The 144,179-nt window shown below is 44.9% G+C and overlaps 1 long non-coding RNA gene across 2 annotated transcripts; it reads left to right on the top strand.

The window, feature by feature from the left end:
- Positions 1 to 27,929: 27,929 nt before the first annotated feature.
- Positions 27,930 to 97,678, top strand: LOC148137452 (uncharacterized). 2 transcript variants are annotated; one of them, XR_015754253.1, is made up of 3 exons: positions 27,930 to 28,064; positions 28,261 to 28,331; positions 96,797 to 97,678. It is a non-coding gene; the product is annotated as an uncharacterized LOC148137452 (long non-coding RNA). The 2 variants fall into 2 exon arrangements; XR_015754254.1 differs by lacking the exon at positions 96,797 to 97,678 and adding an exon at positions 30,849 to 31,067.
- Positions 97,679 to 144,179: the final 46,501 nt, after the last annotated feature.

Raw genomic sequence — 144,179 nt, forward strand, 5'->3', positions numbered from 1 at the left:
GGTGTTGGGATGATTGCTTCTGAAGTTAAGTATTCGGTCTACATTTGTTGTTTTTCTGTAGACACTGGTTTGAAGATCTCCGTTAAATGTACATTCAACTGTCATATCTAGGAATGGGAGCCTGTTGTCGTTCTCATCCTCTTTTGTGAATTTTATGCCTGTCAGGTTATTGTTGATGGTGTTGTATCCTTCCTCTAATTTGTTCCATTTTGTGATGTCATCTACGTAGCGCACCCAAATTTGGGTTGGATAGATGGGAGGAAAAACTAGCAGGAAACTTGCCACCAGGATACATGAACACCAACTGGCCACCAAAAGACACAACCCACTATCACTAATTTCTATACAAACAGACAAAGAAGGACACCACTTTGATTGGGACAACACACACATCCTAGAACAGGCCAAACACATGAGAATTCTTAAAGGCATGGCACTCTAACCAGAGCTCCATCAATAAACACATCGAATTGGACTCTATCTATCTTCCCTTGAGAAAAAATATCGGAAATGACATCACCCGCCTAAAGAAAACAAGACCTATAAATAGAGAGGCAGGACATACCACCAGCACTTCACCACTCACTGATGATGTTATCTAGTATGGTGATGAAATGTCTGAAAACAACCCTTCAAGCTCAGCGAGCTAACTTACATAATTATCATCAACCTGAGCTACAAATTTTCTTAAAAATCGCTAAGATACAACAATGTATAAAGCATGAAAATTTGGATTGGTTGTATTAAGATCGGTATGGAAGTGAAGCAGGAACAATTTACTGTCAACGATAGTTCACCGATTAAATTCAGAACAAGCTTGTTGAGTCTGAACAGACTGGGCATTGCAATGGGAATGCAGCAGAGATTGGATGTCTTCATCCCTCCTTGAACATTGAAAACATTGCAATGTGAGGACATATTTCTTTTGCCTATAAAGACCAAGGTTCTATATCTAAATATATATAGCTTCTGGTACATACAAATGAATCACACTACAAACCTGACTGATAACCTTAAATCGATTTCCAGTGCTATTATTAACACTGTTAAGATGCTGTAGCAAATGTTGTCCAAGAGGACAATCATATCAAATGTTGGACACAACTGTTAGAGCTTTTTGAACACAGATTGGTTGAGCACAATTGGCACACTACCCACTGTGGACAGACAGAAAGATGAGTTGGTTGATACAGTACACCTTAATGCTTGGCACAGAAACTCAGACCACTCATTATTCAGTTGTGTGGTAGCCATTCTTATTTGGAGGATAAATGCTTATCATATGATCAGCAGGACAATGAGATAATGTGAAGGTAGTATGGATCTTTGAAGATGTTCCAGTCAAATATCTTTATTGTTGCCAAGATTTCAAAGAACCATAGAGGGTTGAAGTCATAGAGGAAGCAATTCAACTCATTGTGTCTGTGCTAGCTACTTGCTTAGTAGACAAATAGGAGGCTGGAAGAACTCAGGAATCCAAAAGTAATCCCTCTGCCGAATCTGTCAACACGGTCCTGCATCTTTCATTGCTTCAATTAGATCCACATTGTTACTATTGTAATTAATAGTAATAATAATAGTATTAATAACTAATACCATATCTTCTTTTTATTTATTCCTGGGATATGCTGGCAATGACTGGACCAGCATTCACTGCCAATCCCTTGTTACCATTGAGAAGGTGATGGTGAGCTGTCTTCTTCAACCGCTGCAGAGCATTAGTCTGAGTACATCCACAATGTCATTAGGGAGGGAGTTTCAGGATTTTGATCCGGTGACACTGAAGGAATGACAATATATCTCCAAGTCAGGATGGTGATTGATTTGGATTGGATCTTGCAGTTGGTGGTGTTCCCTAATGCCTTTTTCCTTCCAGATGGAAGCAGTTGTGGTTTTGGAAGGTACTATCTGAGGAAACTTGATAAACCTATGCACTGTACCTTGTAAATGGTACCACAGTGCTGCAACTGTGCATCAGTGGTGGACAGAGTGAGTCATAGAGTCATACAGCATGGAAGCAGACCCTTTGATCTAATTAGTCCACGTTGACCGTGTTTCCAAACTAAACTAGTCCCACCTGCCTGCATTTGGCCCATATTTCTCCAAACCTTTCCTATTCATGTACTTATTCAAATGTCTTTTAAATGTTGTAACTGTACCTGCATCCACCACTTCGTTTGGCATTCCACATATGAACCACTCTCTGTGTAACAAAGATCCCCCTCACATCTTTTTTTAACTTTTTATCCTCTTACATTAAAAATATGCTCCCTAGTTTTAAACTCTACCCCCCTGGGGAAAAGATCTTTGCTAGTCACCTCATCTATGCCCCTCATGATTTTATAAAACTCTATAAGGTCACCCCTCAACCTCCTACACTCGAATCAAATAAAGTCCCTGCTTATCCAGCCTCTCCTTTTAACTCAAACCCTCCATTCCCAGCAACATCCTGTAAAATTTTTTCTGAACCCTTTCCAGTTCAATATTATTATTCCTATAACAGAGTGACCAGAAGTGAAACAATATTCCAGGAGAGGCCTCATTAACATCCTTTGCAACCTCAACAAGACATCTCAATGCTTGCAGTCAAAGATCGGAACCATAAGGCAAGGATGCTAACAGCCTTCTTAACCACCCTGTCTACCTGTGACTCAAATTTCAAAGACTCCTAGGTCTCTCAGTTCTCCAACACAAGCAGGGCCCTATCATTAATTGTATAAGTCCTGCCCGTGTTTGGTTTCCCAAAATGCACTCCTGTCTGTGTGAAAAAGTTGCCCCTTCGGTCCCTTTAATGGTACTCTAATGGTATTGCAATACCAAAATCCTGCAATGGCACGCTCATGACATTGCAGTACCAAAATCCTGCAATGGCACGCTCATGATATTGCAGTACCAAAATCCTGCAATGGCACTCTAATGGTATTGCAATAGCAAAATCCTGCCATGACATCCTGATGGTATTGCAGCAATAAAATCCTTCAATGGCACTCTAATGGTATTGCAGCACCAAAATCCTGCAATGGCACTCTAATGGTATTGCAGTACCAAAGTCCTTGAATTGAACTAACAGACTTTGCACTTGGCCCTTTCTTTCCTGTTTAGCCAGGAAGTGGGAGAACTGACCTCTGAACTTTCACCATTTCAGAATCGACCAGTAAGCCTGCGGTGAGAATGAATCAAAGAATGTATTATCAGCAACTACAGTCTGCTGAGTGCCCATAAGTACCATCTCAATTGATTGACATATCCTGGTAGTCTGAGCAAGACAAAAAAAACATAATTTGAGACCTTCTGGTCATTGCAATAAAGATTTAAAATAATTGGCACATTAAGACATCAATCACATCTTTGTCTCAGGTAAGTGGGATGTTGAATATGTGCAATTCACTTACTTTCAAAACAGAACGTAACTCTTAACTCCAAAAGCCTGTCTGTGGAAAAATGGTCACAAGATCTTGAAATGTGACACCAAAAGCCTTGAATTCTTTTGACAGCTGCCAAGGAATGGAAAATTACACGAAAAGAAACATTGAATAAATATTAGTAATGATCACAATTGGTTGGAACTGAGGGTGCAAAGACACCTAAAAACAGGGGCAAACTGGAATGTTTGTCCAACCTTACTCTGGTGTTGGTTTAGTTTTCAAAACCAGTTTTATTTTAAGTACCACACTGACAAAGTAACTTAAGTCTGCAAGCTTCTTTCAAGAGAAAGAGACAGAAATGCCACTGTTATGTTTACCAGTGTATTGTTTTCTACTCAAATGTTTTAATTAAGGGAATATCATAGACTGGGGCAGGGGTTGGGGGTAAAGAAATGGATTGGCTACCCTAAATTGTATAGTTTGCTGACAGAGTTTTCTCGTGAAGGAGGTAAACCACATTGAAGAGCTAATAAAAGCTGAAACTGCTGGAAAAGCTCAGCAGCATCTGTTTTAGATTTGATTCCCTACAGTGTGGAAACAGGCCCTTCGGCCCAACAAGTCCACACCAACCCTCCGAAGAGTAACCCACCCAGACCCATTTCCCTCTGGCTAATGCACTTAACACTACGGGCAATTTAGCATGGCCAATTCATCTAACCTGCACATCTTTGAACTGTGTGAGGAAATCCACACAGACACAGGCAGAACGTGTAAACTCCACACAGACAGTCACCCAAGGCTGGAATTGAACCTGGGTCCCTGGTGCTGTGAGGCAGCAGTGCTAACCACTGAGCCACCATACCACCTGCTGAGAGAAATCAAATTTAACATTTCGGGTCAAATGATCCTTCCTCAGAACTGCTGAGATTTTCCAGCAATTTTGTTTCTGATTTTTAGCATCTGAAGTTCTTTCGGTTTTAATGAGCTAATATGTAAATTCCATTCCATTTGTGGGCGGCACGGTGGCACAGTGGTTAGCACTGCTGCCTCGCAGCGCCAGAGACCCGGGTTCAATTCCCGACTCAGGCGACTGACTGTGTGGAGTTTGCACGTTCTCCCCGTGTCTGCGTGGGTTTCCTCCGGGTGCTCCGGTTTCCTCCCACAGTCCAAAGATGTGCAGGTTAGGTGAATTGGCCATACTAAATTGCCCGTAGTGTTAGGTAAGGGGTAAATGTAGGGGTATGGGTGGGTTTCGCTTCGGCGGGTCGGTGTGGACTTGTTGGGCCGACGGGCCTGTTTCCACACTGTAATCTAATCTAATCTAATTCCTCTAAATGGCTAATGTAACACAGGACACTAACTGGGAGCTATTGACATTGACTGTTAACTATTCTTACAATTTGCATCACAATAGAATATGTTAGACAATGCTTCATTATCCTGTTATAACAGTGAATCAGAAGGGACTGTTGATAGTTATAGAAAATCAAACTCCCTTTCAATCAACCTGCAATCTTGGAAATAAGCTTTACAGTTCTGACAATTTTACCTCAGTGTTGAATTTTTATTTGATAATTCTTACAAAGATTCTCTTCCGATGGAGAATAAAGATCACCTGGTGTTGTTCATAAGTTGGAATCCCATGTTCAAATCTCTCTACGGCTTGGGCTCATCACAGAGCTATCATCTCCTCTAGGTAATAATTCTCTATTCATACTGCATTCTTCCAACTTTGGCTTTTTATGAATCTTTACTTCTTTTATCCCATCACTTTGCCTGCAGGTTCTAAACTCTAGATTGATTTCGTCATCTCACCTTCCCCCTTCAGATTCTCTTTAAAATCTACCTCTTTTATAAAATGTTTAGCCACTTCCTCCAGTAATATTTTTCTGTTGGATTGGTGTCATGATTTGCCTAATGTTATGGCTAGAAGATAGCCTAGATGCGAACTTTTCCTTATTTTAAAAGTCAAGTACCAGGCATTCTGGATGCAATTGATTGGTTAAACTACCAAATTTGAAGCAAGACACATTTTATTCATGCAGTATATTTAAAATACAACAAAGGAAAGAAGAAATTGGTATAATTAACTCTATTGAAACACGTAACAGAATAATAGATGATTTAGCTACTAAACAGCAACTGTTCCAATATAGTAACATTCTATAAACATTTTCCTTGGCAAAGGCAAATTCAATAAAATAGGCTGTTTTCCATTTCAGGAGGAAAAAAATATCAGGAGAAAACTCTGGGAGATAGTACAGCACGGAGAGATATACTGCAATTTCCAAACTCAGCTTCAAGATCCCAACGACTGAAAAACTAAAAACCTTGTTTTAGTGGGAGATCAACACCACTCATTCAGGATGCTTCTATTGTTCCAGTTTGTAAAAAAAAACACAAGACCTCACCAGTTGTTTATTTGAATCCAAAATACTTCTTAAAGCCATAGTATTTGGTCACTTTAACACACCGTCCTGCTCGCACACCCATTTGCCTGTCTTCAGCATGCTGTAATGCTTCAGCCAATCACAATGCAAACTGGAAGAACACCACCTCTGCTTCGGACGTGGCACGTTTACAACCTTCTGGACTTCATATTGAGTTCAACACCTTCAGATTGTGAACCCACTCCAATTCCTTCCCTTTCTTTTAACTTTGCTCGCTGCATTCTCTATCACTTTGTCCTCTCTCTGCTTCCCCCACTCCAGTGGGACGACCTATTTTTCTAGTTAGGCACACTATTGTTCTGCCATTCCCACATTCTGATCACTTAATCTGTGCTATCAACACCCTTTCTCCCCCAGCACTCCACACCATCCCTCAACTTCAGCACACATGCTGGCCCCTCCACATGTCATGTCAGCTCTGATGAAGAGTCATCTAGACTCTAGCTTGCTCTCTCTCTCTCTCCATGGATGCTGACCCGCTGTGTTTTCCAGCATTTTTTGTTTTCAGTGCTTGATTCTCATACCAGTTAGAGGACTTTAACCTGCTCAGCCTTCTGATATTGACTGCACTCTGTGTTCCTGAGGTAAATGCAGGAACATCCAACACGTAGTTTCAAGGAATGCTCAGTGCAATACATAGTGGAACCTCAGAAAATAAAGCATGGGATATAGACAGCCACAATGAACCTTTCTTGGGAGACCCCTTCTTAATGGAGGGCTTATGCCCGAAACGTCAAGTCTCCTGCTCCTCAGATGCTGCCTGACCTGTTGTGTTTTTCCAGTGCCACATGTTTCGACCCTGACTCTCCAACATCTGCAGACTTGACTTTCTCCTAGAGTCCTTCTTGACCCTGGTCAAAGATAAAAATTCATAGTTTGGGATGAGTCAGGCAGGGACTGAAATAAGGTTGAGCAACCTGTGAGCTGTTCAGATCTACTGTAGTTAATAGGGATGAGTACCAGACTGAGTACCCACAGTGAACAATGTGATACTGCTTGATCTGCCTCACTACACATGTGCCTTTCCTATGGAATATGTGGTCCAGCATTACATGGGGTCACCCACTTTTTGGCTATCTCAGTAAAAATATACCTTTTCCAAAAAACGCACAGAAGTTGGTGCCTTGGAGCAGCAGATCTTCACACACCAATCCCTTTCCTTCTTTTCTTTGTATAACTCTGGTTCAGTTACAACTGGGGTCACAATGCAAAGTTGATGAATATAACGGACCCAAACAGGATCCAAACTAGATCCACAAGAGTGATTCCAGGTATAAAGAGCTTCAGTTGTGAAGAGAGATCAGAGAAATTGGAGCCCTTTTTCTTAGGGAAGAGGGAGTTGAGAGGAGATGGGAAAGAAGGTTTCAAAATCATGATGGGTGTGTGAACTGAGCTAGCTTGGGAGAAACCGCTCCAATGATGGAAGGATGAGAACCAGATTGCAGAGAATGAAGGCGTCAATGAAGCAAAACCTTTTTATGCAGCAAGTGCTTGGGATCAGGAATGCATTGCCTCAATGGGATTTACTGATTTGGTCTTGCAGAGAGCTAACATGTACATGATTGGGCCAAAGGGTCTCCTTCGATAATTGTAACTATTCTGTGATTCTATGTGCAATTTTAGTTGAGACCTTGGACATTGCAGAGGCAAACAATACTATACAGTCTAAAAACAGTCGAAATAACACAAACTGTACTTGATACTTTTGGCAAACTGATGTGAAAAGTAGAATGATTCATTACAGAAACAAAATGAAGCGAATAAAACCAGGCCTGTAAAATGGTTCCACTTTTTTTTAATCATTACCTGCACAGCAAGTCCATTTTGAATATAATTTTAAATATAACACTTCTGGGATTCACTGCATGACCACATAATTAATGCACACAAAACAAAGAAATGACCAATAAATTAATGAAGACTGACCACAGCCTGACACAAACAGTCACTGCAGCAATGTGAACATTTGGTGTGCAAGCTTGAAGCATTGAGATTGTTGGTCTCAATAGCAATTAATAGCAGAGTGCTTTGTGTAATTTTCCTCCCCCAATAACACCATCTCTCTCTTCCATTAAGACACAGCTTAGGCAACCTCTTCTCTCTGAGTTAGGAATTATGAAGTAGGAACAGGATTAGGCAATTCGGCCCTTCAAGCCTAATAAGAGCATGGCTAATCAATTTGTGTTCTGAATTCCATATTCCTGTCTATCCCTAATTATCTTTGAATCCCTTTGCAGAAAAGGAACACCCTATCTTTGCCTTAAAACATAGTCAATGACCCCAACTGCTTCACTTCCTGGGGCAAGAGTCCCAAAGTTGGGAAAGGGTTCAGAAAAGATTTACAAGGATGTTGCCAGGGTTGGAGGATCTGAGCTACAGGGAGAGGCTGAACAGGCTGGAGCTGTTTTCCCTGGTGCGTCGGAGGCTAAGGGGTGACCTTATAAAGGTTTACAAAATTATGACGGGCATGGATAGGATAAATAGGCAAAGTCTTTTCCCTGGGGTCGGGGAGTCCAGAACTAGAGGGCATACGTTTAGGGTGAGAGGGGAAAGATATAAAAGACACCTAAGGGGCAACTTTTTCACGCAGAGGGTGGTACGTGTATGGAATGAGCTGCCAGAGGATGTGGTGGAGGCTGGTACAATTGCAACATTTAAGAGGCATTTGGATGAGTATATGAATAGGAAGGGTTTGGAGGGATATGGGCCAGGTGCTGGCAGGTGGGACTAGATTGGGTTGGGATATCTGGTCGGCATGGATGGGTTGGACCAAAGGGTCTGTTTCCATGCTGTACATCTCTATGACTCTATGACTCTATGACTCTATAACTTGCTGAGAGAAAAGAAGTTCCCCTTATCTCTGTCTAAAAGTGGTGATTCCTCCTAATGTCAAAACAACTCTCCCTTGTTCAGAGCTTGCTCATGAGAGGAAATATCTTTTCCAAATCCATCTTGTCAAGACTATTCAGAATCTTATGCACTTCAATCTAGTGACCCCCTCACTCTTTTAAACTCTAGTGATCAAGCACTTGGTCACAAATTGTTTTTTTATTTTGAAATATACTTTATTCCTAAAACAATATCTATACATATATATAGTCACAAACACAGTTTGCTTCAGTATAGTAGTGTGTGGGGGGAGACAAACAAACATTAGAGTTTAACTCTATTCAAACAAACTAAAGGCATCTCTTCGACATACAAGACTATATTTACATGCATTTGAGGCACTAGGAGGGTCAGATAACAGAGCAGACCTCAAATTACCTTCAGCAGGAAGACCTCAGTCAGTGGTCTTTCCCCACTGTGCCTTGGTGGCAGCTGCCCCAGGCTTTACTGCATCCCTCAGCACGTAGGCCTGGATCTTGGAATGTGCCAGTCTGCAACACACAGTCAGGGTCAACTCCTTGCTCTGGAAGACCAACAAGTTTTGGGCAGACCAAACAGCGCCTTTCACCGAGTTGATGATCCTCCAGGTACAGTTGATATTTGGGACAAAAACCATTGCAACCTCCTTTGCAAAGGCACATTCCAGCAGGAGATGTGTGACAGTCTCTCCCTCTCTGCAGTCATGGAACAGTCATTGCCACCACATCAGCGGGTGACATCACCCCTGACACTGAGATGATATCATGCACACTGTAATGTCCATGAATCCGTCAAGACCTTAGTGAATGTTTCAAGCACAGAGCTTGAACCAAGAGTCGTGTGAAGTGTTTTTGCAAACATTTCCTTCAATGCCACTCTTTACTGGGACAATGCACAATACGCAAGTTCAAGACAAATGGAAACAAACTCTCTGTATATCACTGCAGCCAAAATCTGAAGATAAAATAATCAAATATTTTAAGACGCAAGCAAAAACAGAAATTGCTGGAGAAACGCAGCTGGTCTGGCAGCATTGATGGAGTGACAAAATAGTTAATGCTTCGAGTTCAGGGACCTTTATTTTAATATGTTGAGGTTTGTGTAACAAATGCTTTGCTTTTTAAATAGAATAGGCTGTTATTTCCAATTACATGTTGGTACTAGTTTTAAAAGAAAGTACAATAATAAAACTCACAAGCTTTAATTCCAGACTTGTCTACTTTAAAAAAACTTGGCAACTTCTGCAGTGGGTGTTTGTGGTCACCTATTTCACAAGGGAGTGGCATATAAGAAGCATCTGTCACCACAAGGGCAGTGTCAAGTAGTACTTACAGGATGTTTTGGAAGAATTTAATGCTGCGTTTCCCAGCCCCTCGCTGTCACACTTTTAGTGATTTAGGATTAGTTCAGGAAAGGGGTGATGCTGTTCTTTCTGAAGTAGTACAGACGTGGCACGGAAAATCGGCAAGTTAAACAAATCAAATATCATGCAAAGTAAAAAGCAGGTTATAGATTTGTGATCACATGATTTACTCCATAAAATGGTACTAAGTCTGCCCATGGGAGAGACATAAAAGGGTCCAAAGGGGCAATTTTTTCAAACAGAGGGTAGTGCCACAAAGCTGGTCCCTTTTTTCGAAAAGCTGTTCCTTTTCTCAAGAATACCGTGTCCTTGACCTTTTTCAGAGGGGTCATAAACCCAGCTCTGAGATGACTAGTTTTGTTACAGAAATGAGAAAGGAATTTGAGAGGCCTTTTGTTTAGATGTAAACAGATGAGACTTCAGGCCAAAATGGTCATGTTTTAGAAGTGACCTGTATAATGAAAGGGGAGTGGTCAGCTCTCTAGCTGCACAATTCGGTCCAGAACTAGTTAGGACTTCAGCTGTGTGGAAACTGGCTGCTAAACTCTCTCTCTCCTTCTGCCCTTCTAACTTCAACCTGTGAAAATTTGTTCCATTTTCATTGTTTTTTTTTAAGGGGGTTTGCTTATTGGGACTGTTGTATATACTCGAAACAGCATAATTAAATCTAGTTTGGATAGACTGAGCTCTGGGGTTCATTATTCTGTTCTCTGTGTTTCATTGCGTAATTTTGTGAATAAAGTTTTGTCTGTTTTGAAATTTGGTTGTCAACCTAGCTAAGTTACTCTGGGTATTTTTTACTGAAACAAATTGCAAAGTTATGTTTTGGGCTGCCTGCTGAAGAATGTTTTGAGTGGTCTGGCTTAGTTCATAACAGTGGCGAGTGTCTGGAATGGGCTGCTAGAGGTAGTAGTGGAAGCAAGTACAATTTTATTCTACATGAAACATTTAGACACGTACATGGAGCAATTGCTTACAAATGGGACTAGTTTAAATTGTGAAAAATTGGGTGGCATGGGCGAAATAGGCTGAAGGGCCTGTTTCCATGCTGCAAACCACCAGGACTCTATTTGTCATATTACGTAATGTTAACCTGACCAAGATTAGAAGTTATAGTATTTTATCAGTATGTGTCTTTACAAAATTAAAACTATCATCGATCTTAAGGTTGTCAAAATCTAAAGCCGAGATGCCTCCAGTCCCAGGGGAAGGACATGAATCGAAAAGAGAAGGGAAAAACTTACATTTATATATAGCTTTTCAGTGCCTCAAGATGATTCACCCCCAGTGGATTTCATTTTATTTACTATCATGATGTAGGAAATGTGGCAGGCATTTTGCATAAAGCAAGTTCTCATAAACACCGATGTAATATTTTCCTGATTACCTACTTGTAAGGAATGACTCTTGAGGAATACAATCTTTTGATTCTGTTGCCACCTCACACGCAGAAAATTATACATTGACCAAAGTCAAGTGTAATTTACATTTCTAAGTCTTCCATCAAGGAAACATTTCCTGCAACAATTCCAGATCACAACTTGTGAAGAGAATTTTCTTTACTCACTCACTATAAGTTAGTAATACAGTACATTAAACTTACATTACTAGAAAGTCCTGCCAAAGTGATGGGAGATCTGTGATATTTGTTCACATTGTGTGAATCCTTAGGAAGGTAACCTATAGGTCTAGAGTCTAGTGTTTCCATAAACTGTCATCTACCTTCGTAAACACTGTTTAATTTTTCACATTTCTCTCAAGAAACTGCTCAAAATCTACCTCCAAATAAATGTTTAGCGACATGTTCTAAGATTTCCCTTCTTTGGCTCAATGTCAAGTTTATTTGTCTGCTTATGCTATCGTGAAATATTTTGAGGCTTCTTGTTATTTTGCAGATGCTATATGAATGGAAGTTATATTCTACAGTACAGAAACATTTAATCTCTGCTGATTATGTTATTGCTCTACAAAAGCCTCATCTGACCTATTAAGTTACTCAAATAATCAATTTGTGTGTATTTAGCTTCTGCTTAAAATGAAAGGCCTTAATAACTTCAAGTGTTATCATGTTCCCTCGTCTCACGGGGTCAGAGTGAATCTGCTCTTTTGTCACATTACCTAATGTTGGTCTAAATAAGATTAGAAGTTGTGGCATTTTATTTGTAGATGATATGTCTTTTAAAAATTCAAACTATATTAATATTTTCAACTCTGTCAAAATCTAAAGCCTCGAAGTTTCAAGTCCCAGTGGAAGAACATTAATAGAAAGAAGAAAGAACTTGCATTCATATATCACTTTTCAGTGTGTCAAGATGATTGACAGCCATTGGCTTCAATTTATTTATTGCCATGATATAGGAAATGTGGCAACCATTTTGCATTCTGAGGAAAGAGGTTTCACTGAAGATCCTTACTGGATTTATTAGCGACAATGATATGGTTATGACTTCTCATTTAGGATTCCCCTATAGGTTGAGCCTTGCAATGCTACCTGTTCACTGGGCTGTCTTGTAGATGTTAGAGCTCTTGTTGGCCCTTCATGAGTTTATTTAATTCTTTCAAGTTTGGTTTAGAGCTGCGAACTAGGAGCTATGAGCTGAAGGTGACTTTTGGACTGTGGAGACCATGTGGCATTTAAAGAAAAACAGATCAACCATCTTCTATTATTCCTGAGGCCAGGCCTGGAAATTAATTGCAAGTTGGTTCCTGATCAAAAGGTTCTGCAAACTATTGAGCATTTTGTTAAACAGATAGAAGACATTGGCTATTAATGAGGTCAGTGCCTGGAAATTGGTTCCATCAAGTCTGGAAAAGATCTTCTCCTCAGGCAGATGGCGGATGTTGAATGGTAACAGGGACCTCTTGAAGTAGATGGTCAATCTGTCAGGGAGTGGTCAGAGTCTGAATTAGGATTTAGACGGTGTTTTCTGCGAAAAGGAATCTGACTGTTGGTGAACAGCATGAAAATTTGCAATCTCTCAGTTTAACCTCCCTTATCAGCTCTTGAAAGCTCAGAAAATAGAGAACCAAGTTATATAAGTATTACTGCTTTTATCTGAGTGAACTGTAAAGGTAACCCTGATTAACATATTCAAAAAAATCAACCAAGAAACCATCATCTCTTCCTCTGGAACACATTGTGAAAACCACTGAAGTAATCTGGACAGTTTTATTTATCTCTTAACTGTGTTTGTTTGTCTTTTGCATGAATGGGGTTGAAAACAAAGGTTGTTTTGAGGGGTTTGTACCATAGGCTTAATTAGATTACTTTCTTGTTTAACTTTGTTCTACTGAAGTGATTGCGTTATTAATAAATTACCAATCTTTTCTTTAAGTTCCAAATAGGTGTTGAGAATCAATTATCCACAAAGTCTGGGATTTGCAGTTCAAAAAGACTGGTTAGGATTTGGGGTCAAATTTGAGGGTCTTTGAAGTTTCTAATTTTACTGTGTCAGGAGTACAGAGGTGGAAAGACTGATTTTGTTTTGGCTGAATGTCTCCATGTTGTAGCATAGTGTGTAAAATAGCTCCCCCTCCCATCCCCAAAAAATACCATCATTGGCCACCTTCCTCTTCCAATTGCCTTATGTTAACAGGACGGTCCTGTTTGGTCTCTAATGCTAACAGGCTTGAGGTTTGATGTTCAAGTCTGCACATCACAGTGAGGACTACCCTTATCTTTGCTGGTGGTTAATGCTTATTGCAGTGGTTTCTCCCTTCTCTGTGGATGACTGCTTCCCTGACTAGCCAGGAAGATGGTGATGTGGTGACGTTGCAACATGTCTATTAACTCAGAGTGCCAGCCTAATGTTCTGAGGACATGGGTTTGAAATCTTCCATGGTAGACATGTGACTCCAAATCCACACCAATGTGCTTGACTCATAACATTCCTCTGAAATGGCCTAGTAAGTTCCTTAGTTTAAAGGCATCTGGGAAAGGACAATAAATACTGCCCTTGACAGTGACGGACATGGACTGTTGATGCAAAGCGTCTGTTTCCATTCTGTATGACTGTAGACAATAGACAATAGACAATAGGTGCAGGAGTAGGCCATTCTGCCCTTTGAGCCTGCACCACCATTCATAATGATCATGGCTGATCATCCTCAATCAGTATCCTGTTCCTGCCTTATCTCCATAACCCTTGATTCCAATATCCTTGAGAGCTCTATCCAATTCTTTCTTAAACGAATCCAGAGACTGGACCTCCACAGCCTTCTGGGGCAGAGCATTCCACACACCCACCACTATCTGGGTGAAGAAGTTTCTCCTCATCTCTGTCCTAAATGGCCTTATTTTTAAGCTGTGTCCTCTGGTTTGGGACTCACCCATCAGCGGAAACATGTTTCCTGCCTCCAGAGTGTCCAATCCTTTGATAATGTTATACGTCTCAATCAGATCCCCTCTCAGTCTTCTAAACTCAAGGGTATACAAGCCCAGTCGCTCCAATCTTTCAACATAAGATAGTCCCGACATTCCAGGAATTGACCTCGTGAACCTACGCTGCACTCCCTCAATAGCCAGAATGTCTTTCCTCAAATTTGGAGACCAGAACTGCACACAATATTCCAGGTGCGGTCTCACCAGGGCCCTGTACAGCTGCAGAAGAACCTCTTTGCTTCTATACTCAATCCTTCTTGTTATGAAGGCCAGCATGCTATTAGCTTTCTTCACTACCTGCTGTATCTGCATACTTGCCTTCATTGACTGGTGTACAAGAACACCCATGTCTATTTGTACTGCCTCTTTACCTAACTTGACTCCATTTAGGTAGTAATCTGCCTTCCTGTTCTTGCCACCAAAGTGGATAACCACATACTTATCCACATTAAACTGCATCTGCCATGCATCTGTCCACTCACCTAACCTGTCCAGGTCCCCTATAATCTCCTAGCATCCTCCTCACATTTCACCCTGCCACTCAGCTTTGTATCATCAGCAAATTTGCTAATGTTACTATTAATACCATCTTCTATATCATTAATATATATTGTAAAAAGCTGTGGTCCCAGTACTGATCCCTGCAGTACCCCACTGGTTACTGCCTGCCATTCCGAAAGGGAGCCGTTTATCACTACTCTTTGTTTCCTGTCAGCCAACCAACTTTCAATCCAAGTCAGTACTTTGCCCCCAATATCTTGCACCCTAATTTGGCTGTATGGCCCTGTCACATGAATGAATAAAACAAAGGTTCTACAGACATTTTTTTCATTGTACATAATACTTGTCTCTGTATTATGTACTCATCGCTCACTCATGCAGACTGTTTCACTCTTTTTTTCTCAATCTCTTGAACATTAATGCATAATGATATACAATAATACATCGTTGTCACCTCATTAACATATCCATTATGCTTTACTGTTGATATTCACAAACTCTTATCAAATGCTTCAAAAGTATGTCACAAGCTCCAGAAGTAAACAATAAAAACTGAAAACATTTTTTCACACCTAAGTTACTACCATTTAATTCAACTTTCATAATTGCATCCCATTCCCCATCCCCCAGCCATCATCCACTGCCCTCATTCTCCGGTTTCCATTGTGTCCCAGGGTGTATTTGATTCCCTCATTCGGCATTTTTTCCAATAAACTACAAAGTTTTCTTGGCATGTTTGTCAAAACCACCCCCCTACTCCAGTCATTTGGGAAAACAAGTGAAAAGAAAACAGAATGGGTGTTTAGTTTTACCTGACACTCAGTGGAAATTTGTTTCATTGCAAATTAAAGGCATTCATACCAGCCAAATGCATTTGATTGAGGGGACAACATTTACAGAATTCCAGTTGAACAAAACTTGTGAATTTTTACCACTCTAGCAGGAGTTGCTTCAAGCCAAACTCTTGATTTCCCAAAAGTGAGAGCATATAGATATTAATGAGGCAGTGATTTGGTCCCTTGGCTATAGCGATCAGGGGTTAATTAAACCAAGCATGTCAAGGTCATACAACTTGACCTTTCTGAGCATTTCAGATTTATTTGGAACTTATTTGATCTTTTTTTTCATTATTTTTCCCATTTGGCCCTCCATCCTTATTCCTTTCTGATTCTTATTTTTCTTTCCATTTCCTTTCTTTCCCCAACTGCACATCTGCCGTGATCTTGCAACTGGTGTGAAGTTGAAGTTGCAAGTTGATGGAGCACAATTCAGCTGGAAGGCTTTCAAAAGGCTGAAGGGTTTCTGTTGATGGTAAATGCAATGTAGAGGGAAAGAACGGCCAATCTCCGCTACCAGCCGAGTCAGCTGGCTCCAATAAGGGGTGGCAGGTCTCCTTAAACTTCCAAAGTCTGCCCGTCATTTTGGACACTTGCTTGGATGAATGCAGCACCAACAATACTCTTGAAGCTCAACACCATACTAATACATGAATTAGGAGCAAAATTAGGCTGTTCGGCCCCTCAAGCTTGTTTGAGGGGGCCAATAGTCTAATTTTTCTCCTAATTCGCTGAGATGATGTGTTTATGTTTCGAATTTCATCTTCCCATCCAATCCTGATAACCTTGGATTTCCCTGCTTAACAAGAATTTATCTATCTCTGCCTTTAAAATGCTCAATGACGGAACTTCCACCATCTACTGAGACAGAGTTCAGTACAATTACAATATTTAAAAGGCATTTGGATAAGTACATGGATAGGAAAGGTTTGGAGGGATATGGGCCAAGCGCAAACAATTGGGACTGGTTTAGTTTGACAAACCTGGTCAGCACGGACAAGTCCAACTGAAGGATTTGTTTCCATGCTGTATAACTCTATGAGTCTATAACTCAACAAGACTCCTTTGACAGCATCTTCCAAACCTGTGACCGCTACCCCCTAAAAGGACAAGGGCAGCAATTTCTTGGGAACACCACCATCCATAAGCTTTTGTCTGAGCCACAAGCTAACCAGACTTCGAGATATATCCTTATTGCTTTGTTGTCACTGGTCAAACTCCTGAAAGTCCCTTCGGAACAGCATTACCCTTCCTTGGACCTACCACCAAAACATTCTCCAGCAAAATTATAAATGTGCAACAAATGTTGGTCTTCCCAGTAATGCTTACATTCCATGGAAGGAATGAAAAACACACATCAGTGTTAGAAAGTTATGAGTTCAAGCTCCAGATTATACATTCCAATCTCCAAAATGGTGGTGGGGTAGGACTCTTCAGCTGCAACTTGCCCACTCTGTCCATTTCTTTTCTTTTTTTCCCTCTTTCATTTTTTTTTAATCCTTTCTTCTCAGTGATATCCTGAACCCCAGCCTCAGCGCAGACACGGACTCGCAGCCTCAGCGCAGACTGGTGATGTGATCTCTGGGCCTGTCATGCTGGCCTCTCGGCCCGGCCTGGTGGTCCCTTGGCCCATTGTAGTAAGATCCTGGCCCATTGTCACGACCTCGCGGCCTGGCGTGGCTGTCTCCCAGCAACCCAGTGTGGTAGTCTCTCAACAGAGCCTGGCAGTCTCTTGGCCAGCGTGACCTCAGCGTGACCTCCAGCCTCAAAATGATTCCACAGCGATCTCCCAGCCTCAAGAGTCTTGAGGTAAAACCTTGAACAATCTGGAGCCAAGGCCTGGTGTGCCCTGAAGGCTAGGTACCAGCATGAACTAGGTTGGAAAGATTGTTATTCTGAACTTTATATTTCTCCATTTTCTAATTTATTCCTGTGATCTATAATGCTGGACTTTTTATTTATTTATTTTTCTAAATTTTTTTCCCTCAGAATTTATACTTAAAAATCTCTACCTAGGTATCTTGTACCTAAGGTGGCAGCGTAAATGGTGACTTGTATTTATTTGAGTACATGTGACAATAAAGCTATTCAATATATACACTTGACAATAAATTTGCATTGATTCTTCAATAGAATACTGAGGGAGCATAGCACTGTTGGAGGAGCTGTCTTCTAGGTGAGAAATTGAACTAAAATCCTGAATCCTGAATCTCAGGTAAAAAGATTCCATGGCACTACATCAGGAAATGCTGTGGAATTCCCAAAGATGTCCGTGTCATCAGTTACCCCTAAACCAAAAGCACAAAGGCGGGTTGCTCAATTGTTATCACATTGCTGTTTGTGGGACTCTGCTGTGTACACTGTTAGATTCCCACATTACAACAGTGACTACAGTTCAGAAACATTTCATTGGCTCTAAGCTGGTTGGGGACATCTTGAAGTCATGGATGGTGCTGTCCAAATAAAGTGTTTATCTTTTTCAGTGCCTTTCCCCTTTACAGACAAAGAGAAGCTTTTGATTGCTATGTTGTGACCATACATAATTGCAAGGTGTGAGTGTGAGAATATCAAATGGTGTCTAGTTCTGGGTTGTCCCTCTTGTTCTGAACAGTTGCAAAATATGCAAAATATTTATCTGGTACAAAAAAGTTGCCTGTGCCTCAGAACCAAGTGAGAGGGGAGGCAATGATTGGAAATTGGGGAACATTTAATTACAGGCAGAACCTGCACAGGATTTGGCAAAAAGAGACATTTTGATCATCATGGGAATCGTTCCAATCCACTGACTATCTTTGCAACCCGTTGTATTGTTATGAAGTTGAAGGTGTGGTCTGTACTTTTAAGAGCGAGTGAAAGCTGACTAGTGGGCACAGATTGTACTGGAGAGTTGAAACATGTAACCTTAAGAGGTAATCTTTGGCTGTAACCTAAATATCTCAATTGTTTGCACAGTAGTTCAAATTTAACCAATTAGTTTAAATTATACCCCAAGATACTAAAACCCAATTGAATTTGAATATTAATGTCTTGACAACATTGAACCAATGAGACGATCCAATGTTTGGGGTATAGAAAGCAGGCATTTTGGACAGTTAGCCAGCAAGAGCGCTACATGCCATTATCAGAGAGACTGCCCAAAATACTCTCTATCAAATGTACCTTTCTCATATGAAAAATCTGCGCAGCAGAAGTCCGAAGGCGACCCAGGGAGATCTACAAACAGAGGAAGATTGACACAGGAGACAACAGCCACTGTCTGGTTTTGAAAATCAAGTTGTTGTAAATTTAGTAGGGGCTTGTGGGAGGTAGATAACAACCTTTAAGAGAAAGAAGGCTTAGAGTTGTAAATAGTTGTTTAATGTTCACTTTCGAGTTTAGCGAGGGGATGACACAGTGGCTCAGTGATTAGCATTGCTGCCTCACAGTGCCAAGGAGCTGGGTTCAATGTCTGTGTGGAGTTTGCACATTCTCCCTGTGTCTGCGTGGGTTTCCTCCAGGTGCTTCGGTTTCCTTCCACAATCCAAAGATGTGTAGGTTAATTGAATTGGCTCTGCTAAATTACCCATAATGTTCAGGAATGTGTATGTTAGATGCATTAGCCAGGGGTAAATATAGGGGATGGGATCTGAGTGGGTTACGCTTTGGAGGGTTGGTATGAACTTGCTGGGTCGAAGGGCCTGTTTCCACACTGCAGGGATTTTAGTTGAAGAATACATTTCAAATTTTTTTGTTAAATAGTGGAATTTGGGTAGTTCTCTGTCACTCATACTTTAACAGATTTTGAGGCGAGGTAACCTTTTCTGTGTGTTTGGTTTAATTACAGAAGGGTTTATCGTCATGTCTTAACAGAGTAATGACCACCTTTTCAATCTCATTGTACACTGACCATCTTTCCAATCTCTTGTATACTGACCATATTTTCAATCCCATTATAACCTGACCATCTTTTCAATCCTATTGTATACTGACCATCTTTTCAACTCCATTATACATTAGCCACCTTTTCAAGCTATTGTGCTCTCACCATCTTTCCAACGCATTGTATAAAGATCATATTTCCTAACTCATTTTAGACTGATCATGTTTTCAAGCCGGTATATACTGGCCATCTACCCATCTTCCCTGGCACTTAAAAATATTTCACAAAATATAATCCTCTGTTGTTTAAACACAAGTGCCATAAGCACCACACCATGTTAAGGTCAGAACAGTTTAGGATCTTGGAAGAGCAACATCTAATATCCAGGTCCTCCTCATGGTCTCTGTAGTAATGTCTATCATATCAATGTAACCTGTAACTAGTTACAAACACGCAATGAACAAACTTTTGTTAACTACAAGAGGCTCTCCTAGTTAGATGGGGAAGTGGTTTTCCTCTATCACATTAAATCAAGACATCATAGGATCCCATCAAGTCCACACTGACCCACCTCAGGCCTGTAACCTGCATTTCCCATGGTTAATCCACCAAGCCTGCACACCCCTGGACTCTATGGGCAATTTAGCATTTTGCATGCCCAATCCACCTAACCTGCACATCTTTGGACTGTGGGAAGAAACCAGGGCAAACCCACGCAGACACGGGGAGAATGTGCAGACTCTACACAGACAGTTGCCCAAGACTGGACTCGTCCCCGAGTGGACTGGACTCGTCCCCTGGCACTGTAGGGTAGCGGTGTTAACCACTGAGCCACCATGCCAGTCATGAAGTCATTAGAGAGAATGGTGGCAGCCGCATTCATCATGACTAGCAGCTCATACAGCACTGTGAACCGATATGCCTGGACAATATAGCAATGCTGAAATGATTTGACTCCATATTACATGGTGAGCAGTGCTGTGAAATCTTCAGGCTTAGCTTTTAAATCGCCAGCTCATGCAGCATCATCAGCAGCAGGGAAAAGCTGAAACTCTATAGAAGAAGCTCCTACGTCAATGCTCATGATGGAAGAACACTGCAGGGACACACTGAAACACAAAAGTTAGCAACTCCTTAGAGGAGCTGATAAAGGCTTTATCGTAAGACAGTGATCTGTGGGAAGATTTCTCTGTCAGAGTTTAGCAAATAGACATCAAAGGTTCCATGACTAATCCTTAAACTCCCTGGTGGCCAAGGGAAACTATGAAAGTGGCAGAGACTGAAATAGTGAGAATTTTAAACATTTCTTGACAGCTTTCACTGAATGCCAATGCCACCGCAAGGACAACTTCAGAAACAGGAGCAAAGTGCCATCAAATACAAATTGATCTGAGGTTGCAGACTCAGGGACATTGCAAAACCAATAATTCAAGCAATAACATTGGGCATATTAAAAGCTAAAACTAATGGGGCAGAAAGGTCTAGGCTAAGGTCTAATGGGACAGCACATTTGGAGGACTTTATTCAGGTCACAGAAAAGGTGGAAGATCCTTCATAATAACAAAAGAGGTGGGAATCATTTTCATCCAACAAAACCATGACTTAAGTCAGAGTCATTTAATAAAACTGCAAACAAAAGGATTCATATTCATATTCCTCACGTACGTGAGGAATAAGAAAATGATCAAAGAAAGAGTAGGGCCGATCAGGGATAGCATAGGGAACTTGTGGTATAGAGTCTGAGGAGGTAGGGGAAGTCCTAAATGAGTTTTTTGTTTCTGCCTTTACTAAAGAAAAGGACCTTGTAGTGAATGAAACCATTGAGGAGCAGGTAAGCATCCTGGAACAGATAGAGATTGAGGAAGCTGATGTGTTGAAAATTTTGACAAACATTAAGATAGACAAGTCGCCTGGGCTAGACCAGATTTGTCCTCGGCTGCTTTGGGAAGCAAGAAATGTGATTGCTTCATCGCTTGCGAAGATCTTTGCAGCCTCGCTCTCCACCGGAGTTGTACCTGAGGACTGGAGGGAGGCAAATGTAATTCCTCTCTTCAGGAAAGGAAATAGGGAAATCCCCGGCAATTACAGACCAGTAAGTCTCACGTCTGTTGTCTGCAAGGTGTTAGAAAGGATTCTGAGGGATAGAATTTATGACCATCTGGAAGAACATGGCTGGATTAAAGGCAGTCAGCACGGCTTTGTGAGGGGCAGATCATGCCTCACAAATCTTATTGAGTTCTTTGAGGATGTTACTAGACAAGTTGAAGAGGGTCGAGCAGTGGATGTGGTGCATATGGACTTCAGCAAGGCATTTGATAAGGTTCCCCATGGTAGGCTCATTCAGAAGGTCAGGAGGAATGGGATACAGGGAAATTTAGCTGTCTGGATACAGAATTGGCTGGTCGACAGAAGACAGCGAGTGGTAGTGGAAGGAAAATATTCTGCCTGGAAGTCCACAGGGCTCTGTTCTTGGGCCTCTACTCTTTGTAATTTTTATTAATGACTTGGATGAAGAGATTGAAGGATGGGTTAGCAGGTTTGCAGACGACACAAAGGTTCGAGGTGTCATTGACAGTATAGAGGACTGTTGTAGGCTGCAGCGTGACATTGATAGGATGCAGAGATGGGCTGAGAGGTGGCAGATGGAATTCAACCTGGATAAATGCGAAGTGATGCATTTTGGAAGGTCAAACTTGAAAGTTGAGTACAGGATTAAAGATAGGATTCTTGGCAGTGTGAAGGAACAGCGGGATCTTGGTGTGCAGATACATAGATCCCTTAAAATTGCCACCCAGGTGGACAGGATTGTTAAGAAAGCATATGGTGTTTTGGCTTTCATTAACAGGGAGATTGAGTTTAAGAGCCGTGAGATCTTGTTGCAGCTCTATAAAATTTTGGTTAGACCGCACTTGGAATACTGTGTCCAGTTCTGGTTGCCCTATTATAGGAAAGATATGGATGCTTTGGAGAGGGTTCAGAGGAGGTTTACCAGGATGTTGCCTGGAATGGAAGGCTTATCTTATGAAGAGAGGTTGACTGAGCTTGGACTTTTTTCATTGGAAAAAAGAAAGAAGAGAGGGGACCTAATTGAGGTGTACAAGATAATGAGAGGCATAGATAGAGTTGATAGCCAGAAACTTTTTCCCAGGGCAGAAATTGTTAACACAAGGGGTCATAGTTTTAAGCAGTTTGGCGGAAAGTATAGAGGGGATGTCAGAGGCAGGTTCTTTACGCAGAGAGTTGTGAGAGCATGGAATGCGTTGCCAGCAGCAGTTGTGGAAGCAAGGTCATTGGGGATATTTAAGAGACTGCTGGACATGCATATGGTCACAGAAATTTGAGGGTTCATACATTAGGTTTGCCTTACATGAGGATCAATGGTCGGCACAACATCATGGGATGAAGGGCCTGTTCTGTGCTGTACTATTCTATGTTCTATGATCTAAAGATGTAAAAACAAGGGCTGGAATCTTCCTCTTCAGCCAGGAGAAGGTGGAAAGCTTCCACTTAAACCACAAAACATAGGAAATTCCTTTAGTGTCAGGAAAATGTAGTTTCAAAGATCAACCATAAGCATGCAGAATTGGACATCTTGGAGAAAACAATTCTATGAAACAGATTAGCTTCAAAGTTTGAATATGAACAAATAAATGCATTTACATATATAAAACCAGGGGTATGGCTTACAATATTAAAGCTCCTAAGGGAGTAAAAGAAACAGCAGGTACCTTTGAAGATGGTTTGAAAGCCTTTGACAGCTTTCAATCTCAGAACTAACAGGATTCTTAAAACAGCAAAATTTAATAGGAGGTTCCAGCTTCCAGGGGAATGCACAGATTATTTCCCTAATGATCTATCAGTTTGGTTGGGAAAAAAAACAACTATGTTGATTTTAAGTCAATATTCTTAAGGGATGGAGCTGTTGAAGGGATTGCTGATGAGTCTTTCTCAGATTTATTATATTCTAAAGAAGATCTGGCTCTCGAGAAATCCATTCAAGTGGCAAGTGAAATAGAAGCCCCAGAGAAACACAAATAAATCCTCGTGGAGAAGATTAACCTTAATGCAGGAGATCAGCAGAGCACATTAAATTTTAAACATTTAAAAGTACAAGTGATGCAAGTGAGAAACTAGTGCAGAAATTAGAGCGGGCACCAAACATTAAAATTCTTTGTCAGTGCTACGGAGCAAAGGAACCTCAAAGGCACAGACAGTGCCCAGCTATTTGAAGTGAATGCTTTATATGTCACACAATGGGTAATTTTCAGAAAATGTGCAGAAGTAAGGCATAGTTTCAGAAAAACAAGAAATTAAATAACAATCAACCCAAAGTTACTAATGAGGTAAAACAGTCTTCAACAAAAAAACCTTAAAATATTCCCAAGGGTTATAAGCGATCTATCTTTTACATTTTGGCAGATAGTGAGCCATGGTTAAGAAAACACCGTCTACTGCTGACACCACCATATGATCCAGGAGATACAGTGCTCAGGATTAAAGGTAGGCTATAAGCATCTCTCCAATATTAAGAAGGTTAAAGAGCAGAAAAACTATACATATTTCATAATCAAGAATCCTCATTCTTCGTCATGTCTAGATCTCAATTTCTGAAAATGGCAGAAGGAATTGAACTATATCAAGCTAAACAGCAGCTTAACAATCAAAGAACACAGAGAGTCATGGAATCCACAAATGCATCATATCCTGAGATCGGAAACCAACACATTTATATAATATGTCCACATATCTAACTTCTGATTTGTAAATGTCTGGCATAGATAATCAGGAGATCAAATTGACCTGTCCGTGACCCTTATCTGCACCACAACATGCACTGATGCTAAGTCTGGTGTGAGGAAGGAAAGTGTGTATCCAAGCAGTTAGTAAAACCTACATTGTCATCTCTAACTCTCAAGGAAATTATTAAGGCTACCTTAATAAAAGGTTGATTACTCTTCCTTGTCAAACTAGCTCTTGGCTATAATTAATTGATTTACAATTTGCTACTAATTCTGTGATAGAAATTCTAGTGCTATAAAATTCACGTTGACAGATTGCATTCATTCATTGTCATGCACAGCACTCTCTCATTTCAACAAGTAATTCAATGGAAAAAGAGCCTACAGTTTTGATGATTGCATTGTCACTGCATTTTACTGAGAAATTGAGGCTTCTCTTTTGTCAGTGAGCGCGGAGAAGAGATTACCATAATGGCCCTTCCAGGGTTCAGCTAACCATCTGAATGCAAATTAATATCATGTTGTTTTTCAATTGTTAATCTTGATGTCTTTATTTTCAGTTTGACCCCAGCAGTTAATGTATGTAATTCACACAGAGTGACTTCTCAAACTCACATCACTCAGTCCTTTTATAGTCTTCAGTGTTCCCAAACTATCCCCAAAGTGAATTTTATTTTTTATTTTGTTGATATGGTTCTAAAGAGTGTTCTGAATGGAAAGTACATTGTTTCTAAACCATTCCCATATAGCCATTATCTTTCTGTTACAAAACATTTTGGTGCATAAGATTTGTAAAGAAATGCTTTGTAAAAAGAAATAACTAGAATGTAGAATCCCCAATGCCAAAATATTGACGGAGAGCCCAGAAATACTTTTCAAAGGGAATTGGAAAGCAAGAATATTAAAATGTCCAGCAAATAGGCCACAGATCTGTATCTGCATACTAGAGGGTTTTAAGGAGAGGGAAATTGGTTTTCACTTGATTAACTGAATAAGTGTTTATCCAGCGATTTGAGCACTAGATTCAGGCTGTATTTCAGCATGGCATTGATGGAGCAAGGCTCTGTCTGATAGGCTTCTTTTAGCATAAAATGTCAAAGTGACACTTTGTCTACACTCTCATAGGTCTGCAAAAGATTGCCTTTCACTATTCAAAGAAGGTCGTAGGAGTTCTATCCAATCAATCTTAATCCCTCAACCGACATTGCAGAACAAATTATCTGATGTTATTTCATTGTGGCTTTTGTGAGGTTTCTGTGTGAAAATTGGCTGCCACATTATAACATTGACGATTTCAGTGAAAAATGATTGGCTGTAAACCAGACCAAAGGTGTTTCTAGGTTTTTTTTAAAGTAATCGTTTCAGTGCATCGTCCCCTTAAAATTGCTTTATGTCCACACACTGCTCATTGCAAAGAGAACACTGCTTGTGCATGGCTTGTTCGTTGCCCCTTTAAAATTGCTGCTTGCGCACACATGCTGCATTGTAAAGAGATCACAGCTGTGCACATCCTAATTCTTGTACAATGGAGTCTCTTTAGGACTCTGCACTTGCTGCATCATAAAACAAATCCCGGTTGCATGTAGCTTGTTTGTTGCATTGCATGACACACCCTGGATTATTTCACGGCGACGTGGTCATGCAGCTCAGGGGAACATTGACATCCTGATGTCATGATAGTACAAACACAAGTTTTTCATTCTCTGTGTGGCAATAATCAATGACTCCATTAAAAATCTGGGCATCATTTTTGCTTTCTGGTAACACTGTGTAGAAAACTACCAAGAGGGTGATAGAGCCAGGGACTCTCACAACATTTCAAAAGCATCTGGACAAGCACTTAAAATGCCAGGGGCACAGTAGGCTACGGACCAAGTGCAGGTAAATGGCACTTGCATAACTTGGTGTTTGTTGGCTAGCATAGACATGGTGGGCTGAAGGGTCTGTTTCTATGCTGTATGACTCGACTCTATGACTAAAGCAAAACCACAAATTGTTTCAACAGATCGATACCACTAATGTTAATGTATTTGTCTCATGTTCTCTCTCTTAGCTGTTGATTGTTAAGAGCCTTGTCCTGAATATACACATACACAGGCAACATACATGATTGTAATTATTCTCCACATCACCCTTTGCTTTCTAGTGCTCAATCTTATAACAGATGCAGTCTAAAAGGCTGGCACAGATCTACTTTGGATATAGCAAGTCACCCGATTCTATGAATTGGCTGAACCCATGAGAAAAGCAGCTTATCACACATTGTTGCTGCATGCGTCATTCAACCGACACTCTCACACACAACCTCCTGTTATTTCCCTAAAATCTAGCTCTGCAAGGTTCTGAGATAGGACAATATTTACATATCCAGTCATACTCATTTTCTCCTGTACTGAATAAAACACTAATCTATCAATAGCAACTTTCATGGAATAGGTGTGTGTGAGTAGGAGTGGGAGTGGCAGTGGCTCAGTGGTTAACCCTGCTGCCTCACAGCACCAGGGACCCAAGTTCGATTCCAGCCCCTGGCGACTGGCTGTGTGGAGTTTTCACATTCTCCCCGTGTCTGCGTGGGTTTGCTCTGGTTTCCTCCCACAGTCCAAAGATGTGCAGGTTAGGTAAATTGGCCATGCTAAATTGCCCGTAGTGTTAGGTGCATTAGTCAGAGGCAAATGGATTTGGGTAGGTTACTCTTCAGAGGGGATTTGTTGGGCTGAAGGGCCTGTTTCCACACTGTAGGGAGCCTAATGTAGTCTTGTATGTGTGATGTTATTTGCCATTTATCTCCCAGGCATTTGGACATGTTTTGCTTTTGAGCATTTTGGAATGGTCATTGAACAACCAAAAGTGTGAACTTCTAATGGAAGGAAGGTGATTGATGAAGCAGTTGAAGATGGTTGGACCTAGGGAACTATCCTGAGGAATGATTTTATTGTCGCGTGTATTTTACAGTGAGAAAAACAGTGAAATACAGTGAAAATAATTCCACTGTCACCACAGTCCTTGATGACACACGATCAAATGCAGCCTTGATGTCAAGGGCAGTTACCCTGACTTCCTCTCTTGAATTTGAATCCAAACAAATGCTGTTAAGCAGCAAATTAATGAAAATGCATGCGAGATTTTGGAGTTAGAGTTTAGACCCTTGCAAATTTGTAGGAATTTGATGTCGGGTACATAGTTAAATAAAGTTCAACTATGCATTAAATCATGAGTTAAAGTTATTTATAACTGTGATTGGGACACGCACAATTAAAGTTTTGCCTACTTCCACATCCAGATTCCTTGGGCTTCTTTTTAAACACACACATATTCTTTAGATTGGACAATTCTTCATGTATATTTTCGACACTGTGACCCTTTTATCTTTAATGAAATCAGGTTGATTGCCAAATCACTTCACCACATGCTATTTGTTATTCAGGAAAAATAAAGTTCACGCATCAGTTCGTAAACACAAAAAAAACCAGTTGTTTACAATGGCAAGGATCCCATCCGAAACATTCCCAGTTCAATCTTGGTGATCTGCAGCTTACATTAAGTTTTGAAAATCACACGAATAGAAGCTCTCGAACAAATCTGGTTGAGTTTTTAAATGAGCCGAGATAGGCTACCAAAATCGTTGCTCCGCTAGGCTGCTAAGAATTGGCTGTCGAGAGTGCAACTTGTCATCCAATTGTCTCTTCTCTATCACTTGTGCAGGTAATGAACTTAGGGTCGTGTTTCTATCAACTGGTATAGCCACCCTGGTAATCTCTAATGCATGCAACAATCATGTTGTTGCCTCTGAAAAATAGTGCATTCACTTCCTCTTATTAACTGTTGAATCCTAAATGTATCCAGCAAAGTTACTACTACTCATTGCCATTCTTGGTCCATCTTTTCTCTATCTCTACAGGCCATGGTGCGAGTATGGAATGAGCTGCCAGAGGAAGTGGTGGAGGCTCGAACAATTACAACATTTGGAAGGTTGAGTACATGAATATAAAGAATTTGGAGGGATATGAGCCAAATGCTGGCAAATGGGATTTGATTAATTTAGTATAGCTGGTTGGCATGGACATGTTGGACCAAAGGGTTTGTTTCCATGCTGTACATTGTATGTCTCTATGACTCTATGTGGTGAAGGTATTCCAACTCTTCTGTTAGACAGGGACATGAGTGATTTTACTCAGTGTAATGAGTGAATGGCAATATTTGTCCAAGTCAAAAGAACGTATGGCATGGGCTGGATGGAAATGTGGAGTCAAAGGTGTTCACATTCATTGACTACCTTTGTTGGTGAAATTCATAGGTTTGGGAGGTGCTGGTTGCATAGCCAGAATTCCTGAGTTGGCCTTTTTAAAGCTATCAACATTTCCCAATCTCTGTAATCACTTGGCCATGAAGGGGAACGACAATGGCTAACCATCCCTGAGTTACATTTCAATATTGGTGAGAGATTGCATTGAGTTGATGCTGGTGTGAAAGCAACCACTTTGGTTAATAATAATGATAATAAAAGAGTGGCTGCATGGTTAGCACTGTTACCTCACAGCACCAGGGAACCGGGTTCGATTCCAGCCTCGGGCGACTGTCTGTGTGGAATTTGCATATTCTGCCTACATCTATGGGGGATTTCCTGCCACAGTCCAAAGATATGCAGGTTAGCTGGATTGGCCATGCTAAAGTGTCCAGGAATATGCAGGTGGATTCGCTATGGGAAATTTAGGGTAGAGGGGTCAGTGAGAGTGGGATGCTCTCCAGAAGTTTGGTGTGGACTCGATGTGTTGAATGACCTACTTCCACACTGTCGGGATTCTATGATTCTAATAATAGTTGGGGAAATCATTTCCACACAGGCAATAGACCTGAACCGAAAGATTATCAGCCGCTGAAGTCTGATCTTTCTTTATTAATTCATAGGACATAGTCATCACTATCTAGGCTGGCACTTATCATCAATCCTTAATTGTCCTCAACAAAGCCGCCTACCTCACTCACTCTGGGAGGTGTAGGCACACCCATTGACATGGTAGACAGTGTGCTCCAGGATCTTGACTTTCCAACAATGTTGGGATTTGAACTTGTGTCTTCAGAACATTAGCCTGGGTCTCTGGATTACTGCTCTAGTGGCAGTACTGCTACACCACCACCTCCTCATGGTTTAACTGAAACTTAATTCCGTGTACCCATCTTTGTTCTTGATTCCTTTAGCCACAAAGGCCATGTCCATCTCCCTCTTGAACATATCTAATGAACTGGCCCCAACAGCTTCCTGTGGAAGAGAATTCCACAGGTTCACAACTCTCCGGGTGAGAGAAAATTCTTCCTCATCTCAGTTCTGAATGGCTTACTCTTACCAGACATAGTCTTCCTAATGGAAAAAAGTACACCTCTTTGGGGATTTCATGCAAATTCACCTGGGCTCCATATCCCTTAATATTCTCCCAAGATAAAAATCTCTCAATCTTGATTTTTAGATTTTCAATTGGTCTGGCAATCTGGGGAAGAGATTTCTAATTTCCATTGCCCTTTGTGTGAACAAATGCTTTCTGATTTTAACTCAGAATGGTCTAATTTTAACTGTACAGATTGCTCTCTACTTCAGACCAGCTCATCATAGAAAGCAATTTTTCTCTATCTCCCATATCAAGTTCAATAATCACCTTAAACACCTGAATTAGAGCAGTTTTAATTTTCTACACTCAAAGTAATCTTCTACACTCAAAGTTCCATAGTCCTAATATATTCTGGTGAGTCTGTGTTGAACACATTCCTATGTTGCAATATCCCATCCGTGCCCAGAGGTGATCACATATCTTTAATTGGGGCGTCTAACCAGAACTTTATCCAACAATTTCATCTTATTTATTGATATCTATACACATGGCCTAATAATTAATAACAAAGAGACTGGTGAAATATTACTGAAGTATTTATTCACCAGGTATCAAAAAAATATTATCAATCAAGTAAAATTCAGAATTTTAAACTATGGATTGACTATGAACACCAAAATAATGGTGTCTGGAAGGAACATATTAGTAAAAACTGGAATGATGTTGACTAGGACGATGACACTTTGGAACAAGTTGATAGGTTTGTCTCTGTCGGTCAAATGATCCCACCCTTGGGCAACTGTCCTTGTGGAGTTTGCATGTTCTCCCCATGTCGGCACGGGTTACTTCTACAGTCCAAAGATGTGCAGGTTAGATGAACCGGCCATGCTAAATTGCCCATGGTATCCAGAATGTGTAGGCTAGGTGGGTTAGCTATGGGAAATGCAGGGTTACAGAGATAGGGTAGGGGAGTGGGATGCTCTTTGAAGGGTCCGTGTGGACTTGATGGCCTGCTTCCGCACTGTAGGGATTCTATGACTTCAGAAGAGGAAGAGAGATAGCAAGAAGTGATTTTGTGAAAGTGAAGGATGTGTTAATAGGAAAATTCAGTCTTGTAACAAGGGAAATGTTCATAAAATACTGCATTTTATCCTGTATATCTCAGAAACCAAAGATCCATGGAAGAAAAGTAGAAACCTTGGAAATATTAATGCTGAGACATGTGCGCAAAGTTCCAGGCACTGACCGTAGGATGAATAAGATTTTTGAAACTACAGGACCGAAAAGGACTTTAAAAATGTGGCAACCTGGAAAGAAGATATCAGAATTGATCAGAGCTGAAAAGTTACAGAGATCTCTTGTACAAGTCCCATGGAGGTCAGCAGAGAGTGGACTCAACCAGCCTGTAGTTGTATGCTAGAAGTCACAGAGCAGCTGTAAATGAGTGACAGAGGACAGGGTAAGGCAGACAAGTGTGACAAAGTGTGATTTCCAGCCTCCTGGCAGGAGCACCTATAAACTGCAGCAGGTATCTGTTTAGCGTGGATTTTGAAAAACTGACAATTGTTGACTGATATAACCAAATACAGTTTCACTCTACTGTAAAATCTATTGCAGAGATGACAGCACATCTTGTAATACAGTAACACAGAATATAAGGGAAAGAAATCTGCAATGCTGTCACTACAAAGCAGCAGAAATGTAAGGATACTCTTTGTGTTTGTATGATTTTCTCACCTCCTGTCAACACCATGTGGTTGAATGCTATTTACTAGGATTTCCAAACCTCCTGTGTAGTCTTGCTAGTGAAAGGAGTGTAACTATCACTACCCAACTTGCATTTCCATCTCAACACAGAGTTTTGAGGAGCTCTTTTGACCTTTTCAATCAAGTTGTGTTACACATTTAGACACTTAAGCTAAGGATAGTGCATGACATACTTTAGATTTAACACAATCTTGCATTAATGGCTCCCTCCATCACATTTCATTCAACATAAGCATGTCAAACCCAAAGAAAGAGAGAACTTGGTTTGCACCTTCCATCACATCAAACTACTGCAAAGTACTTTGCGTTAGTTAAATACTTTTAAGTCATACTTCACAGCACCCAGTAGCAACATACAAATGCACACACTGAAACTTATACATGTGTGGTGAACTGCAGCTGAAGAATACCACTTTATTAACCGACATAAAGGGAAATTAGGACTTGCAGTCATGTAGCACTTCTTGCATTTTCAAGATTTCCCAAAATGCCTTACAACCAATTACAGCAAACATTTTATTAACCAGCGCTTATGGGACCAGGATTATTTCAGGTGATCAAATACTCCAGATAATCAAAAGGTCCACATCATCAAGGTGAAAACATACACTAACTAATTGAATTGTAATGCAGGAGGTACAGACATCACTGTTATGGAGGAGGAGAAAGTGAGGATTGCAAATGCTGGAGATCAGAGACGAGAGTGTGGTGCTGGAAAAGCACAGCAGGTCAGGCAGCATCCGAAGAGTAAGAGAATTGAGTTTCAGGCTTAAGCCCTTCATCAGGACTGTTATGCTTTATATACAGTGTAAATCACTTAAATAAAGCAACCTTGCCTTATATAAAACTTACCAGCAGAGAGCCATCACACTTGCACCCTGAGCCAACTACTCAGACATGGTAGATCGCAGTATATGAGGAGAAATTGACTTGAAATCGAATTGACTGTTGATATTTCACGTGGCAATTCAATTGAACAATAAATATATTTGCATTGAGGTAAATAAATTTTAAAACTACAATAATTGAACAGAATAATAGTGAACTTTGCGGTATTTGAGATACATGATTTTTGGCTGTCAATCAAGAGTGCCAGTTTATAAGATGCCAGTTAAAACAAAGTCTGCTGAAAATGCTTTTGACTTTTAGCCATTGTTATGCTGCAGGAAGCAGAGTGGGCTGAATATTGTGTGCCTATGCTGAATGTTTTCAAAGGAATGTAGCGGGAGGCAATAAAATAGATCAAGTGTCCAGCCTACCATCTTCCCACCCACCCTAAATCCATCACCATGGTATGGAGCAAACGTGGGAGTTACGATCACAGTTAAGATTCACTGAGCTTGTTCAAACATCAGTTGATGCCACATAGCACAGTTAGCACGGGCAGGCAGATGGCTGTGGACAGAGGGCTAGATTAGAGTGGTGCTGGAAAAACACAGCAGGTCAGGCAGCATCCGAGGAGGCTGTGGACAGGCTGTTTTCAAAGGCTCTCCATTGGAACAATCCGGTTCTTTCCTCATCTGATCTCCACGCATTGGGTTCCGAAAGCCGTGGACTCCAAGACACCTTTGACCCCTTCTCCAAAGCAAATGAGAAAACTGGCCTTTCACTAAATTAAAACCCTCATCCAACTGGCTCCTACCAACATCTCACTCTGTTGATAAAGACTATCTGTAAAAACCTGGAAGAGTAGCAGCATTTTCCATAACTTGGGAACCTCCTCTCAATGTAGCCAGACCTTACGAAAGAATCCATCGTTATTTATAATGTGCCAGCTCAGCCTTCAGCCAACTGAAAAAAGGAATATTTGAGCTCCACACTCTCAAACCCAAAGCTGAGGTCGTGGGTTATAAGATTATAAGATGAGTTGGATGTGAACAGAAGAGGTATAGTTAGTAAGTTTGCAGATGACACCAAAATTGGAGGAGTAGGTGAACAGCGAAGAAGCTTACCTCAGATTACAACGGGATCTTGATCAGATGGGCCAGTGGGCTGAGGAGTGGCAGATGGAGTTTGATTTAGATAAATGCAAGGTGCTGCATTTTGAAAAAGCAAATCAGTTTAGGGCTCAGACAATTAATGGTTAGGTCCTGGGGACTATTGCTGAACTGAGAGACCTTGTAGTGCAGGTTCATAGTTCCGTGGAAGTAGAGTTGCAAATGGATAGGATAGTGAAGAAGGTGTTTGGTATGCTTTCCTTTATTGGTCAGAGTCTTGAGTACAGGAGTTGGGAGATCATGTTACGGTCATACAGGATGTTAGTTAGGCCACGTTTTGGAATATTACGTGCAATTCTGGTTTTCTTCCTATCGGAAGCATGTTGTGAAACTTGAAAGGGCTCAGAAAAGATTTATAAGGATGTTGCCAGTGTTGGAGAATTTGAGCTATAGGGAGAGGCTGAACAGGCTGGCGCTGTTTTCCCTGGAGCATTGGAGGCTGAGGGGTGACCTTGTAGAGGTTTATAAAATCATGAGGGGAATTGGTAGGGTAAATAGACAAGATCTTTTCCCTGGGGTGGGAGAGTCCAGAACTAGAGAGCACAGGTTTAGGGTGAGAAGGGAAAGATATAAAAGGGACCAAGCAACTTTTTTCACGCAGAGGGTGCGTGTATGGAATGAGCTGCCAGAGGAAGTGGTGGAGGCTGGTACATGTAACATTTAAAAGGCATCTGAATGGGTATATGAATAGGAAGGGTTTGGAGGGATATTGGTCAAATGCTAGCAAATGGGACTAGATTGGATTGGGATACCTGGTCGGCATGAATGAGTTGGACTGAAGGGTCTGTTTCCGTGTTTTGCATCTCTATGACTCTATGATTCTAAGTAAGAGCAGAAGTAGGTAATTCAGCCGATCGAGTCTGCTCCACCATTCAAGGAGATCACAGCTGATGTGACAATCTTCAAGTCCACTTTCCTGCCTTTTCCTCATAACCCTTGATTCCCTGACTGGTTAAGAGCCTGTCTATCTCAACCTTAGATATGCTTTATGTCCCATGCCCATAGCCCTCGGCAGTAAAGAATGTTACAGACTCACAACCCTCCAAGAGAAGAAGTTCCTCCTCATCTTTGGCTTAAATGTGTAACCCTGTGTTCTGAGATGATGCCCTCTGGTCTTCGACTCTTCCACAAGGGTAAAACAATCTTTCCTCCCTCATCCTGTCAAATCCTCTCAGAATTCTGTATGTTTCAATAAAGTCACCCCTCATTCTTCTATATTCCAATGAGTACAAGTCCCAATCTACTCAAACTCTCCACATTAGACAGTCCCTCTATACCTGGTAGCAGACTAGAGTCATAGAGTCATAGAGAAATACAACACTGAAACAGACCCTTTGGTTCAACTCGTCCGTGCTGACCAGATATCCCAACCCAACCCACCTGCCAGCACCCAAACCATATTTCTCCAAACCCTTCCTATTCGTATACCCATCCAGATGCCTTTTAAATGTTGCAATTGTACCAGCCTCCACCACTTCCTCTGGCAGCTCATTCCATACATGTACCACCGTCTGCGTGAAAAAGTGCCCCTTAAGTCGCTTTCATATCTTTCCCCTCTCACCCTAAATCTATGACCTCAAGTTCTGGACTGTCCCACTCCACGAAAAAGACTTTGCCTATTCCTACCAAGCCCACCTTTCACGCACCAGCTGCCCCACACTCAGCAGAGTCTGCAGATCACCTTAGTGGACTTATCAGCCATCTCAGAAACCCATCGAACCAGCGTGAAAACAGAACGTCCTCAATACCAAAGGACAGCAGATGAAGAAGAGCTTCCCTTAATAATATGTGGGACTCTCGGTTTAAATATGAGATCCAATGATTCAAATTGGATTCACAACAACCTGACATTATACCATCACTGAGCCACAAGGATTGGTGTGGGTTAGGGGGAAGGGGCTGTATGTCTGGAAATATCCCAGTTTCCCAGAATCCAGTTCCAGCGAACAGTGTAGATAAGGACATTGTTTCCTCTTGGATCCTGTTGCTGTAAGGAGTGGGTGAGGGAATATGTCTGTTTTCAATAGCATTGCTTAAACCTCATTGCATACAGTTGACTGAGTAAATAGTTCAACAATCATTGCAATCTAGGTTGGAGCAATCCTGAACCATTATTAACAGCCAGGAAAAACAACATCGTGGAAAATAATAAACAGTTGCACGGAGGAGTCAGTCGAGATTGTTTGCTGACGGCTCAGAAGAAGGGCTTTAAACCCATAACCTTCTAACCTGGAGGTGAGAGCGCTACCACTGAGCCAACGCTGACACCTCACACGTATGTAAATTACGCTTTTATTTCCCCGTCACATGATATCAAACCGCACATGCTTCTCATTAAGCACAGCGACAACAGATTCCAAATCTCCCTGCCACCTCGGCGTGCAGAGTGTGTTGAAGTCCTGGCCAAGTATCTGAACTTGCACCACGTCCTGCTCATGCCCTTGGACTGAGTGGGGATTTTTACAATGAAGGCCGCTGGGGTTGAGGAAGCTCATGTTGCAGGCACAGCAGCACTGGTGGCTCAGAGCATCATTTCTCTCACCATTTCCAAGAGGCAACTGACACATGTAAAACATGCCCTGGGAACTTGGCCTGTAACACACTTGGCTGGTGGCCACAAAAATTCCAATTAAGGCAGCTGTTCTTAAAAAGACCCACAGATTGGTGTTAAAGATGAATGTAGGCGTGGGTGGTACAACTTTTGATTAATTGTCCACAGGGGTAAAGTAGAGATCTGGGCAATATTGTTTAACATTGCTGTTAATAATATAGCAACAGAGGCCCAGGAGGAGGCCTTTCAGCTCCTTGACTAGGTACAAATGTTCAATGAGACTTGAGGCTGATCTGTGATCTGACACCCTCGCCCCCAACCTTTAGCACCTATATTTGTCAAAAAAAATAACTGTATCCATCTCCGATTTAGAAATTAATAATTGACCTCGTTGCTGTTTGTGGAAGAAACTTCCAAATTTCTACTACTTTTGGGATTGGAGTTTATCTGCTCATGTGCAGAGGGTTTTCAGTATGGCATGGTGTTTCAGTGGTTAGCACTGCTGCCTTACAGCATCCAGGTTCGATTCCATCCTCAGGCAACGGTGTGTGTGAAGTTTGCACGTTCCCCCTGTTTCTGCTGGGTGCACCGGTTTCCTCCCACAGTTCAAAAATGTGCAGGTTCAGTAGGTTGGCCATGCGAAATTACCTATCGTGTCCAGGGATGTGTAAATTAGGTGGATTAGCCATGCAAAATGCAAGGTTTTAGGGTGGGGGGACGGTCTGGTGGGATGCTGTTCAGAGGGTCAGTGTGGGCTCATTGGGCTGAATGGCCTGTTTCTACATTGTAGAGATTCTATTCCAGTAGGTTTCCTCCTCTCTGTAAAATGAAGGCCATTGTGTACAGAAACCTTCCCTAATTTCCCTCCTAAATGGTCTTGTTCTAATATTCAGACTGCGCCCTCATGAACCAGACTTTACAACAACAGGAAAGATTTTTCCTTCATTCACCTTCTATCGTCGGGTTCTTTTAAGTGCAGGAAACTGGGATTACGTGAATGTTTAGCTCCCTATTTTCTAGTCAATACAGCTGTAGTTTGTCTAATCCCTTGTCATAATTTAACTCTTGGAGTCTCGATATTATTCTGGTGAAATGTCCTCCCTTCAAGGCCAATACACTTTATGTGAGAACCCAGACAGCACAGATTTATGGTGATCGGTAGAGGCTTCAGAGGAGACATTAGGAAATGCAGGTCGTTCTGCTATAAACCGCGTTTTGTCAGCATCAATTAGCTATAAAGCGATTGAAGAATTGTGGACGTTGCTTGGATAATAACAACTTGCTATTGAATGGGTATAGAGATTTTCTATTAGTGATCTTCAACAGCACGATTTCCTACAGCACGAGATCACAGAGGGTCACAACTGTCACCTTATAGCAGAATGACCTTTGTTTACTGTTTCTGTCTCTACAGATGCTGCCAGATCTGCTGAACCTCTCCAGCAATTTTTGTTTTTGTTTTTGTTTCAGGGTTTAACTTGTATTACATTGGTCAGATGGGACACTGGTCTCTATCCTTGAGAAGATAGTAAGGGACATCCTAAGTCAGGGAATTGTAGTGGTTTGATCTCACCATAAGATTTTTTTTTAAGATTATTTCAAAGGGCCATTAAGAATGAACCATATTGGTGTGGGACTAGAGTCACATATAGTCCAGGTCAGATAAGAATGGCAGGATCCTTGGCTGGCATCAATGAACCATATTTGGTTTTTAATATCCTACCTGCGCTCCTACACAGAGTATTCAAGTTCAGGCCTCACCTCTCCCAAAGCTATGTCACAACATATCTGAATAGGTTGATAAAAAGTGATAAGCTGCCCTTAAATGCACCTATGCCACTTGTCTCAATGGCTCCATGTGTTCATTTTGCAGGCAGCACAGTAGTTCAGTGGTTAGCACTGCTGCCTCATAGCACCAGGGACGCAGGTTCGATTCCACCCTCGAGCGACTGTCTATATAGAGTTTGCACTTTCTCCCTGTGTTTGTGTGGGTTTCCTCTGGGTGCTATGGTTTTTCTCCCATGATCCAAAGATGTGAAGGTTAGGGTGGATTGGCCATGTTAAATTGCCCATAGTGTTCAGGAATGTGCAGGTTATGTGGATTAGCCATAGGAATTGCAGGATCACAGGGTTAGGGTAAAGGAGGGGGGTCTAGGTGGGATGCTTTCTGGAGGGTCGTGTGCACCCAATGGGCTGAATGGCCTCCTTCCACATAGTAGGGATTTTATGATTTAGGAGCAGACATGGGCCATTGAGTCTGCTCCAACATCCAATGAGATCATGGCTGATTTGATAAATCTCAATTCTGTTTTGCTCCCTTTTCCCAATAATCCTCCTTCCCTTGTAAATAAACTCTGTCTATCTCAGTCTCAAATATACTTTAATGATCCAGTTTCAACAGCCTTCTGTGGTACCTGAGGAAGTTGAAACTCTGCAGACCACACACTGGAAAATGGGATTAGAATGGGCGGCAAGTTTATTCAGCCCAGCACAGAGCACAACACGCTGCATGGTCTCTTTTGCGCCGTAACCTTTTGATGGTCCTATGTTCAGAGTGCTTTGGGTATGATTCGTCGAGGATGCCTATTTGCAATGTAAGGTCACCCTCCTGTGAAAACAAGTACAAGTTGCACTGCACTCATTCACATCCTCTGTAATCAAGTCAGTCTGTCATATCAAGTTCTAAATGGACATTCGCCTGTACTCATGTTTGCAATGCCAATGAAATACAGGCACAAACCTAAGTTTGTAACAGTCACAAACTCTGGGCAATGTTATTTAAGATGTAACCACTGCTTCAAGCAGGAATCTGCTCATGGAAGGTAGAGGCGCTCCTGCTCATGGAAGGTAGAGGCGCTCCTGATGTGGAGAAGGTGTTTCCTCTTGTGGAAGGGTCTAGAATTACAGATCACTGCTTAAACATCAGGAGTCACCTATTTCAAACAGAAATGTAGTAAAACTATTTTCCCTCAGAAAGTCGAGAGGTTTTGGAACTCTGTCTCTAATAAAGCGGTGGAATGCAAGTTCTTGAATGTTTTTGAAGGCAAGGCTAAGCAAAGGGGTGAAATCAGGAGGAGGTGGGAATGTGAATTCAAGGTTACGATCAGATCAGCCTCGTCTTTTTTAATTTCAAAATATACTTTATTCATAAAAATACCTTTATATACATAGTCATTAATGCAGTTCAGTTCTGTGCAGTAACAAACAAACATTGGAGTTTGACTCCATCCAATAAACAAACCCAAGGCATTTCTTGTGCAAGATTATATTTGCATATATTTGAGGCATGAGGAGAGTCTAATAACTGAACAGAGCCCCATTTAAGTTCAGCAGAAAGAGCTCAGACAATTGCCTTTCGATCATATTAAGAGGTGGAGCGGGCTCAAGAAGCTGAACGCTTGTATGTTTGTCTGAAACGGCAAACTGATGTCCTACTGTCAGCCTGAGGTGGTCCTCTATTTAGTGAAGGGCTTCTCAGTGGAGTCACAGCTATGACTGAAGAGGTTGGCATTCACTCCTCAATCTCCAATGGGCAGTGATTGTGGATTTTGCCACAAAACCAAAGCAACGTTGGCTGCCTCATGGATAATGGCTGCTTCCTGGATTTGACATAATTAATGATTCTCCTGTGCTTTAATTGATTGTAATCAATTTGATTTCTATTTAAGTACGGTGTTGGGTTGGTATAAGACTGAAGTAGTTAAGGTGCTAACCTAGTGACAAAAGGTACTAAGCAGGATAGGTTAATATTTGGTGTATCTAGATATGAAAACCTATAATTTGCAAACGGATTGTGAAGTTGTTGGATTGATATTAAAAACCCAACTTGTTTCATTAATGTCAGCCAGGGAAGGAAACCTGCCATCTTTATCTGACTGGCCCATATGTGACTCCAGTCCCACACCAACATGGTTCATTCTTGATGGTTCTTTGAAATAGCCTAAAAGAAACTATATGGTGGGATCAAACCACTACACTTCCCCCATTTAGGATGTACCTTACCATCTTCTCAAGGACAGCTAGCAGTGTCCCATCTAACAAGATACGACACGTTAAACACAGAAACTAAAATAGAAAGTGTGGGAGAAGCTCAGCGAGAAAGGCAGGAAACGTTTCAAGACCAGTAACCCTTCATCAAAACAAGTTCAATTCTATTTTGACTCAAAATTATTGGCATATTCAGTCAAACGGGTTCCTTGAAGTTCCTTCAGTGTGACTGGGTCAAATCCTGGAACTCCTCCCCAGTAGTCTACCTACAGAACCTGGACGGCAGCAGTTCAAGAAGGCAGCTCACCACCACCTTCTCAAGGGCAACTAGAGAGTAAATATCAGCCCAGCCAGCAACACCCACATCCCACAAGTGAATAAAAAAAATGCCTCAAATGTAAATGTGTTTGCATTTGTTTTCCTTTCATGACTTCATTTCCCTCTTTTACGTAAGAACCCCAGAGAAGTTCTCATAAAACATTGAACATAAAACATTACAGTGCAGTACAGGCTCTTCGGCCCTCGATGTTGCGCTGATCTGTGAAACTAATCTGAAGCCCATCTAACCAACCATTATCGTCCATAGGTCTATCCAATGACCATTTAAATGCCCTTAAAGTTGACGAGTCTACTATTGTTGCAGGCATAGTGACCACTTTTCCTGATGTGCCTTAAATGTCAGCAGTTTCCAAATTAAATACAAAAAAAGGCAGTAAAATGATATTCTGTATTCTTTAAGAAACAGCAATAACTCATATTAATTAACTTTCGGCTCTGTTCACCTGTATTCATTTTCAGGCTTTGGTCCATGGATGTCCATTGGATGGATAAGTAGTTTGCTATTTTCTTTGGCAAGATAACTAACCATAAAAGCTGCCTGTTTTTACCACCTACCATCAGGCAAACTGGAAGAATTTACAGGTTGATAATTTATCTAACCTTTGGTCACAATATTGAAAGTGCCTTTAATGGACAAGTTCTACCATAGGATTGGAACCTGGAACTTCTAGCTATGAAGAAAGGACTCTATCACAGTTCCACAATAGTTCTTATTATAGCACCATTAATGTTGTAAAGTGTCTAGAATGGTTCTCAGGAGTATTATTAAGCAAACTTGACACTGAGCTACTTAGTAAGAAGATATTAGATCTGGTGATCCAAAGATTGGTCAAAGAGGTAGGTTTGACAAAGTATCTGAAAAGTGATGATGGAGGTGGGGTATTCAGATGGTAGTTTCACTGCTTTGATTCTAGACAACTGAAGAAGTAATTAGTGATGATAGAGTGTTGGAAATCTGGGAGGTACATGATCCAGAATGGGAGAAGTACCGAAATCTTGGAGGACCGGAGAGAGTTACAGAGATTGTGGGTAGACCATGGAATAGCTTGAACATGAAGGTGAGAACTTTAAATGTGAAGTGCAGAAAGACTGGGACCGCTGTTGGTCAGTGAGCACGGGTGTTTTGTGAGCAAGGCAAAACAAGGTATAGGTCCACTTCAGCACTTCACCCAAAATGGCCATATTGATACACGAAGCAACACTGACTTTAGCAGGAGGAGAATGCAGGCGTCAATATGCAAAAAAACTCTTTCCTCACAATGCTCATACAGATGCACAGATCACAGTCAATATCTGTCAGTAAAGTGCAAAGTTATATTGCAAAAATGCTTTAGTGCATTTGTTGTTTATTTATATGTCATACAGAAATTACTGCAGAGTATGTGAATACTGAATTGTACGCACATATCACTGCATTTTCCTGGCTGCAGACCCTTTTATTTTCATAGAATCGCTATTGTGGAAACAGGCCATTTGGCCCAACAAGCCCACACCAACCCTCTGAACAGTAACCCTCCCAGACCCATTCCCCTACCCTATTGCTCTACATTTACCCCTAACTAATGCACCTACATACCCCTGAACACTATGGGTAATTTAGCATGACCATTTCACCTAATCTGCACGGGGAGAATGTGCAAACTCCACACAGACAGTCAGACGAGGCTGGAATCAAACCCAGATCCCTGGTGCTGTGAGGCAGCAGCGTTAACCATTGAGCCACCGTGCTGCACATTTGGATGTAGAGATAGGATGAAGAGAAGGTATCATTATAAACCAATGATGTAGACATCAAGTTGTGGTCCATCTATAGATAATCCAGAATGTCAGTCTGTTGTATCAAAGGTTTGTTCTTGTTTTCTGATGTTTTCATTCCACCTCTCTGATGGACCCACAGGAAATTCTAAAGAAATTCTCTGTGCAATCAGAGATATTAAAGTTTGTGAGGAAAGAAAACAAAATCTCACATATTTCTTTTCACAACAGGATGACCAAAATCATTTTGTACAGCCATTGGGGTGATTTGAAATACTATAGGATAGACAAGGCCACAGTTTAAGATCTATTCTGCTGTTCAAATACAAAACTCCTTCAATAGTAGATGCAGCCTGGATTATATATTTAGTCTTGTTAGCCTTGAACACACAAACTTAGAACTCAGCAGAAAGCATGACAACTAATTAAGCCAAAACTGGCACCAAATTACAACAGCTCCAGGGTTTTGAGGCAACCTCCTCTTGAAAACACATTATTTTTATTGTGTGTTCTTTCATGGGATCGAGGAATATATTTGTTACCTGTCCCTAAATGCTCTTGAATTGAATGGTTTCTTTAGCCATTTCAAGGAGCAATGAAGAGTCAGCCACAGTGCTTACAGTGACATGTAGACCAGACCAAATAAGATTTCTTTCCCTGAAGGGAACCAGATGATTGTTGTCATTGTCACGATTATTGAGACTAGTTTCATTAAGACTGTAACCAGACTTATTAGTTTATTTCAAATTTCACCAGGAGGGATTTGAATTCTTGAGCCTTCATTGCTTGATTCCTAGCCCATTGATATGACAAATATGTTAAATAGAACATAGAACATAGAACATTCGGCCCTCGGTGTTCCGCCACCCTGTCATACTAATCTGAAGCCCATCCCACCTACACTATTCCATGTATGTCCATTTGCCTGTCCAATGATGACTTAAATGCACTTAAACTTGGCGAATCTACTACCAATGCAGACAAAGCATTCCATACCCTTACTATTCTTTGAGTAAAGAAACTACCTCACATCTGTCTTATACCTATCTCCCCTCACTTTAAAGTTGTAATTAAGAGTAATATTGGTATCATAGAGTCATAGAGATGTACAGCATAGAAACAGACCCTTCAATCCAACAAGTCCATGCCAACTAGATATCCAAAATTAATCTCGTCCCATTTACCAGCATTTGCCCATATCCCTGTAAACCCTGCCCATTCACATACCCATCTAGGTGCCTTTTAAATGCTGTAATTGTACCAGCCTCCACAGCTCCCTCTGGCAGCTCGTTCCATACACGCACTATCCTCTGTGTGAAAAAGTTATCCCTTATGACTCTTTTATATCATTCCCCTCCCACCTTAAACCTATGCCCTCTAGTTCTGGACTCCCCCACCCCAGGGAAAAGACTTTAGCTATTCACCCTATCCATGCCCCACATGATTTTATAAACCTCTATAACGTCACCCCTTGGCCTCATTTAGCCTCTGGTTGCTTCTCTGCATCCTTTTCTCTGTTTTATTTGAGATTGCCTTTGTGAACCTTCTCTGTGCTCACTTGTACCTTTCACATGTTCATATTGTAGGAGAAGAGGCTGGTGTTGAATGTGCTTCCAGCTATCAATCATCATTGCACTGCTCATTTCCCAGGGTGAAGGAGGCCACAGTCACTGAGGTATGGATGATGGAAGTTCTGTAACCTCAGGCCATGATTCGGGAAAAGGGCTAATTATCCATAATAAAGCAAGTGGATTATGAGCCTTAGGATACTGCGGTACGCAGGAGTGCTGTCACTTCATATTTGGCCAAGGCTGAGGAGGCATAATTAAAGTTACAGTCACATTGGTACATCCCTGTCATAACTGATGTTGGTAAACTAAGCCCCTTTAGGCATTAATGGTAAAGTATTGGGTAATATGATTTTGACCGTTATTTAAACCACTGTGAGGTTTGAGGGGAACAGAAATCAAGTGCAAAAATATCTCCATACACACAGTACCTTTTTAAATCAGTAATTATTGGAGTTAGGGGTTGGCTCTTTTGCTATGCAACAACAGATTAGAATCCCTACAGTGTGGAAACAGGCCCTTCGGCCCAACAAGTCCGCACCAACCCTCTGAAGAGTAACTCACCCAGACCCATTTCCCTCTCACTAATGCACCTAACACTATGGGCAATTTGGCCTGGCAAATCCACCTAACCTGCACACATTTGGACTATGGGAGGAAATCAGAGCACGTGGAGGAAATCCACACAGCGCAGGGAGGATGTGCAAACTCCACGCAGACAGCCGTGCTGGGCTGGAACTGAACCCAGGTCCCTGGCTCTGTGAGGCAGTGGTGCTAACCACGGAACAACCATGCCGTCCATAACAGTTTATATTTGAACAATATCTTTACCACAATAATAAAAAAGCATGACATGAGGTCATTTTAAAATGACACTGGGCCACATGAGGAGTTATCAGGACAGAAGAATACCAGCTTGATCAAAGAATGAGATTGTTAAGGAGTGTCGTGAAGGAAGAAAGTGAAAAGAAGAAGGGGTGATGTGTGTGGGGAAGTGGTGGAGCCTGGTATAATTACAATGAATCGGAAGGGTTTAGAGTACATGGGCCAAATGTTGGCAAATGAGACTGGATTAATTTAAGATATCTGGTGGGTATGGACGAGTTGGACCAAAGGATCTGTTTCCATGTTGTACAACTCTACGACTCTAAGTGAAGGGTGGGACTTATTGCCCTCGTCTGCTCAAAGCATAGCCAATGATGGAGCAATTGTCATTGGGAATGCTGAAAAAGTGAGAGTTAGGTAATGGAGGAGATCTCAGAGGACTGTGGAATTGGAGAAGATGTCAAGATAGGGAGGGCATGAAGAGGTTTGAAAACAAGGATGTAAATTTTAAACTTGAGGCATTGCTCAATTGACAGCTAGTGTAGGCCTGAAAGCATCAGGCCGATGTATGAATAAGATTCGGAGCAAATGAGGACATTTGAGACTGAGGTTTGGATGATCTCAAGTTTACGCAAGATGGAAAATGGGAGAAAATGACCAGAATTGCATTGAACCCATCTCAAGATAACAAAAATGTCGACAAGGAATTTTAAGAACAGATGAGCTGAGGCAAGGCCAGAGATGGATATTTTACAGAGCTGGAATTCAGGGTCTTAGCAATGCTGCAGATATGTGGTTAAACTTACATCTTGATGTCAGATATGATACAAACATTACAAACAAGAGTTGCCCAAGATGAGGTATGGAGTCAATGGCTCAGGAGCAGAGTTTGTAGCAGAAACCAAAGACAATGGCTTTTGTCTTTCCAGTTTATACATGGGAGAAATATCTGATCATTCTGTTTTGCTAATACTTGCACGTCAATCAGTGAGGTTTGAATGAACTTGCTGCACAGACAGCTTTGTCAACAGCATTGACAAAGAGATGTGGCACATTATCACCAGAATTCAAACAACACAATTAAAACTGGCTGCAAGATGGTTCTAAAGCAAGTTGGGGATCCTGTCATTATGGAACATTGTTATTCACAGAGTGAGCTGATCTTCACAGCACACAGCAACAACAAATGCAGCTGCAATGCATGTGTGGTAAACTGCAACTTAGGTCTCTTGGGCTTTCTCAGCTCGCTAAGGATGTCAATACAGGCCAGCAGCCTTGCCATTCAGAATTATTGTGTTTCTAGCAGGCCAGGCCAACATTTACAGGGAGATCAGTATGCCCGGACACTATGCATTGGCCACTGTCCACAGATTTAGACTCGATAGAAACTGCAACAGACTATTGAAGGCATATTGAATAACTTAGTATGAAAGAATAATGGAATACTTCACTTCTCAATCAGTGGAATTAAATTCTCAGTTCTCTGCTATGGAGAAAAGAAGGGGAAAATTCAAGAAGAAAGACTGAACAAATAGCTCAAGATAAATCCAAACTTGGGAATGTCATCTCTGAGGTAATTATGTCTTCAGGGGATTACTCAGCTCAACTAACAAAGAAGAATGAAGAGCTTGGAAGAGAGGGAAAGGGAGAAGGATGATTTGTAATCTTTGTATCACCATTCTAATAAATGGATTGCTGGTTTACAGGAAGATCTGAAACAACACACACGTGCAATGGATCAGGCTAAGTGAGAGATGCTACAGAAGCATCAACTTGAAATGCTGATGCTGGAGAAGTTGAGAGACCTGCGAAGAGATGTGGAGATGCACAGTCCACACAAGGAGCTGCCAATCATTTGTGAGGAAGTCTTTTCACAAATAAATATCAGCAATGGAAGGGTTCCAGACTTCAAAAGCAAAGGCCGGACAGTTATTACATCAGGCTATGAAGGAGACTGGACCAAAAGGTTAAAAAATTGGTGGAATTATAAGAATCCTGTGTGTAAAACAAGAAGCTTTAAAATGATCTGGAATCTCTTAAGGAGCAAAGCAGTAAGCACCAAGAAGATTTGAACAACTCAAAACAGCTTTTTGAAAATTCAGTCATGGGATAACAGATCACTGACTAGATTAGCATTTATTGCCCATCACAATTACTCTTGAAAGATGGTGATAAGTTGCCTTCATGAATCCTGAAGTCCATGTGCTATAGGTCGATCCACAGTGTCACTTCCAGAGTTTTTACCTAATGACTCTGAAGGAACAGGGATCTATTTCCAATATAATCAAGATGGTGAGTGACTTGGAGAGAAATGTGCAGGTGGTGGTGTTCCCATGTATCCCTGTCCTTCTAGATGTTAATGGCCCTGATTTGGAAGGTGCTGTCTAAGGAACTTTGGTGAATTTCTACAGTACATTTTGTAAATTGTACCAACCGCTGCTACTGAGCATTGGTGTTGAAGGAAATAGATGTTTGTGGATGTGATGACAATCAAGTGAGCTGTTTTATCCTGGATGGTGTCAAGCTCCTGGTAGAGCTGCACTCATCCAGAAAAGTGCAGAGTATTCCATCAGAACCATGAATTGCGTCTTGTAGATGGTGGATAGGCTTTGAGGAATCAAGAGATGAATTAATCACTGCAGGATTCCTAGCCCCTGACCTGGTCTTGGATTACTAGTCCAGTTCAGTTTACTGGTCAATGCTAACTACCAGAATGTGGATTGTGGGTGTTCAATGATAGTAACATTGAATGTCAATGGCAGTGGCTAGATTCTTTGTTGTTGAGATGGGTCATTGCTTCTGATTTGTGCGGCATGAATGTTACTTGCTACTTTTCATCCCAAGCCTGGATATTATCCAGATCTTGTTGTGTTGGAAATGGATTGCTTCAGTGTCTGAGGAATTGCGATTGGTGCTAAACATTGTGCAATCATCAGTGAACATCCTCACTTCTGTCCTACAATGAAGGGAAGGTCATTGATGAAGCGGATGAAGATAGTTGAGGCTAGGACTCTGCCCTGAGTAACTCCTGCAGGGATGTCCTGGAGCTGAGATGACTGACCTCCAATAATCACAACCATCTTCCGATCTGAAGAAGGGCTTATGCCCGAAACGTCGATTCTCCTGTTCCCTGGATGCTGCCTGACCTGCTGCGCTTTTCCAGCAACACATTTCCAGCATCTTCCGATCTGCCAGTATGACTCCAAACAGTGAAGAGATTACCCCAACCGACCCTGATTCTCATTGACTACAACTATGCTACAGCTTCTAGATGCCACACTCTGTCAAATGTGACTTTGATGTGAGGATAGGTCACTGATACCTCAAGCTTAAAGGATATGATCAGTCAGTGGAATAGACCTGAGCAACACTTGGTTGCAGTGCATTATTGTAAACAGGTTCCGAGGCAGCTACTGAAATCCATGAAAAACAAATGACAATGTAATGAAGAACAAAAAACAACATCACTGATGACCATGGGAATTAATTATATCTCGGAATAAAGTCACCATCATGAAATCTGGATGAATCAGCAAATGATCTATATATTATAGAGATTTATAGGCTACTTTGTTATTGTAAATCATTAAACTTTCTTTTAGAATGCTTTTATCCAAGCTTGGGCTGACAAGTGGCAAGGACAGAACGCCCCTGGTGCTCACCTTCCACCCTACCAACCTTCGCATAAACCAAATCATCCGCCGACATTTCCGCCACCTCCAAACAGACCCCACCACCAGGGATATATTTCCCTCCCCACCCCTCTCCGCCTTCCGCAAAGACCATTCCCTCCGTGACTACCTGGTCAGGTCCACGCCCCCCCTACGACCCACCCTCCCATCCTGGCACTTTCCCCTGCCACCGCAGGAACTGTAAAACCTGTGCCCACACCTCCTCCCTCACCTCCATCCAAGGCCCTAAAGGAGCCTTCCACATCCATCAAAGTTTTACCTGCACATCCACTCATATCATTTATTGTATCCGTTGCTCCCGATGCGGTCTCCTCTACATTGGGGAGACTGGGCGGCTCCTAGCAGAGCGCTTTAGGGAACATCTCCGGGACACCCGCACCAATCAACCAAACCGCTCCGTGGCTCAACATTTCAACTCCCCCTCCCACTCTGCCGAGGATATGGAGGTGCTGGGCCTCCTCCACCGCCGCTCCCTCATCACCAGACGCATGGAAGAAGAACGCCTCATCTTCCACCTCGGAACACTTCAACCCCAGGGCATCAATGTGGACTTCAACAGCTTCCTCATTTCCCCTTCCCCCACCTCATCCTAGTTTCTAACCTCCAGCAACACGATCCCCTTGACTTGTCCGGACTTGTCCGACCTGCCCAGCTCCTTTTCCACCTATCCACTCCACCCTCTCCTCCCTGACCTATCACCTTCATCTCCTCCCCCACTGACCTATTGTACTCTATGCTACTCTATCCCCACCCCCACCCTCCTCTAGCTTATCTCTCCATGCTTCAGGCTCTCTGCCTTTATTCCTGATGAAGGGCTTTTGCCCGAAACGTCGATTTCGAAGCTTTTCAGATGCTGCCTGAATTGCTGTGCTCTTCCAGCACCACTGATCCAGAAAGTGGCAAGTAATAGTTGTGCCACACAAATGCCAGGCTAGAGACAATCTAATCACTGACCCTTGATATTCAACAGTGTTACCATCACTGAATCCCCCACTATCAACATCCTGGGCGTTATCCTTGACCAGAAACTCAACTTGGAGAAAGTGAGGACTGCAGATGACTGGAGAGTCAAAGTCAAAACATGTGGTGCTGGAAAAACACAGCAGGTCAGGCTGGGCTCACCACATAAACACAGTAGCGACAAGACCAGGTCAGAGGTTAAGAACTCTGTGGTGAGTAACTCACCTCTTGACTCCCCAAAGTCTGTCCACCATCTATAAGGCACAAGTCAGGAAAACTTCCCACCTGCCTGGTTGAGTGAAACCCCAGAAACTTGACACCAGCCAGGACAAAGCAGCCCACTTGATTGGCACCACATCCAGAAGGATTCATTCCCTCCACCACTAATGCTCAGTTGCGACAGTGTGTACCATCTACAAGATGCACTGCAGAAATTCATCAAAGATCCTCAGACAGCACCTTCCAAACCCACAACCACTTTCATTGGGAAGGAAAAGGGCAGCAAATACCACTACCCTAAAGGTTCACTCCATGCCATTCACCATCCTGACTTGGAAATATATCACCGTTCCTTCACTGTTGCTGGCTTAAATTCCTGGAATTCCAACCCTAATGGCATTGTGGGTCAACCCTCAGCAGGTGGAGTGAAGTAATTCAAGAAGGCAGCTCACTACCACCTTCTCAAGCACAAGTAGGGACAGACCATAAATTCTGGCTCAGCCAGCAATGCCCACATCCCACAAATGAATCAATAAAGATGTTGGCTGTGTACCTTGTTTTTAAGAGAATTCTCCTGTGAGGACTCCGTGTACTGTCCATACATAATGCTGCAATTCTGCCAGGCAGCTGGCCTACTTTACGTTTGCAAGATGCACGCACAGGTTGCTGTAATGCCTGCTTTATAACTTTTAATGTGCTTTACTGTTTTAAATAAACTAATCCAAGGAGTTAATCAAACCCTTCAAGCAATTCCTTATTAAACCATTATCATTAACATGACACAAGAGACCTCAAATTATCATCAGTTTAGCACAAAGTGTGTGCTCATCTTTCTGGAGCAGGCCTTGGACTTTCAGACTCAGCCAGATGAAGGTTGGCACCACAGCCAAACTACCTGAAGTGCTAAGCACTGGATTTCCACTGGCAGGAATTACACTGGCTAGAATAAAGTTACTACACTTTGGAGATGTTGTTACGGACAAGACCATACCCCTTCAAGCTATAAGAAGGAGATGGCCTGGACTCTAATCTTTTCTTATTTTAAAGGCAAGTGCCAGGCATTGCATTCTGGATGCAATTCAATATCAGTATTAAAGCAAGAATGCACATCATACATACAGGACAGTAAGAATACAACAAAAGGAAGAAGAAATTAGAATAACTTTACTCTATTGGAAAACTTAATATAGATTATAGAATCTATATTAACTAAATATAGAATAATAGATTATTCAGTGACTAAACAGTAACTGTTCCAATATAGTAACATCCCATAAACACACCCTTGGCAAAGGCAAGTTCAGTAAAATAGATTGTCTCACAGGCAATGCTCCAGTCCCAGAGGAAAACCATCAGAGAAAACTCTGAGAGAGAGAGAGAGTAGCCAGGAGAAATTTACAGCAGTTTCAAGACCCCAGCAACTGCTACTGAAAAACAAAAACTAAAAATCGTGGTTCTGTGGGAGTTTGATCCCACCCATTCAGGCTGCTTCTATTGTTCCAACTTAAAAAAAAAGGCTTACAAGCTATTTACTTCATTGGCTCTAAGTAGACTGATCATCACCTCCGTCTCAACATTTCTTCATGAAAGAAAAGGACAAAATGCCGCTGTTAAAGTCATAGTATTGTAACAATATTGAGGAGGAGTGGCTCTGATTTGCAGCCTTCAGAGTGGCAACATCTTCTTGGTATTACGGTCATGTTACCAATCTCAGGGCTACTGTTAGTGTCAGCACCTTGAGGTAAATAGCATCTAAGGAGGTACTGTTCAATGCTTGTGTCATGGCGTGGATGATTTGCCCAGAGTGCATGTTCTGAAGATAATCTCACTCCCCGTAAACTTGTTGAGAAGATGGACAGACTGCAGAGTCAGTAAATGACTTTTCAAGCCAATACTTTTATGTCCACTCCCTGCTTTGTGCTGAACTGAAAACTGTTACAATCTGGACATCCAATTTCTGCATTCATGTGATTAATCTCTGAAGGTAAATGCAAAGCAAAATGATAGAATCTGAAGAAGGGTCACCAGACCTGAAACATTAACTCTTCTTTCTCTGCTCAGCTGCTGCCAGACCTGCTGAGCCTTTCCAACAATTTATGTTTTTATTTCAGGCAGCACAGTGGCTCAGTGGTTAGCACTGCTGTCTCACAGTGCCAGAGACCTTAATTTGATTCCAGCCTTGGATGACTCTCTGTGGGGAGTTTGCACATTCTCCCCGTGTTTGTGTGGATTTCCTCCAGTTTCCTTCCACAATCCAAAGATGTGCAGGTTAAGTGGATTGGCCATGCTAAGTTGCCCATAGTGTTGAGGGATGTGCAGGGTGATAGGGGTAGGAGGTTGTGTTGGGGGATGATGCTCTTTGGAGCATGGGTGTGGACTTGATGGGCTGAATCACCTGTTTCCACACGGTAGGGATTTTATGGTTCCTGTTTTCCAGTATTCATAGTTCTTTGGGTTTTTTTGCTAGAATCGTGTTACTGACCAGAGTTTTATTCACTTCTGTTAAATTTTTGACAAGGTGCAATTTTTAATTAAGTTGGTAAATATCCACAGAATGTATACTAAGAATAAACTTAAATAAATGCATTAAATGGCTACCATTTACACAGATGATGAAAGATAATCATTACCTGCTTATTGAAGTAAATTCAGCGATACCTGAGTGACACATTATTGTCTGTAGCTCATGGGATAGGGTTTAATGGAGAAACGCAGACAGAGGAAGTGAGCTGTGATTTTGCATGATGAAAACTCTATTCTATACAAGACGCAGCTTATGTTCCCTCTCAATACTAACAAGACCCTGCAATGATATAGCACCTTTACTACAGTTAAACATCTTAAGGAACATCAAGTGGAGGCGCTCAAGGGTAAATTTTATCAATTCGAGGATGACATCTGCTCAAGACCACACGTTTCTGCCGTGGGTGTTCATATCATCAAACGAGTCAATTCTCAACCCATCAATCTTTGAGGTACATGGAGCAGGACCTTCCAGAAGGCCTGTTTCCTAGTAGGCTAGATGGCTGATTTGGCAGGGCCCGATGTGGCAGTCTTGCAGCGGTGCAGTCCCAAACCCAGGACCCAGGAATTGAAATAAGATGGATTTTGTCCTAACGTATTTTTATTTTTTTCTTATCTATGTCCTCTGTTATTAATGTAGGCCCTCTGGTATGGTGACTCAAACACTTTTTGGCGTAATTTATTCATAAAACATGTGAAGTGACAAGAAATGACTACTCTAATGTTTTTCTTCTGTGCTGCCCCTCATCACTAAGGCCTTTGTAATCAAAATGTGATGAAGCTCACAGACAGGCTGCGGCCATTTTGGATGATTGGGAACAAGTTCCTCACTAGTACTTAATGTCCAAGTTGCTGTGAACCAACTACAAAGTTCCTTTGCAGAACTTTCTTTGTCCTGTCTGGAATGCTGCTCATTTGAGGTTGAGAAAACAGGAGCCAAGGTAGAGTCAGACACAGTGTCCAGTTCATCTTAGTTTTTGTACAGTTATATAGAGAGGATTAAGACCAATGAGCAAACACCTTGGTGAAGGAGGTACAAACATCAGGTAAGATGAAGGAGATCAGGAATATGCAGTCAATCAGAGTTAAGGAGCAGAGAAATCTCAGTTAGAGCCAGAGAACATTTGAAAAATATTGAGCATACAGGGGGTTTGGAAACAAAGATTCAGATTTTAAAACCAGAATATTCAGAGGCTACAGAATAATCAGAAGCGGATGAAGAATTTTTGGGGCCTGAGGGCATGAACACTCAGATTCTTTCTTTAAGCATCAGTCCATTAAACCAGCAATCAAAACAGCAAGTGTTAGTGTTTATAATCTAGCAAATCTGTCGTCCTCTGTCCTCACTCTTAGTTTAACTGCAGAAAGGGAGGAGAAAGAGTACCGATGAAATTCTACCTGCACCATTCCTCCAAGGCTTCTGTAGCTTGGTGCACATTTGAAAAGTGGACGAAAGAGGAAATGCACCCTCTAGATTTCACTTCAAGTGATACTCTGAAGGGGTTAAACAACCAATGCCAGTAGATTCCCTATTTCCAGTGCACTAGGCAAACCTAATGGCAGGGCTGTGAATAATTATGCAAATGACTCAACCCAAGAGAATAGAGTGTTATTAACACATTCACTTCCTGGCAATGCTCAGTCCAGCTCTTAACCATTTTGAACTGGTTCGCATCAAAACACAGATCATCATCAGTCTCAGTGCCATATTGAAATAGATTTCAAGTAACAGAGGGGTGCTAGCCCAGTACGTGGGGGGTGGAGGGCGTAACAAAGGAGAGTTGGCCCAGAATGGAGGGGCGAGGGGAAACAGAGGAGAGCTAGCCCAGTATGGGAGGGGCTGAAAATGTGTTGCTGGAAAAGCGCAGCAGGTCAGGCAGCTTCCAAGGAGCAGGAGAATTGGCGTTTCGGGCATGAGCCCTTCTTCAGGAATGAGGAAAGTGTGTCCAGCAGGCTAAGATAAAAGGTATGAAGGAGGGACTTGGGGGAGGGGCATTGGAAATGCGATAGGTGGAAGGAGGTCAAGGTGAGGGTGATAGGCCGGAGTGGGGGTGGGGGCGGAGAGGTCAGGAAGAAGATTGCAGGTTAGGAAGGCGGTGCTGAGTTCGAGGGATTTGACTGAGACAAGGTGGGGGGAGGGGAAATGAGGAAACTGGAGAAATCTGAGTTCATCCCTTGTGGTTGGAGGGTTCCTAGGCGGAAGATGAGGCACTCTTCCTCCAACCGTCGTGTTGCTATGGTCTGGCGATGGAGGAGTCCAAGGACCTGCATGTCCTTGGTGGAGTGGGAGGGGGAATTGAAGTGTTGAGCCACGGGGTGGTTGGGTTGGTTGGTCCGGGTGTCCCAGAGGTGTTCTCTGAAGCGTTCTGCAAGTAGGCGGCCTGTCTCCCCAATATAGAGGAGGCCACATCGGGTGCAGCAGATGCAATAGATGATGTGTGTGGAGGTGCAGGTGAATTTGTGGTGGATATGGAAGGATCCCTTGGGGCCTTGGAGGGAAATAAGGGGGGAGGTGTGGGCACAGGTTTTGCATTTCTTGCGGTTGCAGGGGAAGATGCCGGGAGTGGAGGTTGGGTTGGTGGGGGGTGTGGACCTGACGAGGGAGTCACGGAGGGAGTGGTCTTTTCGGGACGCTGATAGGGGAGGGGAGGGAAATATATCCCTGGTGGTGGGGTCCGTTTGGAGGTGGTGGAAATGACGACGGATGATACGATCACGTCCTTCTTCAAAGATCGCATTTTACCCTCAGACGTTGTTGACGATGCCCTTCACCGCATCTCCTCCACTTCCCGCTCCTCCGCCCTTGAACCCCGCCCCTCCAATCGCCACCAGGACAGAACCCCACTGGTCCTCACCTACACCCCACCAACCTCCATAAACATCGTATCATCTGTCGTCATTTCCGAAAAGTCCACTCCCTCTGTGACTCCCTCGTCAGGTCCACACCCCCCACCAACCCAACCTCCACTCCCGGCACCTTCCCCTGCAACTGCAAGAAATGCAAAACTTGCGTCCACACCTCCCCCTTGCTTCCCTCCAAGGCCCCAAGGGATACTTCCATATCCGCCTTCTTGCGGAACATTTCAGAGAACACCTCTTGGACACCTCAACTCCCCCTCCCACTCCACTAAGGACATGCAGGTCCTTGGACTCCTCCATCGCCAGACCATAGCAACACGACGGTTGGAGGAAGAGCGCCTCATCTTCCGCCTGGGAACCCTCCAACCACAAGGGATGAACTCAGATTTCTCCAGTTCCCTCATTTCCCCTCCCCCCACCTTGTCTCAGTCAAACCCCTCGAACTCAGCACCGCCTTCCTAACCTGCAATCTTCTTTTTGACCTCTCCGCCCCCACCCCACTCCGGCCTATCACCCTCACCTTGACCTCCTTCCACCTATCGCATTTCCGATGCCCCTCCCCCAAGTCCTTCCTCCCTACCTTTTATCTTAGCCTGCTGGACACACTTTCCTCATTCCTGAAGAAGGGCTCATGCCCGAAACGTCGATTCTCCTTGGATGCTGCCTGACCGGCTGCGCTTTTCCAGCAACACATTTTCAGCTCTGATCTCCAGCATTTGCAGTCCTCACTTTCTCCTCCAGTATGGGAGGGGAGCTAGCTGAATATGGGAGGGGAGCTAGCCGAGTATGGGAGGGGTAACAGAGGAGAGCTAGTCCAGGATGGAGGGGCGAGGGGTAACAGAGGGGAGCTAGCCCAGTATGGGAAGGGAGCTAGCCGGGTATGGGAGGGGAGCTAGCCGAGTATGGGAGGGGTAACAGAGGAGAGCTAGCCCAGTATGGAGGGGCGGGGTTAACAGAGGAGAGCTAGCCCAGTATGGAGGGACGAGGGGTAACAGAGGGGAGCTAGCCCAGTATGGGAGGGGAGCTAGCCGAGTATGGGAGGGGTAACGGAGGACAGCTAGCCCAGTATGGAGGGGCGAGGGGTAACAGAGGGGAGCTAGCCCAGTATGGAGGGGCGGGGGGTAACAGAGGAGAGCTAGCCCAGTATGGAGAGGCAGGGTAACAGAGGGGAACTAGCCCAGTGTGGAGGGGCAGGGGGTAACAGAGAAGAGCGAGCCCAGTTTGGGAGGGGAGGTAGCCCAGTATGGGAGGAGTAACAGAGGGGAGCTAGCCCCGTTTGGAGAGGTGGGTGTAACATAGGCGAGCTAGCCCAGAATTGGAGGGGTAATAGAGGGGAGCTAGCCCAGTATGGTGCGGGGGGGTAACAGAGGGGAGCTAGCCCAGTATGGGGGCTGGCGGGGGTGTATCAGAGGGGAGCTAACCCAGTAAGGGAGGGGTAACAGAGTGGAGCTAGCCCAGAATGGGGGGCAAAGGGGTAACAGAGCGGAGCTAGCACAGTATGGAGGGTGAGGGGGGGGGTAACAGAGAGGAGCTAGCCCAGTATGGGAGGGGTAAACGAGGGGAGCTAGCCCTATTGGGGAGGGCGGGGGGTGGGGTAACAGAGGGAAGCTAGCCCAGTATGGGAGAGGTAACAGAGGAGAGCAAGCCCAGTATGGGAGGGGTAACAGAGGGGATCTAGCCCAGTACGGGGGGGGCGGGGGTTAACAGAGGGGAGCTAGCCCAGCATTGGGGGGGTGTAACAGAGGGGAGCTAGCCCAGTATGGGAGGGGTAACTGAGGGGAGCTAGCCCAGTATGGTGGGGGGCGGGTTGGTAACAGAGGGAGCTAGCCCAGTATGGGAGGGGTAACTGAGGGGAGCTAGCCCAGTATGGAGGGGTAACAGAGAGGAGCTAGCCCAGTATGGGGGGACGGGGGTGTAACAGAGGGGAGCTAGCCCAGTATGGGGGGTGTGGGGGTAACTGAGGGGAGCTAGCCCTGTATGGGAGGGGTAACAGATGGAAGTAGTCCAGTATGGGAGAGGTAACAGAGGGGAGCTAGCCCAGTATGGGAGGGGTAACTGAGGGAAGCTAGCTCAGTATGGGAGGGGCGGAGGGGTAACAGAGGGGAGCTAGCCCAGTATGGGGGGGTGGGGGTTAACAGAGGGGAGCTAGCCCAGTATGGGAGGGGCGGAAGGGTAACAGAGGGGAAATAGCCCAGTATGGGGGGTGGGGGTTAACAGAGGGGAGCTAGCCCAGTATGGGAGGGGAGGGTAACAGTGGGGGACCTAGCCCAGTATGGGGGGGTTGGAGGCAGGAGTGTAATAGAGGGAATCTAGCCCAGTATGGGGGGCTGGGGGGTAACAGAGAGGAGCTAGCCCAGTATGGGAGGGGTAACAGATGGGAGCTAGCCCAGTATGGGAGGGGTAACAGAGGGGAGCAAGCCCAGCATGTGGGGGCACGGCTGGGGTAACAGAGGGAAGCTAGCCCAGTATGGGGGCAGGGGGTAACAGAAGGAAGCTAGCCCAGTATGGGGGAGGCAGGGGGAGGGGGATAACAGAGGGGAGCTCGCCCAGTATGGGGAGGTGGAGGGGGGAGGTGGTAACAGAGGGGAGCTAGCCCAGTATGGGAGGGGCGGGGGGATAACAGAGGGGAGCTAGCCCTGTATGGGGGGGTGGGCATGTAACAGAGGGGATCTAGCCCAGTATGGGAATGGGGGAGTAACAGAGGGGAGCTAGCCCAGTGTGGGGGGTGGGGGTGGGGGGTAACAGAGGAGAGCTAGCCCAGTATGGGAGGGGTAACAGAGGGGAGCTAGCCAAGTATGGGGGTGGGGGGGGGGTAACAGAGGGGAGCTAGCCCAGTATGGGGGCAGGGGGGGTAACAGAGGGGAGCTAGCCCAGTTTGGGGGGGGCGGGAGTTTAACAGAGGGGAGCTAGCCCAGTATGGGAGGGGTAACAGACGGAAGCTAGCCCAGTATGGGGGGGGTAACAGAGGGAAGCTAGCCCAGTATGGAGGGGTGGGCGGGTAATAGCGGGGAGCTAGCCCAGTATGGGAGGGGTAGCAGAGGGGAGCTAGCCCAGTATGGGTGTGCAGTGGGGTAACTGAGAGGAGCTAGCCCAATATGGGAGGGGTAACCGAGGGAAGCTAGCCCACTATGTGAGGGGTAACAATTGGAGCTAGCCCAGTATGGGAGGGGTAACTGAGGGGAGCTAGCCCAGTATGGGAGGGGTAACCGAGGGGAACTAGTCCAGTATGGGAGGGGTAACAGACGGGAGCTAGCCCAGTATGAGAGGGGTAACAGAGGGGAACTAGCCCAGTATGCAGGGTGTGTGGGGTAACAAAGGGGAGCTAGCCCTGTATGGGAGGGGTAACAATTGGAGCTAGCCCAGTATGGGAGGGGTAACTGAGGGGAGCTAGCCCAGTATGGGAGGGGTAACAGAGGGGAACTAGCCCAGTATGCAGGGGTGTGGGGGGTAACAGAGGGGAGCTAGCCCAGTATGGGAGGGGTAACAGAGGGGTGCTAGCCCAGTATGGGGGGGACGGGGCGGGGGGGTAACGGAGGGAAGCTAGCCTAGTATGGGAGGGGTAGCAGAGGGGAGCTAGCCCAGTATGGGAGGGGTAGCAGAGGGAAGCTAGCCCAGTATGGGAGGGGTAACTGAGGGGAGCTAGCCCAGTATGGGAGGGGTAACCGAGGGGAACTAGTCCAGTATGAGAGGGGTAACAGACGGGAGCTAGCCCAGTATGGGAGGGGTAACTGAGGGGAGCTAACCCAGTATGGGAGGAGTAACAGAGGGGAGCTAGCCCAGTATGGGGGGTGTGGGGGTAACAGAGGGGAGCTAACCCAGTATGGGAGGGGTAACAGAGGGGAGCTAGCCTGGTATGAGGGGTGTGGGAGTAACAGAGAGGAGCTAGCCTGGTATGGAGGGGGTAACAGAGGGGAGCTAGCCCAGTATGGGAGGGGTAACAGAGGGGAGCTAGCCCAGTATGGGGGGTGTGGGTGTGACAGAGGGGAGCAAGCCCAGTATGGGGGGAGTGGGGGGGTAACAGAGGGGAGCTAGCCCAGTATGGGGGGCATGAGTGTAACAGAGGGGAGCTAGCCCAGTATGGGGGGCATGGGTGTAACAGAGGGGAGCTAGCCCAGTATGGGGGGAGGGGGTGTAACAGAGGGGAGCTAGCCCAGTATGGGTGAGCAGGTAACAGAAGGATGCTAGCCCAGTATGGTGGCCAGGTGGGTAACAGAGGGGAGCTAGCCCAGTATGAGAGGGGTAGCTGAGGGGAGCCAGCCCAGTATGGGGGGTATGGGGGTAACGGAGGGGAGCTAACTCAGTACGGGGGTTAACAGCAGGGAGCTAGCCCAGTATGGGAGGGGTAACAGAGGGGAGCTCGGCCTGTATGGGGGTTTATCAGAAGGAGCTAGTACTGTATTGGGTTTATCAGAAAGGAGCTAGTCCTGAATGGGGGGTTTATCAGAGAGGAGCTAGTCCTGTGTGGGGGTTTATCAGAGAGGAGCTAGTCCTGTGTGGGGGTTTATCAGAGAGGAGCTAGCCCTGTATGGGTGTTCTATCAGAGAGGAGCTAGTCCTGTGTGGGGGTTTATCAGAGAGGAGCTAGCCCTGTATGGGGAGTCTATCAGAGAGGAGCTGGTCCTGTATGGGGGATTTATCAGAGGGAAGCTGGCCCTATGTGGGGGTTTATCAGAGAGGAGCTAGTCCTGTGTGTGGGGGTTTATCAGAGAGGAGCTAGTCCTGTGTGGGGTTCTATCAGAGAGGGGCTAGCCCTGTTTGGGGGGTTTATCAGAAAGGGGCGAGTCCTGTATGGGGTTTTATCAGAGAGGAGTTGGTCCTATGTGGGGGTCTATCAGAGAGGGGCTTGTCCTGTACCGGGCGTTTATCAGAGAGGAGCAAGCCCTGTATGGGGGGTTTATCAGAGAGGATCTAGTCCTGTGTGGGGGTTTATCAGAGAGGAGCAAGCCCTGTATGGGGGGTTTATCAGAGAGGATCTAGTCCTGTATGGGGCATTTATCAGAGAGGAGCAAGCCCTGTATGGGGGGTTTATCAGAGAGGATCTAGTCCTGTATGGGGGGTTTATCAGAGAGGATCTAGTCCTGTATGGGGGTTTGTCAGAAGGAGCTAGTACTGTATTGGGGGTCTATCAGAGAGGAGCTAGTCCTGTGTGGGGGTTTATCAGAGAGGAGCTAGCCTTGTATGGGGGGTTTATCAGAGAGGAGTTGGTCCTGTGTGGGGGTTTATCAGAGAGGAGCTAGCCCTGTATGGGGGGTTTATCACAGAGGAGTTGGTCCTGTGTGGGGGTTTATCAGAGAGGAGCTAGCCCTGTATGGGGGGTTTATCAGAGAGGAGCTAGTCCTGTACGGGATTTATCAGAGAGGGGCTAGTCCTGTATGGGTGTTTATCAGAGAGGAGCTAGCCCTGTATGGGGGGTTTATCACAGAGGAGTTGGTCCTGTGTGGGGGTTTATCAGAGAGGAGCTAGCCCTGTAGGGGGGTTTATCAGAGAGGAGCTAGTCCTGTACGGGGATTTATCAGAGAGGGGCTTGTCTTGTATGGGGGTTTATCAGAGAGGGGCCTGTCATATATGGGTGTTTATCAGAGAGGAGCTAGCCCTGTACAGGTATTTATCAGAGAGGAGCTAGTCCTGTACAGGTGTTTATCAGAGAGGAGCTAACCCTATATGGGGATTTATCGGAGAGGGGCTAGCCCTGTATGGGGATTTATCAGAGAAGAGCTAGCCCTGTATGGGAATTTATCAGAGGTGAAGTAGCCCTGTATGAATTATCACCTTCAACCAGAGCTTTGGTGTGAAGTCAGGAACATCAAAATCCTTCCTGACGATTTCATGGTGTTCTACCTGCATTCATTGAATCCTCATTTAAGCAGTGAATATTTTTATCCAGTTCTCAGCCTTCAGTAATTGGTGAATTGTCGTGTCTGAAATTGCTTCTCTATGTTTGGGGTGATGCCAGGCTGGAAGCTCCCCACTCATGTGGTGATTTGTTGATGCTCTGAACAGTCTCAACAGGGACTCAAAGTGATTCTTGGCCGGAGACCACTTCATGATGCGACTAAGACGTTTTACAGATGCTGTATGTGTTAGTGATGTCATTCCCTAGGCTAGTTTCAGTCAGTTGAGAGATATTGGAGATTTCTCCATATACTTTTTCTTTATATATTTGAGGTTCGTGAGCATTGCTACCCAGGCCAACACTTTTGCCCATCTCTAACTGTCATAGAGATGTATAGCATGGATACAGACCCTTCGGTCCAACCCGTCCATGCCGACCAGCTATCCTAACCTAATCTAATCCCATTTGTCAGCACCTGGCCTCTATCCCTCTAAACCCTTTCTCTTCATATAACCTTGAGAATGTGATGGTAAATTGCTGCAGTCCATGTGATATGGATAAATATTGTGCACATATGGTACAGGTGTATCGGCAGTGTGTTTGGGCAGGAGTTCTAGACACTGGGGAGTCAGGAAATGAGACACCATAGAGCCACCAGCCTCCGAGGTGCTCTTGTGGCCATAGTATTTCGCTCATTATTCCAGTTGTAGTCAAGGGCAGTTACTTTCACCTCAGGTCTCGAATTTAGCTGTTTTGTCCACATTTGGACTCAGGCTGCAATAAGCTTTGGCGGCCAGTAGTGACCCTGGCAATAAATAATTTACAAATGATTAATTTGGAATATTATAGAATAGGCAGATTTAAGGACAGATTTCGGGCAGTTCTATGCAGAGAGTAACCAACAAACTTTTAAAGGGAGAGGCAGAAGTAAAATTCCATCAATCTTTGAGGAAGCAATTGGATGATGCTACGGAAGCACTTCTTGAATGGATGAACTACAGCTGACATTCTCATTTCTAAATATCTTGTGAATATTAACTGTGTTGTTGTCATGTCATTAAAATATCAAACTTTAGTTACTTTGTCAGTATGTGAGAGAGAGATTACATTCAACATCAATAATACATTTCATCTGCTGTCCTGTACAACTTGTTAGTGACCAGACCAGACCCACTCAAAATGTTTTAAGAAGGTAGCCTAGACCCTAATGTTTTCTTATTTTAAAGATTAACGTGAAGTGTCAGTTCCAAATGCAATGTGGCTGGGTGAAACTAATCAATGTTAAGCAAACCACAATTTATTTAAATACTGTTTCTGTGCTGTACGTTGCTATGACTCTATGACTATAGTTAAAAATCACACAACACCTCTATTCCTGATGAAGGGCTTTTGCACGAAACATCAATTTTCCTGCTCCTCAGATGCTGCCTGACCTGCTGTGCTTTTCCAGCACCACTCTGATCGAAACCAGGTTATAGTCCACCAGGTTTATTTGGAAGCACTAGCTTTCAGAGCGCTGCTCCTTCATCAGGTAGTTGTCACAACCACCTGGTGAAAGAGCAGCGCTCCAAAAGCTAGTGCTTCCAAGTAAACCTATTGAACTATAACCTGATGTTGTGTGATTTCTAACTTTGTCCACCCCAGTCCAATACCGGTTCCTCCACATCCATGACTATAGGTGAAACACAACAAAAGAAAGAAGAACTTAGAACAACTTAACTCATTTGAAAAACTTAATAGAATAATGGGTATAGCCTCACAGCGCCAGAGACCCAGGTTCAATTCCCGCCTCATGCGACTGACTGTGTGGAGTTTGCACATTCTCCCTGTGTCTGCGTGGGTTTCCTCCGGGTGCTCCGGTTTCCTCCTACAGTCCAAAAATGTGCAGGTTAGGTGAATTGGCCATGCTAAATTGCCCGTCGTGTTAGGCGTAGGGAAATGAATCTGGGTGGGTTGCGCGGGTCGGTGTGGACTTGTTGGGCCAAAGGGCCTGTTTCCACACTGTAAGTAATCTAATCTAATCTAACTATTACTAAATAACTGTTCTAATACAGGGCGACCCCTGTATCCGTGGAATCGTTTTTCGCAATTTTATGTTTACCACGGCCTGCGCATATTTTAGGGAAGCTTCCGGAATCAGGGACCGGGGGCTGCCAAGAAGGTATATTTCCCATTTAAATGAATGGCTTCTCTCCTATCCACATTTTCGGGTTTCCGCAGTAGGCCTTGGGAAGTATCCCCCATGGGTAGGGGTGGACTACTGTATAGTAACATCCCAGAAACTCACCCCTTGGCAAAAAGGCAAATTCAGAAAACAGATTTTATCTCAGATGCAATCCAACAGCCTGGGCAGAGAACCACCTCCCCTAGCTTTTGGCTATCATCGAGAAAAGGGAAAAATAGCTTCCATTTTCTCAAGCCCACAGCAACAACTGCTGAAAGCTAACTGAAACTTCTTGATCTGTGAGAGCCTGACCACACTCACTGACAATGCTTCTATTGTTCCAATGTTCAAACAAAAAACACCCAATGCTTCACAAGTTGTTTACCTTCACATAGATTGCTCAACACCTGTCCCCCAATCTATCTCTAAAAGAAACCAAGACAACATTGTCATCAACCTGATTGGACATATTATGACAAACCTCCTGATTGGATGGGACTTGAAATCAGATATTCTAGCCCAGAGGTAGGGACAATACCACAGCACCACAAGAGCTCTGCTATCATTTGTATTCTTGCTCTAACTGGAGATTAAGAAACAAATAGCTGTGAAGATACAGGAGGTGTTTTGGTTTTATCAACATGGCAGTCAAATATCCATAAGCGCTTCATCAATTCCTGATGAGGGGCTTATGTCCGAAAAGTCAATTCTCCTGCTCCTCGGATACTGCCTGACCTGCTGTGCTTTTCCAACACCACACTCACGATTCTGATCACCAGCATCTGCAGGCCTCACTTTCTCCTCATCTAATATCCATATTCACTGAATGTTTATATGGGCAGCACTAACTAACGAGACATGACCTGCTGTGATGCTCGAGCTGATCATGATTTTTTAAAAATGGAATTACATTAAACATAAGTCATGAAGTTTTCAAAGGATGGGGCCTTGTAGCTAGTTCCATTGTGGGTTGTCCCTGGGAAGAAACATTGTTGATCAGCTGCCTTGGGAACAAATGGCTTTTGGAGTTTGTGAGGTTGGGAACCTTACATTTCTTCATTGCCAAAGGGAACCAGGGATTTGTTTCTGTCAGTTCTAGCCTGTCCATTCCAATTGCCGATATGATGCTGAATCAATATTTTCTTTGGAAAAGCCAAGGTGTCTTCATTGGATTTAACCAGATAGATCTTCGTAGTATAAGAGCATCATTATGTTGCAGACGCAGTCTCAACCCGACTCCTGCATTGTGCAACATGCAGTCCACAGACACACCACAAAGGGACTCTGTGCACAGATGAAATTGCATGTGACCTTCCATCACTAGTTAAATTCGAATGTTAGCTGAGTGCAAATAGGATTTCCAGCCTCTCTGCTACCATTAACAGTGTTCAAATTTAAGACTAAAAGCAGTGAAACACCCACGTCTTTTTTAAATTTGTCTCGGCACCAGGTTAAGGTATTAATTGCTGGAGTCTGTAGCTCAAGGACCAAGAAAGAGTTCTCAGGGTATGAGCAGGAGGCTTTGGTCTCGGTCTGCTAACCTTTGCTTTTCAGAGATGACCACGCTGGCTCCCAAGTTAAAACACAGCCTCTGCACAGTTGTACCTCAACAATTCATTGGTTTCGATCCAGCACGCCATGGTACATTGTACATTGCATCTGGGAGAGAGGTTGGCAAGTATTGCAGGAGTGATCTGATGCCCCATCAGAAATTACCTTTATATTGAAACAGGGTGAACACTAATTATATAGAGGTCAAGTGTTGACCACTGTCTACTAGAAAGAACCATCTCCTTCCAGTGGCGTGATCTTACATGACTTCCTAACGATGATGTGAACTGCCTTACTTACACCTTCACATTAGTACTTTATATTATCAATCTCCAGGCATCAGCTAATGTTCAGTTGGTAACAATTTTTTTTGAGTTACAAGATCAGAGATTTAGGAACGTATTGGCCAGAATAGGCCATTCAGCCACTTGTGCCTGCTCCTTCATTCTAGATCATTGTTGATCTTTTAACTCTATGCCCGTCATCTGCTGTCCCCATTTCCCTTGATTCCAGTCATAACCAGAAACCTATCAGTCTCTGCCTTAAATGCATTTAATGGCTGAGCTTCCACAGGGCTCTGGGCAAGAGAATTCCACAGATTAACCACCTTCTGATTGACTCACCACCCTCATCTCAGTTCTTAAATGTGTTGTCTTTTATTCTATGTCCTGTAGTTATTCTATCTGTCCCTTTAAGACTTCTGATAAATTTTGTATGACATCACCTCTTCTTCTAGACTCCAGAGAATATTGGTGTTGTAACTCTGTATGGTAGCTCACTGAGCTTGAAGGTTTGTTTTCAGATGTTCCGTCACCATGTCTAGGTAACATCATCAGTGAGAGTCTCTGGTGAAGCGCTGGTGGTATGTCCCGCTTCTCTGTTTATAGGTCTTGGTTGCTTAAGGTGGGTGATGTCATTTCCAGTTCTTTTTCTCAAGGGAAGTTGATAGCATCTAAATCGAAGTGTCTATTGATGAAGTTCTGGTTAGAATGCCATGCCTCTAAGAATTCTCATGCGTATCTTTGTTTCGCCTGTCCTCGGATGTGTGTGGTTTCCCAATCAAAGTGGTGTCCTTCTTTGTCTGTATGTACAGAAACTAGTGATAGCGGGCCAGTTGGTGTTCATGTGTCCTGGTGGCAAGTTTCCTGCCCATTTGTCTAACGTAGTGTTTTTTATTGATATAGAGTCATTGTATGGTATCTTGTAAATGACGTTAGTTTTGCTGGTAGTATCTAATAGATCCTTTAAGTTCATCAGTCGCTGTTTAAGCATATTGGTAGGTTTGTATATTGGTGTAGTCTACTCACTCCCTCCCCTTAAGACTGTCCCATCATCCCAGGAATCCATCTGGTGAACCTCTGCTGTACCCCCTCTCTCACAAATATCTACCTCCTTAGGCAAGCAGGTCAGAACTGCACCTAATACTCCAGGAGTCCTCTCACCAGTGTTCTGTATAATTGAAGCAAGACTTCTTTGCTCCCGTACTCAATCCTCTTGTGATAAATACTCATATACCATTTACTTTGCAAATTGCTTGCTGAACCTACATGTTAGTTTTCAATAAGTTATGAACAAGGAGAACTTTGTACATCAACATTTTCCAATTCTCTCACCACTTAAAGAAATTCTTTGCACCTATCTTACCAAAGTGGATAACATCACAATTATTCATATTGTATTCCAGCTTACCCACTTGCTCAACCTGTCTAAAATCCTCTTGGATGCTCTTTGCATCTTCCTCATGATTAATATTCCTATCCCATTTTGTATAAGTTGCAATGCCCTCAGGTCCAAATCATTGATATAAATTGTGAACTAGGACCCAAACATAGTTAGCCATTGATCACAATCTGTCAACCTGAAAATGATACTTTCATTCTTACTCGCTGTTTTCTGCTTTTTAATCATTCCTCAATTCTAGGATATCGCTCCCAAACCCAGGTGCTTTAATTTTCTCCACTAACATTGAGTGTGGAATGTTACCAAAAGCCTTTTGAAGATCCAAGCACAACGTATCAACTGGTTCACTTTTATTAACTCTGCTCGCTATATCCTCAAAAAACTCTATCTGGTTTGTCAAATATTATTGCCCCTTCAGAAACCCATGTTGACTCAGCTCATTCAGACAATTACCTTCTAAATATCTCATAATCAAACCCTCTGTAATGGATATGAGTATTTTCCCAACAAAAACCAACATCTTTTCCCTAAGGTAGGGGAGTTCAAAACTACAGAGCATAAATTTAAGGTAAGAGGGGAAAGATTTAAAAGTTACCTAAGCGATAACATTTTTACACAGGGGGCGTTGCGTATATGGAGTGAGTGGGGAGGCTGGTACAATTATTACATTTAAAAGGCATATGGGTGAGTATATGAATAGGAAAGGTTTAGAGGGATATAGGTCAAATGCTGGCAAATTTATTAAATTAATTTAGGATTTAGGCACTGCTGCCTCACAGCGCCAGAGACCCGGGTTCAATTCCCGCCTCAGGCGACTGACCGTGTGGAGTTTGCATGTTCTCCCCATGTCTGCATGGGTTTCCTCCGGGTGCTCCGGTTTCCTCCCACAGTCCAAAGATGTGCAGGTCAGGTGAATTGGCCATGCTAAATTGCCTGTAGTGTTAGGTAAGGGGTAAATGTAGGGGTATGGGTGGGTTGCGCTTCAGCGGGTCAGTGTGGACTTGTTGGACCGAAGGGCCTGTTTCCACACTGTAATGTAATCTAATCTAATCTAATCTAATATCTGGTCAGCATGGACGAGTTGGACCAAAGAGTCTGTTTCTGTGCTATCCATCTTATCACAAAGCTGGTCCTTTATTTTTTCTCAGAGCTTTTCCTTTTCTTAAGAATATTGTATCCTTGATTATTTTCAGAGAGGTCATAAAACCCTCTTGGCTCCAAGGTGACTAGTTTGGTACAGAGATGAAAAAGGATGTTGAGAGGCCTTTTGTTTATATGTAAACAGATGAGACTTCAGGCCAACGTGGTCATGGTTTAGAAGTGATCTGTATAATGAAAGGGGAGTGGTCAGCTCTCTATCTGAGCAGTTCAGTCCAGAACTAGTTAAGACTTCAGCTGTGTGGAAACTAGCTGCTAAACTCTCTATTCTTCTGCCCTTCTAACTTCAACTTGGAAATATTTGTTCCATTTTTACTGTTTTTTTTAAGGAGGTTTGCTTATTGGGACTGTTGTGTATATTTGGAACAGCATAATTAAGTCTAGTTTGGATAGGTTGAGTTCTGTAGGGGTTTTTTGTTCTGTTCTTTGTGTTTCGTTGAGTAATTTTGTGAATAAATGTTTGCCTGTTTTAAAACCTAGTTCCCTGTTCCCTGGATGCTGCCTGACCTGCTGTGCTGTTCCAGCAATAAAGTTTCAACTTAAAACCTAGTAGTCAACCATGCTAACTTACTCCGGGTAATTTTCATTGTATACTTACCGAAACAAATTGCAAATTTATGGTCTGTGCTGCCTGCTTAAGAATGGTTTGAGTGGTTTGGTCCAGTCCATAATACGCTCTATGACTCCATAACTGACGTTTGGCCAACAGGTCTGTAGTTCCTTGTTCTCTTTTCCTTCTTTCTTAAAGAGTGGGTTAGTGTTTGCAACTTTCCATTCTGCATGAACTACTTTGAAAGATAATGAACACCATCCATTATCTCTGAGGTTACCTGCAGTACATGTGATTGTCTAGACCACATGAAGCATCTTCAGCTCCTCATGCTGGGCAAAATGGGCCTTTCATGCAGCTAGGCTGTCCTGCCTTGTCCTACTCACCTGAAAGTGAAGGTGAGGAAGGAGAAAGTGAAATTATTCACCGATTGGCTCCTCAGTCTCTGACTGCCTGTCGTGGGTCCTCTTTATTTACCCTCTCCTCTGAGTGTCTCTGACAGTCTCTCGCATTGCCTGCTCATCTAGGTGATGCTGCCTGCCTGTGTTAGTGCTTCCTCTTGCCCACTCCTCTCAGTGTGACTTGGCTGCCTGTCAATGGGTGCTCCACTCACCTGCTGAATTGAGTGGAATGATTTATTGTCACTTGTATTTTACCGTGAATAATGCAGCAAAGGACAGTGAAAAGCTTTCAATACCAGAGTAAAAATAAAAAGATATAACTGAAAGAGAGTCTATCTTCATTCCGCTACCTCTGCCATGTGTCCTGAGCCCTCAGCTGGCTCACCACCCACTGCTCTGCCAATTCACCTGCACCAGACCCACCAATGTAGGAGGTGCCACTCATCAGGCACCATATCTTCACTGCTACGCCCAGCTCACCGAAGGGCCGCCACTGCCGCGCCCGTGCTGAACCCGCACTTGCCATACTATCAGGAGGCCCCAGTGCAGCTGCTCTATCAATGATGCTAGGAATCCCAGCTCTGAGCATACCACACTGCCACCAATGCTTTGCCAATGCCAGAGTCCTCAGTCTGGGTGTACTGCTGCCAATGCCACGTGTCCCCATTCCAGGCATACCCAACTGCTTCCAATGTCAGTAGTCCCCGCTCTGGGCATACCACACTGCTGCCAATGCCAGGAGCCCCTTCTCCAGGCATTCCATACTGCTGCCAATGCCTTGCCAACTCTAAGAATCTCCGCTCAGAGCCAACTGCAACCTGCAGTCTCTGGCTCCGCTGGAATGCCAGTCCACTACCATCTCACCAAAGGTTTCACTCCAACTGCACCCCATCCCCCCTCCAAGATGTCACCTCACCGGCGCCACCATCTTGAAGAGTCTGTTGTTGCTGCCGCTGCCTCCGATCGCTGGAGGAGCTTTCCTGCTGCCGGTGGCAGCTCCAGGTGTCTGGGGCAACGTCCTCATTGCCATCACCGATGACTACCGCTGCCATTCCGCACACAGCCTATCCTCCCTACCATGTCCAATGGCACCGATTAACCCACCGGAAAGGGCTTTAAAGAAAAAAAAAGTGAATGAAAGAAAATGCAAAAAGAAAGAGCAGAGTGAAAACAAAAAAAAAGAAAGCAGATGGGAGCTGATGAGCCCTGCGCCTTTGCTACTTTGCTGCCATCTTGGATTTGCTCCACTACGAGCTGTTGACTGTCTAATGTGGGATGCTGTTCTTAACCCAGCTACTGCTCCAGTGGGTGACACTGACTGCCTGTCTGGTGTCTCATCGTGCCTAGTTCAGATATTCACGCCAGCGAGCTGGATTCATTTTCAGATTGACATGTGCACAGGAATGAGAATATCAATACTGAGGTGAAGATGTCAGACTTTAATGCAGTCATCAAAATAAAGGTTCAACTCAATGAGACTAGATGGCCACAACCACCAGGGAACCCTGGGCTTCCAATCTAGGCGGTATTCCATAATGAAGCAAAGAACTGCGAATGCTGGAAATCTGAAACAAAAACAGAAATTGCTGGCGAAACACAGAAGTCTGGCAGCATCGGATAATACAGAGTTAACATTTCAGGTTCACTGGCCTGCCTTCAGAACTGGTAGTAGAGAGGAAATGGTCAGAGATATGCTAATGACAGGGTGGTTAGGGATGGGGGGAGGAATGAGTGGATAGGTGGAAATGGAGCCCAGAGAGAGATATCTAGAGTTAGGCAGACAACAGATGATTGATAGCAAGTCGGGGACCGAGAAAAGCTGATAATGAGAACAATCAATTGGTGAAAATGGATTAGCTGTGCTGAAAACAGCCCATGTGAAAGTGGGTAAAGGACAGGGAAGAAGATGTTCAGATTTTAATGTTCACATGAAGGTGCCGGTGTGGGGTGGACAAGGTTAAAAATCACACAACACCAGGTCCAACTGGTTTATTTGGAAGCACCAATGACTGCATTGGCACCACCTCATGCTCCCGCGAGGAGGTTGAGCAATTCATCAACTTCACCAACACATTCCACCCTGACCTTAAATTTATCTGGACCATCTCTGACACCTCCCTCCCCTTCTTGGACCTCTCCATCTCCATTAGTGAAGACCGACTTGACACTGACATTTTTTACAAACCCACCGACTCCCACAGCTACCTGGATTACAACTCTTCCCACTCTATCTCTTGCAAAAATGCCATCCCGTATTCCCAATTCCTCCGCCTCCGCTGTATCTGCTCCCAGGAGGACCAGTTCCACCACAGAACACACCAGATGGCCTCCTTCTTTAGAGACCGCAATTTCCCTTCCCACGTGGTTAAAGGTGCCCTCCAACGCATCTCGTCCACATCCCGCACCTCCGCTCTCAGACCCCACCCCTCCAACCGTAACAAGGACAGAACGCCCCTGGTGCTCACTTTCCACCCTACAAACCTCCGCATAAACCAAATCATCCGCCGACATTTCCGCCACCTCCAAAAAGACCCCACCGCCAGGGATATATTTCCCTCCCCACCCCTTTCCGCCTTCCGCAAAGACCGTTCCCTCCGTGACTACCTGGTCAGGTCCACGCCTCCCTACGACGCACCCTCACATCCTGGCACTTTCCCCTGCCACCGCAGGAACTGTAAAACCTGTACCCACACCTCCTCCCTCACCTCCATCCAAGGCCCTAAAGGAGCCTTCCATATCCATCAAAATTTTACCTGCACATCCACTAATATCATTTATTGTATCCGTTGCTCCCGATGTGGTCTCCTCTACATTGGGGAGATTGGGCGCCTCCTAGCAGAGCGCTTTAGGGAACATCTCCGAGACACCCGCACCAATCAACCAAACCGCCCCGTGGCCCAACATTTCAACTCCCCCTCCCACTCTGCCGAGGACATGGAGGTCCTGGGCCTCCTTCACCGCCGCTCCCTCACCACCAGACGCCTGGAGGAAGAACGCCTCATCTTCCGCCTCGGAACACTTCAACCCCAAGGCATCAATTTGGACTTCAACAGCTTCCTCATTTCCCCTTCCCCCACCTCATCCTAGTTTCAAACTTCCAGTCCCCTTTACTTGTCCGGACTTGTCCAACCTGCCTAGCTCCTTTTCCACCTATCCACTCCACCCTCTCCTCCCTGACCTATCACCTTCATCTCCTCCCCCACTCACCCATTGTACTCTATGCTACTCTCTCCCCACCCCCCACCCCCACCCCCACCCTCCCCTAGCTTATCTCTCCACGCTTCAGGCTCTCTGCCTTTATTCCTGATGAAGGGCTTTTGCCCGAAACGTCGATTTTGCTGAAGCTCCTCGATGCTGCCTGAATCTAGGCTGACAGTCTAATTGCGTTAGTGAGGGAAGGGAGAACTTTCAAAGGTACCATCCTTCAAAATAAATCATCCGCCCTTAACTACTCCATCAAAGACACTATTTAAGGAAGAGGGGAATACATTGCCTTGGTGATGTAGCCAATATTTATTCCTCAATCAGTTATTAGAAAAGATTACCTATTTTAGTAACTGATTGAGAAATAAATATTGGCTATATCACCATTATCTATTACATCAGTGTTGAAGGGAGAAGTTTGTTGTGAGTAAATTGAGTACAGCGTTGCCCACTTTAAGACAGGAACAACATTTCAAAAGTTCCTCATTGGTTTTCAAGCACTTAGAGTTGTCTTATGATCATGAAAGGCACAACATAGATTAGTTCCTTAATTACAGCATGTGTCTATTTACCCCACCCAGACAATTAAGGCTTTTCAAAGAGACAGCAATGTCTTTTGGGGAAGGCAACATTGTCAACTAGCTATCCACATGTTACAATGATTTAAAGTGCTGCCTTCCTTGAATATTATGATTTACTGAGGCACAAAGGGACACTTAATGGAAGCTGGAGAAGAACATTAGGGAGCAAGTAAAGAATTGTTTGATTCTGGTCGCCACATTACAGAAAGGACTTGGAGAGGGTGCAGAAGAGGTTTGCCAGGATGCTGCCTGGATTAGACGGTATGAGCTACAAGGAGATGCTAGAAAAACTCAGGTTGTTTGCTCTGGAGCAGCTGAGGCTAAGGGGAGACTAGATATAAGTCTATAAAATTATGAGATAATAGATAGGGTTGACAGAATCTTTTTCCAGAGTTGAAGTGTCTAAATCTAGGGGCCATGTATTTAAGGCGAAAGGGAGAAAGTTCAAAGGAGATGTGAGGGGTAAGTCTTTTACGCAGAGAGTGGGAGGTGCCTGGAATTCGCTGCCGGGGGTAGTGATGGAGGCAGATAAGATAGGGACATTTAAGGGGCTTTTAGATAGGCGCATGAATAAGCGAGGAATGGAGGGATATGAACCAAGGGCAAGCAGAAGCGATTTGTTTAATTTGGCACAACATCGTGGGGGCTTGTTCCTGCGTCGTACTGTTCCTGATGAAGGCTTTACGCCCGAAACGTCAATTTTCCTGCTCCTCAGATGCTGCCTGACCTGCTGTGCTTTTCCAGCGCCGTAATTTTCAACTCTGATCTCCAGCACCTGCAGTCCTCATTTTCTCCTCTACTGTTCAATGTACGATATGCATTATTGAGTTGGTGGAAGTGTTAATGGGAGGCAGCTTATATTGAACATGGGACTGAATGAACCTTTACTGTGCAGTACGGGCAGCCCCTGAGTTGCAATCAGTGAGTACGTTCACAAGTTGATTTGTACGCAAGTCAAAGCACAATTCAGGACAACATAACATAGTCATTTGCAGTCACGAGGAAGCTTTACGCATTGAATCTTTACGATTATTATTAATACGACCCTGTATGAGATCTCGGTCGTAAGTATGAGCATTTGTAAGTCGATGGTAGTAGTTCAGGAACCACCTGTATACTTTGCAACAAGGACGAGGGTGTAACAGGGCCAGGGGGGGAATTGTATATGTAAACAAACTGAGCACAGCTAACGTTGCCAATCAGGAGCATACAAAGTTCATAGAATGGTCTACAAAGTAGTCGTTTGTGTATAGTCCTAATTACAGCCCAGATAAAGGCATGACAGTTTAGCCACCTCCAAAAAAAATCGGCTTGAACTCCACAAAGTGCCGGGCTCCCATTCATGGCAAATTAAAGTCCCTTCAAATGCTCCCTGCATATTATCTCAGTGATTAATTACTCAGCAGATGGATTTCCAAACATATAATTAAAATGCGTTGATTCTAAAGGAAGTGGAATAATTAAGTACAACAATCCTAACATCATCTGACTGATGTTTCTGGGACAGGGGGTGTGGAGTGAAGGCCAAGAGTTCACCAATGTGAGGAAGGGCTTTAGATTAAACAGAGAGTGAAATGAAAGTATCTTATATCACACGGGAAAACGCTTATCACTTCTTTTGAACAAAGAAAGGACGAAAGATTAGGATGTACATAGTGCTATTCACGACCATCCAGAAACATGATGTGTCGGCTGTGGACTGGGGTGGATAATGTCAGAAGTCACACGACACCAACTTATAGTGCAACAGGTTCATGTGAAATCACAAGCTTTCAGAGCAGAGATAAAGGGGCTTGTGATTCCTGACTTCATCCAGAAACACTTCACAACCAAATGGTCCTTTTGAAGTGCAGTAACTATTCCAATATCAGAAACACAAGCTGCCAATGTGTGCAAAGGAAGATCCCATAAACTGAGATAATAACCATATCCTTTTCTTTGGTGATGTACATTATAAAGTCATAGAGATGTACAGGAGAGAAACAGACCATGCAGTCCAATTCGTCCATGCCGACCAGATACTCTAAATTAATTGAGTCCTATTGCCAGTACTTGGCCCGTATCCCTTAAGGGATGAATATACAGGACATCCGGGCAAGTACCCCTATTCTTTTTCAAAATAGTAACAAAGGATCTTTCTCATCAACCCAAGACGACCAATGGATCCTCAAATTCAAACACATCATCCCTGACAGTGCAGCATTCCTTCAGGGCTACATGGACAGTGTCATCCTGGATTTGGTGATAAATCTGTGATCAGCAGATCAGATTCACAGTGAAGATATTGTGGGCAAATGTTGATGCATTTCCACGCCTTTTGTACACTGATAAGTTAAGAAAGGGTAAATTATAACATTTATATCATCCTGCTTACTTTTTCATTTCTATGAAGCCATCCTCACAGTTCAGAGTGACAATAACCCCTCAGTAGCCTGTTTGTATAATTTTGATAGAGGGGTTAGGAGTTCTAATGGAAGAAGAAGCTATTCTTTCTCTTTTTTATGTCATTTCCTTGCACTGTGTGCTATCCATTATTGAATGAATTTGAAGATGACCTGTGCCTGAACTGAGCAGCTCCAGAAATAATGTGTTTGCATCGAGCAGAAAATGGAAGGTTCTTTCTTCTGCAGTTTTCCCTCTTCCAAAAGAGCAAGGACAGTTATAAGATGTCAGAAGGAGCAGTCGCTTCCCCTCTGACCTCAGCCCACAGCACCTGGAATCAGGACCATATTACAATTGTTCTGCATGTTGATTGACATATAGGTTGTGGGAACACGACCTGAGATGAAAATTGTGTAGGATGGTTCCTGTATCTGCAACTACAGTAATCCAGTAGCAAGCTAAGGTCACCTATTCTTGAACACCAACAGTAGACTCCCATTGTACTCCAGAATGCTTCCATTATGTGGAGATGCCGGTGTTGGACTGGGGTGTACAAAGTTAAAAAAAATCACACAACACCAGGCTATAGTGCAACAGGTTTAATTGAAAGCACACTAGCTTTCGGAGCGTCGCTCCTTCATCAGGTGGTAGTCACTATCACCTGATGAAGGAGCGATGCTCCGAAAGCTAGTGTGCTTCCAATTAAACCTGTTGCACTATAGCCTGGTGTTGTGTGATTTTTAAATCCATTATGTGGAATATACAGTGAAGAAATAAGCTAGTTGGCCCAACCAGATCTTGGTAGTGTTAATGTTCCATGCTTTTCTAATCTAAATGCACCACTGCAATCCATTCTTCCCATCTTCCTCCTATCCATGTGTAGCTAAATACATCATACAGTCATAGAAATGTACAGCACAGAAGCAGACCCTTCAGTCCAACTCGTCCATGCTGAACAGATATCCTAACCTAATCTAGTCCCTTTTGCCAGCGCTTGGCCCATTTCCCTCTAAACCCTTCCTATTCATATACATATCTATGACCATTGAGTTGTCTCTGATTTTTGAACTAACATCTATCCTTTGGTATACACCTGAGAAGCAGACTATCTAATCATTATCATATTTTGGGAGTCGAAATTAATCTAATCCTATTTGCCAGCAACTGGCCCATATCCCTCTGAACGATCACAGCAAGAGCCTCTCCTGCTATATTTCTCCCCTCGAGCTCAATCTCTACCTTGGTTGAGATCAGAGAGCTCTAAGATCTCTTAGAAGGCTGAAGCCAAAACAGCAGCTGGAGATAGTGCTGACTCTGCCTAATTATACAGAAACTCAAATGAGCGAACAATGTGTATTTATTTGAGGACAGACTCCCAACACAGGGCCCAGCGACGGTCAAGGAAATTGGTAACTGAAACTATAACCTGGAAAAGGATGAGGAAAAACACCTCATAAAGGATTGCTTGTGAGCGGAGTGAGACTGACCTTTGAGATAGGTTCTTGCACATATTGAAAATCAATTAAATTATATTAGATATTGAATTTCAGCTTGGTTCACAATGTTATCCATTATTCAAGATGTTTTCTTCTCAAACAAAATTGGCAGCAGATCAAAGGTTACCGAGGTACACTTTAGAGTCTCCAGTAATTTGAGGTAGTGATGTAATATGTTTCATTTTCTTGGAAGCCATTAATACTTACAATAACCAATTTATTGCACTGTGGAGCGATAGTTATGTCTTAAAGTGATATACACATGAACAAAAGCCCTCTTGTTTTATTCACAATGAGCGTTACAAATATCAATTGGGCTATCAATTTGTGCCGAAAAAACATACATCCCATTCCTTTAAATTCCGTGCTGGTGCATTTGAGCAGTTCATTTCTGTACTTACAATGAAAATAACTACATTTACGTAGCAAAGACCCAGGAATTAACGCTACCAACTGTATTCTTTTATGACCGATGGGCTGTTGAATTGCAAATGGCCAGACAGAAAAGACAGGCAACTCTTAAAAGGGCCAGCATATTCCCTGCAAGATCATTTTTGCTCATATACTTTGTTGTCGAGATCGAAGCCACATAAGCAGCAATAAAACTGCTGTTGATTGTGTTCCATTCATTTTAATGATATCAGCTGCCCTGTCTGGGAAGGCTGATCCAATAATAATTTTCCAAAGGTGTAAACCTGAAAAGGAGAATTCAGCAGGACCACAGGGAAGAGCACAGAGAGTATGACTAGTTGGGTAAGTCTTTCAGAGAGCCAGAACAGGCTGAATGGCTTCCTTCTACGCTCCGAGATTCACTTGAAAATCACGAGCTAGACAGTGAGCACAGATCTGGAGCACGGATTGTCATGTGATCTGTCCTTAGTTGACAGCATGGCTTTACCGCAAATCTGGCCAATGTAATGGAACCTTTTGGATGACAATGTTCCTGGGCTTTACCAAGGAGTGGGCCTGGCTGAATATGTTCTCATTACAGCAACAAAATCATATTTACACAATACATGACAAAGCAGTCAGCTACAAGACTGGGCTCAAACGCATCCTGGACATTGTTGAACATAGAAGACTAATAGAGTCATAGTCACAGAATCATACAGCATGGAAACAGACCCTTCTATCCAACTAGTCCATGCTCCTGGTCCATAACCCTCCAAACCTTTCCCATTCATGTACTTATCTAAGTGTACTTTAAACATTGTAATTGTGCCCACATCCACCACTTCCTCAGAAAGACCATTCCGCACACAAACCACTCTCTGTGTAAAAAAAGTTGCCCCTCATGCTTTTGTAAATCTCTCTCCTCTCACCTCAAAAATGTGCCCCTAGTCTCGAAATCCCCCATGCTAAGGTAGAGAGACCTGCCATTAACTCTATCTATACCCCTCATGATTTTTAAAATCTCTATAAGGTCACCTCTCAATCTCCTATGCTCCAGTGAAAAAGTCCCAGTCTATCCAGCCTTTCTTTATAACTCAAACCTTCCACACCCGGCAACATCCTGGTAAATCTGCTATGAACCCTCTGCAGCTTAATAGTATCCTTCCTGTAAATTGTTTTTAAAAAATGGTTGACACATTTATCAATACTTAATTTCTTGATAAAAACAATGGTTTTCAACCATTTACAATTTTAAATACATGATAAAAGATCATAGCAACTATGTGGTTCAGATATAAACTACTAACATATGTGTCTAAATGCAGAGCTATATACAAAGGTAAGAGATTCGGTTATCCCACTTAATCTACATGTCCACTGAGTTAACATAGGGAAGGCTGCAGGACCAGCAATCATTAGGGGGTGAGCTACAAATTTAGTCCCGTGTTACATGTACTATTAACAAAGGTCAGGAACTTTAACAGCCATACATTACTGTGTTGTTGCCATGGTGCAAGTGTTACCAGCGATTTAGTGGAATGTCAATTATTTGGTAATTGTCCTTCATCTCCTCAATGCCACGATGGACATCACTGTTCTGCCACTTCAGTGCTTTGATCAGCGTGATTGGCCAACACAAGAGCTGAGCCAACCACAATTCTCCACACACCCACCCCCACCGCAAGGAGAGGAGAGGCCAATGCTGAATGGACACCACAAAACAAAGACACAACCTTTTACAGTCGTGGGGAAGAGAGTAAAACTTTTCACAGCCATTGTCTGCCTGGCAACATTTCATTAGAGTTAGCACCCAGTAAATGAGCTCATGAAGAAATTGTCTGTTTTTAAAGAAAGGCCAACACATAGTGTTCAGACACAACTCTTCCCACTGTGGGCTAGTAATGCACCATGAAGCGTCTTTCTCCTTGCACTTGGTAAACTGGGTCCAAGTGGACCATCGTCATGCTGCGTTTGCTTTCTGTTTCATGTTAATTTGAGGCACTGTTATTTTTCTTCCCGTGCAGTAAATTCCATTTTGGAAGTTGCAGGGGCTTTCTCTCTTTCACTGGTTTGTTCAGAAAGTAGCGTTGATGTCAAGCCTATCGGCTTTGGTTCCAGATAAAGCTCTTTAATAGTCCATTTTCACGCATGTGAAATATTTATGCTCAAAGCCCCTAGTAAATGGTGATGATGTTCACACAATATACCTGCTGTTAGACACAGGAGGTTGTCCCTTCTCCCTATTGTCTCTCAGCGAGTATGTCAAAGGAGATTCTCTGTCAGAAATTTATACCCTGCTGCAGGAAGCCCTTCTGAATAGCAGAGGGGGGAGACTGAAACAAAAACCACTTTGTTGTGAACTCTTTATTTAAAATGGAAGTCACTCTCGATACTCACTACATGTGCATACCATATGTCACTTTAGTCTTAATTATTATTGTGTAATAAGTTGGGGTCTTAATTAGGAATAATTAACATCGATCAACACTGATCACATCCAAAGTTGCTTGAAGGAATCCTCCAGGATAATGTCCTTCAATTATCCCTGCAACCTGTTGTTCCTGAGGTTCTTGACCTTTTAAAAAAACATAGGATTAAAAGGTGAAAAAGTAGCACTACATTGACATTCCAATGACCCCAACTGCAAGCATAAGACATATTTATTTTATGAGCTGAAAATGTATTGCTGGAACAGCGCAGCAGGTCAGGCAGCATCCAGGGAACAGGAGAATCGACGTTTCGGGCATAAGCCCTTCTTCAGGAATGAGGCTCATTCCAGAAGAAGGGCTTATGCCCGAAATGTCAATTCTCCTATTCCCTGGATGCTACCTGACCTGCTGCGCTGTTTCAGCAACACATTTTCAGCTCTGATCTCCAGCATCTGCAGACCTCACTTTCTCCTCATATTTATTTTACGAATCAAGTTGAACAAACATTGGGATACAGTCCAGCTCCTGGTTTTGATCACCGGCATCCTGTTGTTTCTAAAGCTGAAGCAGATATTTGGACATTCCCAGAGTTAGATGCAGTCCCCTGTGATTCTGCCCCCACTACTGTAGCTATTCCTTTTCAACACAACTTTATGAAGTTTGCATCACAGGTAGACATGGTGGTTAAAAGGGCGTTCAGCACGCTTGCCTTCATTACTCAGTCCTTTAAGTATAGGATTTGGGACATCATGTTGAGTTTGTACAGAACGTTGCTGAGGTCCTTTCTGGAGCACTGTGTCCAGTTCTGGTCTCCCTGTTAAAGAAAGGATATTATTAAGCTGGAGAGGATTCAGAAAAGGTTTACCAGAAGGTTGCCAGGTATGGAAGGTTTGACATATAAGGAGAGGTTGGATAGGCTGGGACTTTTTTTCACTGGAGTGTTGCAGGTTGAGGTTGTAGAGGTTTATAAAATCATGAGGGATATAGATAAGGTGAATGGGAGGTGTCTTTTCTGTCGGATAAGGGATTTCAAGACTAGTTGTGGAACTGGAATCACACATAGGGCTGACCCAGTGAAGGTGGGAGATTTCCTTCCCTAAAAGACGGGAGGGAATCTGATGGGTTTTTTTTACAACAAACAATGTCAAGGCAACCATCAGTGGGATATTTTCAATTCCAGCTCTTATTAAGTGCCTTGAATCCATGTTGCCATAGCCCCTATCAACCACTAGATTGCTAAGCCACTGAAATGACCACAACAGCGCCATCTCCCGCTTGTACAGCACTAAAATCAGCTTCATGATTCCTGGGCATTGAGAGAAAGTAGAATGAGAACCCAAGGTTTGTGGAGGAGGAATCATAGTTTTGAGTAGGACTTGGTTGCATGAGGATTCTTGTCATTTTACAAAATTTTCGGAAATTTAAAATGTGAGGAATCTTTGCACTTGCCCCATTTCTGAAATGGGAAGAGAGAGGACAGAAGGGAATGATGCTCTCCAAAAGAACCAACTTTCCTTTCACCTTTCCCACTGCAAGGTGAAAGCTCAGCTGTGTCAAACAATGCTGTGGCCATTTCAGACACATGGCTAGAGGAGGGACAATAATGGTTGTTGCAGATTCTGGGATTTCGATGTTTCAGTAAGAACAGGGAAGATGGTAAAAGGGGAGGGAATGGCTTTGTTAGTCAAGAATAGTATTACAGCAGCTGAGATAATGTTTAAGGACTCATTCACTGAGATAGCTTGGGCTGAGGTAAGAAACAGGAAAGGAGAGGTCACCCTGTTGGGAGTTTTCTACAGGCCTCCGAATTGTTTCAGGGATGTAGAGGAAAGGATAGCAAAGATGGTTCTTGATAGGAGCGAGAGTAACAGGGTAGTTGCTATGGGGCACTTTAACTTCCCCAATATTGACTGGGAATACTATAGCTCAAGTAGTTTAGATGGATCAGTTTTTGTTCAATGTGTGCAGGATAGTTTTCTGTCAGAGTATGTAGACAGGCCAACAAGAGGCAATGTGATATTGGATTTGATACTGGGGAATGAACCCGGCCAGGTGTTAGATTTGGAGGTAGGTGAGCACTTTGATGATAGTGACCATAATTCGGTTATGTTTACAATAGCAATGGGCGGGGATAGGTATATACCGCAGGGAAAGAGGTATAACTTGGGGGAAGGCAATTATGATGCAAATAGGTAAGATTTAGGATGGGGAAGGAAACCGCAGGGAATGGACACCTTGAAATGTGGAGCTTATCCAAGGAACAACTACTGCGGGTACTTGATAAGTATATACCTATCAGGCAGGGAGGTAATTGTTGAGAGAGGGAGCCGTGGTTTACTAAAGAAATTGAAACTCTTGTCAAGAGGAAGAAAAAGGCTTATGTGAGGATGAGACATGAAGCCTCAGTTAGGGGGCTTGATTATTATAAGTTAGCCAGAAAAGATCTAAAGAGAGAGCTAAGAAAAGCCCGGAGGACAAATGAGAAGTTGTTGGCAGATAGGGTCAAGGAAATCCTGAAGGCTTTCTATAGTATATCAGGAATAAAAGAATGATGAAAATAAGATTAGGGCTGATCAAAGATAATAGTGGGAAGTTGTGTGTGGAATATGAGGACATAGGAGAAAGCGCTTAATGAATACTTTTTGTCAGTATTCATATTGGAAAAGGGCAATGTTAGTGAGAATACAGAAATACAAGCTCCAAGATTAGATGGGATTGAGGTTGAAAAACAGTATGTTTTAGCAATTTTGGAAGATCTGAAAATAGATAAGATACCTGGGCCAGATGGAATTTATCCTCGGATTCTCTGGGAAGCCAGGGAAGAGATTGTAGAGCTTTTGGTTTTGATCTTTATGTTGTCATTGTCGACAGGAGCAGTGCCAGAAGACTGAAGCAAAGCAAATGTTGTTCTCTTGTTTAAGAAGGGGAGTGGGGACAACCCTGGTAATTATAGGCCAGTGAGCCTTACTTCAGTTGTGGGTAAAGTGTTGGAAAAGGTTAAAAGAGACAGGATCTATAATCATCTGGAAAGGAATAGTTTGATTAGGGATAGTCAACACGGTTTTGTGAAGGGTAGGTCGTGCCTCACTAACCTTATTGAGTTCTTTGAGAAGGTGACAAAACGGGTGGATAAAGGTAAAGCAATTGATGTGGTGTATATGGACTTCAGTAAGGTGTTTGATAAGGTTCCCCATGGTAGGCTATTGCACAAGATATGGAGGCATGGGATTGAGGGTGATTGAGTGGTTTGGATCAGAAATTGGCTAGCTGAAAGAAGACAGAGGGTGGTGGTTGATGGGAAATGTTTATCCTGGAGCTCAGTTACCAGTGGTGTGCTGCAAGGATCTGTTTTGGGGCCACTGCTGTTGGTCATTTTTTTCAATGTGGATGTAAAAGGATGGGTTAGTAAAAATTTGCGTATGACACTAAGGTCAGTGGAGTTGTGGATAGTGCTGAGAGAATGTTGTGGATTACAGAGGGGCATAGATAAGATGCAGAGCTGGGCTGAGAGGTGGCAAATGGAGTTTAATGCAGAAAAGTATGAGATAGTTCACTTCAGAAGAAGTAACAGAAATTCAGAGTACTGGGCTAATGGTAAAATTCTTGGCAGTGTAGATGAACAGAGAGATATCGGTGTCCAGGTGCATAAATCCCTGAAAGTTGCCACCCAGGTTGATAGGGCTGTTAAGAAGGCTTATTGGCATTTATTGGTATGGGAATTGAGTTTCAGAGCCACAAGGTCATGCTTCAGCTGTACAAGGCACTGATAAGGCCGCACCTGGAGTATTGTGCGCAGTTCTGGTCACCACATTGTCGGAAGGATATGGAAGCTTTGGAAAGGGTTCAGAGGAGAATTCTAGGTTGTTGCCTGGATGGAGGGAAGGTCTTATGAGAAAAGGTTGAGGGAACTGAGGTTGTTTTCGTTGGAGAGAAGAAGGTTGAGAGGTGACTTCATTGAGATGTACAAGATAATCAGAGGGTTAGATAGGGTGGACGGTAAAAGCCTTTTTCCTCGGATGGTGAAAGCTAACACAAGGGGACATAGCTTTAAATCGAGGGGTGATAAATTTAGGACAGATATCAGGGGTAGTTTCTTTACTCAGAGAGTAGTAGGGGTGTGGAACGGCCTGTCTGCAATAATAGTAGACTCGCCGACATTAAGGGCATTTAAATGGGCATTGGATATACATATAGATAATAACGAAATGGTGTAGATTAGATGGGCATCAGACTAATTTCACAAGTTGGCGCATCATCGAGGGCCGTCGGGCCTGTACTCGTTGTAATGTTCTATGTTCTACGTAATGTTGGGTTAGAAACCTGAAGGCGCAATTCCCTGGGATCAAATTATTGTGGAGTGATTGACTAGCTGCTGATAAAATCCCATTGTAAGTTCTTCAGCTGGAAGAGCTAACACCAACCCACTTCCACTCACCACAACCAAAAGCTGCTACATATCTGAGAAGTCATCAGTGACCATCCCAAGCTCTGACTTTGTGCTGGAGGGATGGCTGTTGTTGATGCAGCTGAAGATAATTGGGCCAAGGACACTCCGCTGAAGAATTCCTGCAGAGATGTCGTGCAGCTGAGATGTTTAATCTCCAACAACCACAACTTTTGTCATAGGTATAACTCCATCCAGCGGAGAGTTAGCATCCAAATTTTCCCATTGATTCCAGAGTTATGTTGTGTGATTGCATTCCAAAGATTAAGAAGAACTATATGCACAAAGCCCTGAAACGTACAAGCTCTCATGTATCTCTCCACCCTTCAGGCTCTCTGCCTGTATTCCTGATGAAGGGCTTTTGCCCGAAACGTCGATTTAACTGCTCCTCGGATGCTGCCTGAACTGCTGTGCTTTTCCAGCACCACTCTAACCTAAGCTATCATGTGATCAACCCAATGAATTGCCATCTGAATCTTTGGGAATTGGTACTCTCTTAATACTCAACTATTGATAAAGGAGCCACAAACCTAATGGGAACTCAGTGCATGGAGCTAGGCATGTTCATATAACAAATATGGTGTACAATTCTGGTGTCCTTCCTATCGGTAGGATGTTGTAAAACTTGAAAGGGTTCAGAAAAGATTTACAAGGATGTTGCCAGGATTGGAGGATCTGAGCTAGAGGGAGAGGCTGAATAAGCTGGGGCTATTTTCCCTGGAGCGTCGGAGGCTGAGAGGTGACCTTATAGAGGTTTAGAAAATCATGAGGGATGTGGATAGGATAAATACACAAGGTCTTTTGCCTGAGGTGGGGGAATCTAGAACTAGAGGGCATAGGTTTAGGGTGAGAGGGGAAAGATTTGAAAAAGGGACCTGAGGGGCAACTTTTCCACACAGAAGGTGGTGTAGAATGAATGGCCAGAGGAAATGGTGGGGACTGGTACAATTACAGCATTTAAAAGGTATCTGGATGGGTATAAGAGTAAGAAGAGTTTGGAGGGATATGGACCAAGTGCTGGTAAATGGGACTAGCTTAGGTTAGGATATCTGGTTGGCATGGATGAGTTGGACTGAAAGGTTTGTTTTTTGTGCTGTACATCTCTATGACTCTAAGACACTGTAAATAAAACAGCCGCAAGTTGAGATTAGATGTCACAGTCAGGAGTTCTCTTTACAGTATAATCAATCTCAGCATGGAGCTACAGAGCATAAATTTAAAAGTATTGACAGCTCAAAGTGCTAACCAGCTAGTCCCATTCTCCAGACTTATTTCCATAGCTCTCTAAATTCATCACTTTCAAATATATTTCCAGCTCTCTTTTGAAACCTCCTGTGAAATCTTCCTCCACCACTCTGGCAGGCAGTGCATTCCAATTCCAGACAACTCTCTGAGTAAAGAAGTTTCTCCTCCTAGCTCTGTTGCTGACAATCTTGAAATTGTGACCCCTTAGTTACTGACATACCTAATGGAAACAGAATATGCATTGAAATAGAGTTACTAATTATTCCCTTTTTATCATTTACGATCTTAAATGTCTCGATAGCATTTCCTCAGATACTTCTGTCCATGAAGAAGGCTTGTTCCTCAGAATTACTCAAGCATTAGAATCAACTCACCTCTATGTTACTAAACGCCTCTGTGTGTCAGTTATTGGAACAAGAGGCAATTGTAAAGCAGCACAGAGCACTCCATACTTTACCCTCCATACTGCCTTATGTGTAGACTGAGGGATTGAGTCTGAGTGTATGCTGTGTTAAAGTGATGCAGTATACATCATCTCAGGGAGTGATGCAATTTCACATCATCATGCTCTCTTTTGCAGCCCCAGTGCAAGACAACACCACAATAAGATGTCTCCCAAATAAGAGAGTACCTCTGCAAGCCACTCGCCATCTTGACATGGAGATATATCGCTGTTTCTTCACTGTTACTGGGTCAAAAACCTGGAATTCTTTCCACAACAACATGGTGGGTCAACTTACAGCACAGGGACTGGACCCACAGCACAGGGACTGGACCCACAGCACAGGGACTGGATTCCAGCACAGGCACTGGACCCCAGCAGAGGGACTGGACCCACAACACAGGGACTGGACCCACAGCAAAGGGACTGGACACACAGCACAGGCACTGGACCAACAGCACATGGACTGGACCCAGAGCACAGGGACAGGACCCCAGCACAGGCACTGGACCCCAGCACAGGGAATGGACCCACAGCACAGGCACTGGATCCCAGCACAGGGACTGTACCCCAGCACAGGGACTGGACCCAAAGCACAGAGACTGGACCCCAGCACAGACACTGGAGCCCAGCAGACGAACTGGACCCACAGCACAGGATTCCAGCACAGGGACTGTACCCCAGCACAGGGACTGGACCCTAACAGAGGGACTGGAACCACAGCACAGGGATTATACCCCAGCGCAGAGACTGGACCCACAGTACTGGAACTGGATCCCAGCACAGAGACTGGACCCACAGCACAGGGACTGGACCCACAGCACAGGGACTGGACCCACAGCAGAGGGATTATACCCCAGCGCAGAGCCTGGACCCACAACACAGGGACTGGATCCCAGCACAGAGACTGGACCCCAGCACAGGGACTGGACGCAGAGCACAGGGACTGGACCCACAGCACAGGGACTGGACCCACAGCAGAGGGGCTAGACCCACAGCACAGGGACTATACCCCAGCACAGGGACTAGATCCACAGCACAGGAACTGGATCCCAGCACAGGGACTAGAGCCCAGCACAGGGACTAAATCCACAGCACAGGGACTGGACCCCAGCACAGGGACTGGACCCCCGCAGAGGGACTGGATCCACAGCACAGGGACTGGACCCACAGCACAGGGACTGGATCCACAGCACAGGGACTAGACCCCAGCACAGGGACTGGACCCCAGCACAGGGACTGGATCCACAGCACAGGGACTGGATCCACAGCACAGGGACTGGACCCCAGCACAGGGACTGGACCCACAGCACAGGGACTGGACCCCAGCACAGAGACTGGACCCACAGCAGAGGGGCTAGACTCACAGCACAGGGACTAGATGTACAGCACAGGGTCTGACCCCAGCCCATGGACTGGACCCACAGCACAGGGACTGGACCCAGCACAGGGACTAGAGCCCAGCACAGGGACTAAATCCACAGCACAGGGACTGGACCCCAGCACAGGGACTGGACCCCCGCAGAGGGACTGGATCCACAGCACAGGGACTGGACCCACAGCACAGGGACTGGATCCACAGCACAGGGACTAGACCCCAGCACAGGGACTGGACCCCAGCACAGGGACTGGATCCACAGCACAGGGACTGGATCCACAGCACAGGGACTGGACCCCAGCACAGGGACTGGACCCACAGCACAGGGACTGGACCCCAGCACAGAGACTGGACCCACAGCAGAGGGGCTAGACTCACAGCACAGGGACTAGATGTACAGCACAGGGTCTGACCCCAGCCCATGGACTGGACCCACAGCACAGGGACTGGACCCAGCACAGGGACTGGACCCAGAGCACAGGGACTGGACCCCAGCACAGGGACTGGACCCACAGCACAAGGACTGGACCCACAGCACAGGGAGTGTACCCACAGCACAGAAACTGACCCCAGCACAGGGACTGGACCCCAGCACAGGGAGTGGACCCACAGCACGGGGACTGTACCCACAGCACAGAGACTGACCCCAGCACAGAGACTGACCCCAGCACAGGGACTGGACCTATAGGACAGTGACTGGACCCCAGCACAGGGACTGGACCCACAGCACAGGGACTGGATGCAGAGCACAGGGACTGGACCCACAGCACAAGGACTGGACCCACAGCACAGGGACTGGACCCACAGCACAGGGACTGGACCCGAGCACAGGGACTGGACCTACAGCACAGGGACTGGACCCCAGCACAAGGACTGAATCCACAGCACATGACTTGGCCCAAGCACAGGGACTGGATCCACAGCACAAGGACTGTACCCCAGCACAGGGACTGGACGCAGAGCACAAGGACTGGACCCACAGCACAAGGACTGGGCCCAAGCACAGGGACTGGATCCACAGCACATGGACTGGGCCCAAGCACAGGGACTGGATCCACAGCACAGGGACTGGACCCACAGCACAGGGACTGGACGCAGAGCACAGGGACTGAATCCACAGCACAGGGACTGGACCCCAGCACAGGGACTGGATCCACAGCACAGGGACTGGATCCACAGCACAAGGACTGTACCCCAGCACAGGGACTGGACGCAGAGCACAAGGACTGGACCCACAGCACAAGGACTGGGCCCAAGCACAGGGACTGGATCCACAGCACATGGACTGGGCCCAAGCACAGGGACTGGATCCACAGCACAGGGACTGGACCCACAGCACAGGGACTGGACGCAGAGCACAGGGACTGGATCCACAGCACAGGGACTGGACCCCAGCACAGGGACTGGACCCCAGCACAGGGACTGGACCCCAGCACAGGGACTGGGCCCAAGCACATGGAGTGGACCCACAGCACAGGGACTGGACCCACAGCACAGAGACTGGACCCCAGCACAGGGACTGGATCCCAGCACAGGGACTGGACCCAGAGCACAGGGACTGGACCCAGCACAGGGACTGGACCCACAGCACAGGAACTAGACCCATAGCACAGGGACTGGACCCACAGCACAGGAACTAGACCCATAGCACAGAGACTGGACCCCAGCACAGGGACTGGACCTATAGGACAGTGACTGGACCCCAGCACAGGGACTGGACCCACAGCACAAGGACTGGACCCCAGCACAGGGACTGGATGCAGATTACAGGGACTGGACCCACAGCACAAGGACTGGACCCACAGCACAGGGACTGGACCTACAGCACAGGGACTGGACCCCAGCACAAGGACTGAATCCACAGCACATGACTTGGCCCAAGCACAGGGACTGGATCCACAGCACAAGGACTGTACCCCAGCACAGGGACTGGACGCAGAGCACAAGGACTGGACCCACAGCACAGGGACTGGATCCCAGCACAGCGACTGGACCCAGAGCACAGGGACTGGACCCAGCACAGGGACTGGACCCACAGCACAGGAACTAGACCCATAGCACAGGGACTGGACCCACAGCACAGGAACTAGACCCATAGCACAGAGACTGGACCCACAGCAGAGGGGCTAGACTCACAGCACAGGGACTAGATGTACAGCACAGGGTCTGACCCCAGCCCATGGACTGGACCCACAGCACAGAGACTGGACCCCAGCACAGGGACTGGACCCACAGCACTGGGACTGGACCCACAGCACAGGGAGTGGACCCACATCACAGGGACTGGACACACAGCACAGGGACTGGATCCACAGCACAGGGACTGGACCCACAGCACAGGGACTGGACCCACAGCACAAGGACTGGACCCACAGCACAGAGACTGACCCCAGCACAGAGACTGACCCCAGCACAGGGACTGGACCTATAGGACAGTGACTGGACCCCAGTACAGGGACTGGACCCACAGCACAAGGACTGGACCCCAGCACAGGGACTGGATGCAGAGCAAAGGGACTGGAGCCACAGCACAGGGACTGGACCCACAGCACAAGGACTGGACCCACAGCACAAGGACTGGACCCACAGCACAGGGACTGGACCCACAGCACAGGGACTGGAACCCAGCACAGGGACTGGACCTACAGCACAGGGACTGGACCCCAGCACATGGACTGAATCCACAGCACATGGACTGGGCCCAAGCACAGGGACTGGATCCACAGCACAAGGACTGTACCCCAGAACAGGGACTGGACGCAGAGCACAGGGACTGGACCCACAGCACAAGGACTGAGCCCAAGCACAGGGACTGGATCCACAGCACATGGAATGGGCCCAAGCACAAGGACTGGATCCACAGCACATGGACTGGGCCCAAGCACAGGGACTGGATCCACAGCACAGGGACTGGACCCACAGCACAGGGACTGGACGCAGAGCACAGGGACTGGATCCACAGCACAGGGACTGGACCCCAGCACAGGGACTAGACCCCAGCACAGGGACTAGACCCCAGCACAGGGACTGGGCCCAAGCACAGGGACTGGACCCATAGCACAGGGACTGGACCCATAGCACAGGGACTGGACCCACAGCACAGAGACTGGACCCCAGCACAGGGACTGGACCGCAGCACAGGGACTGGACCCACAGCAGAGGGACTGGACCCAGCACAGGGACTGGACCCACAGCACAGGGACTGGACCCCAGCACATGGACTGAATCCACAGCACATTGACTGGGCCCCAGCACAGGGACTGGATCCACAGCACAAGGACTGTACCCCAGCACAGGGACTGGACGCAGAGCACAGGGACTGGACCCACAGCACAGGGACTGGACCCACAGCACAAGGACTGGACCCACAGCACAAGGACTGGACCCACAGCATAGGGACTGGACCCACAGCACTGGGACTGGACCCACAGCACAGGGACTGGACCCCAGCACAGGGACTGGACACACAGCACGGGGACTGGATCCACAGCACAGGGACTGGACCCACAGCACAGGGACTGGTCCCCAGCACAGGGACTGGACCCAGCACAAGGACTGGACCCACAGCACAGGGACTGGACCCTAGCACAGAGACTGGACCCCAGCACAAGGACTGGACCCACAGCACAGGAACTGGGCCCCAGCAGAGGGACTGGACCCCAGCATAGGGTCTGGACCCCAGCACAAGATCTGGACCCACAGAACGGGGACTGAACCCACAGCACTGTGACTGGACTTCAGCACGGGACTGGATCCCAGCACAGGGACTGGACCCCACAGCACAGGGACTGGACCCACAGCACAGGTACTGGACCCACAGCACAGGGACTGGACCCACAGCACAGGGACTGGACCCACAGCACAAGGACTGGACCCACAGCACAGGGACTGGACCCACAGCACAGGGACTGGACCCCAGCACAGGGACTGGACCCACAGCACAGGGACTGGACCCACAGCACAAGGACTGGACCCACAGCACAGGGACTGGACCCCAGCACAGGGACTGGACCCACAGCACAGGGACTGGACCCCAGCAGAGGGACTGGACCCCAGCATAGGGACTGGACCCACAGCACAGGGACTGGACCCAGCACAGGGACTGGACCCAGAGCACAGGGACTGGACTCAGAGCACAGGGACTGGATCCACAGCACAGGGACTGGACCCACAGCAGAGGGGCTAGACCCACAGCACAGGGACTGGACCCCAGCACAGGGACTGGACCCAGCACAGGGACTGGACCCCAGCACAGGGACTGGACCCACAGCGCAGGGAGTGGACCCACAGCACAGGGACCAGATCCACAGCATAGGGACTGGACACATAGCATAGGGACTGGACCACAGCACAGGCACTGGACCCACAGCACAAGGACAGGACCCACAGCACAAGGACAGGACCCACAGCACAGGGACTGGACCCCAGCACAGGGACTGGACCCCAGCACAGGGACTGGACCCGCAGCACAGGGACTGGATCCACAGCACAGGGACTGGACCCACAGCACAGGGACTGGATCCATAGCACAGGGACTGGACCCAGCACAGGGACTGGACCCACAGCACAGGGACTGGACCCACAGCACAGGGACTGGACCCACAGCACAGAGACTGGACCCACAGCACAGGGACTGGACCCACAGCACAGGGACTGGACCCACAGCACAGGGACTGGACCCCAGCACAGGGACTGGACACACAGCACAGGGACTGGACACACAGCACAGGGACTGGACCCCAGCACAGGGACTGGACCCCAGCACAGGGACTGGACCCACAGCACAGAGAGTGGACCCACAGCACAGGGACTGGACCCACAGCACAGGGACTGGACCCACAGCACAGGGACTGGACCCACAGCACAAGGACTGGACCCCAGCACAGGGACTGGACCCACAGCACAGGGACTGGACCCCAGCACAGGGACTGGACCCACAGCACAGAGAGTGGACCCACAGCACAGGGACTGGACCCACAGCACAGGGACTGGACCCACAGCACAGGGACTGGACCCACAGCACAAGGACTGGACCCCAGCACAGGGATTGCACCCACAGCACAGGGACTGGACCCCAGCACAGGGACTGGACCCCAGCACAGGGATTGCACCCACAGCACAGGGACTGGACCCACAGCACAGGAACTGCAGCATTTCTAGAAGGCAGCTCACTACCACCTTCTCAAGGGCAATGAGACATAAGCCCAGCAAGTGACACCCACATCCCACAAAGGAATGTAAAAATTGTTGCTTGTCGGCAAATTAAACAGTGAGCTTGAAATATGCTATTAAATGTATATTTTGTCTAAGTACAGCCATGTGGGCCCCAGCCCAGCCCGCCTCTTCGTTGGATACATGGAACAGTTCATCCTCTGCTACATCGATGACTGTATTGGTACCACCTCGTGCTCCAACAAGGAGGTTGAACAGTTCATCAACTTCACAAACACCTTCCACCCTGACCTTAACTTTGCCTGTACAATCATGGACACCTCCCCCCCCCCTTCCTGGACGTCTCCAACTCCAGTGACCGACTCACCATGGACATCTATTTCAAACTCGCCAACTCCTGCAGCCACCTTGCCTACACCTCCTCCCATCCCACATCCTTACTCCCAAATCTTTGGCCTCCACCATATCTGCTCTGAGCGTCTGTGTGTGTGTGTGTGTGTGTGCGTGTGCACGTGTTTATGTGTGTGTGAGAGAGTGTATAGTGCAGTGGGGTCACCTGTAGTGCGACATGAACCCAAGTGCATGCGTGCGCACACACACATAGAACATAGAACATTACTGTGCAGTACAGGTCCTTCGGCCCTCGATGTTACGCCGCCCTGTGGAGCCAATCTGAAGCCCATCTAACCTATATTATTCCATTTTCATCCAGATGTTTATCCATGACCATTTAAATGCCCTTAAAGTTGGCGAGTCTACTACTGGCAGTGCAATTCATGCGAGGTAAAAACAATAACTGCAGATGCTGGAAACCAGATTCTGGATCAGTGGCGCTGGAAGAGCACAGCAATTCAGGCAGCATCCTCGTGCTCTTCCAGCACCACTGATCCAGAAAGTGCAATTCATGCCCCTACTCCTCTCTGAGTAATGAAACTACCTCTGGCATCTGTCCTATATCTATCACCCCCTCAACTTAAAGCTATGCCCCCTCGTGCTAGCCGTCACCATCCAAGGAAAAAGGCTCTTACCGTCCACCCTGTCTAACCCTCTGATTAGCTTTTATGTCTCAATTAAGTCATTTCTCAACCTTCCTCTCTAACAAAAATGGCTTCAAGTCCCTCAACCTTTCCTCATAAGACCTTCCCTCCACACAGGCAACATCCTAGTAAATCTCCTCTGAACCCTTTCCAAAGCTTCCACATCCTTCCTATAATGCGGTGACAGAACTGCACACAATACTCCAAGTGTGCCTGCATCAGAGTTTTGTACAGCTGCAACGTGACTTCACGGCTCAGAAACTCTATCCTTCTACCAATAAAAGCTAACACACCTTATGCCTTCTTAACAACCCTCTCAAGCTGGGTAGCAACGTTCAGGGATCTATGTACATGGATACTAAGATCTCTCTGCTCATCTACACCAACAAGAACCTTACCTATGATTTGGAGATGCCGGTGTTGGACTGGGGTGTACAAAGTTAAAAAAATCACACAACACCAGGTTAAAGTCCAAAAGGTTTAATTTGAAGCACTAGTTTTCAGAGCGCTGCTCCTTCATCAGGTGGTTGTTACCATTAGCCCAGTACTCTTTATTCCTATTGCTCCTTCCAACGTGAATCACCTCACACTGTTCCACATTAAACTTCATTTGCCACCTCTCAGCCCAGCTCTGCAGCCTCTCTGTAACCTGCAACATCCCTCAGCACTATCCACAACTCCACCGACCTTTGTGTCATCTGCAAATTTACTAATCCATCCTTCTACATGCTCATCCAGGTCATTTATAAAAATGATAAACAGCAGTGGCCCCAGAACAGATCCTTGCAGTACACCACTGGTAACTGAACTCCAGGATGAATATTTCCCATCAACCACCTCCCTCTGTCTTCTTTCAGCCAGCCAATTTCTGATCCAAACCACTAAATCACCCTCAATCCTATGCCTCTGTATTTTGTGCAATAGCCAGTGAGGGACTTTATCAAATGCTTTGCTGAAATCCATATACACCACAACAACCACATTACCCTCATCCATATACACACACACACACACAAGTTTGTGGGATAAATTTGTACCTGCAGAATTACATTTTATTTTGATCAAAAACTGCACAAATCCATGTAAAATTTTGTAAACCCCAATTTAGAAATAAAATCAGTTTGACCTAACACTGAGACAAATTAGACTTTAACTTCACACCTTCAATGCAGTATCTGAGCTGAGATGGCGCCTATTGTTAAAAACTATGTTGAGAAAGTAACTTCAAAAAAGTTCTGGGATCTACTTATGAAGGCACCAAAAGTAACATGATCATCCTAAAAGATGAAAGATTCAAGCTAAATATGTTTAATATTACATTCCAATGACAATGCAGTCCTGTTGCTTTAAATTCTGTGTTGTATGATTCTGCTCCAAAACCACCTGATGAAGAAACAGCACTTTGAAAGCTATGCCTCCAATTAAATCTGTTGGACTATAACCTGGTGTTGTGCGATTTTTAACTTGTCCACCCAGTCCAACACCGGCATCTCCAAATCAAATCCAGTCCATGAGAATTTACTTTACCAGTAACAATGCCCGTTGCTGAGTAGTCATGATTTGGAGATGCTGGTGTTGGACTGGGGTGTACAAAGTTAAAAATCACACAACAGTCCATCTTCTGCAGCTACACTGGCACCACACTCCACCTTTTCCTCCGTTACATTGATGACTGTATCGGCGCTACCTCGTGCTCCCATGAGGAGGTTGAAGAGTTCATCCACTTTACTAACTCCTTCCACCCCGACCTCAAATTTACCTGGTCTGTCTCAGACTCCTCCCTCCCCTTCCTAGACCTCTCCATTTCTATCTCGGGCAACCGACCCAACACGGACATTTATAATAAACTGACCGACTCCCACAGCTACCTAGATCACACCTCCTCCCACCCTACCCCCTGTAAAAATGCCATCCCATATTCCCAATTCCTTCGCCTCCGCCTCATCTGCTCCCAGGAGGACCAATTCCAATACTGAACAACCCAGATGGCCTCCTTTTTCAAAGACCGCAATTTCCCCTCAGACATGGTTGACAATGCTCTCCACCGCGTGTCCTCCACTTCCCACTCCTCCGCCCTTGAACCCCGTCCCTCCAATCGCCACCAGGACAGAACCCCACTGGTCCTCACCTACCACCCCACCAACCTCCAGATGCATCGTATCATCCTTCGTCATTTCCGCCACCTCCAAACAGACCCCACCACCAAGGTTATATTTCCCTCCCCTCCCCTATCAGCGTTCCGGAAAGACCACTCCCTCCGCAACTCCCTCGTCAGGTCCACACCCCGCACCAACCCAACCTCCACTCCCGGCACTTTCCCCTGCAACCGCAAGAAATGCAAAACTTGCGCCCACACCTCCTCCCTCACCTCCCTCCAAGGTCCCAAGGGATCCTTCCATATCCATCACAAATTCACCTGAACCTCCACACACATCATTTACTGCATCCGCTGCACCCGATGTGGCCTCCTACACATTGGGGAGACAAGCCGCCTACTTGCGGAACGTTTCAGAGAACACCTCTGGGGGACACCCGCACCAACTAACCCAACCGCCCTGTGGCTGAACACTTTAACTCCCCCTCCCACTCTGCCAAAGACATGCAGGTCCTTGGCCTCCTCCATCGCCAGACCATGGCAACACGACGCCTGGAGGAAGAACGCCTCATCTTCCGCCTAGGAACCCTCCAACCACAAGAGATGAATGCAGATTTCTCCAGCTTCCTAATTTCCCCTCCCCCCACCTTATCTCAGTCCCAACCCTCGGACTCAGCACCGCCTTCTTGACCTGCAATTTTCTTCCAGACCTCTCCGCTCCCACCCCCTCTCGGGCCTATCACCCTCACCTTAACCTCCTCCATCGCATTCCCAAGTCCCTCCTCCCTATCTTTTATCTTAGCCTGCTTGGCACACCCTCCTCATTCACGAAGAAGGACTTATGCCCGAAACGTCGATTCTCCTGTTCCTTGGATGCTGCCTGACCTGCTGCGCTTTTCCAGCAACACATTTTCAGTTCTGATCTCCAGCATCTGAGGTCCTCACTCTCTCCTAAAAATCACACGACACCAGGTTATAGTCCAACAGGTTTAATTGGAAGCACACTAGCTTTCAGAGCGGTGCTCCGAACCCACCTGATGAAGCAGCGGCACTCTGAAAGCTAGTGTGCTTCCAATTAAACCTGTTGGACTATAACCTGATGTTGTGTGATTTTTAACCTTGCTAAGTATGTACACTCTTGGGTTCCATTGGCCCAGGATAGTGGCACTGTGCTGTCATTCTATTCTGTTCCCTTAACCTGAGCCTCAATTAAGAACTTGGGACTTTCAAAACCACTGAAGGTTTTTGCAACGAATGAAGCACTTTTGAGGAGCCGAGAGTTTCACCATGTTGGAAATGAAGCAACGCATTTCCACAGCAAATGGCCACTACTGCAGTGGCGGTCAGTTCTGAGGAAGGGTCACTAGATCTGAGATGATAACTCTGCTTTCTCCGTACCCAATGATGCCAGGCCTGCTGAGGTTTTCCAGCAATTTCTCTTTTTGTTTTTCTTTGTAACAGTGACGGATTATCTTCTTCACAAGATGAATATTGGCCAAGGTACAAGGAAGAATGTTCCTGCCTCTTCCGTAAAGAGCCCAGCTGAGAAAGACAAAAGAGCCTTGGTCTGAGGCTGACAGACAGCATTTTTGAGAATACAGCATTCTCTGAGTATGACACTGAAGTGTCCCTTTAGCTATGGATTCAAGTTCCTTGAACCATACCCTTTTGATTCAGAAACAAATGTGCTACCAACCAAGCCATGGCTGATGTCAAACTGGTGGTTATTTGTCACCAGATCTGTATAATAATGATCTGAGAGGATTTAATATTTTTTCCCTCAACTATAATCTCCCACCACCCAATTTCTGTCACTGAACACCCCATTATAAATTGCTGCTGGGGTCAATGCTCGTCATTCCTGATGAAGGGTCTTTGCCCAAAACGTCGATTTTCCTGCTCCTCAGATCCTGCCTGACCTGCTGTGCTTTTCCAGCATCACTCTAATCTTGACTCTAATCTCTAGCATCTGCAGTACCCACTTCTGTCAATGCTTGGGGTCCCTGACATATGTCAAGTCACTACAGTTTGGAAGCAGGATATTTAGCCCATCAAGTTTTCACCAACCCTCTGAATAACAGCCCACCTAGACCCACCCCTATTTTTCCCATGGCTACTCCACCTAGCCTGCAAATTCCTGGACGCAATAAGCAATTTAGCATGTCCTGTCCACCGAACCTGCACATCTTTGGACTGTCACCTGAGGCTGGAATCAAACCTAGGTCCCTAGCACTGTGGGGAAGCAGTGTTAACCACTGAGCCACCATGCTATGCCATATTCATTGTTAAATATCTGACCTTCCAGCAGTGTAATTATTTTGGTAACACATTGTAACGCCTTCTAAGATTAATGTAGGTTTCAATAATTTCATGAGTAAAACATTGACAAGCCTCGAGCCAATTTCAAAGTTAGAATGATTTCTTTCCTCTCCTTCAGAGCATGGATGTGTAAAATTGGCTCCAAGCTACGGCTTTTCAAAAGGTGTCAACTGACACCTTTCATGAAGAACTGAATGAGCGTCTGGAGAAGAATGGGATCGAGCACTCAGATGATAAGCACAGACAGAGATGAATGGATGGCATTTGGAACATAAGCTGTACAGCCTTTGGAAATATCACGTTAACAATTGCAATTGGTCAACAATGAACAATGCAGAGGATGTGAATTTAGTTTGGAAGATAGACACTTTGCCTACAGTAGGAAAAAGGAGCCCAAAAAAACTTTCTTCGATGATTTAGTGATTTGGAGAAGAAACCATGATGGAGCACGGTGCTCATCCTTAGAGAGAACCATCTTCATAGACCAAATTGACTTTCTGCCCCTTGCTTTCTCACATTTAAATAGAAAAGGTTAAAAATCACACAACACCAGGTTATAGCCCAACAGGTTTATTTGGAAACATGAGCATTTGGAAGCTAGTACTTCCAAATAAACCTATAACCCAGTGTTGTGTGATTTTTAACTTTGTCCACCCCAGTCCAACACCGGCTCCTCCATATCTTAAATAGAAAAGACATTTATTGTAAACAAGCAAACTTATTGTGTCAAGTTTTCCAATGGATGCAGCTAGGGATGTTGCATCATCCCGTCACAGCCATGGCAACAAGCAGAGAAGGAATACCATCCAATTTTCCATCCAATTAATTTACCGGATGGAAAATTAAAAGGGGCTCCATTGAGGTGTACACTCTTTAATCCTTCTTTATTGGCAATACTCAGGGAATCCAGTTGGCATAGGAACAGGAGAAATTCCGCTACCATTTTAATTCATTGGACAAAATATGTAAACCTATTGGTATCCATTAAACAATACCAATATAAGTCCAGCTGTTTGTGATCTTATTTTTGTCCACTGGGAATTACATTCCTGAGATGGGAACTTGTGCTAATAATGTGCAAATACCTTTTTAATATTTTATCATGATGGCAACAAGTTGTTGAAATGTATTTGAAATGGTCAGGATAGGGTGGTAATGTGTGAAACTAGTCATATTGAGGGAGAATGAGAAATTTTAAGAACAGAATGTGCCGAGGTGTATTATGGGGAAATAAGAGCTGGAGGAGGCCATTCGGCCCTTTGAGCCAGCTCTACCTATCATGGCTGGTCATCCAACTCAATTGTTTATTCCCACTTTTCCCTTTGACCCCTTTAGCCCCAAGTGCTGTGGGAAAACCTTCCTGAATTACCTGAATAAGAAGGATATTGTCAAGCTGGAATGGTTTCAGAAGAGATTTACCAGGATGTTGCCAGGAATGGAGAGTTTAAGTTATAAAGAAAGGCTGGATAGGCTGGGACATTTTTCACTAGAGCATAGCAAGTTGAGGAGTGACCTTATAGAGGTTTATAAAATCATGGGGGGGGGCATAGATAATGTGAACGACAAGAGTCTCTTCCCTAACTTTGGGGGTTTCATGTCTAGGGGACATTCTTTTAAGGTGATAGGAGAAAGATTTTAAAAAGACATGAGTGGCAATATATTTGCACAGAGAGGGGTTTGTGTTTGGAATGAACTTCCAGAGGAAGTGACAGATGCAGGTACAGTTACAAGGTTTAAAAGAAATGTTTGGAGGGATATGGACCAAGCGGAAGCAGGTGGGACTTGTTTAGTTTGGGAATTTGGTCAGCGTAAATTGGTTGGACCAGAGGGTCTGTTTCCGTGCTGAATGACATTATGACTCTCTGACAAGAGGCAAATGGCTAAAAGGTGTAAGATGGGTAGTCTAGAGTCACCTTAACAGGATTTATGGTAACAAATATTAGGCATCAAGGTTAAAATTGCATTTATAACTGTAACGAGAGTTTTAGAAGATAGTTAAAGAGCACAGGAAATGTAAATAATCAAAAGATGTTGAAAAAAAAACTTCACTTTTAACCCCCTTCTCTGTCAAATAACCAGCCTGGTATTTGGGGTCCTGTGTGTGGAGACATTCAAGAGAAAGGAATAATGGACTAAATGACGGTGATTTTTGAGAAAAAGGATGAGGGTTTGTGCAAAGAGAGGTCACTGGAGGTGTCTCTGGCAGTGAACAAATTGGGTTTATCCCTGGCCTTCACAATGACCGAGGAGCAAAGAATGAAACAAAAGCAATTCATTTTTTTGAGGAGATCAAACAAGAGAAAAAACACCACTTAGAAAAAGAAATTACTCTGTCACAAGAAGATTCAATAAAGCCAGGAAATCTAGGAGTCCTGAAATACCAAATTTTAAGTATAAGGCAATAAGAAATGAGAACAGGAATAGCCTGTCTGGCTTCTTGAGCCTGCTCACCATTCAACATGATCACGGTTGATCTGAAATTCCTCACACCCGCTTTCTTACCTTTTCCCCATAATTCTTGATTTCCCTACTGATCTAGAATCCATCTCAGCCTTACACACACAGGGACTCCAGAGACTCTCTGTAGGAAGGAGTTCTCAGCCTTCTGAGAGACAAATTGAAGGTGATTAGACAAAGCATTGATCAGATGGAAATTTGTATTTTCAATAAAATACAATCTATATAATGAGTCACAATAGGTTTCAGTGTTATAATCTTATAGGGGTTTATAAAATCATGGGGGCTATAGATAAGGTGAATGATGGGTGTAATTTCCATGGGGTGGGGGTTTCAAGACTTGGGGGCATATTCTTAAGATGAGAGGAAAAAGATTTAAAAGATACTTGCACTGATGTTGGACATTATCACCCGAAACATCTCAAACCTTCCCACATAGTAACTGACTTTTGAATACAGTCAATGTTATTATGTACCCTCAAGTTCACCCGAGGTGGTGACAGTAGATTCAAGCTTAATCTAGTCGCCTTGAATGAATGGGCTGGAGATTATCCATTACACACAAGGAGTTACAAAGGCCAGAGGATCAAATCCACATCACCTCTGACCCTCTCCTCCCAAGGGTGGACAATCTGTTGCTGACGACTGCCACTTCTTCACACAAAGGGCAGTGGAAACCTGGAATTCTCTCCTACAAAAGATTTTGTAAATCTGGACAAGTGCAGCTTTCAAGTGTGGGATCAGTAGATTTTTTTTTCGTCAAGGTATTGAGCTGATATGGAGGAAAGGATGAAAGGGGGTGGGGTGGGGGGGGGTGGAGGGGAGGGTTGGGGAAATGCAATTGACATCCAAATAACTCACGATCTAACTGAATGTGAGAGCAGTTTGGAGGGACTGTATGACCTTCTCCCATTTCAGTAGCAAGGATCATGCAGAGAGACTGACAATTTGAAGTTTTGAAGAGCTGCTATTACACGTTGTACAGGATGTTGGTGAAGCTTCTTCTGAAGGATTGTGTCTAGCTCTGGTCGCCCTATTATAGGAAGAATATTATTAAGCTAGAGAGGGTTTAGAGAAGATTTACCAAGATGTTTCCAGGAATGGAGGGTCTGAGGGGCTGGTTAGGTTGCGACTTCTTTTCATTGGAGTGTAGAAAGTTGAGGGGTGACTTTATTGAGGTTTGTAAAATCATGGAGGATATAGATAAAGTGAATGGCAGGTGGGGGTTTTTTTCCCCTAGGGATAGGGATTTCAAGACTAGGGAGCATATTTTTAAGGTGAGAGGAGAAAGATTTTAAAAAGTCATGAGGGGCAACTTCTTTACAGAGAGAGTGGTTTGTGTGTGGAATAAGCTTCCAGAGGAAGTGTGGATACAGTTACAACACTTAAAAGAAATTTGGATAAGTACATGAAAAAGAAATGTTTGGAGGGATATGGGCTAAGTGCAGGCAGGTGGGACTAGTTTAGTTTGAAATTATGGTCGGCATGGACTGGTTGGACCGAAGAGTCTGTTTCTATGCTTTATGACTCTATGGCTCTGTAAATTACCTCGCCAACCAGCACCTTCGAGAAGAATGGAGGAAATGCCGGGGGAGAAAACATCAGACAATACAGTAACAGGACTAGACCTTAACTCAAAAGGAATATGCGAGTTGGGTTTCTATTTAAAATAATGCCACGTTAATAATTTAAAATTTGACAGCAACTAGGTATTCTTCTCAAACAATGATTGATATATATTGTCCTTAATGTGGAGGCAATATAATAGACTTTGCCATTTGTGAGCCATCCAGGTGTTTTACACCATTCAACAATGCGACAATAGCTTTCTCTTTTTAATAATAGCAGATGGTACCAGGAACACAAGAGTGCGATTAGAAACCTGTATGATTCAAATATAATACCTTGGAACTTTCAATGCTACTACAAAAACCAGAGGCACCATTCTGAAATGTAAATGGAATCAGAGTTACTAATGCTAACCACTACTGATGATAATTTCATGTGTTCTGCTTCTTTTACTTGGACAATCTGAATGCTGCCTCTTTTCCTGTTTAGTCAGCATCTGTAACCACCAATACTGATCAATTTACAGGCATTTGATTCCCAGGAAATGTTTCGGATTTGGATCTTTTATAGCTGGGATATATATAATATATATAATTTATACTATATGTTATATATATATAGAAGAGAATAACCGCAAAAAATTAGCATAATTATAGGGGACATTGATAATCCTAACCCAAAATGCTTCTCTAATGACCAAACCCATCAACTCTTATTTGGCCTATGTTCAACAGAACTGTCCGACTATAATTAAGAATATGAACAATGTTCCCCAATCGAATTGATTTTGTTCCTTGTCTCAAATAATGTAGTAAAGTGTTATACTAAAACAATTCTTCTCACTTTTTAACGTCTTTACTAAAGATTTTGGGAAATTTAGCTAGATGGTCATAGCGCAGTGTAGAAGATCAAAAGTCCAGTAAATGGGCTCAAAGCTACACAAAGATCCAGGCTAACGTTTAGTACAATAGCAAGGGACAAAATCAAACCTTATCCAGGCTTTTGTGGAATTACCTTTCAAACCTGTGACCCTTACCACAAGGATAGTAGATACACTGGTATATATGGGTAAATCCCCCTCCAAGTCACACATCATCCTGACTTGGAAATATATTGTCATTCCTTCAATGTCACTGGATCAAAGTCCTGGAATTCTCTCCCAAATGACATTGTGAGTGCCCCTACATCACAAGAACTGCAGCAGTTCAAGAAAGCAGTTCACCCACCATCTTCTCACGGACAGTTAGGGATGTGCAATCAATTCTGCCTCAGCAACTCAAGCTCACAATCCATGAAGGAGTAAAAACAAAATTGAGTCTGTGGCAACAATGAACATAGAACAGTTCAGCACAGTACAGGGCCTTTGACTCTCGATATCGTGACTAACCTACTTACCCTTCATTGTACTACCTTCCATGTATCTATCTAAGAGTCGCTTAAATGTCCCTAATGTATCTGACTCTACTAACACCACTAGCAGTGCATTCCATGCATCCACCACTCTCTGTGTAAAGAACCTACTTCTGACATCTCCACTAAATCTTCCTCCAATCACTTTAAAATTATGCCCCCTTGTAAAAATTATTTCCACTCTTGGAAAAAGCCTCTGGCTATCCATCGTATTTATGCCTCTAATCATCTTGCACACCTCCATCAAGTCACCTCACATCCTTCTACACTCCAATGAGATAAAAAAAAACCTAGTTCCCTCAACCTTTCTTCATAAGACATGCCCTCCAGTCCAGGCAGCATCCTGGTAAATCTCCTCTGCACCCTCTCTAAAGCTTCCACAACTTTCCTATAATGTGGCGACCAGAACTGAACACAACATTCCAAGTGTGATCTATAGGACTTTTTAGAGCTGCAGCATAACCTCGCGGCTCTTAAACTCAATTCCCCTGCAAATGAAAGCCAACACACCATGTACCTTCTTAACAACCTTATCAACCTGAGTGGCAACTTTTGAAGGATAATGAACCTTGATCTCAACAAAGTGACAATGAGGAGTAGGTAGGAAGGCAAATTTGGAGCAAAGATCTTTCAGAACAAAATATTAACAATGAGATATAAACTGAGATCTGAGGGAGGGTCACTTGACCCTAAACATTAACTGCCACAGATGCTGCCAGACCTGCTGAGCTTTTCAAGCAATTTCTATTTTTGTTTCTGATTGATAACATCTGCAGTTCTTTCAGTTTTTATAATTGAGGTGCCTAACGATGTTTGATTAGATTACATTACAGTGTGGAAACAGGCCCTTCGGCCCAACAAGTCCACACCGACCCGCCGAAGCGAAGCCCACCCATACCCCTACATTTACCACTTACCTAACACTACGGGCAATTTAGCATGGCCAATTCACCTGATGTTGTGTGCCGTCCATTGAAATGAAAGCTATTGAACTGTACTGCACTTTATGTAATATTAAATTGAACTGTTACATGATGTACTTATACAGATTTTATGAATAATATTCTTTGGGGGCAATATCTAATAAAATAAAGCTAAAACAAATGTTTTAGTGGAATAAAGACTTAGAGAGCAGGAGTTACAAGAATAATTCCTTACTGAATAACAATTAGTTCTCTTTGGCTTGTCCAAAGCTGTGAATATGGCAGCTAAACAAACTTTCCAAATATGTGATCACTATTAAAATATTTTAAATGTTTAAAATGCCAGATGGGTGTAAGCATTGTGGAACATAACAAACTATTGAGTAAGAAAGAGGTAGCACAAAGAGAAAACAGTAGGTGGCATGGTGCCTCAGTGGTTAGCACTGCTGCTTCACAGCACCAGGGTCCCAGGTTCAATCCTAGCCTTGGGCAACAGGCTGTGTGGAGTTTACACATCCTCCCCATGTCCGTGTGTATTTCCTCCCACAGTCCAAAGATGTATAGGTCAAAAGAATTGCCCATGGTGCATTAGTCAAAGGTGAAAGTGTCTGGGTTACTCTTCATAGGATTGGTTGGGCTGAAGGGCCAGTTTCCACACTGTTTGGGCAAAGTTCACAACACAGAATCAGATAAGTTTATTGTTGTTTTAAGTCTGTCCAAGAGAAAGGCTGTAATAGTGAGTACAGTGGGTTCTTTCTTGATTATATGTTTTTGGAGATAAGACTCTTGATTAAACTTAAAATATAAGCCAGAGCTCTTAATTTAACCTGGTGCAGTGTTTTGTAGAGGAATAAGACGGTGTTATTTTCTGGGTCTGTAGATTGTGAAGGAGCAAAAATGGCCTTTGCAGTCCGAAACGTCGATTCTCCTGTTCCTTGGATGCTGCCTGACCTGCTGCGCTTTTCCAGCAACACATTTTCAGCTCTGATCTCCAGCATCTGCATCCTCACTTTCTCCTTTGCAGTGATATGTACTTCTTGTCAGATGTGAGAGTTTAAAGAGAGTTTAAGGGTTACTGCGGATTATATCTGCCATAAATGCTGTTGGATGCGAATCTTATCAGATCGAGTGGATCGGTTGGAGAGACAGATAGAGGAATTTGCAATAGCAACAGTATGTGATGGATGGCAGTTATAGGAAGGGGGGAATGTCTCCGATACAGTCACATAGATGGGTTAACTCCAGGAAGGGTAAGAGAGGTCGGCACCTAGGGCAGGAGTCTTTTGTGGCTATACTCATTTCAAACAGGTATGCTGTTTTGGAAAATGTAAGGGGTGATGGATTCTCAGGGGAACGTAGCACGAACAGCCAAGTTTCTAGTATTGAGACTGGCTCTAATGCAACGAGGGGTATGTTGGCTTCCAAGAGATCAATTGTGTTAGGGGTGTGTTGGAGGCGGGAGAAGGGGTCGTCAGAGGGTGGGCAGGAGTCCTGGTTGGAGAAGTAGGCGCGGAGGCAAAGGCGGCGGATATCCGCCCCCGTGCCGATCTCCGCCCCCATGCCTAACCCCGCCCCGCGCCGATCCCTGCTCCTGCACCGATCCCCGCCCCCGTGCCTAACTCCACCCCCACTCCCAGCTCCAGCCCCACACCAGGTCCTAGCTCCCAGCCCTGCCGTATTTTCACCACCTCCCCCTCTCTGAGGATGAAAGATCAGTCCTCAGCAGAGGCCTCACCTTCATCCCTCTACGCTCCCGTTCAATATGCAGCGAGACATCGAACAATTCTTCCGCCACCTTCGCCTCCGCGCCTATTTCCCCAACCAGGACTCCCGCCCACCCTCTGACAACCCCTTCTCCTGCCTCCAACACACCCCATCCACCTGGACACCCTGTGCTGGCCTCTTACCCGCCCTCGATCTCTTCATAGCCAACTGTTGCCTTGACAATGACCGCCTCAACTTCTCCACCCCTCTCACCCACTCCAACCTCTCACCCTCAGAACGTGCAGCCCTCCACTCCCTCCGCTCCAACCCCAACCTCACTATCAAACCAGCAGACAAGGGAGGCGCGGTAGTAGTTTGGCGCACCGATCTTTATATTGCTGAGGCTAAACGCCAGCTCGCGGACACCTCTTCCTACTGCCCCCTTGACCATGACCCCACCTCCCACCACCAAACCATCATCTCCCAGACCATGCATAACCTCATCACCTCGGGGGATCTCCCATCCACCGCCTCCAACCTTATAGCCCAACAACCCTGTACCGCCCGTTTCTACCTCCTGCCCAAAACCGACGGACTCCCACAGCTACCTAGATTAAACCTCTTCCCACCCTGCCTCCTGTAAAAACACCACCCCATATTTCCAATTCCTTCGCCTCCGCCACATCTGCTCCCAGGAGGACCAATTCCAATACTGAACAACCCAGATGGCCTCCTTCTTCAAAGACCGCAATTTCCCCTCAGACGTGGTTGACGATGCTCTCCACCGCATCTCCTCCACTTCCCGCTCCTCCGCCCTTGAACCCCACCCCTCCAATCGCCACCAGGACAGAACCCCGTTAGTCCTCACCTACCACCCCACCAACCTCCAGATACATTGGATCATCCTTCATCATTTCCGCCACCTCCAAACAGACCCCACCACCAAGGATATATTTCCCTCCCCACCCCTATCAGTGTTCCGGAAAGACCACTATCTCCGCGACTCCCTTGTCAGATCCACACCCCCCACCAACCCAACCTCCACTCCTGGCAGCTTCCCCTGCAACCGCAAAAAATGCAAAACGTGCGCCCACACCTCCCCCCTTACTTCCCTCCAAGGCCCCAGGAGATCCTTCAATATCCATCAGAAATTCACCTGAACCTCCACACACATCATTTACTGCATCCGCTGCACCCGATGTGGCCTCCTATACATTGGGGAGACAGGCCGCCTACTTGCGGAACGTTTCAGAGAACACCTCTGGGACACCCGCACCAACCAACCCAACCGACCCGTGGCTGAACACTTTAATTCCCCTCCCACTCAGCCAAGGACATGCAGGTCCTTGGCCTCCTCCATCGCCAGACCATGGCAACACGATGCCTGGAGGAAGAGCGACTCATCTTCCGCCTAGGAACCCTCCAACCACAAGGGATGAATATAGATTTCTCCAGCTTCCTCATTTCCCCTCCCCCCACCTTTTCTCAGTCCCAACGCTCAGACACAGCACCGCCTTCTTGACCTGCAATCTTCTTCCCGACCTCTCTGCCCCCACCCCCTCTCCGGTCAATCACCCTCACCTTAACCTCCTTCTACCTATCGCATTCCCAATGCCCCTCCCCCAAGTCCCTCCTCCCTACCTTTTATCTTAGCCTGCTTGGCACACCCTCCTCATTCCTGAAGAAGGGCTTATGCCCAAAACGTCGATTCTCCTTCTCCTTTGATTCTGCCTGACCTGCTGTGCTTTTCCAGCAACACATTTTTAAACTCTGATCCCCAGCATCTGCAGTCCTCACTTTCCCCTAGTTGTTTCCCTGGTGCCAGGATCAAGGATGTCTCAGAGAGTGTGCAGAATGTTATCACGGAGGAGAGGGGCCAGCATTGTCCACATTGGAACAAACGATATAGGAAGGGAAAGGTTGAGAATCTGAAGGGAGATTACAGAGTTAGGCAGAAATTTAAAAAGGAGGACCTCAAGAGTAGTAATATCTGGATTACTCCCAGTGCTACGAGCTAGTGAGGGCAGGAACAGCAGGATAGTGTAGATGAATGCATGGCTGAGGAGCTCATGTATGGGAGAAGGATTCACATGTCTGGATCATTGGAATCTCTTTTCAGGTAGAAGTAGCCTGTACAAGAAGGACGGATTGCACCTAAATTGGAAGGGGCCTAATATACTGGCAGGGAAATTTGCTAGAACTGCTTGGGAGGATTTAAACTTTAAGGTGGGGGGGTGGGACCCAGAGAGATAGTGAGGAAAGAGACTGAGACTGGTACAGTTGAGAACAGAAGTGAATCAAACAGTCAGGGCAGGCAGGGACAAGGTAGGACTAATAAATTAAACTGCATTTATTTCAATGCAAGGGGCCTAACGGAGAAGGCAGATGAACTCAAGGCATGGTTAGGAACATGGGACTGGGATAGCAATTACAGAAACATGGCTCAGGGATAGGCAGGACTGGCAGCTTAATGTTCCAGGATACAAATGCTACAGGAAGGATAGAAAGGGAGGCAAGAGAGGAGTGGGAGTGGCATTTTTGATAAGGGATAGAATTACAGCTGTGCTGAGGGAGGATATTCCCGGAAATACATCCAGGGAAGTTATTTGGGTGGAAGTGAGAAATAAGAAAGGGATGATCACCTTATTGAGATTGTATTATAGACTCCCTAATAGTCAGAGGGAAACTGAGAAACAAACTTGTAAGGAGATTTCAGCTATCTGTAAGAATAATAGGGTAGTTATGGTCGGGGATTTTGACTTTCCAAACATTGACTGGGACTGCCGTAGTGTTAAAGGGTTAGATGGAGAGGAATTTCTTAAGTGCGTACAAGACAATTTTCTGATTCAGCATGTGGATGTACCTACTAGAGAAGGTGCAAAACTTGACCTACTCTTGGGAAATAAGACAGGGCAGGTGACTGAGGTGTCAGTGGGGGAGCACTTTGGGGCCAGCAACCATAATTCTATTCGTTTTAAAATCATGATGGAAAAGGATAGACCAGATCTAAAAGTTGAAGTTCTAAATTGGAGAAAGGCCAATTTTGACGGTATTAGGCAAAAACTTTGGAAAGCTGATTGGGGGCAGATGTTCACAGGTAGAGGGATGGCTGGAAAATGGGAAGCCTTCAGAAATGAGATAACAAGAATCCAGAGAAAGTATATTCCTGTCAGGGTGAAAGGGAAGGCTGGTAGGTATAGGGAATGCTGGATGACTAAAGAAATTGAGGGTTTGGTTAAGAAAAAGAAGGAAGCATATGTAAGGTATAGGCAGGATAGATCGAGTGAATCCTCAGAAGAGTATAAAGGAAGTAGGAGCATACTTAAGATGGAAGTCAGGAGGGCAAAAAGGAGACATGAGATAGCGTTGGCAAATAGAATTAAGAAGAATCCAAAGGGTTTTTACAAATATATTAAGGACAAAAGGGTAACTAGGGAGAGAATAGGGCACCTCAAAGATCAGCAAGGCAGCCTTTGTGTGGAGTCACAGAAAATGGGGGAGATACTAAATGAGTATTTTGCATCAGTATTTAGTGTGGAAAAGGATATGGAAGATATAGACTGTAGAGAAATAGATGGTGACATCTTGCAAAATGTCCAGATTACAGAGGAGGAAGTGCTGAATGTCTTGAAATGGTTAAAGGTGGATAAATCCCCAGATCCTGATCAGGTATACCCGAGAACTCTGTGGGAAGCTAGAGAAGTGATTGCTGGGCCTCTTGCTGAGATAGTTGTATCATCGATAGTCACAGGTGAGGTGCCAAAAGACTGGAGGTTGGCCAACATGGTGCCACTGTTTAAGAAGGGCGGTAAAGACAAGCCAGGGAACTATAGATCGGTGAGCCTGACCTCAGTGGTGGGCAAGTTGTTGAAGGGAATCCTGAGGGACAGGATGTACATGTATTTGGAAAGGCAAGGACTGATTCGGGATAGTCAACATGGCTTTGTGCGTGGGAAATCATGTCTCACAAACTTGATTGAGTTTTTGGAAGAAGTAAAAAAGAGGATTGAAGAGGGCAGAGCAATAGATGTGATCTATATGGACTTCAGTAAGGCGTTCGACAAGGCTCCCCATGGGAGACTGGTTAGCAAGGTTAAGACCTCCTGGAATAAAGGGAGAACTAGCCATTTGGATACAGAGCTGGCTCAAAGGTAGAAGACAGAGGGTGGTGGTGGAGGGTTGGTTTTCAGACTGGAAGCCTGTGACCAATGGAGTGCCACAAGGATCGGTGCTGGGCCCTCTACCTTTTGTCATTTACATGAATGATTTGGATGCGAGCATAAGAGGTATACTTAGTAAGTTTGCAGATGACACCAAAATTGGAGGTGTAGTAGACAGCGAAGAGGGTTACCTCAGATTACAACAGGATCTGGACCAGATGGGCCAATGGGCTGAGCAGTGGCAGATGGGGTTTAATTCAGATAAATGGGAGGTGCTGCATTTTGGGAAAGCAAACCTTAGCAGGACTTATACACTTAATGGTAAGGTCCTAGGGAGTGTTGCTGAACAAAGAGACCTTGGAGTGCAGGTTCATAGCTCCTTGAAAGTGGAATCACAGGTAGATAGGATAGTGAATAAGGCATTTGGTATGCTTTCCTTTATTGGTCAAGAGTATTGAGTACAGGAGTTGGGAGGTTGTGTTGCGGCTGTACAGGAAATTGGTTAGGCCACTGTTGGAATATTGCGAGCAATTCTGGTCTCCTTCCTATCGAAAAGATGTTGTGAAATTTGAAAGGATTCAGAAAAGATTTACAAGGATGTTGCCAGGGTTGGAGGATTTGAGCTATAGGGAGAGGCTGAACAGGCCGGGGCTATTTTCCCTGGAGCGTCAGAGGCTGACGGGTGACCTTATAGAGGTTTACAAAATTATGAGGGGCATGGATTGGATAAATAGACAAAGCATTTTCCCTGGGGTCAGGGAGTCCAGAACTAGAGGGCACAGGTTTAGGGTGAGAGGGGAAAGATATAAAAGAGACCTATGGGGCAACTTTTTCATGCAGAGGGTGGTAGGGATATGGAATGAGCTGCCAGAGGATGTGGTGGAGGCTGGTACAGTTGGAACATTTAAGAGGCATTTGGATGGGTATATGAATAGGAAGGGTTTGGAGTGATATGGGCCGAGTGCTGACAGGTGGAACTAGATTGGGTTGGGATATATGGTCAGCCTGGACGGGTTGGATCTAAGTGTCTGTTTCCATGCTGTACATCTCTATGACTCTATGACTCTAAAATATTGCATTGAATTCTGGTCACCACGTTACAGGAAGGATGTGGATGCTTTGGAGACAGTGCAGAAGAGGTTTACCAGGATGCTGCCTGGTTTAAGGCTATGAGCGATTAGGAGATCCTAGAAAAACTCGGATTGTTTTCTCTGGAGCAGCAGAGGCTGAGGGGAAACTTGATAGAAGTCTATGAAATTATAAATTGCATAGATAGGATTGACAGTCAGAATCCCAGAGTTAAAATTTCTAATACTAGGGGGCATGCATTTAAGATGAGAGGGGGAAAGTTCAAAGGAGATGTGAGGGGCAAATGTTTTACACAGAGAGTAGTAGGAGTCTGAACGGGCTGCAAGGAGTGGTGGTGGAGGCGGATATTATTAAGATGTTTAAGGAACTTTTAGATAGGCACATGAATAAGCAAGGAATGGAGGGACATGGACCAAGGGCAGGCAGAAGGGATTAGTTTAATTTGGCATCATGTTCGACACAACATCGTGAACTGAAGGACCCGTTCCTGTGCTGTGTAGTTCTGTTCTAATTTTGTTTGGTTTTTAAAATTTTACAGTTTTTTTTTAATTCATTCATGGGATGTGGGTGTCACTTTATTGCCCATCCCCAGTTGTCCTGGAGAGGAAGGTGATGAGCTGCTTCCTTGAACCGCCACAGTCCATTTTAACATTTTCGCTTACAGTTATAACTAATAATATGGAAACATGGCTGTTAGATGGAAGTTGGGAATCATCCAGTTATAAAGAAGAATCTGCACTCTAAATTGCCCCTGATCATTCTGAATTGTCTGATGGAAGGCAAGGATGGATGTAATGAAGATCTCTGGTGGAGATGTGGCACATCACGGGATGAAACCTCCAGGAATCCATCCAACCAGAGTTGGTCACCTTAACTGTAAACCCCTTTGGAGCATCTTGGGCAGCACGGTCGTTCAGTGGTTAGCACTGCTACCTCACAGCACCAGGGACCTGGGTTTGATTCCAGTCTCAGGTGACTGTCTGTTTGGAATTTGCACATTCTCCCCGTGTCTGCGTGTGTTTCCTCCAGGTGCTCCGGTTTCCTCCCACGATCCAAAGATGTGCAGTTTAAGTGAATTGGCCATGCTAAATTGCCCGTAGTGTTCAGTGATGTGTGGGGGGTAAACATACAGAAGTAGAGGATTGAGGCTGCGTGAGTTACTCTTTGGAGGGTCGGTGTAGACTTGTTGGGCTAATGGCCTGTTTCCACACTGTAGGGATTCTATTCTATTCTAAGTTACAATATGCAAGAATTTCTATTGTTCTTCTGAGCCCTTAGTCCTAGATTCCCATTTTTGAGTATTTTTGTAATCCTTATTTCAAATGATCAGATAGTTCCGTTTTCCTTGCACAATAGAAAGACTTTGCAACAGAAATGAATTGTAACATCATTCTGTTTGGGTCATAAGATTGATTTATGAGAGACTGGAGGTGATTGGTATTAGCAGACACTACAACAGAACAGAATCTCTGCCAAGATGGTTGTCCCATGCAAATTCTAATGGTTAATGAGAGATAATCAGAAGTAGATAATGGAGCTTCCCTGCATTTTAATAATCAGTTGTGCGATTAATTTAAATTTCATGCTTTTCAAATGATTGCGGCTATAGTTATTATAAAAACAAGGCAGTTCCATGTTTTCATCTCCCGCTTCCCCAAACAATGAAAACATCTTCATCGTCCGAGGAATTCAAAGTCTACAATATTAATGTTGCTTTAATGTTTACACTTAGCTCTACCACAAAGGATTAAAATGGAGAGGAGGAATAATTTATCATCTTTACTCTCATTAGCAGAGCTTTGCACATTCAGAAAACACAGCAGAAGTTATATTGAATGTCTTGTTTGATTATCAGGCTTTAACACAGCACAGTTTTCAGTATTTGATTACATATAGAATTTATGCATCATAACTGATCAGGTGTACCCTAGAACCCGTGGGAAGCTAGAGAAGTGATTGTTGGGCCCTTTGCTGAGATATTTATATCATTGATAGTCACAGGTTCGGTGCTGGAAGACTGGAGGTTGGCTGATGTGGTGCCACTGTTTAAGAAGGGTGGTAAGGACAAGCCAGGGAACTATAGACTAGTGAGCCTGATGTCGGTTGTGGACAAGTTGTTGAAGGGAATCCTGAGGGACAGGATGTACATGTATTTGGAAAGGCAAGGACTGATTAGGGATTGTCAACATTACTTTGTGCATAGGAAGTCATGTCTCACAAACTTGATTGAGTTTTTGGAAGAAGTAACAAAGAGGATTGATGAGGGCAGAACAGTGGACATGATCTATATGGACTTCAGTAAGGCGTTCGACAAGGTTCCCCATGGGAGACTGATTAGCAAGGTTAGATCTCATGGAAAACAGAGAGAATGAGCCATTTGGATACAGAACTGGCTCAAAGGTAGAAGATAGAGGGTGGTGGTGGAGGGTTGTTTTTCAGACTGGAGGCCTGTGACCAGTGAAGTGCCACAAGGGTCAGTGCTGGGTCCACTACTTTTTGTCATTTACATAAATTATTTGCGTGTGAGTATAAGAGGTATAGTTAGTAAGTATACAGATGACACCAAAATTGGAGGTTTAGTGGATTGCAAAGAAGGTTACCTCAGATTACAAGGGAATCTTGATCAGGTGGGCCAATGGGTTGAGCAGATGGAGTTTAATTTAGATAAATGTGAGGTGCTGCATTTTGGGAAAGCAAATCTTAGCAGGACTTATACACTTAATGGTAAGGTCCTCAGGGGTGCTGCTGAACAAAGAGACCTTGGAGTGCAGGTTCATAGGTCCTTGAAAGTGGAGTCGCAGATAGATAAGATAGTAAAGGCAGCATTTGGTACACTTTCCTTTATTGGTCAGAGTAATGAGTACAGGAGTTGGGAGGTCATGTTGCAGCTGTACAGGACATTGGTTAGGCCACTGTTGGAATATTGCAAGCAATTCTGGCCTTCTTCCTATCAGAAGGACGTTGTGAAACTTGAAATGTTGCAGAAAAGATTAACAAGGATGTTGCCAGGGTTGGAGGATTTGAGCTATAGGGAGAGGTTGAATAGGGTAGAGCTGTTTTTCCTGGAGCGTCAGAGGCTGAGGGTTGACCTTATTAAAGTTTATAAAATCATGAGGGGCATGGATAGGATAAATAGGCAAAGTCTTTTCCCTGGGGTGGGGGAGTCTAGAACTCGAGGGCATAGGTTTAGGGTAAGAGGGGAAAGATATAAAAGAGACCTATGGGGCAACTTATTCATGCAAAGTGCGGTACGTGTATGGAATGAGCTGCCAGAGGAAGTGGTGGAGGCTGGTACAATTGCAACATTTAAAAGCTATTTGGATGGGTATATGAATAGGAAGGGTTTGGAGGGATATGGGCCGGGTGCTGGCAGGTGGGACTAGATTGGGTTGGGATATATGGTCGACAAGGATGAGTTGGATCAAAGAGTCTGTTTCTGTGCTGTACATCTCTATGACTCCAATTAAAAAGGTGAGATTTATAAAAAAAACAACTAATACTTGTCTCATTTTGGACGAACTCCTCAAGCAACTCAAGATGTCCCACTACATAAGACATTCTTTCCTCATAATAATAGACACAAACTCCTTCTCGCCATTGCCTTCTGACATCTCACAGCTCCACAGTCTCCCTTATATACCCTAATATCTTCCTGCTGTTCGACATTCCTGAGCCATGTATATTATTGCATTACTCTTGTTATTCATCACATTTTTTGACTTCTGTGTGCTCCTGACACTCCCCATTTGATTCTGAAACACCAAGCAATCTTCATACTATGAGCTGGTGCAAGGAGATTGACATGTCAGACATTGTAATTCTGGCTCCCTCAATGACACATATGTAAATACCATGCTCAAAACAGTACAGTTGCATACGACCACGGGAAATCCCAGTATTAATCTTTGCTCTTTGGTGAATCATTTGATCCTAGCTTCGGGAGTAGTACAGGGACAATCAATGACCACAGGAATCCCAACGCAGATTGTGAATGGCAGGGAAGAACATGCATCCAGACAGCATTTTTCGCATCTCTACAAGCCACAGACAGTGCATTGGTTTTCGTGTGTCATTATTGAGGCATGGTGACTGAGTGGTTAGTACTGCTGCCTCACAACATCAGGGATCTAGGTTTGATTCCAGCCTCGGTTGACTGTCTGTCTATCTGGAGTTTGCACATTCTCCCCGTGTCTGCTTGAGTTTCCTGCATGTGTTCTGGTCTCCTCCTACAGCTCAAAGATGTGCAGCTTGACCATGGTAAATTATCCCGTAGTGTCCAGGTGGAGTATGCACAATAAATGCAGGGTTGTGAGGATGGGGTGAGATGCTCTTCAGAGGGGTTTGTGCAGATTTCATAAGCGAAATGGCACTGCAGGAATTCTAAAGATTGCTAATGTGGCAAACATAGCAGGTAACCTTTGAACAAGGAGGACCCACAGCAGTGAAACAACTGGTCAATTTATTTTGGTGGTGTATTGGCTGCTGAAGGTCAGATGGCACAGTGGCAGTGTCCATACTTCTGGGCCAGAAGCTCTATGTTCAAGCTCCACCTAACGACTTGATGGCCACCTTCACGATGTGGGTGGACAGGTTGATTCTCAGACTGGATACTCCTTCTGATAGTGTTGGCAGGAGGTGAGAGCAGCAAATGCTCCCGATCAGCCTTCCTGTAGGAGGCAGTAGCAAACTATGGTAGTACTTTGCCAGATAAAATACACAGACCAATCCATGGCTGCCAACACTGTTTTAGAGTACAATATCTGAAATAAAATGATAAGTGTTGTATGAAAGATAATGTGCACTTACATAAAACTTTTCATAATCTCAAGACATTCCAAAGTGCAGTATATTCAATGAAGTAATTTCATAATCGCCACTGTTGCAAGTAGGAAATGCAATTGGTCCAATAAAATGGGATAATAATAACCAAATAAATTATATTTTGATGTTTGAGGGATAAATATATGGAAGGCATTGGAAATAGGTTCTGTGCTCTTCATAACACAGTGTCATCCGATTATTTACACCTATCTGAGTGCACAAGCAAGGCCTCAGTTTAAGTGCTCATCTGAAAAACAGCACCGCCTACAGTGCAGCACAACCTCGGTTATGTAGCGCTAGCAGGGATTCTTGTAGCCAGGTCTCTGGGTGGAGACTTGAACTCACAAACCTCTGCTTCAGTGTGGCTCCTAACAGAGCCACCTGAACTCTCTACATTTCTTTGAACAAATGGGTCCATTACATGGAATAGAGCAGGATTGTTCTTATGCCTTCTGGATGAAATGCTCAGCTATATTGCCCCTTTGCTGACTTCATAAAGACTAGGGTTCACATTTGGATAAGTACCATAAGAACTTCCAGAATCCCTGAGCCAGCACTTCCAGGAAAAGGAGAAGGAAATTCAGGCAAAGAGAAAGAGATGCTGTGTCTGTAGAAATTAATTAGAGAAAAATGCAGTATTTTCCAAAAGGGCGTAGTTGTGGACTGCCAAGTGTTAAACGATGTTGTGGTTTCATGGAGCTTGCTGGGTTACAGCAGTGAGACCCATTGCATGAAGCCCAAATGTTTGCTGCCTCACCCTTGGCACCATCCAGTAAACCTTGTAAACAATTCGTCAACCACTTAGCAACAACTGCTTTTCGTTTTGATAATTCCAAGTTCTTGCTGTCTTGATAAACTGCTGCTCAGCCCCTTTCACCAGCGCAAACCTGCAATTAGATTTGAACAGCCTAGCAGCCTTGGTTTGATTTGTAGAGCTCCTTACTCTGGGCCCTATTTGCCGAAAATATTGAGACACTCTAAAGCAATTTCCAATTCGCAAGTGTGCTGTGAACTGACTTTACATCTGTTTCTCTGCTGAGCTCATAAGATCACAAGGGACTCGCATTTATTTTTAAACAGCAGATATTAACAAAATCTATCCCCCAGCCTCTGTTTCTCAATCCTTTACAGTTATGTAAACCATACTCAATAATAACTCGAATAGAATTGCTTTCAGCACATTACTTTATACATATAAAAAAAGTCGCCAGAGAATCTCGATTTTAACTCAATCTCCCCCAACTCATCAAGAACGAAAGATATTAGGTGGGGGGAGAAGGTTGATTGCACTACAACCAACCTTACACCATTCCAACTCCTTTAAATCAGGCCATTAATTAGCCTCTTATAAAGACAGGCGGGGGCCTTATTAACATTCCAATGTCGCGTCTTGATGACATCACTGGTGCCACAGCTTAACTTTAACTGGGAGTGAGAGGAAGGCCTCCATGACTACCTGGTCAGGTCCACGCCCCCCTACGTCCCACCCTCCCATCCTGGCACTTTCTCCTGCCACCGCAGGAACTGTAGAACCTGTGCCCACACCTCCTCCCTCACCTCTATCCAAGGCCCTAAAGGAGCCTTCCACATCCATCAAAGTTTTACCTGCACATCCACTAATATCATTTATTGTATCCGTTGCTCCCGATGCGGTCTCCTCTACATTGGGGAGACTGGGCACCTCCTAGCAGAGCGCTTTAGGGAACATCTCTGAGACACCCGCACCAATCAACCAAACCGCCCCGTGGCCCAACATTTTAACTCCCCCTCCCACTCTGCCGAGGACATGGAGGTCCTGGGCCTCATTCACCGCCACTCCCTCACCACCAGACGCCTGGAGGAAGAACATCTCATCTTCCGCCTCGGAACACTTCAACCCCAGGGCATCAATGTGGACTTCAACAGCTTCCTCATTTCCCCTTCCCCCACCTCTTCCTAGTTTCAAACTTCCAGTGCCGCACTGTCCCCTTGACTTGTCCGGACTTGTCCAACCTGCCTAGCTCCTTTTCCACCTATCCACTCCACCCTCTCCTCCCTGACCTATCACCTTCATCTCCTCCCCCACTCACCTATTGTACTCTATGCTACTTTCTCCCCACCCCCACCCTTCTCTAGATTATCTTTCCACGCTTCAGGCTCTCTGCCTTTATTCCTGATGAAGGGCTTTTGCCCAAAACGTCGATTTTGCTGCTCGTCGGATGCTGCCTGAACTGCTGTGCTCTTCCAGCACCACTGATCCAGAATCTGGTTTCCAGCATCTGCAGTCATTGTTTTTACCCCAGTGAGAGGAAGGCGTCAGCTAGCAATTGCTCAGTAGCTGCCAACAAAAGGCATCACTCTTTTAAGACACCTTGAATGCCCAACAGGAGCAGTAGTCCTCCGCTCCACAAGGGAGTCTTTGGCTGCCCCATCTCCGATAGCAAGCACATGGAAAAGCAGAATATTCTTCAAAAGAGGCATAACCATAAATGCAAGTGAGCAGAGGGTTTGGGGGCATTGCAGTGGTTGGAACCAGAGCCAGGTGGATCTCATTGACTATGAGATCCTTGACTGTGGATGTTAACCTGGGTCAATCAGGGAGCTCTGGCTGATAAATAATAAACTGGGGATTCAGAGAGTCTCCTCAGTTTATCCACTGGCTGGTCAGAGCCCATGTACAAACCACATGTAAATAGAGGATGACTTGGTGACAGGATACCGGCCTCTGGGCAGTTATTTCAGGCATCCATGTGTATGAATGACTCAAAGGGAGTACACGGTAACAGTAAGCAATTAGCAATCCAAATGAACTTTATTGCAAAGGGATTGCAATATCAAGGGAAGGAAATCTTGCTGCAATTATATAGAAGGAGGGTGAATAACACGGTATTGCAATAAAGGTTGACCCAACTCTTGGGATGAGAAGGCTACACTAGGAGGACAGATGAAGCAGGACAGAACTGCATTCTCTTAAATTTAGAAAAGTGAGAGGTAATCTCATTGCAATGTGTCATAATCAAAGACTGATTAAGTGCTGAAAGGTTGTTCCATCTGGCTGGAGATCCAGGGATTATAATTTCAGGATAAGAGGTCAAACATTCAGATTAGGATGACAAGAAATATCTTCATGTAGAAAGCTCCGAGGCTTTGGAATTCTCTACTCTAGAAAGCTGTGGATGATTAGTTGACCTGTGTTAACTAATCATGGTTTGTCTTAATCTTACATGTCAGACTTATTTCAAAGCAATGCAAGATTATATCAATTCTAAATCTACAAAACAGTTATTTACAATACTTGAAAATAACTCAGCATTTACACAACAGCTCTACACATTCTCAGCCAGGACCCTGGTAGTCGTAGAGTCATAGAGGTGTACAGCACAGAAACAAACCATTCAGTCCAACTCATCCATGCTGACCAGACATCCCAGATATATCTCATCCCATTTGCCAGCATTTGGCCCATATCCCTCTAAACCCTTCCTATTCATATAAACATCCAGATGCCTTTTAATTGTTGTAATTGTACCAGCCTCCACCACTTCCTCTGGCAGCTCATTCCATGCACACACCACCCTCTGCATGAAAAAGTTGCCCCTTAGGTCCTTTTTAAATCGTTTCCCTCTGACCTTAGACCTATGCCCTCTAGTTTTGGACTATCCCATCCCAGGGAAAAGACCTTGTCTACTTGCCTTTTCCATGCTCCTCATGATTTTATAAACCTCTATAAGGTCACCCTTCAGCCTCCGACACATCAAGAAAAACAGCCCCAGCCTATTCAGCCTCTCCCTATAGCTCAAATCCTCCAACCCTGGCAACATCCTTGTAAATCTTTTCTGAACACTTTCAAGTTTCACAACGTGCTTCCTATATCAGAGAGACCAGAACTGAACACAATATTCCAAAATTGGCCCAACCAATCTCCTGTACAACTACAATACGGCCTCCAAACTCCTATATTCAATGCACTGACCAATAAAGGCAAGCATAATAAAAATGATCTTCACTATCCCATCAATCTGTGGTTCCACTTTCAAGTAACTTTGAACATACACTCTGAGGTCTCCCCAGGACCTTACCATTAAGTGTATAAGTCTTACCCTGGTTTGCCTTTCCAAAATGCAGCACCTCACATTTATTTAAATTAAACTCCAACTGCCACTCCTCGGCCCATTGGCCCACTTGATCAAGAAGGCTTTTGGAACCGTCTATTTTATGTCAGTTACTCAAGTTCTCCAGCTCCATCTGCAGACTTAAGCAATCAAGCAGATTGAACATTGATGGTGTTGGTCTGTTCACTGATCAATCACAGACTCATTAAAACATTGAACGCTGCAATGAGAATTTTCCACTCTGAGATTTTAGACACAAGTTGAATCCACAGATAGAGCAGGAAAGCTGAAATGAAAAACCAGCCATCATTTTGAGCAGTGAATTAGGTTCAAGGGACTATGTGATCAATACCAATTCTTCTCATGATTACTACCCAGAGACTTTTCGCCTCTCTCCTTCCAAGCCCAAATCACAGCAGAGTTTTCTTGTATCGAGCACCAAGGCGCCAATCTCCATCATACCTTTCCAGCCCAATCTTCATCAGCAGCACTTTCTCCAGAGAGGAAACCTCCATCACTCCTCTTCCCGATTACCCACCCCAACACTCCCAATATCATGCCTAGGTTTGGTGCTCACTTCCAAGTGCCCACCAAACAGGCTATCCATTTGCAGGTAAGATCAGACAGACGTGCACATCAGCAGCCTTGCCAGGTTCATTATGGACTCCATCATGTCCTTCCCAGCTTCCCTTTAATACCAAAGCCCACCCAGAGTCAACAAATCCCCAGATCAATGTTCAAATCTTAAGGAGTTTCCATTTTGCAAAAATCTTCTCTTCATTAAGTTATCATCGTGATTTGATAAATCATTTAAAAATGACAAATACACAAACTGTACTATCATTGACGTACTTCAACAAGCAAGTTGCCAATGTTATAGGTATTTTTAACCAATCTGTTCAGGCATACCTGTGGAACAGGTGGGACCTGAAGCAGGACTTTCTGGTTCAGAGGTAGGGTCACTAGGGGTGGCATAGATTAGACCAGGTAAGAGAGATTACTGAGCCTTCACTAAGTTTCAATTATATGGAACCAGACGCAGCATTACAGGAGTATAACAAACGATTCTGAAGCCGTAAAAAACAAAAGAACTGGGGGTGCTGTATATCAGACATAAAAACAGAAATTGCTGGAAAAGCTCAGCAGGTCTGGCAGTAACCGTGGAGTGAAATCAGAGAGAGTGTTACATATCAAGTGACTATCAGTTCTGAGGAAAGGTCACTGGATCTAAAACGTTAACTCTGATTTCTCTCCACAGTTACCTGCTGAGGTTTTCCAGCAATTTCTTTTCCTTCTGAAGCCATGCTGGTTCAGGTGGATTGCTGCACTGTCAGGGATGCCATCTTTTGGGTGAGATTTTAAGCTGAGCTCTTCTCTATCCTCTTAGGTGGACACAAAAGACCCAATGTCACAACTTGAAGAACATTGATTCTCTCAGCATCCTGGCCAATATTTATTCCTCAATCAACAGCTTTATTATTTAGCATTTAATGTCTCATTGCCATTTGTAGGAGCTTGCTCTGTGCCAACTGGCTACATTACAACAGTGACTCTATTTCAGAAATACTGCACAGCTTGTGAAATACTTTGACATGTCCCGAGAACAGCTGCTTCAGAAATGAAATACTTGGAGGAGAGGTGATGAAAGGCAAAAGTGACTGTTTAAAGTCAATTAACTAAATTATTGTTACTTTCTCTCATCTGTTTTAAAAATCAAAATGCAATGGACTTCATATTCTCTGAAAAACAATACTGCTCATTTTAAAATAGGTTTCACCAGTACAATATTTCTTCACAGCAAAGTTGTGTGCACCTGCACATTATAATGTCTGTCTCTTCAGTTTTATTTCTTATTTTCCTAATTTATATTATGTAAATCTGTAATGGTGTGTAACATTTTTTCTTAATATTCGCTAATTTTTGTACCTAGGATTTGTACCTGGGTACTTTGTACCTAAGATGGTGCTGTGTGTTGGCGACATTGTGCATTTTTCACTGTACTCCTTTTTTTTTGTAATTTGACCACGTGACAATAAAGCTAATATTAATTCTAAATCTAATGCCTTATTGAAGCCTTCTAAATTGCTTAGCTCCTCACTTCCTAAATTCCTGATATTCGATACAATCATGTATGTGGGCACACAAATATAAAGAACAAAGAGCATTACAGCACAGGAACAGGCCCTATGGCCCTCCACGCCTGCAACGATCCAGATCCTCTATCTAAATCTGCTGTCTATTTTCTAAGGATCTGTATCCTTTTGCTCCCTGCCTATTCATGTATCTGTCTCGATACATCTTCAATGACGCTATCGTTCCCGCCCCTACCACCTCCGCTGGCAACACGTTCCAGGCCCCTCCCATCCTCTGCATAAAGAACTTTCCACATATATCTCCCGTAAACGTTTCCCCTCTTACTTTGAACTCATGACCCCTAGTAATTGAGTCCTCCACTCTGGGAAAAGGTTTTTTGCTCTCCACCATAACTATACCTCGCATGATTTTGTGGGCCTCAATCAGGTCCTACCTCAACCGCCTTCTGTCCAATGAAGATAATCCTAATCTACTCCACTTCTCATCAAAGCTAGCACATTTCATAGCAGGCAACATCCTTATGAACCTCCTCTGCACCCTCTCCAAAGCATCCACACCCTTTTGGAACTGCAAGCAGTGTTCCAAATGTGGCCGAACAAAAGTCTAATTCAACTGTAACATGACCTGCCAACTCTTGTACTCTATACCCTGTCCGATGAAGGAAAGCATGCTATATGCCTTCTTGACCACTCTACTGACCTGCATTGCAATCTTCAGGGAACAATGGATCTGAAAACCCCCAGATCTCTCTGTAGATCAATTTTCCCCAGGACTTTTCCTTTACTGTATAGTCCGCTCTGAAATTGCATCTTCCAAAATGCATCACCTCACATTGCATCATAAAGCTTAGGTCTGCACGGTTTACTTGGATTACAATATAGATAATACTTATAGCCTTCAGCAATGAAACCCTGAGCAGGAAGACAATCCACTGAGAGACAGGAAGAAATGGTGGAAACTGAGAGAATGCAGACTCCTACATTGGAATCTTCCCGGCCCCTCAATGTTGTGGACATTGACCAGTTAGTTGGGTAAATATGGTGCGGCCAGTCAAAATGAAAACCTTTACGTCTATAGGAATAATTTCGATTCTCCAACCAACTTCTGAATAGTGAGCTGAGAATCTTACGAGTCAGCAGTGAGAGGCATGTTTATGAGCCATTATTGTACAAATCCCTTTTCAATGATGTACAGTTTCCCATTCTCCCGAATCGAAATTAGATGGTGATAATTCCTGACAATGACAGACAGAGTGGTAGGCTAGTGAGTCCCCTTCGTTGCTTGCTCCTCTGCTCATTGACCTCGGCCAAGAGTCACTAACATCTCAGGGTATGGTCCATGGGCAGCAACCCCCTGCACACCTGTCTGCAGTTGCTGCATCCCACACATGCTAGCCTCACTACATCCTCATGGCACTTTTCCCATCCACTTACCATCCAGTTCTCCAATTTAGTGCTGCACTTCGAAACACACCAGCTCCTTTCATTGTAATGCTGCTGCACACTGTGTGCAGGGACTGGCTGCCACCGCAGGGATTTGATCTCATTACTACTCACTTAAATCCAAACCTGAAATTAAGAGTCTAAGGATGCGCATCATTGATTGTTGAAAACATCGTCTGGTTCACTAATATCCCTTAGGGAAGGAAACTGCCATCCTTATCTGAGCTGGCTACTTGTAACTCCAGACACACAGCAATGTGGTTGACGTTTGACTGTCCTCTGGGCAATTAGGGATGGGCAATAAGTGCTGGCCCAGTCGCGATGACCTCATCCCAGGAATGAATGAAAAAAAATTTTTCTCTTTGCACTCACTCACTTTGTGCCCTACTTAGATGCTCAGCGCATCTCTGCCTTGCCTTACCTTTCAGTGTTTTGTCCCATTAGCTAGAACATAAAAGTTCAGAGCACTCCTGCCTTGCCTTGCCTTTCAGCAGAAACACAAGGCAGGCAGCTTGTTGTGGTTAGTCAGGGTGTGGGCATGTTACTGTACTCCAGTGTGCTGTATCAATCTCATGGACAGTAATCCTCCATGCCCCAGTGTTTGGACAGGAAAGCTCAACTATTAAAACTCAGATGCCTTGAAGGTGGGAGACAATGTTTACTCCCTGCAAACATGGGAGATGGCTGTATTACACAAATCGCTGACTGAGGCCAAGCTGACTTTGATCAGAACTATTACAGAGCAGATGATAGACCTCTTGAAGATGGGTTCCAATGCTTGGATTACTCTGGGGATTCAGGGTGGGGCTGGTGTTAACTTTGTAGTACAGTCCAGTCTGAGTGATCCCAGCTTGTTCTGCCCCACTGATATAAAGAGGGGAACTTTTTTTTGTTTCAAAAATACACTTTATTCATAAAAAATATCTATAGTCACAAACGCAGTTTGGTTCTGTACAGAAGCATATTAAGGAGCCAAAAGCATTGGAGTTTGACTCTATCCAACAAACCAAAGGCATCTCTTACATATACAAGACTACATTTACATGCATTTGAGGTACTAGGTGGGTCTGATAACTGAATGGACCCCCCGTTTAACTTTGGCAGGGAGAGCTGAGATGGTGATCTATCCCCACTGTGCCTTGACTGCAGCTGCCCCAGGCTTTCGTACAGCACATAGTCCTGGACTATGGAATGTTCCAGTCTGCAACATTCAGTCAAGGTCAACTCCTTGCTCTGGAAGAGCAAAGCAATGGACACTGAAGAGTTGGGAGAGCGGTAACATCTTCTGAGGAAGAAGGGGTGACATTGAGCAGGAGGGACATCAACATCAGCCTGATAGAGCCCTGAAGCATTGGAGGTAACAAGCCAGATTGGACGTTATGGACACCTGGTTCCAGTCGATGTGCCTTGGGTGAAATGATCACTCATTGACTGCAAACGTGTTGCATCTTGAAAGGAAACAGTCCTCTCTATTAGCAGAGATGAATTAAGCTTATGTCTTCTTTGTTTATTTTCTTCACTTCTGCTGTTGCTTAATTAAAGTGAAAGTTTTTAACCATTTGAATATACAAAATACATGATGTCCCTACATTGACTAATGAGAAGATGTTAGCCTACATTAGGGGAAGGGTACTGCATCCTTAGACATTGAGATGGCATAATGTTAAGGACAGGCAGCTTGTGGAGTTTGTTTCTTAAGTAGCAATACATTTATGAATGTGCACTTCTACAATGAAGTGTCAGCCATACCGTCTGTGTTCCCTAAGAAGTGTTTCTTTGTTGTTGACCTCCCACTTTGCGCTCAATGAAGGGCAACCCCTAACTGGCGGCACTTGACCTTGTGGATAGCTGAGCTTTGACACTGTGCTGCTGCTGAGAGTCCCTGGAAGACCCTGGGAGCAGTGGGAGGGAAGATAAGAAAAGTGAGGTGCAAGAGAGGCATGTGCAGAGATAATTAGGCAGGTTGCAGAGAATTATGGGGGAAGATTTGAGAAACCCTCAGTGAAATTCACTGAAATTGCCTATTCCTGGTAAGATTCAACCCATTATCTTCCCGACACCAGAAACAGAATCTTGTTGAGTTATTGGGGATCTCAGCTGCTGGCTGGAGAGTGGTGGAAGCTCCATATTGCCTCCTGTGGGAAGGCCCATTGAACCATAAGACATAGGAGCTAAAGGATGCCAATCAGCCCAACAAGCCTGTTCCATTATTCAGTGAGATCTGACAATCTTCAACTCCATCCTCCTGTATTAACTCTGAATTCTCTTTGTTTGTTAAACATCTGTTTATCAGAGCCTTGAACATAGATGATGACCCAGCCTTGACACCCCTCTACAGTAAAAAATTCCTCCTCCAATGATACACCAATTAGGCAGTAGCAAGGCCACCAGTCGACCTTCCCTGGAATCAGAAATCCCAGAGTGGACATTCTGTGTAGAGCATGAGAGAGAGACAGCCAATCAGAGGACAGCATTGTCATGCTCAACAGCGCCACAGAAGTGGTGTGGAAGTTGCTGGAAATGCAGCTCTGGAATTCCAGGAATGTGAGCAGTCTAAGGCAAGTGACTTGACTGGTTGGCCTGTGGATGCAAATTGGCTGAGGGGGAAACAGAGTGTTGGACACAAAGGTGGTGGGTGGGGGCGGGGGTTGTTGGCTCCCAACAAACACCTCCTGAACAATGTCTCATCCCTCAAACAGGCTCTGATTGTTTTTGAGCAAGTTCTTCACCTACCTGTGCCAGGCTGCCCACACATGTACCACATAACAGCAGATCCATTTGCAGCTGGATTAGTGCTAGCAGTAACAGGTCATTGGCTTAAAATGTTCCATTGTTGGTTTAAAGAATCTCTGATGCTGCTGAACAGAAAAGTCAACCCACCCAACCTTAATTCTAGCTGAAGCAAGATATTGGCAGAAGTTGGGAGACATCACCACACCATCTAATTAAGTGCCCTTCCCTCCTACAAGCTTGCCACCTACTGGAGCAGAAGATATTGCTCTAGACATACTCAATTCATGCAAACCTTCCAAAATTAAGACCATGGATTGACAGCATTAGCTGCCAGTGAGGCCTCGTTAATTTGCACCAACTCTTTGTGAACAAGTAAATGTAAAAGTTGGTGCTCAGGCCAGGCATTAAAAGAACCAAAGGCAGGAAGAAAGGAATATGCTTAACAACTTTCACTGGAGGTGCTAAATGCAAATCTGTTCTATTTCACAGTTTCGACAGTGTGTGGCTTGTTATATGTAGATATGGCGGATGTTTATAAAGTCATTGTGTAACTTTAAACTTGAGTAACTTTTAATGTACAGATGGTAGCTGATAACTGCATTCATCACATTTTAATGCAGCAGAGTTCAAATTTCTAAGCTTCTATATAGCTGGCATCTTCACATCATTTAAAAATGTTGTCCAGTTGCTTTAGAGTGGTTCAAGAACATTAAGTCAGAATTAACAACAGCTTTAACATTAAAAGAAACATTTTATGAACCATTCCTTCACCTGCTACTTCCATCATTTTAATGTTATAATTGTACATGGACTTTATAAACACCCTGAGGACACATATTACAAGACACAACCTGTTATTCACTCCTCCCTGATTGGATAGGATTTTGGATACATTTGCAAACCCTGCTTCTTTCTTTAACTTGTCCAACTTTCTTCTTGACTTCAAGCAGGATTCTTGAGTGGTTGACTAATGACAGTCTGCTGTATTTACCCCCTGTTCACTCCTCCCCCTCTTACCTTCCAGTTCCTCCGTTTAGGAAAAGGTTCCTTCAGCTGCTGTACATTAAAGCAAGCAAGAAAATAAACATTCAAACAGGCCAGTGAAATCAATATGAGCAACAGATCATACTCGGCATGAGCAAGATAAGGAAAAGCAGAGAAATTTGGGAATGTATGAATAGGAACAATATATTTTTCTTAATGCATGAAATCTATAATTTTAGTCAATCACAAACATACACACACAGCTAGTATTCATAGACTTTAGAGGAATAACTATGAAGAGTGGCAGATGGAGTTTAATTTGAATAAATATGAGGTATTGCATTTTGGTAAAACAAACAAGAGCAGAACTTGTACAATTAAAAGTAGGGCCTTGGGTGGTGTTGCAGAACAGAAAGATCTAAGGGTTCAGGCACATAAATCACTGAAATTTGTGTTAAATATAGATACTGTGATTAAAAAGGCATTTCTCATGCTTACCTTCATCTCTCAGATCTTTGATTACTGAAGTTAAGATGCCATGTTGAGGTTGTACAAGATGTAGGTGAGGCCCCTTCTGGAGTGCTGTGTCCAGTTCTGGTCGCCCTGTTATAGGAAGGATATTATTAAGCTGGAAAGGGTTCAGAAGAGATTTACCAGGATGTTGCCGGAAATTGAGGGTTTGAGTTATAAGGAGAGACTGGACAGACTGGGACTTTTTTCACTGCAGCGTAGGAGGTTGACAGGTGTCCATAAGACGTAAGAGCAGAAATTAAGCCATTCAGCCCATCGAGTCTGCTCCACCATTTAATCATGGCTGATAAGCTTCTTAACCCTATTCGCCTGCATTCTCCCCATAACCCTTGATCCCCTTGATTACTCAAGAACCTATCTATCTCCATCTTAAATATACTCAATGACCTGACCCCCACAGCCTTCTGTGGCAATTAATTCCATAGATTCCCCACTCTCTGGCTGAAGAAGTTTCTCCTTATCTCGGTTCTAAAAGGCCTTCCCTTTACTTCCCTTGGGTCCTAGTCTCTCCTACCAATGGAAACATCAACCCGATATCTACTCTGTCAAGGCCATTCAGTATGTTTCAATTAGATCTTCCCTCATCCTTCTAAGCTCCATCAAGTATAAACCAAGAGTCCTCAAACGTTCCTCATATTGTTAAGCTTTTCATTCCTGGGACCATTCTCGTGAACCTCCTCTGAACCAGCTCCAGGGACAGTGCATCCTTCCTGAGATATGGGGCCCGAACATACACACAATACTCCAAATGTGATCTGAATAGAGCCTTACAGAGCCGCAGAAGTACATCCCTGCTTTTATATTCACATTTTCTTAAAATAAATGTCATCATTGCATTTGCATTCCTAACTTCTGACTCAACCTGCAGGTTTATCTTGAGAGAATCCTGGGCTAGAACTCCCAAGCCTCTTTGCACTTCAAACTTTATTGCTGGAACAGCACAGCAGGTCAGGCAGCATCCAGGGAACAGGAGATTCGACGTTTCGGGCACAGGCCCTTCTCCTGTTCCCTGGATGCTGCCTGACCTGCTGTGCTGTTCCAGCAATAAAGTTTCAACTTTGATCTCCAGCATCTGCAGACCTCACTTTCTCCTCTTTGCACTTCAGACTTCTCACGTTTTCCCATGTTGTACTCCATCTGCCATTTCTTTGCCCAATCTCCTAACCTGTCCAAATCCTCTGCAGCATCCCTGCCTCCTCAATACTACCTGTCCCTCTACCTATCTTTATATCATCGGCAAACTTGGCCAGAATGCCCTCAGTTCCTTCATCTAGATCGTTAATGCATAAGGTGAAAGGTTGTGGTCCCAACACTGACCCTTGTGGAATATCACTTGTCACTGGCTACCATCCTGAGAAAGACCCTTTTATTCCCACTCTCTACTTTCTGCCAGACAGCCAAGCTTCTATCCATGCTAGCAAAATGCCTCTGAGACCATGGGCCCTTATCTTACTCAGCAGCCTTCTGTGCGGCACCATAGTCAAAGGGCTACTTGAAGTCCAGGTAGATAACATCCATCGGCTCTTCTTGGTCTAACCTGCTCATTACTTCCTCAAAGAATTCTAGCAGATTTGTCATGCATGATCTCCCCTTGATGAAACCATGCTGTGTTTACCCTATTTTACCATACACTTCTGAATATTCAGAAATCTCATCCTTCACAATGGATTCTAGGATCTTATCCTACACTGAGGTTAGGCTAATTGGTCTGTAATATTCCATCTTTTGCTTTACTCCCTTTTTAAACAGAGGTGTCACATTCACGATTTTTCAGCTCTCTGGGATCCTCCCTGATTCTAGGAATTCCTGAAAGATCACCACTAACACCTTCACTATCTCTTCAGCTATCTCCATTAGAACTCTGGGTTATAGTCCATCTGGTCCAAGTGATTTATCCACCTTCAGGCCAATCAGTTTTTCTAGCACCTTCTCCTTGGTGATGGCCACCATCCTCAGCTCTGCCCCCTCACTCTCTTGAATCTTTGGGATATTACTTGTGTCTTCCACAGTGAAGACTGATGTGAAATAATTATTCAGTTCCTCAACGTCATTTTCCAGTGCCCAAATGCTTTTTTTTGCCCTTTATATATCTAAAGAAATTCTTACAATCTTCCTTTATATTACTGGCTAGCTTACCCTCATATTTAATCTTCTCCCTCCTTATTTTGTTTTTTGTTGCCCTCTGTTGGTCTTTGTAATCTTCCCAAATCTCTGGTTCCTCACTGCATTTTGCAACATTATATGGTGCATATTTTGCTTTTATGCTATCCCTGACTTCCCTAGTCAGCCATGGTTGTCTCATCCTCCCTGTCTCATGCTTCTTTTTCCACAGGATCTCTGCTGTGTCTCCTGAATTACTCCCAGAAACCCCTGCCTTTGCTATTCCACTGTCTTTCCTGCTAGGATCCTCTCCCAGTTAATTCTGCCCAGCTCCTCCCTCATGCCTCTGTAGTTGCCTTTATTCAGCTGTAATACCGTTACCTCTGATTCTATCTTCTCCCTCTCAAATTGCAGAGTAAATTCAATCATATTATGATCACTGCCTCCGAAGCGTTCCTTCACCTTAAACTCCCTTATCAAATCTGCCTCCTTGCACAACACTACAATATTGCCTGCTCCCTAGTGGACTCCACCACAAGCTGCTCCAAAAGCCATCTAGTAGATATTCCACAAATTCCTTTTCTTATAATCCACTATCTACCTGATTTGGAGATGCCAGTTTTGGATTGGGATGTACAAAGTTAAAAATCACACAATGCCAGGTTATAGTCCACCAGTGGTTGTCCTGATGAAGTAGCAGTACTTCAAAAGCTAGTACTTCTAATTAAACCAGTTGGACTATAACCTGGTGTTGTGTAGTTTTTAACACTATCAGCCTGATTTTCCCAGTCCACCTGCTTATTGAAATCTCCCATGATCACTGAAACTTTGCCTTTCCTACACATCTATCTCCTGGTGTATCTTGCGCCCCAGCTCCTGACTACTATTTGGAGGCCTGTACATAACTCCAGGTATGGTTTTTTTCACCTTTGCAGTTCCTCAATTCCACCCGCACAGATTCTACACCATCTGACCCTACTTTGTTTCTTACTATTGATTTCATTTCATTTCTACCATGTAAGGTAACCCCATCCCCTCTGCCCACCTACCTGTCTTTTTGACAGGATGTATACCCTTGAATATTCAGCAGCCACGTCTCTGTGATGCCCACAAGGTCATACCTGCCAATTTTGATCTGTGCCACAAGCTCATTTACCTTATTCGTTATACTGTGTGCATTCAGGTATAACACCTTCAGTATTAACCATCCCTCTTCTCAATGTCATTTGTTTGTCCAGTGTGCTTGAGGTTTGATGGCTAACCCTTTCCATACACTCTGTCCTATTTGTGTCTGTGCTGGAGACTTTAATAACCTCTTCTGAGTCTGCACTCTTACCTCCTCCTTTGAGGTTTTCTAATATCCCCTGTAACTGAATCCTCCCCATCCCCTATTTAGTTTAAAGACATGTCTATGGGCCTAGTTATGAGATGCAATATGCCTCTGGTCCCAGCACGGTTCAGATGAAGACCATCCCTTTGAAAAACGTCTCTTCTTCCCCAGTACTGGTGCCAAAGTCCCATGAATTCAAACCCGTTACTCCTTTATAACAGTGACCTTATAAATGTTTATAAAATAATGAGGGGCATAAATAAGGTGAATAACAAAACTCTTTTCTTTAGGGTGGGGGAGTTCAAAACAAGGGGACATGTTTTTAAGTTGAGTGGAGAAAGATTTTAAAAAAACATGGGGGTATTTTTTTTAACCCAGAGAGTGGTTTGTGAGTGGAATGAACTTGCAGAGGGAGTGGTTGATGTGGGTACAGTTGCAACATCTAAAAGACATGAATAGGGAAGGTTTGGAGGGATATGGGCTGGAAATGTGTTGCTGGAAAAGCGCAGCAGGTCAGGCAGCATCCAGGGAACAAGAGAATCGATGTTTCGGGCATAAGCCCTTCTTATGCCCGAAACGTCGATTCTCCTGTTCCCTGGATGCTGCCTGACCTGCTGCGCTTTTCCAGCAACACATTTCCAACTCTGATCTCCAGCATCTGCAGACCTCACTTTCTCCTTGGAGGGATATGGGCCAAGCGCAGGCAGGTGGGACTAGTTGAGAACATGGTCGATGTGGACTGGTTTGTTTCCGTGCTGTATGACTCTATGACTCGATGATGTGACTTGACTGAAACTTGTAAGATCCCGAGGAGTCTTGACAGCATAGATGTAGACTGGATGTTTCCTTTTATGGGAAAATCTAGAACTAGGGGTCACTGATTAAAAACCAAGAGTTGCCCATTTCAAACAGAGATGAGGAGAATTTTGTTTTCCCCTGGCAGATTGTGAGTCTTTGGAACTCTCTTCTGAAAGATGGTGGAAGCAGAGACCTTGGATATTATAATGCAGAGGCAGACAGACTCTTGTTAAGGGAGAAAGGTTATCAGTGGTTAGTGGAAATGTGGGTATGACCTTATAATCAAATTTTGTTGAATGGTGGATCAGGCTCAATGGCCTCATCTTGCACCTAATTCATATATTTGTGTGAAATGAAATAGAGGAAACCAAGAAGCTGAAAATAGATTTCCTGTAAAATATTGATGAATGAATGATTTTATCGTCACATAAAACTAGGGAGATACAATGAAAAGTGTCTTGTCGCCACATTCTGTCTTCATTTCAGGGAATAAACTGTCCATTACTATCCATTACAAAGCTACTGACTCCCATAGCTACCTTCACTATAGCTCTCCCCAACCCACATCCTACAAGGATTCCATCCCATTCTCCCAGTTCCTTTGCCAACGTCATATCTGTCCAGACGATGCCACCTTCCAAATCAGCGCTGCTGACATGGTTTGCTTCTTCCATAGCCGTGGTTTCCCATCCACGAAGGTTGACAGGCCCCTCAACCACATCTGATCACCTGTGCTTCTATCCTTGCCGTTTCCTGTCACTCACAACAATGTGATCGGGTCCCCCTTGTTCTCACTTATCACCCACCAGTCTCCACATTTTAAAGGATCATTCTCTGTCATTTCAGACAACACCAGCAGAACACCACCAAACACATTTTCCCCTCACTCTCCCATCTGCATTTTGCAGGGATCATTCCCTCCGGAACACACTACTGCATTCCTCGACCACCAAGACCATCCCCCCTCCCATCTCATGGTACCTTCCCATGTAACTGCAGAAGGTGCGACACCTGCCCTTCACCTCTTTCCTGCTCACCATCCAAGGGTCTAAACAGTCTTTCCACGTATTGTATTCGCTGCACCCAATATGGCCTAACCTACATTGAAGAATCTGAACACAGACTTTGCAGAACACCCCGACCTTCCTACAGCCGGTCATTTTAACATGCCGTTAAAATGTTCGCATGCCCACATGTCTGTCCTTGGCATGCTGCAGTGTTCTAGTGAATCATAGCGTAAACTGGAGGAACAACATCTCATCTTCAGACAAGGAACTTTACAGCCTAATAAACTTCATATTGAGTTCAACACCTTTACGTTATAAAAATTTCTTCCCTTTATTTTAGGTTGTTATCATGTCCTCCTCTCCCCGCTTCCCACTTACTGTCCTTTCAAGTCTGGCAGGAGACACACCATTCTTCTGCCATTCTCATATTCTCATTTAATCTGTACTATCAACAATTTTCTTCACCAGTACCCTGCATTTCCTACACCCTGTCCCCAAACGATTGCATAAATGCTGTCCCCTCCACTCTTCAGCTCTGTTGAAGAGTCATCTAGACTTGAAACGTTAGCTTGCTCTGTCTCCATGAATGTTGCCTGACCCATTGTGATCTCCAGCATTTGTTGTTTTCAGTACAGAATCCAATATCTGTTCCTCCGTGAATTCCAAAATAATTGTATAAGAAGCCGCGAGGGACAATATTGTAAACTTTTCTCTATACTCCTGTACTTCTCTGCTTGAGTACACGTGGCAATAAACCTAATTCTAATTCTAAAATCCAATTCTAACACACGGACATCTTGCAGTAGGGTTTATTGATTGTCAATCAGGACAGCAAAACTGTCCAATATTGCCCTCTCCCTCCATCCAAAGATACCTCTATGGTGTCTCTCATCTCAATCTAACTGTGTTAAACACACTTTGGAGACAAATATGAAATCAAACTTAGAACTGCCCGGCTTCAAATGGCTCAGTTTTAAGACAAGTAGAGCTTTTCCCACCAAGCCCGTGAGTAAAAAGACAGTTAAACAAGAAGCTTTTTCATCAATCCCAAACTTCTATAAACAAGAAAATGATCTCCATTTCTTTTATTACTTTTGGCTCTTTCATCTGCAGTATTCTTATTGTTCTTTTCAAGGTTTTATATAACCAACAAAAATATTAGCCTGTAATGTGCACTTTACAATATTATTGTGTCAAGGTTGAATTAGTTTGTATCATATTCTTGTGCCCACTAATATAATTGAGTCTATAGCCTTTGGGCACTGAAATAAATGAGCTGACAGCTCCATTGAAGCAATGGATGAAAACGTATGGTTGGAGCACATTAATTAATTTGTGCAATAATATCAGGCAGCACAATTCACAGTCTATAATCTGGGGGCCTTGTTATACAGTATGTCAGAAGCTTCACATCCCACACCAATAATAAATAGCCATGGAAGGAGTGTTCATGAAGTGGCTTAATCAACAAAGAATCCATCCACTCCCTCCCCACTATTCCCCATAAGGCAAGAAAGTGCATGGGAAGATATGTTAAGACAAAAAAAACCTACAATAGCATGGAAACAAAGGGAAACATTTTCACTCAATCAAGATCTGAAAGCAAGCCATCAATTAATGGCTGACAATTCCAACAATTCAGCACTTCCGTATCAAAACTGGTGCTTAGTGAGATTTCATTTTAAAAGTCCTGAAAGGATTTCACAAAGTTGTGTGAGTAGTTCTTGGGGAATAAATGTTTTGGCTAGTAATTGTTGAGGTTAATAAGGTTTGCAAGGGTAAAGTTACCACTACAGTAATGAAGTTCTCTGCAGATAATGAGACACCCTACAGCAAGGATTGGGTGTGTGGTCTGAGACAACCTGAAGGTGAATGGAATCATTTAGTGAGATCACTTCAAGCGAGCAGCCAAAGAATTAAGGCAGCATAATGGGACCAGGTGGCCACTAAATGCTGCGGACCAGAAACAAGTATTTAAGGAGAGAGGGGAAAGAAAGCGAGAAGAAATCGCCACCTTTTAATCAGAGGTAGCTTTCTTAGAGCAAGTGAGGGATTTAGCCAGGAGCCATGGGAGTTACTTGCATTAACAACAACAGAAACACCGATGATCATTCCACTGAGCTAATAAGTATTTTGCTGGAGCTAATAATCACATACAGTGCTTGGGAACGAAAGGATTGTGGCTGTTTAATAATGTCCCTTTGTGTTCTTTCTCCTTCTATATCACATGAAATCTTTGCAGGGTTTAGTCTGTATGTCTCATCCGGAATGAGACCCTCAATCATATTCAGCTCTGCTAAAGCATGCTGTGTTTTCCAATATGCTGCATTCAAGGCTGACTTAAGAATGGTCTGCTTTGAACTACATCAACAGAGCAAGTTTCTCAAGATATGCTTGAATAATAGGATAAAACAGCAATGTCCTTTGTTCAGCAAGTTGACATGCATGTGCGAAAATGCCTGTGCTTGAAAAGACAGCAATTAAAACAATTTATAAACAATAGATCTGTCTCTGAAGTTGATAGAAGCTAACCTGATTATAACTTTCAGATGATATTTAAAGGGTTGTGTGACACTGTATGCAACATAATGTAAGCTATTGCTAAATTAATTCTAAAGGATGCCATATGACACACTTCATTGCACTCGAGAGAAAGAGGTTCCAATTTTGCGAATGTAATTCAACCAACAACGATGAAAACTGCATTAATTTGATTGCTTTAGAGAGGTTTGATTGCTTTAAAGAGATTGTACGCAGTGGAATGTCAGACTTTACCCTGTGTTTATTTTCACCTTCATTGTAAAGAGGCCTGGGTGAAGACCCAAAGTCTACAACACCTTCAGGGTTGAAAGCAGCAGGAGAGAAACTGGGATAAAGGTATTGTTCAATTGTTGGTGATAAACGTGGCTTTTAGAAATTGTGGGAGGAATGGTAAGGCTGAGGGCAATATTGTGAATCATTGTTCATGAGGCCTAGGAAACATAATTTCCTTCTTATGGTTTATTCAGTGATGTCTCACTGAATAATTTTCACGCTAGGTGTTGGCTTTTCTTGTATACATTTTCTGTCTTCCTTTTTCAAATGAAGAACATAACTTGCCTGAGAATGAAGTACTTTTTTATTATTAAATTTAGTAAACGGTATTGGATATGAAACGGATTAGATGCAACATAGTTTCTGGAGTTCACCCTCAGGAGAATGTAACTCCATTGCGAGTTAATCCTCCATCTCTTACGCATCCTTGTGGCTTTTCTGAGCAATTAATCTTGAATAATGATTAGCTCTGTACCACACACTCAGTAACTGAGACTGTCCAAATGTGCTTCACTCTAGGAATATTACAACCAGCAGAGAGAAGAGACTTCCACCCATTAGTCTGGGCTTGATCAAACCTAGCTCCCAGGAGTCAGAGATTAGTGTTCAAACCAAGCATACCAGCCACCACCCCCTGCCAGGAGTTACACTGTTGAACCTCTGTTGAACAGTAAAATTATCCAACTGCATGCTTACATGGAGTGGTTGAGATGATATCATTATGACCATACAGCCAGTAATTGCATTACCATCAAAAGTGGATGCGCTGTCTCAACTTTGGCAGTAATTGTTCCACCTCCAGCAGAGTGACACAGCATCACTCCCCTTAAAAGGATTAGGCTGTTATTCACGAAGGTAATGATTTCACAAGAACAATGTTATTTTGATATTTAGAGGATTATACATATAGGTGGTCGTTCATTAATCCAGGATTAGCTGTTTTTATTATATTATTTTTTTAGATTGTTAATTATTAGAGTATGTTTCAGGAAATGAGTCTTTAATTATATTATGTCTTGAAGCACACCACATTTAAACAAGCACTTTGATTGCCTCTGTATCCTTCTTATTGGCAATGATCATTTACTTTAGGGTTGAATGGCAAAACGTTTTGTTTTAAATTAATAGATGGTATCGCTGGGAAAGATAAATTAATTACAGGGTTCAAAGGAAATGTTAGGCTCAATGGCAAATCACAGTAGCAGGAATCAAGGATTGGCAGGGGGCAAAGGGGAAGAGCTGTGTTTTTGAGGGACAATTGTAGCATTTGGGAGGATGACGTAACCCTGAGAGGGGTCATCGAGAATGCCAGCGTGCAAAAGAACTTCGGGTCTGAACAGCACTCCAATCAGCTATGTGAAGTCTTTGGAAACAGTACCATAAGAAATTTACTTCAATAGGTCCAAGGATGAAGGATTACATTTACATGGATAGAACTGGGAATAGACTATTTAGAACAGAGAAGACCATTAGAAGATTAGAAGATGGAGGTGTTTAGAATCGTGAAGGGATTAGAATTAAATATGGAAAATCTGTTTTCAATGTCACAGATTTAAGGAAATTAGTTAAAAGAACAGGAGGCAACATTTATGCAATAAGTGGTTAGGATTTGTAATGCAATATCAGTTAGGATAATGAAAACAGATTAAATAGTGACCTTTGAAAGAGAATTTGATAAATAGTTGCAGGAGAAAATAATGCAGTGATAAAGGGGACAGAGCAGGGAAATATGACTAAGTTAGAAAGATCTAGCAGAGAGAGTGGCAGATGAAGTTTAATTTACATAAGTGTGAGGTGCCGCATTTTGGAAAGGCAAATCAGCGCAGGACCTATACACTTAATGGTAAGGTCCTGGGGAGTATTGCTGAAGAAATAGACCTTGAAGTGCAGATTCCTAGTTCCTTGAAAGTGGAGTCACAGATAGGTAGGATAGTGAAGAAGGTATTTTGTATGCTTTTCTTTATTGGACAGAGCATTGGTATAGGATTTGGGAAGTCATGTTGTGGCTATACAGGACAATGGTTGGGCCACTTTTGGCGTACTGTGAGCAGTTCTGGTCTCCTTTCTATTGGAGGGATGTTGTGAAACTTAAAAAGGTTCATAAAGGTTTACAAGGATGTTGCTAGGGTTGGAGAGTTTGAGCTAAAGGAAGGGGCTGAATAGGCTGGGACTGTTTTCCCTGAAGTGTCAGAGGCTGAGGGGTGATCTTATAGAGGTTTATAAAATCATGAGGGGCATGGATAGGATAAATAGACAAGGTCGTTTCCCTGGGCTTGGGAAGTCCAGAACTAGATGAAAGGGAAAAATTTAAAAGGGACCTAAGGGGCAACCTTTTCATGCATAGGGTGGTGGAGGCTGTTACAATTATAACATTTAAAAGGCATCCGGATGGGTACATGAAGGGGTTTTGCCCGAAATGTCAATTTTCCTGCTCCTCGGATGTTTCCTGACTTGCTGTGCTTTTCCAGAACCACTCTAATCTTGACATGAATAAGAAGGGTTTAGGGGGATATGGGCCAAATGCTGGCAAATAGGACTAGATCAGTTTAGGAGAAAGTGAGGACTGCTGATGCTGGAGATCAGAGCTGAAAATGTGTTGCTGGAAAAGCGCAGCAGGTCAGGCAGCATCCAAGGAGCAGGAGAATCAACGTTTTGGGCATAAGCCCTTCTTCAGGAAATCAGTTTAGGATAGCTGGTTGGCATAGACGAGTTGGACTGAAGAGTCTGTTTCCATGCTGTACATCTCCATGACTCCATGACTCAATAAGCTGAACTGTTGTCTAGGTCAATTAGTACCCAAAAGGCTTAACTAACAATATGATATAAATTCTATCCTACAGGTTTTAAAGGTCTTGATGGGCCAAAGGACCTTTTACTGCATGAAAGATCTCTATGAATCTATGACTACATGACTCTTTCTGGGAGATGGAGCTAACCAGTTCTGAGTTCTCAGTTTTTCAATTGTTGTTAGTAATTGCATGAGCAATAGAGTAGCAATAATGTAAACATTATTGCTAGTCTGAGATCTTATTCGAGATTTTCATGTAACTCAGATAAAATGTAACTAGCTATTAAGTACAATGTAATAATCCTACTCTGTTACTCAAGACTGAGCTGCTCTTCTGTCAAAGATTTTGGGTGGACATCTTTTTCCAATTGGTATCTGTAACTTAGGCTAACACCAATAAGAAGGGGCGTTCCTTTGAATCTACCTAAAGGATTTCAGATGGAACTGGTGGATATGATCACATCATAAACATGAATGATCTCCATCTGTCCTGTTTGATTCTTTTGGAAGATAAGAAGTGGCAAAAATGGGTGGCAAAGTGGCTCTGTGGTTAACACTGCTGCCTCACAGCAGCAGGGACCGGGTTCGATTCCACCCTGAGGCGACTGTATGTGTGGAGTTTACACATTCTTCCCATGTGTGCATGGACTTCCTCCTGATACTCCAGTTTCCTCTCACAATCCAAAGATGGGCAGGTTAGGTAGATTGGCCAAACAAAATTACTCACAGAGTTCAGGGATGTGTAGGTTACGTGCGTTAGCTATGTGTCGCAGGGATAAGATAGGGATTTGGGTCTGCGTGGGAAGCTCTTCAGAGAATTGGTGTAGACACATGAGGTTAAATGGTCTGTTTCCACACTGTAGGAATTCTAATAGATGCAGCTTATTAACTTGCAGAGGAGGGAGATGCTCTGCTCCACCCATTTTTTTTTCCTTTATTTTACTCTTTTTTTTCTACTTCCTTTCCCTTAGGACCAGAGGAAAATCCTGGACTAGCGACAGGCACCGGTAGCAAGTCGCCAGAGCAGCGAGCCCCAAAACAGCACAGGGGTTATGTGCCCCAGACTAGTGTGGAGAAGCAATCCCACAGCAGTGTGAGGACTGTGTGCCCCAGAGCAGTGTGAGGGCTGTGTGCCCCAGATCAGGGAGTGGGGAAGCAATCCCAGAGCAGTGTGGGGGCTGAGTGTCCCACAGCAGTGTGGGGGACTGTGTGTCTCAGAGCAGTGCTGGGGGCTGTGTGTCCCAGAGCAGTGTGAGGGCTTTGTGTCCCAGAGCAGTGTTGGGGGCTGTGAGTCACAGAGCAGTGAGGGACTGTGTGTCCCACAGCAGTGTGAGGGCTGTGTGCCTCACAGCAGTGTGAGGGCTGTGTGTCCCAGTCCAGTGTGGCAGGCTGCGTGTCTCAGAGCAGTGAGAGGGCTGAGTCCCACAGCAGTGTGGGGGCTGTGTGTCCCAGTGTTGGAGGCTGTGTCCCCCAGAGCAGTGTGAGGGCTGTGTCCCCCAGAGCAGTTTGAGGGCTGTGTGTCCCACAACAGTGTGGGGGCTGTGTGTCCCAGAGCAGTGTGGGGGCTGTGTGACCCAGAGCAGTGTGAGGGCTCTGTGTCCCAGAGCAGTGTGGGAGGCTGTGTGCCAGAGCAGTGTGGGGGTCTGTATGTCCAACAGCAGTGTGAGTGCTGTGTGTCCCAGAGCAGTTTGAGGGCTGTGTGTCCCACAGCAATGTGGGGGTCGTTTGTCCCAGAGCAGTGTGAGGGCTGTGTGTCCAACAGCAGTGTGGGACGCTGTGTGTCCCACAGCAGTGTGAGGGCTGTGTGTCCCAGAGCAGTGTGGGAGGCTGTGTATCCAACAGCAGTGTGAGGGCTGTGTGTCCCACAGCAGTGTTGGGGTTGTGTATCCCACAGCAATGTTGGGGGCTGTGTGTCCCAGAGCAGTATGAGGGCTGTGTGTCCCAGAGCAGTGTTGGGGGCTGTGTGTCTCAGAGCAGTTTGGATGCTGTGTGTCCCAGAGCAGTGTGAGGGCTGTGTCTCCCAGAGCAGTGTGAGGGCTGAGTGTCCCACAGCAGTGTGGGAGGCTGTGTGTCCCAGAGCAGTGTGAGGGCTGTGTGTCCCAGTGTTGGGGGCTGTGTGTCCCACAGCAGTGTGAGGGCCGTGTGTCCCAGTCTAGTGTGAGGGCTGTGTGTCCCAGAGCAGTGTTTTGGCTGTGTCCCAGAGCAATGTGAGGGCTATGTGTCCCAGAGCAGTGTTGAGGGCAGTGTGTCTCAGAGCAGTGTGGGAGTTGTGTGGCCCAGAGCAGTGTGGGTTCTGTGTGTCCCACAGCAGTGTGAGGGCTGTGTGTCCCATAGCAGTGTGGGGGCTGTGTGCCCCAGAGCAGTCTGGGGGCTGTGTATCCCACAGCAGTGTGAGGCTTGTGCCCCAGAGCAGTGTGGTGTCTGTATGTCCCAGAGCCGTGTGGGAGGCTGTGTATCCCAGAGCAGTGTGGGCTTCTGTGTATCCCAGAGCTGTGTGGGGGCAGTGTGTCCCAGTCCAGTGTGGAGGCTGTGTACCCCACAACAGTGTGGGGGCTGTGTGTCCCAGAGCAGTGTGAGGGCTGAGAGTCCCAGAGCAGTGTGGGAGGCTGTGTGTCCCAGTCCAGTGTGGGGGCTGTGTGTCCCACAGCAGTGTTTTGGCTGTGTGTCCCACAGCAGTGTGGGGGGCTGTGTGTCCCAGAGCAGTGTGAGGGCTGTGTGTCCCAGAGCAGTGTGAGGGCTGTGTGTCCCACAGCACTGTGAGGGCTGTGTGTCCCACAGCACTGTGAGAGCTGTGTGTCCCTGTTCAGTGTGAGGGCTGTGTGTCCCAGACCAGTGTTGGGGGCTGTGTCCCAGACCAGTGTGGGGTGCTGTGTGTCCCAGAGCAGTGTTTTGGCTGTGTGTCCCAGAGCAGTGTGAGGGCTGAGTGCCCCACAGCAGTGTGTGAGAGGCTGTATGTCCCAGTCCAGTGTGAGGGCTATTTGTCCCAGAGCAGTGTCGGGGGCTGTGTGTCCCACAGCAGTGTGGGAGGCTGAGTGTCCCAGAGCAGTATGAGGGACTTTGTGTCCCAGAGCAGTGTGGGGGCAGTGTGTTGTCGAGCAGTGTTGGAGGCTGTGTCCCCCAGAGCAGTGTGAGGGGCTGTGTGTCCTTCGAGCAGTGTGGGGGATGTGTGTCCCAGAGGAGTGTGGGGGCAATGTGTCCTAGAGCAGTGTGGGAGGCTGTGTCTCAGAGCAGTATTGAGGGCTGTGTGTCCCAGAGCAGTGTGAGGGCTGTGTGTCCCACAGCAGTGTGGGGGCGATGTGTCCCAGTGCAGTGTGGGGGGCTGTGTGTGGCCCAGAGCTGTGTGAGTGCTGTGTGTTCCAGTCCAGTGTGAGAGCTGTGTGTCCCACAGCAGTGTGGGGGCTGTTTGTCCCAGAGCAGTGTGGGGGCTGTGTGTCCCAGAGCAGTGTGGGGGCTGTGTGTCCCAGAGTCATGTGGGGGCTGTGTGTCCTAGAGCAATGTGAGGGGGCTGTGTGTCCCACAGCAGTGTGGGGGGCTGTGTGTCCCAGAGCAGTGTGAGGGCTGAGTGCCCCACAGCAGTGTGTGAGAGGCTGTATGTCCCAGTCCAGTGTGAGGGCTATTTGTCCCAGAGCAGTGTTGGGGGCTGTGTGTCCCACAGCAGTGTGGGAGGCTGAGTGTCCCAGAGCAGTATGAGGGGCTGTGTGTCCCAGAGCAGTGCTGGGGGCAGTGTGTTCTTGAGCAGTGTTGGGGGCTGTGTGCCCCAGAGCAGTGTGAGGGGCTGTGTGTCCTTCGAGCAGTGTGGGGGATGTGTGTCCCAGAGCAGTGTGGGGGCAATGTGTCCTAGAGCAGTGTTGGAGGCTGTGTGCTCCAGAGCAGAGTGGGAGGCTGTGTCCCAGAGCAGTATTGAGGGCTGTGTGACCCAGAGCAGTGTGAGGGCTGTGTGTCCCACAGCAGTGTGGGGGCGATGTGTCCCAGAGCAGTGTTGGGGGCTGTGTGCCCCAGAGCAGTGTGGGAGCTGCGTGTCCCAGACCAGTGTTGTGGGCTGTGTGTCCCAGTCCAGTGTGGGGGCTGTGTGACCCAGAGCAGTGTGAGGGCTGTGTGCCCCAGAGCAGTGTGGGGGCTGTGTGTCCCAGAGCAGTGTGGGAGACTGTGTGTCCCACAGCAGTGTGAGGGCTGTGTGCCCCAGAGCAGTGTGGGGGCGATGTGTCCCAGAGCAGTGTGGAGGGCTGTGTGTGGCCCAGAGCTGTGTGGGTGTTGTGTGTTCCAGTCCAGTGTGAGAGCTGTGTGTCCCACAGCAGTGTGGCGGCTGTTTGTCCCAGAGCAGTGTGGGGGGCTGTGTGTCCCAGTGCAGTGTGGGGGCTGTGTGTCCCAGAGTCCAGTGGGGGCTGTGTGTCCTAGAGCAATGTGAGGGATGTGTGTCCCACAGCAGTGTGGGGGGTTGTGTGTCCCAGAGCAGTGTGAGGGCTGTGTGTCCCAGAGCTGTGTTGGGGGCTGTGTGCCCCAGAGCAGTGTGGGAGCTGCGTGTCCCAGAGCAGTGTTGTGGGCTGTGTGTCCCAGTCCAGTGTGGGGGCTGTGTGACCCAGAGCAGTGTGAGGGCTGTGTGCCCCAGAGCAGTGTGGGGGCTGTGTGTCCCAGAGCAGTGTGAGGGCTGTGTGCCCCAGAGCAGTGTGGGGTCTGTGTGTCCCAGAGCAGTGTTGGGGTCTGTGTGTCCCAGAGCCATGTGGGGGCTGTGTGTCCCACAACATTGTGAGGGCTGTGTGTCCCAGTTCAGTGTGAGGGCTGTGTGTCCCAGAGCATTTTGGGGGCTGTGTGTCCCAGAGCATTGTGGGGGCTGTGTGTCCCACAGCAGTGTAGGGGATGTGTGTCCCACAGCAGTGTGGGGGCTGTGTGTCCCAGACCAGTGTGGGGGCTGTGTGTCCCAGACCAGTGTGGGGGCTGTGTGTCCCAGAGCAGAGTTGGGGACTGTGTGTCCCAGAGCAGTGTTGGAGGCTGTGTATCCCAGAGCAGTGTGGGGGCTGTGTGTCCCAGAGCTGTGTGAGGGCGGTGTGTCCCACAGCAGTGTAGGGGATGTGTGTCCCAGAGCAGTGTGAGGGCTGTGTCCCAGAGCAGAGTTGGGGACTGTGTGTCCCAGAGCATTGTTGGAGGCTGTGTGTCCCAGAGCAGTGTGATGGCTGTGTGTTCCAAAGCAGTGTGAGGGCTGTGTCTCCCAGAGCAGTTTGAGGGCTGAGTGTCCCACAGCAGTATGGGAGGCTGTGTGTCCCAGAGCAGTGTGAGGGCTGTGTGTCCCAGTTTTGGGGGCTGTGTGTCCCACAGCAGTATGAGGGCTGTGTGTCCCAGAGCAGTACTGGGGGCAGTGTTTTCTCGAGCAGTGTTGGGGGCTTTGTGCCCCAGAGTAGTGTGTGTGCTCTGTGTCCCAGAGCAGTGTGGGAGGCTGTGTATCCCACAGCAGTGTGAGGGCTTGTGCCCCAGAGCAGTGTGGGGTCTGTGTGTCCCAGAGCCGTGTGAGAGGCTGTGTATCCCACAGCAGAATGAGGCTTGTGTCCCAGAGCAGTGTGGTGTCTGTGTGTCCCAGAGCCGTGTGGGAGGCTGTGTATCCCAGAGCAGTGTGGGCTGCTGTGTGTCCCAGAGCTGTGTGGGGGCAGTGTGTCCCAGTCCAGTGTGGAGGCTGTGTATCCCACAACAGTGTGGGGGCTGTGTGTCCCAGAGCAGTGTTGGGGCTGTGTGTCCCACATCAGTGTGAGGGCTGTGTGTCCCAGTGTTGGGGGCTGTGTGTCCCACAGCAGTGTTTTGGCTGTGTGTCCCACAGCAGTGTGGGAGGCTGTGTGTCCCAGAGCAGTGTGGGGGGCTGTGTGTCTGAGAGCAGTTTGGGTGCTGTGTGTCCCAGAGCAATGTTGGGCCTGTGTGCCCCAGAGCAGTGAGGGGTCTGTGTGTCCCAGAGCCCTGTGGGGGGCTGTGTATCCCAGTGCAGTGAGGGGGGGCTGTGTATCCCAGTGCAGTGAGGGGGGGCTGTGTGTCCCAGAGCAATGTGAGGGCTGTGTGTCCCACAGCAATGTGAGGGCTATGTGTCCCAATTCAGTGTGAGGGCTGTGTGTCCCAGAGCCATGTGGGTGGCTGTGTATCCCAGAGCAGTGTGGGGGGCTGTGTGTCCCACAGCAGTGTGAGGGCTGTGTGTCCCACAGCAGTGTGAGGGCTGTTTGTCCCACAGCAATGTGAGGGCTGTGTGTTCCAGTTCAGTGTGAGGGCTGTGTATCCCAGAGCCATGTGGGAGGCTGTGTGTCCCAGTCCAGTTTGGGGACTGTGTATCTCAGACCAGTGTGGGGGCTGTGTCTCCCAGACAAGTGTTGGGGGCTGTGTCCCTAACCAGTGTGGGGGGCTATGTGTACCAGTCCAGTGTGGGGGCTGTGTATCCCAGTCCAGTGTGGGGGCTGTGTGTCCCAGAGCAGTGTAGGGACTGTGTGCCCCAGAGCAGTGTGGAGAAGCAATCCCAGAGCAGTGTGGGAGGCTGTGTTCCCAGAGCAGTGTGGGGGCTGTGTTTCCCAGAGCAGTGTGCGGGCTGTGTGTCCCAGAGCAGTGTTGGGGGCTGTGTGTCCCAGACCAGTGTGGGGGCTGTGTGTCCCAGACAAGTGTGAGGGCTGTGTGTCCCAGACCAGTGTTGGGGG

Source organism: Chiloscyllium plagiosum, unplaced genomic scaffold, assembly GCF_037043375.1.
Source record: "Chiloscyllium plagiosum isolate Xiang-an unplaced genomic scaffold, Cpla_swu_hap1 HiC_scaffold_43, whole genome shotgun sequence".
Taxonomy (NCBI): Eukaryota; Metazoa; Chordata; class Chondrichthyes; order Orectolobiformes; family Hemiscylliidae; genus Chiloscyllium; species Chiloscyllium plagiosum.